The 144,179-nt window shown below is 36.9% G+C and overlaps 3 protein-coding genes across 4 annotated transcripts; 1 reads left to right on the plus strand and 2 right to left on the minus strand.

Annotated features, from left to right (window-relative positions):
* Window positions 1-10,623: 10,623 nt before the first annotated feature.
* LOC121405701 (tubby-related protein 3-like) lies at window positions 10,624-56,207 on the minus strand. 2 transcript variants are annotated; one of them, XM_041596620.1, is made up of 13 exons: window positions 56,039-56,207; window positions 29,154-29,277; window positions 25,228-25,393; window positions 20,880-21,005; window positions 19,236-19,489; window positions 18,498-18,698; window positions 16,853-16,965; window positions 15,333-15,447; window positions 14,866-14,960; window positions 14,570-14,573; window positions 13,745-13,832; window positions 13,181-13,264; window positions 10,624-11,980 (listed from the first exon to the last, which is right to left on the minus strand). In XM_041596620.1, the coding sequence occupies exons 1-13, from the start codon at window positions 56,050-56,052 to the stop codon at window positions 11,847-11,849; spliced, it is 1,518 nt and encodes a 505-aa protein (XP_041452554.1). In that variant the 5' UTR covers window positions 56,053-56,207; the 3' UTR covers window positions 10,624-11,846. The 2 variants fall into 2 exon arrangements, with proteins under 2 accessions (XP_041452554.1, XP_041452553.1); XM_041596619.1 differs by lacking the exon at window positions 14,570-14,573 and having other exon boundaries at window positions 14,862-14,960.
* A 5,630-nt stretch (window positions 56,208-61,837) lies between these two features.
* Window positions 61,838-79,163, plus strand: LOC121405823 (hsp90 co-chaperone Cdc37-like). Its single transcript, XM_041596789.1, has 10 exons — window positions 61,838-61,939; window positions 63,508-63,641; window positions 64,647-64,710; window positions 65,087-65,182; window positions 66,539-66,652; window positions 69,017-69,175; window positions 69,880-69,995; window positions 72,921-73,041; window positions 73,734-73,811; window positions 75,411-79,163. Exons 1-10 carry the CDS (start codon window positions 61,907-61,909, stop codon window positions 75,657-75,659), a joined length of 1,164 nt encoding a protein of 387 aa, XP_041452723.1. The 5' UTR covers window positions 61,838-61,906; the 3' UTR covers window positions 75,660-79,163.
* Window positions 79,164-86,984: 7,821 nt separating this feature from the next.
* On the minus strand, window positions 86,985-109,615 carry LOC121406145 (brain-derived neurotrophic factor-like). Its single transcript, XM_041597163.1, has 2 exons — window positions 108,851-109,615; window positions 86,985-89,019 (listed from the first exon to the last, which is right to left on the minus strand). The coding sequence occupies exons 1-2, from the start codon at window positions 109,175-109,177 to the stop codon at window positions 88,069-88,071; spliced, it is 1,278 nt and encodes a 425-aa protein (XP_041453097.1). The 5' UTR covers window positions 109,178-109,615; the 3' UTR covers window positions 86,985-88,068.
* Between the last annotated feature and the right edge of the window lie 34,564 nt (window positions 109,616-144,179).

Below are 144,179 nucleotides of genomic sequence, written 5' to 3' on the forward strand. Positions count from 1 at the left end.
TGCTAATGTATTTCCCCTTTACTTTCATCTATAAGCATATATTGGTTTAATTGTAGTATATTGTCTGATTGGCCAGAGCAAGGAATAGGTTATAGAAACATATTGATTGATTTATTAAGTTTACCATGTGTATCATTTACAAGGCAAAGTACAAACCACCTTAATTTGAGTTATGCCAGCTGTGATAATCTGAAAATGATTTCAAGTAAAATCCGATTAAACCCATGTTAACCACCCAAGAGGATGGTTACATGAATGAAAAAAGAATTGCCAGATGCTACAGGTAGAAAATGTGCAGTTGCTGGGAAATATGAAAAAATAATCGTGGCATTCTTGCCATGATTGGTATCTTTTTCCAATCAATTATAATTCTCTGTCCCACATGTGCTTATCTGGGTTGCCGATCTTCAATGTGCTCGCATTTCAGATTAAATTTCAATTCGAGTTGAGTATATGTAAACATATTCCGGGGGCCGTTTCATAAAGCTGTTCGTAAGATAAGAGCGACTTTAAGAACGACTGGTGAACCTTTCTTACTCGCTAAACCATCGCCAATGATGCATACCATTTACCAAAAGAAAGGATCACCAGTCATTCTTAAAGTCGCTCTTATCTTACGAACAGCTTTATGAAACACCCACCTGATCTATGATTCATATGTTGACAATCTTGATTTTAAAGATTATCTCATGCAAACATTGCTGCTATAATTACTTGAGTTTAGCCTCAAGTATGTACTGTTCTTGTGTTCTGGGTGATTATATTCACATATATACAAATGGGTGTTCTAGTGGATTTAATTTTGCTCTGAGCTAATCTTTCAATTACTCAAGTACAATAAAGATACCACGAATCCTCCTTTTTACCAGGTCCCTCAGAGAGGACGTCAAGACACTAGTCCCATGGATGACTGAAAACATTTATGCGTTAGTGAAAAAGAACAATTTTAACATTCCACTTAAATACTCCTCATTTTGGTTTTGATAATTAATCCACGGTGCTTATATTTAGCGAGTATTTACAGCTGAAAACAAGGGTAATTTGGCGATTCCTTCGTCTAGCAAGGTTGAAACAAAATAATTGAAGTCTTGCTTGTTACCCAGTAGTAGCATGTTTTTGCGTAATGATGAACGGAGTATACAGGGTCGTAGAAATGACCGAGTATCTTTGCTGGTGATATATGACATTATACAATAGTCAGTGGGTTAATCAGTTGTTCCTTCCAATGAACAGGGTCCCGTAACACAAAGTAATTGTACACTTGATTTTCATGATCAATGGAATCAACCGTAGAAAAGTGTTGTACGATCATTACCATGCTTTGTGTTACGGATCCCAGGGCCCCGTCTTACAAAGAATTGGGATTGATCCAATAAACCACAACTATAAATGGCCAGCCACATCAACATCTAAAACACGTTTGTTCGAAATATTTTTCAGATATGATGTATATGCAGAATTCAACATTCTCTTCAAAATTCAGTATGATTCTTCTTGCTTACTAAGGAGATTATGCAAATTTCCTGTGGAAAATATCATGATATGGATGGATTTCCATACAGTTGAGATTGATTGGATCAATCGTAACTCTTTGTAAGACAAGGCCCAGATGTGTGATCTAGATCTTAATGGGCAAAGATTAACCAAAAACCTGTCGCAGATTCAGTGTCTGCTGTGAGTTCGTGAAAACAGCTTAGTGGCCACCTCTCTCTCTTAGGTGATCCCTCCTCTGTTTTGGAGATTCCCAGAGTCCATTAGAACGAATCTGTTAAAGGGAAGTTCACCCTGAAGAAAACTTTGTTGTAAAAATAGCAGAAAAAATAGTAAAAAATATTGGTGAAGGTTTGAGGGAAATCCGTTAAAGAGTAAAAAAGTTATTAGAGTTCAAAATTTTGGATTTGTGACGTCATAAACGAGCAGCTGCCCCATGTGTTTATGTAATATAAACTACATGAATTTGAAATTTTGTATGGTTCCTGATGACTTAATTTTGTTTTCATTCATGAATGGGTGTGAAATGATGTGTCTATTGATGCACATAAGGTACAGTAAAAAACCATTTTCAATTTTCTGAGAAAATGACATTTCATTGTTTTTTTAACCATTCGCTATATAGGATTGCTGCTCGCATATGACGTCACAAATCAAATAATTGAAATTCTAATAACTTTTTAATTACTTGATGTTTTCCCAAACCTTCGGCAATATTTTTTATTATTTTTTCCGCTATTTTTACAATAAACTGTTTGTCAGGGTGAACTTCCCCTTTAAGTTGGAGATTTAGCATGTTTCCCACTAAGGGTTTAGTTCCAATTGGTCTAATCCCAGCTCATCCAATTACCATTTTGTCTTCTATTATTTGGTCTACCATCAGTTCGTCCACTATCCACATGGTCTAATTGCCATTTGGTCCACTCACCATTTCGTCTAATTACCAGTTGGTCCAATAGCCATTTAGTCCATATACCATTTGGGCTAATTGGATGATGTGTTAATTGGGCGAAATGAATGATAAGAAAATGGGTATTAGAACAACTGGTTTTGGGACGAAATGGTCATAGATTAACTGGTGATTAGACAAAGTGATTAGTGGATCGAATGGTCATTGGACCAAATGCTGTTAGATGAAATGTTGGACTAAATGAAGGTAGACCATGTGATGAGTGGACAAGTTGGCAATAGATGAATCGGCAGTTTACCTCTCCAAGTATACTGCACTGCTAATTGAGAATGAATTCAGATGTGCCATTTTTTTTTTACTTCTAAGTTTAGTCAATGAATCATGAATCAAATTTGTTACTCATGAAATCAGAATGCCTTGTAGATGTGCTTGGAGTGCAAAGTAACAATAAATATATTTACTTTTGAAAAAAAAAATCTTAGAAATAGTTTTATTGTAAAGGTGGTGATGGTGATGATGGTTATAATTATGAAAGAGGTGATGATGATGGTGGTAATGATGATGGTAATGAGGATGATGAAGATGATGGTGGTGGTGATGATGGTGATGATGATTGTGATGGTGGTCATGATGATGGTGATGATTATGAAGGAGGTGATGAGGATGGTGGTGGTGTTATGATGATGATGAGATTGATGGTGGTGATGTGGTATTGATGGTGGTGATGTGGTATTGATGATGGTGATGTGGTGCTGCTGCTGATGGTGGTGATATGGTGTTGATGGTGGTGATGTGGTATTGATGGTGGTGCTGATGGTGATGATGGTTGTGGTGTTGATGGTGGAGATGTGGTGTTGATGATGATGGTGGTGATGTGGTGTTGACGGTGGTGCTGATGGTGATGATGGTTGTGGTGTTGATGGTGGAGATGTGGTGTTGATGATGATGGTGTTGACGGTGGTGATGTGGTGTTGATGGTGGTGATGTGGTATTGATGATGGTGTGGTGGTGATGTGGGGTTGATGATGGTGGTGATGTGGTGCTGATGGTGATGATGATGGTTGTGGTGATGTGGTGTTGATGGTGGTGATGTGGTGTTGATGATGGTGGTGATGTGGTGTTGATGATGGTGGTGATGTGGTGTTGATGATGATGGTGGTGATGTGGTGTTGGTGGTGATGTGGTGTTGATGATGGTGGTGATGTCATGTTTGATGAAGCTGGCTATACTAATATGAGGATAATGACGATGGCCACGATGGTGTATGGATCATAATGGTGATGAACATTGTCATTTTAATGATGAAAAATTATGACGTTGGCAATGTTAGCTGCATAAATCTCATAGAAAGTACCATTAAAGGAAACAAAAATAATGATAACTGTGCTGTACAGTTGAAATATGTGTGCATTGTAAGTAATGACAAATAAATTATTGTATTATGAATACAAATTTACACTCAAAAACAACTTTTGAGGCTAACCTTGATTATGGCCCTTTGCTATTATATCAGCTCCAAAGACCAAATGTTTTTGTTCATATGTGATGTACTGAATCATGGAAATATATTTGACTGTGACACTTGGTAATAAAGGTCAATTCCCCTCAATTCAATTCAACGCTACCATCCATTCACTCTTATTTCAACAACACACAATGACTAGAAATGCACTCCGAGTCTTTTCATATATTCAATCATAAGTTTACATTTATAGTGGATCCGAATGAATGGTTTACACACAATACAATACAGTGCAAAATAGTTCACAGAGTGACGCAGACAGATAATAGCAAAGTACATAAGAGGAAAATGCATATGGTACTAATTTTAGGCCCACTGCAACCTTGACTGCAACTTCATTTCTATAGTCTGAATAAAAGCATTTTGATGAAAAAATGTGTTGCAGTAATAATCCAAACCATATTCTCCTAGAAATAGCTGGTAATAATGCTTTGCAGTATAGACATGCATGCATTTAAAAGCCAGGGTAAATATGCTGCATTTGTTGTAAAGCGCTAAGAGAGGTATTAAGCGCAATATAAGCAAGCATAATTAGTACTAGATTGAAATTGCACCATCTGTGAAAACATTGTGTATACATGTGAAGGTGCTGTCAGTGCAGTGGAGGTCATCAGTCTTTGAGCAACTGTCAAGGAGGACTTCACATGCTACGACTCTTGTCGGCATCTGCTGAAAAGCAAACGCCTTTGCGTAATTCTTGCAGTTTTATCAGGGATCAAGGATGCAACTTTTACAATTTATTAAAAAAGTCTGAAAGTCATCTACAATCAGCCATTTTTTAAACACAAAAATATTTTCTATCGCTGAAAATAGTTTAAAAAGTGTGAATTCATGGTTTAGTCTGAAATGTGGCATCCACGTGTAATTATCTTGGTGAAATAATAATTATCACCAAGGCTCTTGTGGGGTACTTGTCTATCTGTAATTTTCATGAAGAAAGTTGCTGAGACTGAGCAATCAAGGTTTTAAAGTAGCAGCAGATGAGGAATAATTGGCTCATTATGAGAGCAATTTGTACAGTACGATTACTGGTATTTTGACATTGCCGTTAATATTCTTGGACCGTTAAAACAAAGTTTAGCACTGATCGTAAAAAAATTGCCTGTGATTTATCGCATTGACGATAATGTATAATCAAATGTAAAAATGAAGCATATGATCAACCGATAAGCTTTGTCTGCTCCACCCTGGAGATATATATACATGTGTATTAACAGGTTGTGAGACACATCCACACATGCATTCTTAAGGCCTGGTCACACCGCCCGAGCGTTGTTGGAGCGGTCGTGGAGCGGAGAGAAAAAAATCATCACGCTCGCTCCCGTTCACCATTTTCGACCCCCTCTTGTTTTTATTTTGTTTTTGATTTTTTCCCAAATTTTGTGAGAGAAATTCGACCCCCTCTCCCTACCGCTCCACGACCGCTCCAACAACGCTCGGGCGGTGTGACCACGCCTTGATATTAGTGTCTAATACAAGACAGCCAATTCTCAACAGTCGAAATAACCTGTGCACATTGAATAATGAAATGTTCTCAAAGGCTAACTTTTCAATAAGAACAAGCAATATAAACCGGTTTAAATCAAAGAAAAAAAGTACAAGGTCTAACATAGCTTATGAAATTTCGGATAATATTTGGAATACATATTGGTTCATACGAGTCTATTTCCAGTCTCTACGTAGGAGTTGGATCATTAGTTGAAACTGGAAAAAATATTGATTTTCTTTACCCAAATCAATTGTTCAAGGAGTAATCTAAATTGCATGTAATACCACATAACTCGCAAGGGTTTTATTTTCTTATTTTATAAAGGGAAAAAGAATTTTAGATATCTAAGAAAAGTGCACAACAATATCAGATATGTGTGATCACCCATTTTATACTTACAACATATTAAGCACAAAATTTAACTCGCAATTATTTACAACTTAGACTATATAAATATATTTTCCTTTAAATGAAAAAAATTCTTAGTGCAAATCATGAAAATAACAATAGCTGAATATCATGAATACAGTTCCATTTCAAAACCAATTTTCATAGTAAATTATTGTAAGAAAGCTGAATAAGCATAGAATTCCAGTTCAATTAAATGATCCGATTGATTTCATCAAGATGACACATGTTACAAATAATGCACAGAGGAATACAATATTTAGCACTCCATAATTCAGAATGGGTTGCAGAGCTTTACATGTTTACATGCAGTTTCAGATCCAACTTTTAGCTTTCCATACACTTTATTACACACCGACTGAGGCACTGTCATTAACATCATATGTATGGTATCTCCAAATAAAATAAAAATGAGTATCTACATGTGTATATCAAATTTATAATTCCAACATCATATAGTCATGGTTTTCAAATACAAGTAAGGAATCATTGCAAACAGTAATATTGGATAGGTATCATCTTTGAAAAATGCCACACATAATATACTCCACTAAAAAAAAAGCCTTGGCAATGATTTAGCCCAGAATTATTCTAGTGCTTCAAATCAAACCTAAAATACACCACTACACTATACACAGACATGAATTGAGGTCTAAGTACTTGAAGTGAAATACCAAATTGTGAGACATGTACATATACATAATTTCATGTTAATTACATGTACATGTATATGTAACTATGCCGTCACCCACAGTGACTGACTTTGAGTTTGGAGTTGGTAGCAAAATCTACATTGCCTGCCCTAGCGCCAAAGCTAGTCTGAGTTTACAAACTTGATGCGGATGTCATTATTGATCGTTTGACACTATGTAAGACTTGTACCAAAACATGGGCCCTGTCTTACAAAACATTGCAATTGATCCAACTATTGAAAGCCAGCAATGTCAACACATAAAATACATGTTATTTCAAATTTTTTCCGATGATGATGATGAATGTTCATACATTCATCATGTATTCAGGAGGTGCGATAGCAGACTCGGTAGAGCGGGGGTTTCAGATTCCAGCGACCTGGGTTGGATTCCCACTTGGTGCGCTAGTGCCCTTTGCTAAGGCATTCATCCTCATCATCAGGTCCCTCGGAGAAGACATTAAGCTATCAGTCCTCTGGTTGCTTGCTTAAAGGCAATCATAAAAAAATCCCCTTAACCACCAAATCATTGTCAATTCAGAGAGCTCCTCTGTAAACAAATGACATTGTGGAAATTTCCTGTAGGAAAATTTATGACATTTATTGATTTTCATACAGTTGAGGTTGATAGGATCAATAACTCTTTGTAAGGAGTGACCCTGATTAATATCAAGTTTGGTGCTGTGCTGATATAAAACTGACTTAACACCAACACCATAAAGTAAACACCAAACTTGAAACCACTCACTAAACTGGTGTATTTAACAACACCGTCTGCATTCCTCTTAACACTTTATGTCAGACGATGTTAGCCACATCTTCAATTTTAATTTCTTGCCATGAACAGGGACTTCAAATGTTCCCACAAATTCCCCACTTTCACCACAAAGAGTGGAATCATTATGTAAAAATTCATATTATTAATCAGTACATATCATTTCAAATCATCAACATATACATTACTACTGTGAACAGTTTGAGCATTGACAACACAAAGTTCATAAAATCAAGGTGCAGACATTTTGTTTTCATAAAGATTTCATTTCTTTTTACAAAATCAAGGTATTAGATTCGAAAAGAAAACAGACATACAACAAATCAGTGGTTACAGTCAATAATATAAATACATGAAATAAAGAAAATCAGTAAATACAACAAATACTGTGTTTACACTTAATTAGCTTTTGAATTGGCTCGCGGTTCTGAACCGCGAGCCGATGCAGCATCGGCTTTTTTCATAGCGTGTAAACGCGATTAACTTGCATCGGTTCGCAGTTCAGAACCGGCAATTTGCACCACCAAAGTAGTAGGTTCTGAACCGCGAGCCGATGCAGAATCGGCTTTTTTACTACGTGTAAACAGAAAGCCGATTCTGCATCAGCAATTTGTGCGCATTTCATTTACTTTACCATTGTGATGTAATTTTAAGCGCACTGATCCAGGGTTGTCTTTATTATGATGATTAGATTGTTGGTGTGCGTATCATTTCGGTTCTGAACCGCGAGCTGTACCAACATGTAAACGCAAACCAAAAGCCAATTCTGCATCGGCTTTTGGTTCTGAACATGTAAACACGGTATAACTGATAGAAAAAAGATTACATCACTATTAGACAGGAATCACCAATGATATCACATTCATGCTTGAATTCTTTTTACTTTTTACATTGGCAAACTATGAGTATAAAAACAATGCTTCTATTCAATTGTAATCTGGGGCTCGTAACACAAAATTTAGCAATGATCGTAGAACATTATTCTACGACTGATTCCATTGACTACAATGTGCAATCAATCGCTAACCTTTGTGTTACGGGACCCTGGTTTGCTTGATGTAAAGTGAATACTGTTTGGATAAAACTTTTTGTTAAATTGAATCTTACATTTTGAATATTCCTGCATTGGTATTTATTCAAGGTATACTTACTGATACATTAAATTTGGGTAAAATGTGAATTATGTATGTATGAATACATGGTTAAAATAATCAGATAAATATGGGGATAGGTGGGTGTTTCATAATCCTGTTCGTAAGTTACGATTGTCTTTATGAACGACTAGTGACCCTTTCTTACGAACTAAATCAACAGCAATGGTGTGTATCACTTAATACCACAAGAAAGGATCACCAGTCGCTTGTAAAGTCACTTGTAACTTATAAAAAGCTTTATGAAACACCCACCAGGTACATGTAGGTGTTTCATAAAGATGTTCATAAGAGCCATTTTACGAACGACCGGTGATCCTTTCTTGTGGTAAATGGCATACACCAAAATGTTCATTGGCGATGGTTTAGTGCAAGCCAGTCGTTCTTAAAGTCACTCTGAACTTTTCAAGGAAAGCTTTATGAAACGGCCCCCAGAATTAAAGCCTTATGAGCTAATGATGTGTACCATCTGAAATCTCTGAATCCATACATGTGTCAGAAGAAAACAATGTTTAACATACTTCAAATATCTAAAGTTTCTTTAAGATATATTATAAAGGCCCCATGATGCAAAGCTTAGTAATGATCACTGAGCAATGTTTCATGATTGGTTGAACTGACAGCTATGTGTAACCAATTGTGAAAACCATGTGTATGATCGATCACTCAAATTTGCATTAGGGGACCCGGGACCTGTTTCACAAAACCTTTCTCAGTCTAAATTCTTGAACATCCAATTGAAACTGTTGTACAATCAACACACAGTTCTATTGGATATACATCAATGTGACCGTTGTGAAACCGATCCTACTTTTGTTAACATACAATTAGTATACTCAGCTGATACATATAAATCACAAATCATATATAATCAAGGGTATAACACACAAGATACATAAATACATATATAAATCTTCAAAAAGTGTAGCTATAATAATTACATTTGTCAACTTAAAATTTCTCAATGAGCACAACATGTTCAAGGTATTTGTGAATTTTGGTGCCGTGCTAATCACAGCCAGGGCTAAGATTAAGAATGGACGGTTAGAATAGACACAAGTATGAGCACATTATTCAATTGTGCTTGTACAGAACTGGTCATGGATATCTGTCTATTATGTCAAACAAAATTTTGTTGTTTAAAGCTGAATCCAACAAGCCTCCCAACAACCCATCGGTGCATACAAGAACCCATATTTTTCTCATTTTCAAAAGGAATGCTTTCAGTGGTAAGTTTAGATGATTTATTCATTGCATATGCTAACCATATGGACAACACTAAATCTAAGCCTGTCTGCCTTAAGTAAGTGTAATATTATACAAATAAACTCTTTGAAGGGGTATAAAAATCTCTAACGGTACAATCTATCAGCTCACCCGACACTCAAATCATTCATAGCTGTGTGGGAGTAATAAATAATTTTCTTCACCATTAAAGCGCGACAAAAAAGTACAGTATTCAGAAATATACCATGTAAACAAAATTTATATTTCTGGCTTCCATAACTTGAGCACAGACTTCAGACCATAGCGTTGGCTAAACTTCAAAACCTAGAAGAATCCCCTGCACGCTGATGTTGCAATTTTGCACATTCATAAAATTAAATTAAAAATCGTAATGATTTGTTTTCTCCCATACCTTCAAATTAGATAAGCTAATAAAAAGTAATTGTTCTCGGGTAAGATGTATATAATAATGAAAAGTATCAATGGTGCAATATGGAAATCTTGAATTGCCATTATAATCCTCCCAAAAATAAATCAGCATGCAAAGTGTCAAGTTTAACTTCAGAATATGGGCCTAAGTGTCTAGTTATTATTACTATGGGTTATTCAGAGCCATCAATAATCAGTTCAAACCACTATCAGAACATTTAACATAACAAAATTTAAGAACTCAAAGAAAAAAAAACAAAAACGGGTTAAGGTGTGCATGGAACTTTCAAAGTAATCAAAAGGAGACGCATGGTTTTCAAAATAATAATGATTAAAAAAATCTTTGTCTACTAATACAGATCATATCAACAATCTAGAAAGATGTTCTAAAAAAGTCACATACTTTCACTCATTCAGTGTTGCCATGAAAATCAGTAAATGCAATCCCTTTTTTACAAGGTTCAAAATAGAAATTTCTTGGTACAATATAAACAACATCAACACACACACACACTTTTAAAACTATATCCATTTTCCAAGTTAAGTAGTCCATTTCTCTCTTATAGTACATCAACACTATATATCTGGCATATTTTATTTTCTTCTTTTCTTTTTACAGATACTGTACAATCTGACCCAAGAAACAAACACAATAATTGTTTCTTCTATTAGTAGTACTGAAAGAAGTAAATAAGGTGACAGTGATGTAGACAGCTTTGAAGAAAACAGACCATAAGCATTGATTTGGTCACTCAAGACTAATTAAAAAAAAACAAGTCTGGAATAAAATTCTATCTATACACCTGTTTATCGTTGAAGTAAAATGACACATGAAATGAAGGGACTTGTTTGAGTGAAAAGATGTATATTTTGAAGGATATATTCAAATAATCAATCTTCATTAAATTGTCCAACTGGAGATTACAATCAAATGCTAATAATCATGTGATCTCTGCCTGACCAATCACATTCAAGCTCCCAGTAACGACCTTTATACCAGCTTCTGGCTGATGTGACATCAAATGATAACACTTATTTATTGTTTACCAGTATCCAAGAATTCTCTACGTGTTGTGTCAGGTAATAAGACAAGTTAACCTTTCTTAATCAAAGTAAAATACACCTTAAGTTCTAAGGGAGTCAGGCACAGATTGACTGCCAAATTTACTAAACACTTTGAAATTTTGCATCACTAATTGTCTTTCATGAATAAAGCTGTTGTGACTACTTGAATGTGTTGAATTGGCACAAAGGGGTTGCAAAAGACATCCATATAAAAAAAGAAGTATTGTTAGGGCACCAAAAAGATATAAAGTGCAGAATTACTTTAAACCCACAAACCATCATATGTGCTGATGCCATCGTAACGTACGGACAGCAATATTCACATTAACATTTGGGCAATTCTACAATGCACACGAAGTACATCCAACACCCAATATGTGGGACAGATTCGTCTCTGTTTTCTAATTCATATGAAAGTAGGCCATACATGAAAGGCTGTAAATGCTTGGAGTGAAAAAGAAATGGAGAAAATTGGGGTCGGAAATATACAGAGGGTGATTGTATTGTATCAATGTCTGAACGTACAGCTGGTTTGACAATTCCGATGATTCACACTTCAATTTAAGTAGCAGGTTTCTCGAGACCGTAGCGGTAGAGAAGAGAAGGTTGATACTCGCATTCTTGAATACAGGGTAGGAGAAAAAAGGGAGAGGGGGAGAGATGTGGGAAGGGGGGGGGGGGGTAACGATCATTCACAAGCCAGCTTGTGATCAAAGCTACTTAGCGTGATACCAAATGCCTGGACTGCACAGAGAGGATAGCTGTAATCCATGGTGAACACCTCCTCACCGACACGACCAAACTGCATGATGATGTAGTCCACTGGAGAGGATGAGAAAGATGGAGAAAATGAGATCATCTTTGTAATATCTAGAAATGGCAAACTGTTATGAGGTGTCTTAACCCTAAAAAGACTGGGGGGGGGGGCTGAATCAGCCCCCCCCTCGACGTTTTTCGCGATAAATCTGCCGCGCAAAATTTTTTGACCGCGTCGCTCGCTGACTTTTTACTTTCAAGTCTCACGCAACTTTTGAGACCACAATTGTGACCCCGGCTACGCGGTTCCAAAATTACGCAACATCTGGTAAGTGCATGCAGACCCAAAATTACTCAAAAACGTGAATTTGTGTACAAATCCAATGCAAATAGTGTTCTTAGCCAAAATTCATAAATGTATCATTATTTTTCCTTTTACTGCTTAAAATCAATTAAATTTACCTTGTTTATGGTCAAAATAAAGTCCCCGACAATTTCCATTGAAAAAACAATTAAAAACAAAAAGTCGAAAAACAAAGAAATACATAAGAAATTTAGAAAACAATAGAATACATAAGAAAATAAATGTGATTTTGATTTTTTTTTAAACCAATTTGATCAGATGCCTATCTGAAACAAAAATTAGCATTTCAGGGGCATTATTTTACTAATTAGAGCAAACTTATGATTTACGCATAAATTAGCATAATCAATGAGACATGAGATTTTTTGCAGAATTTGATGTTATAGTTTTGCAGATAATGCCATGGGTAACGCGTGTGCCAATTTTCGTCGCGATCGCGCGATCGACGGCCGAGATCATAAGGGGGGGCTGAATCAGCCCCCCCCCCCCAGTCTTCTTAGGCGTCGAAATAGCCCAGTCTATTTAGGGTTAAAAAATTGACAGATGCTTGTGGATAAACTCGTTGCATTTCCAGGATATTTAAATTGACTCAATTTGCTCTATGACCATCGATAAGTACTCTGTCTTGCAATCATTGTGTCCATCACCACCACCATCATAGTTGTTACCACCACCACCAACACCATCATCATCATCATCAATTTTATCATCAATATCATCATCATCATGATGGCCAATATCATCACCATGATCATCATGATCATCATATCATCAACAACATCATCGTAATAACCACCATCACCACCACCACCACCACCCCAGCATCACCGCCAAAACCAACACCATCACCATTCATCATTATCAACATCACAATTCATGTTCATTATTATATTCATACTCACGATCATTGTCATGGACAATCTGAAAGTTTTTGACGGAGGCTTGCGTGACTCTGCCATGGAAATTCAGGACGTACGATTGCGTATCTGTCAAGGAAGAAAATCAAACGGAGTGGTTAAACATTAACGACTCTATCCACTCTACGGTCTTCTTCTGCACTTGCTACAGCACCACAGAAGTGATATATCCACTTACTCGTAGTAGTGAGGTAATTGCTTCACTTATAATACCTTGATCATTGCACTTTGGCTAGCATGCAATCACACAGAGTATACACATTCTATGACCTTAAAATGGTCTTTTTATCCATGCGTAATGGTACTATAAGATATAGTTTTAAAATTTGCTAATGTCCTTATATACATGCAATGGTAAATAATTATGTACAGCATTCTTACTATCACTTATGATCAGCTTTATGAAACGGCCCCCTGGGGAGCATTCAATCAAAAGCTTCCAAACCCCTAAAATCAAAATAAGAATCCAAGATCACAAATGGGGCATAGTGTTCACTATTGCCCTAAAAATGCATGCAATGGTTAATTGACATTGTACAAAGTCCTTACCATCATTCCAGACAGGGGTTTTGTTGTGCAGCTCAAGAAGATTTTCCATGTCTTTCCTCTTAAATCGTTCTAACATGCTTTCACGTTCCTACAAAAACAAAGAAAACAGAGAAGTTAAAAAAATTATATTAATATCAGTATCTACATGTATTTCTTCTGGTTATACATGTACAATTTGTGTGGTTCACAATATGGTGCACCATATTGTTGCAGCGAATAGGCCCAATTTATAATTTTGGGGTCGACATCGCTCGCAGTGCATTTAATTCCAATTCATTATATATCAATAATTTCTTATAATCATGAAATAAAATTCTTAAGCATCTGTCACATCGTTCCGTGCAAGCCTTGCGGGTGAGTTGAAGGCAATCAACCGCAACTCACCCGCAACAAAATTTTGAGCGTGTTCAAAACTTTTCTGCGTGCAAATAAGACTTGCGTGCGCTTCTGTGGGTAACTGCATGTGAGATACATGTGAGATACTGTCAATGTGGGTGACCGGCGGTTAGCAAAAAATTACTTGCAAGTCATACACAAGGCTTGCATGAAATGATGTGACAGAGCATTTAGTATCAAGAAATAACAGCTGATAAAAAAGCTTGTCATATATATATATGTCAGCATATGCTAATTCTAATGAGACAGAAGCCCCTTCACAAAAGATTTCTGACGACTTACTTACATTCCTTGGTTTATGTTCTACTCTCATATGATCAAGGCTCATTCCAGGAATGATAATTATCATCTTACGCGGTCCCTTACATAAAACCCTCCAACCCTATCAGTACCTTGATCTAAGATATGATTCATTAATGAGATCCTTACATTCCTTGGTTTATGTTCTACTCTCATATGATCAAGACTCATTCCCCCTACCCCCCCCCAGATATGAATCTGAAATATGATTTATTAATGAGGTCCTTACATTCCTTGGTTTATGTTCTACTCTCATATGATCAAGACTCATTCCCCCTACCCCCCCCCCAGATATGAATCTGAAATATGATTTGTTAATGAGGTCCTTACATTCCTTGGTTTATGTTCTACTCTCATATAATCAAAACTCATTCCCCCAGAGATATGAATCTAAGATATGATTTATAAATGCGTTACTTACATTCCTTGGTTTATGTTCTACTCTCATATGATCAAGACTCATTCCTGGTATGATAACCGTCATCTTACGTGGTCCCTTGAATCCTAGAACATTGGTATCCTGGTTTGAATAATATTAAAGAAAATCATTTTTTATTGTGCGAAATACATGAAATGAAATACTCCAAAAATTTGCTTTGCCCGGCAGCCACTGTGCACTAAGTCCTCTGGCAATCAAAATCCCACCCATGGCATAATTTCCTTCAGCAAGAAATTTATCCACTCAACCCAGGTGAGGTGAATAGGTACCCAGCAGGATTAATTCCTTGAATGCATGAGCACTGAAAGGCGGCTCGAGCTAAAGCCGGGGTAATAACAATAACTTGCCTCGGAATAGAATATTTCTAGATAGATGGCGCTATATAAAGGCCTATTATTATTATTATCAATCAAGAGGACCATGTGACCCCCCAGCTATAAAGAAAGTACTTACATAATAGACTACAGCCAACTCATTGCGAATGTTGCCACCATCTGGTAATGCGCCAGGTTTACCTGGAGCAAGGCCTCCGTCAAAGATTGTGAACTGTGTGCCCATGAAATTTGCTCTGTACATGAGAGGACAAGAAAGAGACATATTCATGATTTGTCATTAACATTTATTTATTTATTCGGTGCATTTGTTTAAGTTTTACAATACAAAACATACAAATCCGTTATAATGACATATATGAGGCACCTTTAGAATATTTTTAACATGCCCTGGGCCGCATGACTTATGTTCATGTACGCGTGCACGATTAGACTGCACAGCTGGTAAAGAGACCGCATCGTATACGGTATATTATGTGTACTAGGTAATCACAGAATTGTATGCGATCAGCTGGTAATTGCGACAGCGTCAGCGCTAATTATCAACATCGTCGAGTCGGAACATCTCGCACTCCGACTTGACGATGTGGATAATCAGCGCTCCCGAAGTGACTCGAAATTTTTGCTGGTGCCCCCAATGCCGTGACCTACAGTATGCCACTGGTAGCAGGCTTATGGTATAAAAGTAAACTTGTCATAATTGAAACAAGTTAAGAGCAGTCCGAGAAAAAAAAACTTGCATAAAGAAAAACAAGTGTTAATCCCTGTGGTTTGTCTGTCAATGCCCAACACCCCCTCCCCCCAAAAAAACAGTGGAATTCCCATTGAAACAAGTTAAGAGCAGTTCAAGAAAAAAACTTGCATAAAGAAAAAACAACTGTTAATCCCTGTGGTTTGTCTGTCAATGCCCCAAGGTTGATACTTTGTTGAAGCCCGTATTACACCACGTGGTCAAAAGGCAGGCTAGGGAATGTTTCAAAAATAGTTTTGTCAGTGATTTTGTTTGTATAGAGGGATGTTACAAGCTATGGCAAACCCTAGCATGTGATTGGCGGAAAGCAAATCTGTTGTTGAAACCACTGAAAAACTCTTCATGAAATGCTCCCTGTCTCGATCGGCTTCGTTTGTTACTGTAGTACACAAGTACAGTGCATGGAGCCGACATGCACCCCATGTAGCTGTGGGGCTGGTGCCTTATGCAGCGGCTAGCGGAGCTCAGACATTAGTTCAGGGGTGATGTATTCATTTCGAGGTTAGATTATTGGATTCTGATTTCATTAAATATGTTGAGAGAGAGCCAAACAACTTATTGTTTTGGCTTAATTTTACTGTAAAGTACCCAGATGACAATACTGAATAAAATACCGGTATGATATTTTCAACTTTTGGTATGACGGTATTTCGGTATTGAAATTTCAACGGCGGTATCCATACCGGTATGACGTTCATACCGTAAGGTATTACTAATACCGGTATATCGAAAAAGCTTTTACGCAACCAATTATTTTATTAGAATCCAGTGCATCATTTTAACAAACCATATTGCTTATTATTTTATTTAATTTTAAATACCAGAGTACAGAAGGAGAATATTAAATAGGTGAGACAAATACCCCTAATCACTGTACAAAAAAAACCTACCTTAGTTTACCAACAAAATTTTCACCATCTCTAGAAAGGTCTGTCGGGTCTGTTGTCATGAGATAGTTTGACGTCTTACTCTTCTTACGCCTTCTAGCCGCTAGCAGAAATTGCTGTAAAACATAATAATAGATTAACAAATTATACTATGAATGTAGAATTTAAAAGGATGTACTATGTAAGCTACACAGCGATGTGAGCTGTTTGGATGCTAGTAGGTCACAATAGCCTAGAATACATACTTTTTTGTACACTTTTCTTAATGAAAAGGAGACGTAATGGCTCAGTTTGTAGAGTGGCAGTCTTGTATTCAGAGACACTCAGGTTCTAAACTTACTGTGTCTTGTTCCCTATCGTAAGGCATTAAATCTTAACAGTTTGGATGTTAATAGGTCACAATAGCTTAAAATACATATTTTCTTCTAAGCTTTTCTCTGTGGGTAGAGCAATTGTCTTTATTCCCAGCCACTCATGGCAGGTTTTAAACTTTGCCTGTGCCAAGTTCCCTTTGTCAAGGCATCTATCATCATTACCGGGTCCCTTGTAGAAGGCATTAAGCACTATGTCCTCTGATCACTTACTATCAAGATTCATGCTTTCTTTATAGCTGTCACTGAATAAGTATTATCTCAATTTGATATGCAATACTGCAAAAAAAAATACTCCTTAAAAAATTAGGAAACCTTAATATATAACACATTGACTTTTTGTAGCAAAATACAAAGAAAGTGTGTAATGATTATACAGGATTCCCACAGAAATTCGAAAACAGAATTCCATGACTTTTCCATGGCTAAATTGCTGCTTTCCATGACTTCCCGTGACGTCCCGGGAGTTATGTAGAATATGAGATGTCACAAAACTGGGAAAAATGGAAATCATGAACACCAGTTATAATAGCAGAGTATGAGAGTTGCGAGACACGACATACTGGAAAGCTGCCAAAGCCAAGAGGTAAATGCAATTCCATGACTTTTCACAAATACATTGTGAAATTACATTGATCCAATAATTTGTGTCACTTTAAAGGTAAATGCTAGTTTTGGTAACGATATCAAAATGAGTTCGTACAGAATTTAATGAAATGACCACTTAAGTGTCTGTTTGTATAAATAAAACGCATGTGCCAAATGATTCTGGAAGAAATTGTGTAATTGCTGAGAAATCAGCAAATAAGCACGGGATTCGGGTAGGGCGTCGGGCCCGACGCCCTGAGCAATGATTATACATTGTCCCACGTGCGCTTATCTGTGTTGGGGATTTTCGGTGTGAACATTTTTCAGCGTAGATTTCAAGATTTCACAAAGTTCACTTTATGTGACTGTACCAGATCTAGATCCTCGATGATATACTGACAATTAAGCCTTGTTTTACAGACTTTCTCATGAAATCAGTGTTTACTGCAACTACTGGAATTTCTCTTTAAGTAAATAGAAATATAGAGATGATTTGTTTCAATAAATTACAAATTTGTAAAAAATAAATAAAATATAAAAACTAATTTATTTATTTACTATTATTTTTTTAAACCAAATCGTATTTTTAAAAGAAAAAAAGTACTTGCTTATTTTAGTTGCAAAAACGTACTAAATGCTGCAAAAAACATACTGGTTGGCAGCTCTGGTTATAGCCATCTGAAACCTACCTTTCTTCCATCCTCTCTCTCCATGTGTAAGTAGTATGTGGGATAAACGCTTCGATCCACGCCCTTCTTGTCACGCGTGATCCGACATCTGACGGACTGTCCCTGGGGAGCAGGTGCCAGGACAAACCGATCAAGCTCTGGTCCATCAAGGACGCCCCCTACTGCTCCGGCAAGGTTATTGTTCCCGCTGTCTGGTCTCTGCTGTGGTGTCAAAGAGATTTTATTTATTTTTTTATGTTTGGTGTGGGGGGGTTATATTCATGTTAACTACCCTTCAAAGAACGACTGTTATCAATCATTGATAAAACTCTAAAACAATAAACATACGAATCTTGGCCGTTGTGGACCTTGTAAAATTCATCATTCTTTCTTACGACATTTCAACAGTTCATGACATGAATTCAAAAGCTCATAATTTCTCCTTTAAGAGTTCCATGCACTCTACACAGAAAATCATGTTTGGGACTACAAACAAATGGTTTTCGATTAAAGTATAAAACTGTTTCTTGTTTATGCTTTGCATGTAAGGGCATCTCATCACAAAATGAATATTTCAGGTCTTGAGAGATATTTTGGCTCAGAGGAAAACCCTAATAATTAAGAGAATTTTAGCGAGCTGCTATACTGATGAGTTACAAGAAAAGTTAAGACAATTTTAAGGATACAACCCCTTGACTTTGAACCACAAGGACTAGGGTTCAAGTTCCAGAGCAGCTGTAGCATTTTGAGATTAAATACCTTCTTTTCCTGCACTGGCTGTGTCGGCGTGGTGAAGTTTCCTCCCCCACCGGCTGTGTACCCTGTTGTGGGGAGGGTCTGTACAGGGGCTTCGTACCCCGACGTCTGGAGGGAGGTGTAAGGGGGAGGTGCGGGACCGATGTTGGCTGGGGCTACAATTCCTTCTGGTAGGGTCGAGGTCGGTATACCATCGTCTGGATCCTCAAAAGGCACTGTGCCGGAGATGCCCATGGCTTTCAGTTTGCGTTCCGTTTCTACATAGGACAGCAGATACAGTATGGAAGAGTGTTAAAATAAAACATTAGTCTTAGTGTCTTCACTATGCTGGACTGTGCTGCTTGGAACTTTCCACCTCTAAAAGTTTGCAATGGGCACTCAATGGAACATGACACCCACCTAGGGACAGTGATTTTCTGGATCGCGGAAAATGGACGGAATTCACGGAAAAGGCCTTTTGAAACGGAGTGGCATTATAAATGGAAAATCATGGAAAACGTATTTTTCCTCGAAATACACAGAACAGCAACAGCAATTACTTCAAAATCTCATCAAAATATGAATATTAAATGGCCACAAACCCCAGGAAACACGATCTTACTTCGCTACAATCATGACAATTCACACATTGTGACTGCACTCGATATCATCACACTCGATCGTACCCTGGGCCAATACCCGGCCTGCCGCTGGATTAGGCTTCACATGCACACATTGTTCGAACAACACAGTCGTGTGTTGCTGCCTTCTACATTCAAAGATGTAACAGCACGATATCGAGGTCTCAAAATCCAAGATGGCGGATTGGAAAAAGTCATTGACTGCTGATAACAATGTCCAAAAAGCCCCAAAATTATCAATAAAATTTCATTTAACTACATGTATAAAAATAATGCTTACAATGTGAAAGGTGAGGATGTATTGATGTTAAATGTGTTTGTCAAAATATTTTGTGCACCCACATAGATCCGATAAGAACGGATTCTATTGCCTTGTTGGTACAGTGGCAGATACAAATTTTGACCAGCGCCAGTGTTGTGATATTGCTATTCAATGGGTAAACGGTATTGTCACTTTTCTGTGTATACAAAGTCTTCGGGGAAATTTTCCATTTTCTGACATGCTGAAACGGAATTTGAGATTTTCTGAAATGGAAAAGGCAATTTTTTTAAACGGAAAATCACTGTCCCCACCCACCAGCCTAATTTCCCCACTGAAAGAAAGAAAAACTTAAATTTCTAATGGCTAAGCACTGAAAAACCATCTTCAATGTGGTTTTTGTCATCCTGAACTCCTGTAACAAGGGGAGGGACAAAAGAGGTTCCACCAATAATGATTCCCTAGTGAAATTCCTGTAATGTATTTTGTGCATCTATGTTTAAGCTGGTAATGTCTGCACCAATATGCGATAAAAAAAATGTCCTGTTATTAATATTAACATTGGACCAATCAACTAAATTGAATCGATTTTATATTACCACTGTCATCGGAAGATGATCAATACACTATGCCATCATCAATTTGAACTGGGGTGCATTCCATGGAATGATTTTATCAATTAATTTCACTGACAACTCTATGAAGCTACCAAATCATTGCATCTAACTGGCTGACAACACATTTGCCTTTGTGAAACTAGGTCCATACCTGTTGCTCCTTTGGATTTTGGCATTGGTTCCGGGTCGGTAGAAGATTCTTCCACGGTTAGGACCTGGACCGTTGTGAAAGATCCAGAGTTATTGAGTGTGTATGTAGCTGCCGGTCCATCTATCCCTGCATACAAAACAGCAAAGGAAAGTATTTAATGGCTGTGGAACCTAAAAAAATTAAATCAACTGAATAATGATGATGACAACGACAACAACAATAATAATAACAATAATAAAAACAAAAGGGGTTTATAAGGTGCCATATCCATTTAATTCTAAATATACCCCAGGAGCGTAAGTGAATGGGAGCCAACAAAATAACAAAAAGCACAGAGATGTTATACTAAAATCATTGATAAAAAAATTAAACACATTTTCAGTTTTATACCGCAATCTACATGTATACAGACTGGCTAGCACAGATCTCTCGTGAGAGGAGATTCCAAAGCCAGTGCATCCGCATATTAAAAATGGAAGCTCTTTCTCCCCAAGTTGGTACATGTAAAACACAAGTAGTGAGCTGTTGTCTTGACCCTTTTCTGTGGCCCCTGGTATGTACATGTAGTTCCCATGATGGTGTCAAAGTTTAATTAACTATTGATGGTAAATTTTAATCAATGGAGCCAAGGTGCAGATATGTGTACACAGAAATAACACTTTTCATACATGTTCATTTATTTATTTTTTATTAAAAGCAAGTTCTTATTTTAGACAGTAGATTCACAGAACTACATGTTCATTATGCACACTCCAGTTTGAATTTTCCAAGAAGAAATGAATATAAAAGATAAACTGAGGAAGCAACCAACTTTATCCCCACAGGACAAATTTACCGGTACTCAGGAATCAGGCAGAGCTTTCAACGAAAACAAAAATTATAATACAGGGATACATGAGCATGTCAATTTTTTCAATAAATGCAAAACCACAGATATCGAATAGTACATTTTTGTGACACATAATATTTTCAGACAATGAAGAAAATTTACATGACAAATGTTTTACTGAAATGATACAAACGTTTTATGTCATAACTTAGTTTATTTCATCATTCAATTTTGATGATTTTAATCAATGTATTTACATGTACTTGTTGATCATTAATCTATTCAACACAAGCTCATATGTTGGCCATGTTGATTACTTACAATATGTCAGTAACATTACTGTACATCTAAACTTTAATATACTTGTATGTAAATGCACGTTTTCTTTTACATTTTATTTCAAAAGCAATAGCCATGTCTTATTTTAATGAAATTCATAAAATGGCGAAGCTCTTGCCTAGTCAGACTATATTTCCCCCTCTTTATTAACAAAATCATCTCCCTAAAATGCCATGGTTCATATCGATCACCCGTATTCCCGGATATCATGGTTTCCCAACCTAATAAAACCTCCTCCTGCATGAAGTCATCGTCACGAACGACCCCGTGTAAGACGAGATCAGACGCCAGGAAATGAAAGCCTCTCACGGTACAACATCACCGATTTTTATGAGGAAAGTGATTTATCTCGGACTGATGAGAGTCAGGTAGTTATCGGAGGATGGGTCTCCGTATCATGATTACTCAACGCAACGCTGACATATTCAGGACTCCTTGATTTATGCTGTCTGCCGGGTGTTTAATAGATAAATTTTACTCAGCTGGATTGGAAATACATGAATGCACGAGTACATGCATTAAACTTTGATAATTCTAGGGCAAGGACAGGGCTGCCAATCCATTAGATTTGTAAATTAAAAGAAAGAAAAAAAAAAAAGGATTTTGGGTGGAAAAAAGTAAATCTGAACTATCTCCCTTAGACATGCGTATAATACAATTTTGAGAAGAGTATTTTTTTCATAAAATCTGCGGGACAAGTAGTTTTATTTTAGATATTAAAATAAAGCACTGCAAAAAAAAAAGAACATTCGGCATCTCTGCAATGTGCCTTCCTAAAGGTTACATCTCTAATACTGCACACAGACATGTACTAAGGTAAAATCATAAAAAAAAGAAAAAAAAATATGCAGGGCCAATCAGAGCCATTTAGAGCATCCAATGCAATGGAATATGTAGGCTTTTTAAAAATAAAGTTTAAAGGTAAATTATGCTAGTTTTGGTAACAATATCAAAATGAGTTTGTACAGAATCCAATATAATGACTACCAAAGTGTCTGTTATAAATAAAACGCATGTGCCAAAAAATTCTGGAAGAAATTGTGTAATTGGTGAAAAATCAGCAAATAAGCACAGGATTCGGGTAGTTATACATTGTCCCACGTGCGCTTATCTGTGTTGGGGATCTTCGGTGTGAACATTTTTCAGCGTAGATTTCAAGATTTCACAAAGTTCAGTTAATGTAACTGTACCAGATCTAGATCCTCGATGATATACTGACAATTAAAGCCTTCTCTTACAGACTTTCTCATGAAATCAATTTTTACTACAAATACTGGAATTTCTCTTTAATATCCAGCCCTGCATGCATGGATTTTCTAATATATATTACGTATATTTTATGATCTCTGAGAAGAGTTACAACTGTTTTAATTTTTTTATGTTGTAAAAGGAGTCTTGAAATGCCTAAATCCTAGCAGGGGGGAGGAATCACCAACACACATCAATCCCTTTATTTAAAAGCTGTAAATATCAAATCAGATATTGACTCTAGATCTCACTTGAAATCTTATTTCTTAAGGGTACTTCAATAGTTGATTGATCCCCCATCAACTGTATGTATTTGTCCAACTTGCATTCCATCTCAAAGAACAAAATCGTTTAGTCAATGTCTTCATTTCACGAGTAGCAGGAAACAAGGAGAATGCTTGTAAATAAGTGCTAGTAAAAATTTACCTATGTACCCATAGGATATTTGAACAGATCCAACAATAAAACCTGGGATTTTCCCCCTATTAAACCAAAGCCTCAAATGCTTCTCAAACCAGGCGCTGGTTTTCATTAATCTAGATTTCCAGACTCTCAAGGGAGCTACTACATGTATATATCTCAACACAGAACAGCATTCCTCCTCGTAGTATTTAATCATGATTTTAATTTTCTGTCTGCCAACCTTCCTGCCATCCCCTCCTCTGTCTCTCTCCCTCAACAACCTTCTATTATGCTTTTCATACTGCATTTCCTTAACCCCATACTATCCTTAACCGCTGTCTATCCTTAACCCAATACTATCCTTTTTTCGATTCACACTGTCTTTCTTAACCCCATACTACATGTATTTGCTTAGCCGAGGTTAACGCTTAACCCAGGCAATCACACAGCCCATAAATATTGATTTTACCATACAGAGCGCAATTTCGACTTCTGTGATTGGCCCCACCCAATTTCCTGGGGTTAAGTGAAAAAAGGGCAGTGTGAAAGCATATATGTTTCCCTATTTTTTCTGATCATTTGTCGTCATGCCCTCCCTATAAACTCCAGAAAAGATTCACACTCATCCCTATCCACATTTGTTTGAATTCCCTTTGCCTCTCATTCAATTCTCCTTGTGCTTTCTTTTTTAAAATCTGATTCTCTCTGTCTCAACTCTCCCCCCCCACAATTTTTACAATTCGTTATATGTCAAGCTATTTTCCAGTAAACTAGTTTTAGAAAGGTAGTGAGAACGGTGTCCTAGTCATACTTAAATCCTTGTGAAACACCCACCAGGAGTTGGTTTTGTTAAGTGTGACTGCTCCCTACCATTCCTCTACCTTATTTGCCTCTACCTCATTTCATACTCATCCAAGCAGTGCTCTATATCATTGTTAACCCCCTCCCCCACCCTTTGATTTGATTTATTGATTTCTGTTTCAGAGTAGTATATAATATGACAAACATAACATAACAAATTAATTTTGTTTTTAATACACAAATACATACATGTATGTTTCATGCATTTGTGCATTTTAATGAAAGTTTTTTTTTCTGCCACACTCTCACTCTCATCGTCATCTTCTGGCAATTTTTTTTCATATGTTTGAAATTCATTTTTTAAAAAATTCAGTCCACATGTAATTTCATATCCCCTTTGTCAATGCAATGTTTATCCAAACTGAACAAAATCAAGACAGTTTATCACAAATAAATATAAATTAAAAAAAAAAAACACAAAATGATGATAACTAAAATTCAGATACATCTTATCAGGGGGGAAAAGTGCAAATATATTTATTGCTTGGGCTCATTTCATAAAGATTTTATTCATATATTTTATGGTAAATTATGTATACCGGTACACATTGCAACATGGAATCTTTGATCGTGATTGGCTACTGAGCCCTGTTGAATATGATGGTTATACACTTATAATCTTTATTCCACATAAAGTAGGCCATGGGATCTGTCACACCCTTATCTTACCTTGCAGGCCCTCACTCGCTGACGAACTGTGTGATGGTGACACCAGAGGGCGCACTTCTTCTGGTACTTTTCTGCGTGTCTTCCCACCGGAACCCTGCCTTTCTTCATTAGGCTGTACCATTAGGGGTTGGTTGTGTCTGGCACGTTTCTCTTTGAGTAAAGCACGCTGGATTAAATCAAAGGGGACAGAAAAATCATGTGCATTTAACATTTCGAGAGAGTCCTGAATATCTAAAAAGGCAAAAAGGATTATATTTGAAAGAGACAAGTCTTGTAACATCTAGATCCTTCTCCCACTCATTTTACATAAGTGAAGCTGGCATTTGTAAAGCATTTCTATATGAAATGATGAAGTGGATAATAGTATAATAAGTTCACATCAGCTCTAGATAGCACATGTGTAAAGCAATATTGAAGTTCCAAGAAATTTCATGTAGAAGATAAATTGTGGGAATGCAATGTATTGAAAAACAAAGAGAGTGGACCATAAGGGAATAAACAAGGAGATGAAGGATGAAGAGTAGAAAACATGAGGACAAGAGGGTAAATCATAAGAGGAGGAAGAAGAAGCAGAAGCAAGAGGGGAGGATGCAGCTAAAGAAAGATAGATCAAAAGAGGAATGAGAAGAAGAAAAGAAGAGGAGGAAGAGAAGAACAAGAAGACGAAGAAGAGGAGGAGGAGAAGAAGGAGAAGAAGAAAAAGAAGAAGAAAGAAGAAGAAAAAAGAAAAAAGAAGGAGGAGGAGAAGGAGGAGAATACGAAGAAGAAGAAGGAGGAGAAGAATAAGAAGAAGACGAAGAAGAAGGAGAAGAAGAAGAAAAAGAAGAAGATGAAAAGTAAAAGGAGGATGTGGATGAGTAGGAGAATATAAAGTAAAGGAGGAGGACAAGAAGTTCAAGAATGATAAAGATTTCAGAATCTTGAGACAAAACAAAAAGACAAACCAAAATAAAAAAAGAAACAAACACAAAAAGGGAAGGAAAGATAAAGAGCACTGTACTACAACAGCCAAAAAACAGCCAAAAACATCCTTCATAAAGCTACCTTGGGATAACCAACGTCATCATCGGAAAACAACCCACTGGGTACTGACACTCGAAGCCTGTGATAAAGTTCATGCACACTGTTATCCTCCATGGCAAAAACTATTCGATAGTCATGAATATCACACCCAAAATTCCTGGTGATTGACAACCACGATGCAATTTATACAGCAAACGATAGCTGGGAAACGTTGGCAGGCGACAGGTTTTTACGCGGTGTGTAGAGTCTTCAAGGACTGTGTAATATCGACTTGACAAGAAACACTAGTCAGATATCTCCTTTTCCATACCATGGTATGCCCCCTCCCTTTTTTTGTGGGGAAATCTTCGACAATTTATAAAAACTAATGATGGAACAACACTGTTCTATGACAAGATAGCTGCCAAACACTGGAGAGAGACAAATTTATACGCACAGCACAAAGTCTCCAAGGACTGCTTCACCGACTTGGCAAGAAATGCTATTAGTCAGATATCTCCTTTCCCGGACTCCAGTCCACCCCTTCCCTACGTTCTGGAAAAATCCTCAACAATTTACCAATAATAATGATAGTAAAACAACGTTGTCTTCCAAACTGACAATGTGCCTCAAAGATTTGTTCAATACAGTAGATACAGGATGATGCACCACTCCGAAGACGATGCAGAAATAAACATCCTCAACTGATGAACACATGTATGTATCAAGATCACAACGCCTTCTTCTGCCTATTTTCTTCAAACGGATCTAGACTAAACCTGCAAACATTGGTTGAGCTCGCGGTGGGGATGATTGGTGCGCGGTGATATAGACTGACCACAAGCATTCCCTTCCCCCCAACTGAGTTGTTTATCCATCTTCTTGTACCAACCTTCAAGATTTCTTTATCTATTTTTGCCATCTTATAATTTGTTCCGGTATTATTAAAAAGATGGATGATTTTGTCATTATCTGTGAAGGATAAAGCTTGCGTAACGAGATACATGTAACAACAAAGCTATTACATGTACAAATGGCACTGAGACATTGTTCTAAATATCAAAGCCCTATTGGCTACATGTACATCAAAAGTAGATCACCATCACTAAATATTATTATCATATATTATCATTATTATTTTTGATATTATTATCATTAACATTATACTTACTATTATCATTTACATTATTATTATTGTATAAAGCCGACCTGATAAACATAAATGTAACAAGCTTTATGATGAAGCAAGAAAACAATCATTAAAAACACATTTAAGTCTTGCAGTAAATCTGACCATGCACATACTGTATGTTTTAATGCATTTTGGGGCACATATATTGAGTACAAGTAGTCATGGAAATTTTTTAAATATAAATTGAGTTCTTGCACATTTTTCCTCTTAAAATTCTTCAATCTTTCATAAAAACCCCAAAATCAAGAAAGCCAAATGTCTATCACACCACACTGTATTGGGATTGCTAGATACTGTATACATGGAGTTCAGACACATTTTTTTGAAGTTATCAAAATCTTGTAATTCACGATCTACATTGTACATGTACATATATTACCATGCATTTTATTTTAATACTCTCTGTTAAAAATATTTCAATGCCTAATGAATCTACATGTAATCAGCAAACATTGAAAAAAACATGGACAAATTTATGATTTGTTTTGCTAAAGATGTGTATCAAATACATTTAAATCAAAATCAAGTGTCACACATGAAGCAGATTTATTCACATGTACATGTAGTCATATGTAATCTATATTCTAGAAATTTCTTTCAATATTGAGGATTCAGAGCATAAAGTGGGTGGAACCTATAAAAAGTAATCATTTCCAACGACAATCTTGGAAACAGTTACCATAGCGATGAAAGAGTGATCATCAAAGGTTGTTACGCAATGACGTGAAGCTTTGCTTGACAAGGCTCTCAGTTCCGAAGGATAAAGCTTTTATGAATTTCTTCAAAGGATCCATAAAGATGAAGAAACATGTTTTTTTTTTTACATTATTGCGGTTTATTTCTTGAAAGGATCCATAAAGATGAAGAAACATTTTTTTTTACATAATTGAGGTTTATTTCTTCGAAGTATCCATAAAGATGAAAAAATGAATTGAGTTTTTTTTACATTATTGTATACTTTTGCAAAGGAGTCATTCAATAAAATTTGCAAATTTGACTTGAATGGGGAAACTTGTGCACAATGATATCTAGTTGATTCAGGGAAAAAATTACACGGGCTGGGGGCGATTTAGCCCCCGAAATGCTCGAATGAGCCCTGGAAACTCTTATTAAAAGAAAGGGAAACCCTCATTCATCACAACAAAAGCTTAATGTTGCAGATTTAGGCAGTAAGCTGTAAAAAGAACATGTACATGTATGTAGCCTCCCAAAACAATATTATTATAACAAATAATGATTTTGTGCCTGTGCTGGTTTAAAGCAGAAAAAAGGGAACATACCAATGAAAGTCTATTAAAACAGAAATACACTGGAGAATAATAAAAGTATGTTATTTTGATTTTGTGATTTATATGACAAGCCGCCCCATACATGTCCTCAAAGATATGTACCATTTGCAAAGACTCTAACATACTGCACATGCAAGGTACAAGTTGTGACTTTTGATTGATATCATGTCAAATTAATTAATTAATAAAATTTAGTGGACAATGATTTCATGAGAGTTTTTAGAATCAAGGTTTTGACCTACTATTTGTAGATTTAGATCTTGTTCAACATAAACCATACTCTGTAAAATCATGAAATTTAAGCTGGGAAAAATAATGATCACACCTATCACCAACACAGATGAGGACATGTGGGACAGAGTATTAATCATCATTGCTTAATCATTGGATTGAGACCCGACACATGGCTGCAAAGCTCAATTAATAAAACGATTGAAATTCACCTGTTTTTCAAGTTTTTGTTGTCTGATGACATTGGGTGAATTGGAATGATCGTCATCCATGATGGCGCCCGGTGGACCACTCCCTCCTGAGCTCCAGTCACTGTGTGGCTGGCTCGTCCGACTTCTAAGGAGGAGATAGAAAAGAGAATGAAAAACGCATGAGGGTTTGCCAAGTACTGGGCAGTGTTTCTCAAAGATTTAAAGGGGAAGTTCACCCTGACAAAAAGTTTATTGTAAAAATAGCAGAAAAAATAATAAAAAATATTGCCGAAGTTTTGAGAAAAATTCATCAAATAATTAAAAAGTTATCAGAATTTCAATAATTTGATTTGTGACGTCATATGCGAGCAGCATTCCTACATAGCGAATGGTAAAAAATCAATGAAACTTCATTTTCTCAGAAAATTAAAAATGTTTTTTCACTGTACCTTAATATGTATATCAATAGACAAATCATTTCACACCCGATCATGAATAGGTAACAAAATCAAGTCATCAGGAATCATGCAAAATTAGAAATTCATGCATTTTATATTACATACATGTAACACATGGGGCAGCTGCTCGTTTATGATGTCACAAATCCAAAACTTTGAACTCTAATAACTTTCTTACTCTTTGACGGATTTTCCTCAAACCTTCACCAATGTTTTTTAATATTTTTTCTGCTATTTTTACAACAAAGTTTTCTTCAGGGTGAACTTCCCCTTTAAAGGGAAATGAAACCTTTGGAACAAGTAGGCTTGTGTCGAAACAGAAAAATCAAAGAATAAGAACAAAGAAAGTTTGAGAAAAATCGGACAAACAATGAGAAAGTTATGAGCATTTGAATATTGCAATCACTAATGCTATGGAGATCCTCCCATTGGCAATGCGACAAGGATAGTAATGTCACATGTGAACAACTTTTCCTTTGATGGACTATAAAATACCCTCAAAATTTCTCTTTTTTTCTTTTTCTCATGGTGATACAAACTCTTTATCCATGATGTATTCTTTAAAAATCTGTATTACATGCCCTCCTATAGAAAGAACACATGATCTACTGATAGATGTGATAAAAGAGGCATACATAAGTAATGGGGAGAGTTGTTCACAAGTGACATTACACACCTTTGTTGCATTACCAATTTGAGGATCTCCATAGCATTAGTGGTCGCAATATTCAAATGCTCATAACTTTCTCATTATTTGTCAGATTTTTCTCAAACTTTTGTTGATCTGTTTCTTTGATTTTCTGTTTTCACACAAGCTATCTTGTTCCAAAGGTTTCATTCTCCTTTAAGTGTAGCTAATGCGGTTTTGCAAGAAACATGCAATTGATCACAAGTCAATTTCAGGTCCAAAAATCAATTGAAAGTTGTACATTACATTGCCAATTTGCAATTGATTGATGATCTGCTTCGCATCAACAAGTATTGATTTGCTTGAGTTAAAATTAATATCACTTGTAAATTTGCAACTGAAATTTGCAATTGATTGCAAATATTTTGTTGCAACACCCCATAGAATCACACTTAAATTCCCAATGGCAGGCAGCATAGAAGATATTACTATCATGCTCAGAGGACGTGCGCACTACTGCGCATTACATATCATGTGCGTGTTGATACTCTATCAAAGTTGCATTTAAACTGTTTGTGAAACACCCCCAGAAGACAATTTTTAATTTCCACTTTAAAACCGAGTGCCTGTACTTTTAGCGGACAAGGATTTCATGAGAGTTTTTAGAATCAAGGTTTTGACTTTCTAATTGTAGATTTAGATCTAGTTCAACATAAACCATACTCTGTAAAATCATGAAATTTAAGCTGAGAAATATACTGATCACACCATTAATCACCAACACAGATGAGGACATGTGGGACAGAGTATTAATCATCATTGCTTAATCATTGGATTAAGACCCGACACATGGCTGCAAAGCTCATTTTGTCCATTTCGTGGCAATTACACATTTTCTACCAAAATCATTTGTGAGGTCATTTGATCATGTAGAGGTGGTGAGGCTCAGTGGATAAGTCTCCTGACTTTGAACCACAAGGTCTGGGGTTCAAATCCCACTGCAGCACTCTTGTCCTTTGGCAAAGCTTTTATTTTCATTTGCCACTCTCCACCCAGGTGTAGTAAATGGGTACCCGGTAGGGGGGAATTCCTTGAATGCTCGAGCGTCCAATCAGGAGATGTGCACAAGCCGAGGTAATAGTATGCAGCGCTTAAGAAACATTTACATTGAGCACTATATAAATGTTGCATATTATTATTATTTTCAGATTGTTTACTTATTTTGAGATTTTTACCACGAGTCCCGTTTAGATGTATATGTTTTTGCCCTCTGCCTTGCCTTTAAAAAAAAATCCCATAGAATTTTGGGATATTTATGGGACAAAAATAAAGAATGATCCGTATTAAATCAAACCCCAGATTCCAATTTATGACCTTAATGCATTTTCAAATTGAAGATCTATTAAAATATGAACATTTTCAAAAATCTTTTTCCGTGTATAAAGGATCAAACTGCATAAACCTTCATGGCTTCATTCTAATAATACGCCAAAAAGATTAGTGACTGCCTTGAAAGCAAATCCAAAACACTCGCAAAATTTCTAAACAGGCATGTAAACAAAACATCTTGCCCTGTATCTTCTAATCTATTTTCTTTTCTAAAGGGTATGTTTTATTGATTCTAATACAAGGCTTAAAAGATATTGCAGAAGTTGATATAACAAAATATACAGGTACAAACAATAATCTAGGAAATTCATATCAGAGTCAGCCTACATGTAACTAATCTTCTCATCTCTGAAAAAAATATGAGGCAATTGATTTTATTTTGTTGTCAGGGTCAAATAATTTTTTCACAAATATAACAAACGACCAAGTGACTCCCACAAAGGTCAATCGAAAAACACTGGCAAAAATTGATAAACAAAAACATACAGCTTCAAATCCCGCTTCATCTTCATTTCAAAGAAAAAAATATGAGGGCAATTTCCTTTTCTGAGCACGACAGAATAAGAAGCGGTCTGGTCGAGGAAAGAGAGCAATCTGAAGATTATAGCCATCAATAATAAAGCGAGTCTGGATTAATATCAGCTGTCATGGTTGCCATGGTGATGGCTGGCAGTGATGGTGTGTGTGAAGAAAGCATGGAGTAGGGTATTGGAGGAGGGTGGTAAGAACGTGATACCATTCTCCCGTTTCTCCATCATAGAGATGATATCCCCAGTGTGAATATGAATAGGAAGTCATTATAAAACAATATGTACTTCTATATGTGATCACTCATGAATCACACGGCATGATTTGTACATATGATGCAATGACTTCAGGTTTCTCTATTATAGAGATGATATCCCCAGAGTGAAAATTCATAGGGAGTCATTATGAAACAATATGTACATACATCTATATGTTATCACTCATGAATCAAACGGCACGACTCATGCACATTTGATGCAATGAAAATCTAAGTTCCGGTATCTCCATCATAGAGATGATGTCCTATTAAAGTGAGAAAATTAATATTAAAGGAGTCGTTATAAAATAATATGTACATCTATATGTGATCAATCATAAATCACATGGCACGACTCGTGTACATTTTGATGCAATGACTTCAGGTTTCTCTATTATAGAGATGATATCCCCAGAGTGAAAATTCATAGGGAGTCATTATAAAACAATATGTACATACATCTATATGTGATCACTCATGAATCAAACGGCACGACTCATGCACATTTGATGCAATGAAAATCTAAGTTCCGGTATCTCCATCGTAGAGATGATGTCCCAAGTGTGAAAATGAGTATTAAAGGAGTCGTTATAAAATAATATGTACATCTATATGTGATCAATCATAAATCACATGGCACGACTCGTGTACATTTTGATGCAATGACTTCAGGTTTCTCTATTATAGAGATGATATCCCCAGAGTGAAAATTAATAGGGAGTCATTATAAAACAATATGTACATACATTTGTACATCTACATGTATATGTGATCACTCATGAATCAAACGGCACGACTCATGCACATTTGATGCAATGAAAATCTAAGTTCCGGTATCTCCATCGTAGAGATGATGTCCCAAGTGTGAAAATGAGTATTAAAGGAGTCGTTATAAAATAATAATACATCTATATGTACAGTATATGTGATCACTCATGCATTACACTGCACGACTCATGAACATTATAAGGTTATGAAAGTTTAAGACTCCAGAAAATGAGCAAATCCCTTTTCATACATGTACTGTAGGCAACATGTAGTCAACTGGTTGAACCGGTTCCTAATGAAGCAATTCAGCGAACCAATTCAAAATTCAGAGGATTGCTTTTCCAGCATTCACAGTTGCATTGCCAGCAAGCTGTATCGATCTGAACACTCTCACTGCCAGGCAATGAGGTCGAATTAGTTTGAATGCGAAACTCCCGGGCTCGGTAACATAAGACTTTGCGATTGATTGTGAAAATGATTTCTATGATTGGTCATACACAATAGTCAATGCAATTAATCCTAAAAATCAGCCCAACAATAAATCGCTGAGCTTTATGTTTACAGGCCTGGCCCCATCTTACAAAGAGTTGCAATTGATCCCATCAGTCACAACTATGGACGGCCAGCAACGTCAACATCTATTATGCTTGTTTGTTCAAAATATTTTCCAACTATGATGCATATTCATGCATATAATTGTGCTCTTGAAAATTCACTGTGCTTCTCTTTGTTTACAAAGGACATAGTGCAAATATCCTGTATAAAACTTTGTGACACTGATGGATTTCCATAGAGTTACGATTGATTGGATCAATCGTAACTCTTTGAAAGACAGGGCCCTGGATATGTTTATTACGCCATGGATGTACCATCCTGCACAAAAAAACTGGGTGAACATTCAAGGGCCCGTTTCATTTAGAGTTTAATACAACTGTTGTTATTTGTCATTATGGCAACTACCATGGGATCTTTGAGTGTGATTGGCTGCTGAGCCCTGTTAATTGCCATGGTACTGTAGTTACCATAATGGCTAGAAACTTATAAAGTCACCATAGTTGTACCTCTTTCTAAAAACGGCCGCAAGTCTCAAGATGAAAAGACAAGGTTCATGAAGAAAAGCGATATTAAACACCATATCGATGGTTCCGTTAACCGGTTCATACTAGACCACCTACAGTACATGTAGTTTGGAGTTTTCTAAGTCACAATGAAAATAAAGGAAGTTGAATGTGAGAGGGAGCTGTACCCTGCACAAAGTTCTACAGGTTTACATTTTATGTACATGTACTTTCTATATCTGTACTTTCTTGAAGTTTGTGTTTGGGAAGTGTATTCATGCTGGTTACTCTTGGTTTGATGGTGTTTCTAAAAAAAAAAAACTCAAAGTGCAAGTGAGGTGGGATAAAAATCCTTTCTAGCATTTTTCTACTTCATGGCTTCAATACCATTATCCTTTAATTATTTCTACAAGAAACACTATCAAATAATACAGACATGCATGAACAGTGAACATTTAAATATAAACCTTCACGATATCATGTTAGTATTCTTGGAAATTATACTTCAATAGATTTCAAACAATTTGCTTTCACAATGTATAAGACAGCTTAGTCCCCCCTAATTGAATTACCTATTCCATGCGTGTTCACTAAACACGACAGCAAATTACAGGTTGCTAGATGACACACTTGACGTTGCTAGGCAACAGAGAAAGTGTTTGGTAGCTCATCTATGCAAATCAAATGATTGCTATCAGAAGTGAGAATCTTCTCTCCACATCTTCTTAAAGACCCTGTCACATTGTCCTGTGCAAGTCTTGTGGGTGAGTTGCAGGTTATCACAACTTCACAAGCATCATAAACGCAACTAAGATTTGAGCATGTGCAAAACCCTTGTGCATGCAAATCAGACTTACTGTACTGCACTCTTGCAGGCAAATGCGTGCGAGATACAAGCGAGATAAAGTCAATGTGGGTGTTTTCTAAAACTGTTCGTAAAGTTATGAATGACTTTACCCATGACCGGAACATGTTTAATAGGTCATGACTCAATTACATAGGGATATCACATAGCACAAGGAAGGACCACCAGTCATTCGTAAAGTCGTTCGTATCTTACAAACAGCTTTTATGAAACATCCACCAGCAAAAATAGTCACCCTCAAAGCTCACACTGGAATGATATGACACGGATGCCATTTTAATCATAGTCTCGATGAAAAAGTCGGAAAATCATCTAGAATGACCTCTTTCTTTTAAATGAAAACAGATTGAAAATGTCTGTACTCCCATGTAATTCTGGGAAGTGGCATGCCTGCCACATACTGATCTCTTTCTGTTTCTGATTTAGAACTACTTTGCTTTTACAGTTTTATATTAAAAGAAAGGACATTCTTGGGCTCTAAAATGACAACACTTTCCTATGGAAGATCTGTCAAGTTATGCCTCCCCCTACTCATCTTGAAAAACAAGTTCACATGTAAATGCATTAAAAAGCCTTTCTGCATGTACAATCCACATACTTCATCTGGTATGATCTTTCTCTAGTGTAAGTGCAACACTCAGTACAGCTTCAGCGATGCATGAAAACAGCTTGACTAAATTGTCAAAACCAATATTTCATTATGCCCATTGCCATGGCAACAGCAGCAGCCATAATTCTTGATAAAGCAGGAACTCGAAATTCCGATGTTTAAAAGTCTCCATTGAAAGCCTTGACAAGGTATATGTCGTTGATGTAAAAAACAGATTACAGTGCACAATATGTATAATTTTACTCATACATGTATATACAGGAAATAAATCCATCATAATTCAAAACAATAAAATGAGCCATGCTGATGTAGGGCAATCAATGCAGGATAAAAAGGAAAGTTTCTTTTGACAAGGAATAGTATAAAATTTACAAACAGAAGTACAAATTCATGATCAAACAAACCTAAAATAATATTTCTTGCTCAGCTGTTTTGTTACCTGTGATAGTCATTGGAATGATGTAGATCAAATACTTTAACAATTTTAAAGGACTGATCAAAACTAAAGTAAGATATATTCAGCACTGGCAATATTTAAAATGAAAATATCATAATATGAGATCTGGGCCCGTCTTACGAAGAGTTAAATTGATCCAATCAATCCTAACTCTACGGAAATCCATCAATGTCATATTTTTTTCTACAAAATTTTGCACAATGTCCTTTGTATACAAAGAGAAGCACAGTGAATTTTCAAGAGAAAAAATGAATGCATGAATATAGTTCATAGCTAGAAAATATTTTGAACAAACATGCATAATAGTTGTTGATGTTGCCGGTCGTCCATACATGTAGTTGTGATTGATTTGATCAATTTTAACTCTTTGTATTAAAGACGGGGCCCTGATCATTACAGGGTATACAAAGTATGACTTGTCTTAAGTCAGACTTTAATCTTTGTTTCATTTATCATTCTGAACATTCCACCTCATTAATACGCACAGTATACATTATGTACTTCCAAATAATGTCACAATCAGTAAAGCATGTAATGCAATGCAACGCACGAGTTCCCCACACTATGAGATGTCCAACCACGAACCATAGCAAGAAAAGTGCCTTCCCTTTCGATAATGATGAAACAGTTCCAGTTCATCTATCGAGGCTGATTGATATTCATAGTCTGTGCAACTACATACGTGTATGCAAAACAAATTCTTTTTAATTTTCAGGGGCCTCTTTTCTCAATCTACTGCATAAATCTGCAACACTGGATGGACTAACATCGAAGGAATGCCCAGGATTTCCCAAGGCCCTTTTGATAATTTCCGAGCAAAATCACCATGAGCATTCCCCTGAGCATTCCCCTGAAATTACATGTACATACAGTATGATCATAAATATGCAACTCAAGGGTGGGGGGGGGATCATAGAGTATTTTGCTGTGTCGTCGTACACCCTGAACATGCAATCCAGAAAAAAAATGTGGTGCTTAATGAAGATGATGGTGATGATGATGGTATTGATGATGATGGTGATGATGAAGGTGGTGATGATGATGGTATTGATGATGATGATGGTGATGATGATGATGATGGTGGTGATGATGATGATGGTCGTGATGATGATGGTGATGATGATGTTGATGGTGATGATGATGAAAGTGATGATAATATGGTGATGATGATGATGATGGTGATGATGATGGTGATGATGATGGTGATAATGATGATGATGGTGGTGATGATGATGGTGTTGATGATGGTGATGATGATGGTGATGATGATGGTGATGATGATGGTGGTGATGATGATGGTGATGATGATGATGGTCGTGATGATGATGGTGATGATGTTGATGGTGATAATGATAGTGATGATGATATGGTGATGATGATGATGGTGATGATGATGATGGTGATAATGATGATGATGGTGATGATGATGGTGGTGATGATGATGGTATTGATGATGGTAATGATGATGGTGATGATGATGGTGATGATGGTGGTGATGATGGTGGTGATGACGATGATGGTCGTGATGATGATGTTGATGGTGATGATGATGGTGATGATGATGGTGATGATGGTGGTGATGATGGTGGTGATGATGATGATTTTCGTGATGATGATGGTGATGATGATGGTGGTGATGATGGTGGTGATAATGATGATGATGGTGGTGATGGTGGTGATGATGGTGGTGATGATGATGGTGGTGATGATGATGGTGATGATGATGGTGATGATGATGGTGATGATGATGGTGATGATGGTGGTGATGATGGTGGTGATGATGATGATGGTCGTGATGATGATGGTGATGATGATGTTGATGGTGATGATGATGATAGTGATGATGATATGGTGATGATGATGATGGTGGTGATGATAGTGATGATGGTGATAATGATGGTGATGATGGTGGTGATGATGATGATGATGGTGATGATGATGGTGATGATGATGGTGATGATGATGGTGATGATGATGATGATAGTGATAATGATGAATGATGATACCAATTACATTTAATAAAAATAGGCATCTTTACACTGTAGGACATGATGATGATGGTGATGACAGCACTTCTACATGAAATAATATTTTCAGAGGCATACAAGTATCATCTTTAGCAATAAATAACAAAAACTCTAAGGCCATAAAATTAGGGCCTGTCTTTATAATAGACTTGTGACAGATTATCTAATTCAACTCAAACTGAGACTGACCTCAAACTGACTTGAGAGTGATTGCAAGTTTCTTGCAATGCCTTTTTAGATGATCAGTATGATAATGATTATACATGTACCACACACCTGTGTTCTGTGTTATACTCAACCATAACAAAAAAAACTTTGAAAAACAATTATCTTGCAATGATTATGGCAGGTCGATGTTAGATTTCAATTTGGAGGCTACACAATCAATGATAATGAGCTCCCCTCAATCTGGGTAATCACCATGTATTAACCTCATTATTTGTCTATTATGGAAGGCATAACAAATGATCACGTTCACACGAATAGGCTCTCTGATATGAAAAGTCAATTGTTTTATGTAGGTTTACTGCATGTTAAATGCAAATTATTACATTACAAATTTGTAGCATGTAACATGTAGCTTGAATTAAAATCAAAATTGTTTCATGCCGAACAAAAGGGGGAAGGGGTGATTTTGCCCCTCAAAATGCTCAGAAGACCCCTGGAAAATCACTATATAGCCCCAGAAAATCAACATTCAATTCATATTCCAATATTGCCAATTAGGCAGTACAATGTACAAATGTAGGATGTGAAAAATAGCCCCCCCCCCCCGAAAAAAAAAAATTTCCCGTTGTTTATGATGACTGTCTGCAGAAGTACATGTAGGTACATTAGAGTGAGTCTAGAGAATAAGAGATACACTAGAATCCGTAGATTTTTTTTATTATAAGGTGGGGGGTACGTGCATTGTAGGGTAATACAAGTCCGCTTGAAAAATGCACAAAGCCCCCCCCAAAAAAAAAGGAAAAAAGAAGCAGAATGTACTACAGTGCATCCAAGTATACATACACGTATTATAGATCTAAGGGAGATATGAACTGAATCACACAGGCCCTACAATTGCTCCTGGTTTTTGTCTATTAAAGATGTACATACATGTACATGTATACCCAGTTGTTGTGTGTCCGGACGATCAATTTTTAAAAGTCATTTGGAAATATAAAGGCAGAGTTTCATCAATTTTTAGTCCAAAACGTTCGGAAATATTATAGAGAATAAAATAGACGATGATTACAACTATTGAGTTCATATTTTTAGTGTAATCCAATGACTAAAAACACGGCTTCAAAAATATAAAGTGTCCGGACACCCGACCCCCCATCCTATAAAGGGTAGGGTTAGGGTTGCAATAAGATAGTGTTACCTGTACGTTTAGAGTATATTAGAGTTTTTAATCTAGAGTTTAATAAAAAATAGTGATTCGATTAGTGCATGGAATCTATCGTGGAGTAATTTTGTCTCCAGAGCAAATGTCGAGGACCTGTTAGAAATATGTCAGAGTTTGAACATTACACCAAAGAGTGTTACAATAACAAACAGAACCTTACACCACTACTTCAGCACTGACCTGTATTCCAGTGTGATTCTCTACAAGACTCTCATGGTGTAGTTTTAACTTGTAACAATTTTCGCAGTGTACAAACTGATCTTAATTTGGTAAATTTATATCTTGTGAAAAAAAAATATTCTCACAAATTTATTCTTAAAGATCAGTGAAGGAAAGGGATGCTGGTACATATGTGGGCGCATCGTGGTCTTGTGGTTCTGACACTCGCCTTTCAAACAGAAGGTCATGGGTTCGAATCCTCGCCATTCTGTTTTCTTGAGCAAGAAATTTATCCACACTGTGCTGCACTAGACCCAGGTGAGGTAAATGGGAACCAGCAGAAAGTAATTCCTCAAAAAGCTGTGCGCACCAGAATCAGTAGACTAGCTTAGCCGGGGTAATATACATGTAGGAGCGCCTTGAACACCTAGCAAGGTGGATACATGTGCTATACAAATCCTATATTATCTATTATTTAGGTTTCTAGGTTACAATGTATAGAATTTTTGAAAAGTACTTTGATAGGATAGAAAGGATACTTCAAATAGTAGGGTCAGCTGAGATTCAATCAGGCACAGAATAAAAAACCTACCCAGCTAAAAATTTAAACCCCATCATCACAGTGAAACCAGCTACTATAAAAGTTACGGTCAGTTGTCATTTGAAATCTAATACATTAACGAAACCCATCCCACCTATCGCATGAAAAAAAATCTATACCTTATTTGCATTGCAGAAAGTCATGCTTCAATTCAAAGTTAGGGTCAGTTGTGATTTGATTTTTAATGATAATCTATTCCGTAGTGATCAGGCATCCCATTTGCATTAAGGTATAGGCAAGCTATGTAGGGTCAGTTGTGATTTGATATTCAGGACATTGAATTGCTCTATAAAAAAGGTTACACTACATGTATGCAAGTTAGGGTTAGCTATAAAATAAAGAAAATATATATATTCAGGAAAAAAGAGTATATCAAGAAGATTCAGAACTGAAAAACTGAAACCCAAATCATATTTCAGAAAATTCATGATGTCAAGTAATTGTTTCCTTGAAAAATCAAATGATTTTAAAGAGAAAATTTTAGATTGATATGATACTAATTGAATAAAATCTGAGACAGAGGTTCATGTAGATGAGATTTAATTGGGTTTTTCTGTACCCTGAAGATATACTATAATCCTTGCCTGAATTAGGCCACTTCCCCCCCCCCAAAAAAAAAATATATATATATATACCTGCTTTCCTTATATATATAAAAAAAAAAATTCTATATGTGCAATATGATACAATCATGTTCCACTTTCAGTGGATGAGGCAAATTATCACCAAATACACTGTAAGTTTTGTTTTGCTTGGGAAAGATATGTATCCAAATCACCTTGGAATGAAGTATTATTTCTAAATACCTTCACCAATTCCATAACAATTTAAAAAAATACCATTATCACTTTCATCAGTTGGATTGTGGATTTAATAATACCCATGGCTTAAATAGTCAAATCTGACTGAAAAGCCGACAAAAATATCAACAAAAAAGATCATGTCTGTGTTAAGTAGGAAAAAAGTATAAAAGAAGTGAGATTTTTTTTTCAAATTCATTACATTAGACTGCTCTTATTTTGTTTGAATCAGCACCATGAATTAAATATATATTAATAATTGATGAACATTTCTTTAAATTTAAATGACAAGCAGTCAAGCAAAACGGTGCATCCGGACGAATAAAAAATACCAAGTCAAGCATGAATAACATTGCGCTCTCCCAACATCCATTAGCAGATTGGACCTATACTTTGTCCGATTGCGTACAGCACAAAACGTTGGCGAAGAAAAGCATTCAGTATCCAAAAGCAGAAACACTGCACAAGCTACATGTACTGATTGAGCCATGCCTTGACATTAATCATTGTACATACTACATGTAACTTGTGTTGAAAAATAGGGTCCTTTTATATGGGAAAATGTTCTAAATGTCATACCGAGTATGAATGGATTTTTCTACATTTTTTCTTTTATTTCTAAGGGAGGGAGGGAGGGGGGTGAGGAAGCAAATGTGAGGGGAGGGATGCATGGACACTAGTAGGGTCCATGGGGGAGGAGGGAGGGAGGGAAGGGAGGGGAGCATGGACCCAAGTAGGGTCCATGAGGGGATGGAGGCAGTGAGGAAAGTAGTCTGCAGGCACAGACCCTGATTGAAACATTGATCAACAAGTGTGTCTCCATGCAAAGACTAGCAAATACAAAACAATGAGCGAGAGGGCTTTCAGTAGTACACAAGGTATGACTAGGCTGCCAATTCAGACCCTTATCTTGAGTGAAGGGTTTGCACAGCGCACAAGGAGGGAGGGGAGGAAGGGAATGAGAGGGGAGAGAGGCAGGGGGGGGGGGGTAAGGGATAGAGAGACAACAGAGAATGAAGAGAAAGCAGGGAATGAGACATTAAAACCTCACTATCTTAATACAACTCAGAAAGTAATAATGCAAACTATTATTATAAAAAGTTTGTATCTACAAATTGGACTTTTTTTAGACCAATCCTAGAATTGTCAATGTGTACAGGCTTGGTAAGAGTTGCATTACATGAAAGTTGAAAATGAAGTATTCCTCAGACATACCGAATCCCAAGAGGCAGTACAATGTCCGGAGGAATGAAATTTTAACTCGTCTACCGGAACCGAGTGATCCCTGTCAAAAGCCTGCGGGAATTACAAAATTCACTGGTCAACAAGAACATAAGGCTCGAATTGAAGCAGATAAAAACACAAACATTTGCCTGTCCCTCTGTACAGGGGGCAGCGTGCAACGGTATTTGATTCTTGAATCTATGTATTTCAATGATGGCCCTCGCCCGGAACGGGGGGTTCATCACTGAATTCGTTATCCAAACGAATGTCAGCTTACGGCGCGGTCCACCAGATTGATGGCTGACATCTGATACGGAGCGTGTGCAGATCTTGGGCGATGGGATGAAATTACCACACAAATAGCTCCTATAAACTGTAAGCCCCCGGATGATGGAGTCCCTATTCTAGGTAAAGTTGGGAATTATTTTGAGTTGTGTTCATACCATTTTGCTCAAGCGAGAATCACAAATCGAAAACACAAAACATGCTTGTAAATGGGATAGCATTCATGGAAATTTTAATCAAATCTGTTCATCTACAGGTAATGAAGAACTGCTGATTTATCTTCAAAATGTAACAAAACATATCCTTTTCTCTCTAAAGATAAAAATGATAATACTTACATGTATATTCTGATTTTATTTAGCACAACATCAGAATGAGACATCTCTAAAAATGTATATATAAAAAAAATCAAGGACAGTTAGAAAGATGATGGTATTCACTGAGAGCCTTAATCAATTTTTGAAAGCTGTTGACTGATCAAATCATCTGAACTTTGCTTTTATTCATTAATTTTTTTTTTCAGCTATTTCATCACTCCCTGGTGTAAAATTGAATCAATGGAGAACCTTCAAATGTATAACACATCCAGTTTTGAACATACCGTTAAAAAGAAGCATCAAGGGGTGTTACGTGAAAAACCATCTGACACCTTCATGTCAACACTTTAATAGCAAAATTCAATTTAGGCTAATGGCATAGTTCAATAAAAATGTTTTCTTGTATTATTAATTTCCATTTTGGATTTTTTGCTTGCAGCCAGCCACCTTGCCCTGTTTCTCCTATATTGATCATGTGTGGAGGGCAAAAATATTATCAAATTTTTCCCAATTCAATTTGAGACTATTTACTGGGGGCGTCATGGTCTATTGGCTACGAATTTTGTCTTTCAATCAGAGGGATGTGAGTCCGAATCCCAGCCATTGCTTGTTTTCCTTCACCGAGAAATTTATCCAATTGTGCTGCACTCAACCCAGGTGAGGTGAATGCCAATGGGTACCGACAGGATTGATTCTTTGAATGCACCAAGCGCCTTCATTCAAAACATTTACATGTTGAGTGAACTTGTGCAAGGATGTGGTCAAGGCCGATAATTCCGAGAAACGAGGCCATCGGTGAAAACCTCCCATAAGGCGGTGCTGCACCATCTCAAGTTTGCTCAATCTTGAGATTTTAGCCTGGTCGGCCCTCTCCGCGACTAATCTCGAGATTCAAGAAACCCCGTCTCCACCATTGCAAGAAGAGCCATTCCTGCTTGAGCAAGGCATCGATTTATTATGGTCTGATGCTGTGAATAAATAATCCCGAGTGCGTCTGCACCTGCGAATTAGTGCGATAATTTGTAAAATATCGCGCTATTTTGCAAATAATCCATAGTTGACTTGGGATTGCAATCTCAAAATTAATCCTATGAATTAGAGCAATACTTGCGTCTCCATTACAAATAATCTCAAGATTGTTCAGATCTGGATAATTTGCCAGATCAGAAATAGCGCGCTAATTTGATAACTTGGGATGGTACAGACGGGCCTTTAGACTACAGTGTATAGTACACTTGACTCGGACCGACCAATTAGTAAGCTTTAAGTTAGAGGGCCCAGAGTTGAAATAGTTAATTATGCACCTAAAGCAACTGATATTGCTTGAGAACGGTTGATTTTTATAGTGTGAATGATACCAGATTGGTGTGAAAAATAAATCCAAGGGATAGGATTACTGTGAGAGTCACTGGTGATTGTCTATCACATCTTAACCAATAAAGGGATTCCATCCAGATGGAAAATCAAGTAATATCATGATAGCATCTTGAATAAATAACGAGATGCATTCAGCAAGTAATTGAAACTGCTTCTCTTCTCTTTATAAACTTCATTTTCTTTTATAATGGCATTATGCACTTTGAAAATCTCTTCAAATTAAATATTTGAGCAGTTTGAACAGTATAAAAAGTTGATGAAATAGAGCCTTGATTTATTTATTCATTATCTTTTTTTGTTGTTGTTGGCAGTGATTATGAGCAAAATAAATATATTTATATAGAGCATAGACTGACAGGTAATCTTGACAGTATTGTTACAACTTGGTTCATATGGATGGGGCATACAGTAATAGTATACACATGTTTACAGAGCATTTTCTATCCATGAAAATTCAAGATTTACAATAAAAGTATTACTATTAGCCTTAATATGGAATGGGGCCAATGGGCACCCTACAATCTTAAAGTGAGCACGCAGGACACTTCAATTGAATTACATTGTAACTATCTGTGAAATCTCACTTCATAATAACGATCTGTGGTGCATTTCTATACAATTTTCATTACTTTATTTTCAACTTACGAAGTGATTCTGATTGTTTTTAAAACTCAACACTGTTTTGCAATCAATCGGGGAATTCCCTGTGTTTTGATTAATGATCAAAGGAATCTAATATTGAATTTAAGTTATCCCTTATTTGTCTGATCATGGGGTTTCTAATACAATTCCAGTCCATGCCCTGCTAGACAAAAGCCTCAATTGACACCCTAGGACCCCCCCCACACAAAGAAAGAACAGGATATGCATATATTAGCTCCATTTAGATCCATTCATTGAACGTTTAATCCTGTCATTTAGCATCATGGTTGAGAAACATTAACTAATGACTCAAATTAGCCCTTTCTCTAATGAACCCTCTCTGGAATTAAAGCGTCTTTTGTGTTTTTTTTACCACTATCAGCAGGCCTTTGCAATGACCTGCTGACAATGTATGAAAGAACAGAATCTGCTTTAATTGGTGCTCCAAATGCAGTATTCTATTCCCTTTATGGAGGTTGTAATCCTTGTTTTGATAAAGAGCAATCTATTTCCTGTCATCTCGTACTATTCGTTTCTTGCAGGGAAAAATTGCATGGGGGCTAGGGGCGATTTACCCCCCTCACAAGAACCCTGGAAAGCTTATCCAATGTTGCAGAATTACGCAGTAACTTGTGAAAAGTAGCCCTGAAAATAAAAAAAATACATTTTGCATTGACATCATGTTGTACAGTGTAAGCTTTGTTAACTCTTTGCAAGCTGAATTAATTTTTTTTTTGGGGGGGATAATAATGACAATTTTTTCCATTTAATTTTCTTTACTTCAAGATTTCCATATTGCACCATTGATACTAATGCAGGTGCTACTTTTTAGAAGCACTGGAATATACTTGCCCCAAAATCTATTTCACTTGCCTGAAAAAAATCAATGAAAAAAAAAGTTTTACCTCTCCAAAAGAAAGTTTTGCGGTTTTATAAACCACTGACCTTTTTGTTTCTTTTTTTTTACATGAACTGATCTACTTTCTTATTTCTTTTCCAAAGTGATTTTATCTTACCAAAATTAGGGTCAATCCATCATATCGACCCTAATTTTGGTCATTCTAATGTGAGAATTTTGCTTGCCCAAATTGGGCAATTAGTTTTGGTCTTGACGTCAAAGCACTTGCCCACGTAAAGAGCGGATTAAAACTTTTACTTGCCCCGGGCAATCGGGCAAATGCTTATGTAGCACCCTGTAATAATGTTATCTAAGAACTACTGCCTTGTATTAACTAATCTAATTTGAAGGTAGGGGAAAAAACTAATTATGATTGTTGAATTTAATTGTATGAATCAGCAAGATTGCAACATCAGCGCAAAGGGTTTTAATAAGGTTCAAGTGATCAAACTTTAGCTCCCAATATCCGCCAACATGGGTACCCCAACTAGCCATTTACGTAGCTCCTCCCCCCCACCCACTTTGAGAGTTGAGACTGACAAATACACATCCACATTTGAAAAAAAAATGAGTGCCCCCTCCCCCTTTGCCCCTACATGTTCTTACAGGAACAGTGAACAACACTTTTGGGGAGATATACTAAAACGTAAAGAGTGGATTTAAATCTGTGCTATATATCGTTCTATGATCTACCAGTATTCTATTTTCCTTTATTAGTCCTCTACGATTGACAGCCTCTCTACCCTTCCACATCTATCACCTTTGCAATTTAGATTCTTCTCAACATACACATACAATTTCCTTCACTTGAAAAATCAGACATAAATCTCTATTTACTCAGCTATTTGGCGTGTTTCAAATACACAAGCTTTATCACTCGGGCAGGAAAAATGTCATTTCAAGGAGTTCACTGCATGTATTTTCACAGCTTCCTATTTTTGCATGCATGCTGTACTGTATGCAAACTTGATGGGATCAGTTCACATCTAACCCTGATTTCATGTTGATTCCATACATCTACATGTACATGTATAGAGAGGAAGCACTGCACATCAGTATAGGGACTTTCACATTAAGCGTCGTTCCTTTCACAAATTAATCATATTCCAGATAGAATGGGGATGAGAATGTCGACTCAGCAATAAAAAATGTGTTCATGAATTAAAAAAAATAATGTGGAATATTTTTTAAGAGTGTAGTGGGCCCTACATGACATAATATGCTATCATTACCCTTCTCCAATCTAAATGCTGAGCGCTTAGCAAGAAGGCAGAAGGTCCCATATTTATAAGTCTTTGGTATGACTCGGCAAAGGATCGAACCCTTGACCCCCAGTTCATGAGGCAGACGCTCTACCACTGAGCCACCATGCCTGGTTGGAGAGTATGCACATACACGTGGTGCAGCGTGGCAGTGCGCGGGCAATAAACCTTCGATCTCACAAGCCACACTATTTGAGAATCCTGGGGGTGTTTCACAAAGACTTAAGTATGACTTTACATGTAGAGTCGGACTTAAATGCCGTCGCGTATGTGTAATGTTATACAACGCGCAATCTTATTGATTAATACCCAGTAATGCACGTCCTCTTGGCAAGATCCGACCAATGCGGTCAGGTCTTTTATAACGCACGCAACTGGGCATTTAAATGCAACTCTAAGTCATACTTAAATCTTTGTGAATTCAAAGTTAGATGGTGTGCGGATCGAGTGTGAACTCGAAAGGGGGCTGACAAACAAAAGAGTTTTCATGGTACATGTACAATACTAGTGTCTTAGAGTAAAGACAGACACCATCTTTTTTATAGTAGCACTGCCATCGTTTGAGAGCTGAAAGCATGTTCCAAGAGAATGCAGTCATCTACATGTATGTACATGTATTTGCAAGAAAGCACTATTATCCATAGCAACTGAATAATTTCCCCATTTTTATCAGGTTCACAGTTGAGATAAGAAAGAGGCTGCAAAACCTTCCAGATATGACATGCTCATCACCCGAGTGAGCAGACGTTCTTGTTCAGTATTGATTCTGTTTCCAAGAACATTTATTTTGATGACACTTAATGCTTAGTGTGGTGTCTGCAGGGGTTTTCCAGATAATCTTTAATACATCAATCTTGGTAAATATTAAGAAAATACATGTATCTATAAGTTTGATAAACTCTTCTGTACATACTTTCTCGACGCAGTTGAAAAAAAAATAGGAAAAAAAACTTCAGCAAGTTCAAAGATGCAACTTTGGTTTTCAAATTGGTATACTGAAATGTAATATTGCGTATGAGCTACACGTAACCAACAAAATTCATCAGGGGGCATTTTCTCAAACTATTGTTATAAGCTTAGCTACTGAATATTCTTGCATTTGATTGGCTGAGAGCAAATCAGTCGGTAAAAATCACCGACTAGACTCTTCATGAAACACTCCCCAGACCTACTTTCACTACTTGTTCAGGGATTTTTTTAATTTAATTTTATTTTTTGGGGCTACATGTTTTTATTTACAACCTACAGCCTAAAATCTAAAGCTTAAACATTGCCATGAATGGGGATTTTCCCAGGCTCCTTTTTAATTTCCACCATTTATTCCAGCGCTCTTTCGGAGGAAAAATCACCCCGAGCACCTAGTCTGCTGTGCAAACCCTTCACTGGAGTTAAGGGTCTGAGAGTGCAGCCTAAAAGTATTTGCCTTTTGCACTGAAGGCCCTAAGTTTTGTATGTGCTAGTCTTTGCATAGAGACCCAATCGTTGATCAAAGTTTCAATCAGGGTGTGTGCCTGCAGACTACCAACCCCCATGTAATATTTCCTTGCTACACTGCACAATGTACACCACTGGTCGATATATCACACTATTTATACAATCAAATATTTGGTTTGTTTTAATGTACTATGTTTTTGACTTGTCTGAACAGACCGGAGGTTACATTATTAATAGAATATCCAAAGGATGTTGTAAATTACTCTATCAAAACCAAGCGCTATATCAAGTGTCAGTTACAAAGTCAATGGTATGGGGAGTATTTCAGTAATGATGTGAAGCTTATTAGTTCAGTGTTGGTGGTAGTGATTACATCTGAAACATGTATCCACATGGTCTACAAGCTGCACAGGCGCGGACATATCCGGGGGGGGGGGGGGGAGGGTCGGGGGAGGTGGGGACGCACCCTCTGACATTTGAAAACATTATGGTACACGCCATACAATGCCTTCATTGCGCACCCAGTAAAATGAGATCATCTCTTTTTGGGGGTTGTCAATTTTTTTTTGAGAAGATGAAATGTCCTTGGACTGACGACCCTATTAATCTATTTTTAAATGTTTGGGTTCTAAATTTTTCGAAACAAATTTTCAACCCATAAAAGTCGGATGCAGATGTTGTAATTTTCAGATTAGAACACTTATCATGGCTATTTATAATCTTGGTCTACAAATCATAATGTCCAGCCATAAATTTTAGACTCAAGAACATCTACATGTAGGTGTCTTATTTTTTCAAAGGTGCTTTGTTTTCCTGAACCTTCCTTTCTAAGCATTTTTTTTCATAACTAAAATATGTAACAAATAGCGAGGGTCTTTCAACATACATGTACAGATCTTACATGTATATATGGGCCATTTTAAAGATTTTGGGAACCAATATACCCCTGCAGATCTACAAGTATCAAGATGTATCCATAGTGACCATGCGAATAGGAATGTGCTGAATTCTTCGATCTTGAAATTTGTATTTGATATTGATCAGTTAAATGAAGGAAACAGCCAGAAGGCCTTTTGTATCTCCTTCAGCCCACTTCCATCCCTTCGTTGAAACATCAAATTGTGCATTAGTAATCAAAATCAATAAACTGGTGGTAGACGAACTGCATTGTAGACAGACATAGAAAAGGGAGTCTACGCATACCGAGACCGTGTCTTACAAAGAGTTACAACTGATCCAATCATCCACAACTATGGAAAGCCAGCAACATCAACATCTATAAAATGCAAACTAGTTCATACATTCATCATTCTCTTGGAGATTCAGTGTGATTCTCTTTGTTACAAGATTGTGCAAATTCCCTGTAAAAAAATTATGGTAAGCATGGATTTCCATACAGTTGAGATTAATTAGATCAATCGACATTGTAAGATGGGACCCGGGATGAATCCTATCATTAAGGGAATAATCCCCAATTTCATAATACTGGGTATGATAATTATATGATTAAATACGTATGCTGTATGATAATCATGAAGATATTCATCAAAAATATTACAGCATTGGCATTGCATAGCAAGATGGTGACGGGCTGTGCTGCCAACCTGAACAAGAACATTTCAGTAAATTACAAAAAGCTAAAATCTGAATATTGGTGAGGAAATCAGTATTTTGAAATGACACAGGACCGGAACTTAAGAAATCAGTATTCTGCATGAAACCATTAGTATTCTCTTTTTTCAGAACTAAATTAGGAATAGCAACTCTGCACATTCCATGATGAATAGTAGGCTACACGTACATGTAGCACTATCTGTAGGGACTTTAATTAAAAAAGACATAAAATATGTGGACAAAACTGCTTTGACGGGTGCCAACCATAAAAGGGGACACTCCGTCCAGCAATACATGCCTATAGCACTATCACAACAACTTGAGAGTGAAAACAAAGCCAACAGCACCAAAGGAAAATGTTTTTATTGCTTGAAAGCACAGGCGGGTTGAAAAGCCATTGAACAGCCAGCGGTCAAACTTGACAGTAATATCTCCAGGCTCCAGCAACTGCAAACCACTCAGCTGGGCATAGATAAATACATCCATGTATTTCAAATGATATGGCTGGTTTTATGAATTCAGATATTTGGCTCGCACTGCAATATAAAAAAGCACATCACTCTAAGTGCTTCCTTACAATGCTAAGGGTTGGCATGGCAACAAGAGGCAGATAGAGAGAGGACTGCTCACCAATTACAGGGCCATATTTGAAGGCATCGGCGCAGATCAATTACATTAGCACACCCAAGGCCCCTTGCGTCACTGCGGTATTTTAAATCTATCATTTATAGACAACATTGGGTGACAGCAATTCACTTGTTCGATTTGTTTTAAAATACATTGTGACTACGTTTTAGCAAGCACTACAAATTACAATTTCTCATCTCAACATATATCTTGGTTTCAACTCTAACCTTTCAAACTGATGAAAACAGTGTCACTCCTTTTACACTTTATCATGTGAAACTACTATTCAATACAGTATTAAATCTAATGCATGAAATTTCATGACTAAAAATTGACCTTAAAATAAGAGGGGGGCAGGGGGAATGTGATTTCAAACACACTGGAGGTCTACACAATTTCTTATTTGTTTGGATTTCATGCATTCTGAAATAAATTGCCAATAATTTTAATTATGATTACTTTTTAAACATATTGTGAAGTCAAAGCTTTAGAATCCTTCTCTTTTTTAACTAAAAATTACCCTTCTATTCACTTTTATACCCAAGCTTTAAAGACAGGATCCATATAAAAGCCTACACTACTATAACTTCAGTATAATAATACCAGAGGCCTACGTGTACATTCATACTGTAGAGAAGTTTTACATTGTTAAAAATCAATTAATAGTTTAGCAACTGATGCAAAATCTCCCCTGGAGTGCTTGTCATTGTTTGCGGGTTCAGGTTTACTGTATGGCTTTTTATTTTATCACTACCATACAGGTCTGTACACCATCGCAATAATGAACTTTGACCTCATTCAGTGCTGAACAAACCCAGCAGTGATAACAGATTTTTGTGAATCTGAATATACATATCATTGTTACACAATTATACAGGTACATGTATGCATAGACCAATATGTTTGCAGTACATGTTACTGAAAATATCAAAACTGCATCCGCCTGAAAAAGCCTGCACTTAATTTCAGTGGTCCCGGTGTCTCCAGCACCTTATGTAAACATGTACATTGCAGTTGCCCATACCAGTCAATAGTTGCTAGGCAACCATCAACAATCATATCATCATAATAAGTCTACTAACAGCACACGTACAATCTTCACAATCTTTTCCAGTGCAAAGTTCCCCATGAACATGTCCTGTAGCTTCAGGTTATTGAAGACGATCTGCCCATGATCGGATCCACCTAATTTTAATATCCCTTCGCTGTATCGATGACAAGAGGAAGTTGGGTTTGATATTAATACCAGGTTGTAATGAAATTAGCATAAGTAGCAAAGGGTAGGGAAGTCGGTAGCACTGATTTGATAAGGATGACAGAGTGGTGTCAGGGGATCTCAACAAGAGTCAATGTTTACACTCTGGTTTATGACTGACTTTATTAGATACTACCCCTGCATTGAAGACACATACAGAGCTTTATTACAGCCGCAAATGTCATAGAACCAGGGGGCAGTTTCATAAAGCTGTCTGTATGAAAGTTACATGTAAGACTGACTTACGTGGGCGCGTCATGGTCTAGTGGTTCTGACTCTCGCTTTTCGAACAGAGGGTTGTTGGTTTGAATCCTAGCCGTGGCGTGTTTTCCTTCAGCAAGAAATTTATCCCCACTTTGCTTCACTCAACCCAGGTGAGGTAAATTGGTACCCGCAGGAAATAATTCCTCAAAAAGCTGTGTGCACCTGAATCGGTAGCTTAGCTTAGCTGGGAAATAATAATAGCAGGGCCCGCTAGAAAAACAGTTTTTGGAACTGAACTTTAAAACTGAAGTGGCTACCCTGGGTAAATACACTGTTATTTATCATTACCGGTACTTTAAGAATGACTGGTGATCCATTTTTGTGGTCAATGACAATGTTCATTGGTGATTATTTTAAGTGTGTAGGCAAGGTTCACCAGACGTTGCTCTCATACAAACAGAAGTTTATGAAAATTGAAAAGGCCCCCAGAGCTGGCCCCTTCTGCGAAAGATCGAAGTAAAACTCAAATTGTGATTCATCTATTGAAATGTGCACATCTACAGTAAATCCAGAGGGAATTTTAGATGAACCTCAATTTGACTTTGATTTGTAAGATGGGCCCCTGGTCTCAAAATTTAATTGTGAAAGAAAATACCTCAATGTGATTGATGAGAAATTCTGAAATCTCCTAGTATTTTGTATGCTGAACTACAGAAATTACCAATTATACTGAACTACAGAATTACCAAAATTATTGTAAGAACAAAAGGACCTCAAAAGAGTATCAAATATGAAACACACAGAGAAATGAATGGGACATATATAATAAAATAGACCAACATCAAATACATGTTGTTTGGGATGTGACTGCATCTAGAGAACAATCCTTTATGTCTACATATATATGAGCATTCTGTACATCTCACTAAAATCAACATGAAAAAAAAATTAAAGTTCATAAGATTTTTTTTTCACCCTTCAAAATTGTTAAACTATCATGTCTTATTACAGACAACTGAATACACACATCAACTTTGTATGCCAATGTAGGTTCCACTTTGATGCTGATTAGTCTAATCATTCTCTTTCTTCTTTATAAGCTCTAGTCTAGATGTGTTTTGATGTTTATGTTTTATATTCATGTTACTATTGGGCAATTCCATAAAATGATCAACCTTTTTGTACGTCCAACCCCCATTTTTCTCAAGTTTTACTTCACTTTATAAAGTGATCAAGTCATGGTCCTCTGAAAACATTAGACTGTCAAAAAACAAGAAATTAGAGACAGAAAATTTAAAATATAGGGGGTCGGTCGTACATGTAACATATTGAATGGAATTGACCTATTGCTGTTAACTGTATATTGGAAATAAAGATTGAAGTAAAAATGCAAGACATCAGCATATTACTCCACTTTTGTTGTCCGAATCTACATGTATCTGTTTTACTACAAATGTCTCCCAATTTTTGCCACAAGAGATGTTAATACACCTGAGGGCACTGAACACGAACAACTTCTACAACAAGTACAGTCTATATACATGTAGCTGTAGTCAATATATAAAATTGCAAATTAGAATTACATTATACATGCACATGGTGGTTACAAGCGCCTTTTATGATGTACATCATCATCAACATCGTCAGAATCATCATAATGATAATGATCATGATGATGATCACCATCATCATCATCAGCAGCATCATCATCATCATCACCATCATCATTATCATCATCATGATCACTGTCACCAACATCATCATCACCACCACCACCATGAGCTGACGATGTTGATGATGATCATGATGATGATGATGATCATCATCATCATCTCCATCAACATCATCATCATCTTCAGCGTCATCATAAAGATGATGACGATCAGTTGATCACCATCACCATCATAACCATCATCAACATCACCAGCAGCAGCATCAACATCATCAGTATCAGCATCATCAACACCACCACCATCATGACTTGAGGATGATGATGATAATGATTATCAATGATGATTATTAATCATCATTCATCATCAACATCATCATTATCATCACCATCGTCATCACCTCTCTCTTTTTCTTGTATCAGAGATTGCTAGTATGGTCAGTAAAAAACAAATGCAGACACTTCCTAAGGGTTGTTAGAGCTAAAAAAGTTGCTGAGGAGGTTTTGGCGGGTTGTGGGATGATTGCAAATGAAATGAAGTATAAAATTAATGTGTGGAGCTGGGTTTTGCTAGTATCAGTAAAAAACAAATGCAGACACTTCCTAAGGGTTGCTAGAGCTAAAAAAGCTGCTGAGGATGTTTTGGCGGGTTGTGGGATGATTGCAAATGAAATGAAGTATAAAATTAATGTGTGGAGCTGGGTTTTGCTAGTATCAGTAAAAAACAAATGCAGACACTTCCTAAGGGTTGTTAGAGCTAAAAAGTTGCTGAGGTTTTGGCGGGTTGTGGGATGATCGCAAATGAAATGAAGTATAAAATTAATGTGTGGAGCTGGGTTTTACTGCCTTACTGGCATTGTTGAGGTGCACAGGGGGAAAAAAGAGAACATCACCACCATCACCATCACACCACCACCACCATGATGATGAGCCATGATGATGATCATCATCATCTCATCATCATCATCAATCATCACCACCAATACGTTTGATATTACTTGTTTCTTCGCATCTAAAAGGCCAAATCTAAACAAAAAATAACCAGAAAATAGCAAATTTGTATGACAAACAGATCGGGATCAGCCAGTTTCTTCTTCGATCGCCGTCAGCGCAGCTGCTCAGCTACATGTACAGGCTACAGCTGCCATTCCGCTGGCAATCGAGGAAGAACACATGTGGCTGATTCCGATCTGTTTATCATCACAATCAATTCAGTATTTTCCAGCATATTTTTGGGAAAGGTAAAAAGTTGATTGTATTTGATATAGATTTATCTTTATTATTTCTTCCTTTTTCCCCCTCAAAAAGCAAAATTTAGGAGTAATCGAGGAGGGTGCAAAAGCGCACGTTTCTCCATAAGTTAGTCATAATGGTATTCATAAATGCTGTGTAGACAGTAGACAGTTAAATGCATTTGCTCCACCATAACACTATGCCTACGAGATGACCATCATCCGTCTGTGTACAGTAGAAAGTTGTTGCGTGTCCGGACGGGTTGTGTGTCCAAGTCATTTGGAAAAAAATTACAAGCGAAGTTTCATCAATTTTTAGTACAAAATGTTAGGAAATATCATAAAGAGCAAAATAGAAGATGATAACAAGTACAACTATCAATTCATATAGTCCATAGGGTTAGTCAAATCCGCTGTTTCGGATGAGTTTTTTATTTCAACAGTTTCTCTTTTCGGGTGTCCGGACAAATTACAAAAAGAATGCTTCAAAATAATCCGGACACCCGACCTATCAGAAAATGTAGAAAAACTCCTCCGAAACAGCAGATTTATCAGTTTACACGAAACAAGCCACAACTCACAAGCCTGCAGTGCCAGTAGGCTACAACTATATGTAAGACTTAGCTCACATCGTTTTCGCACAGCGCGTTTAAATGCTCTGGCGCTGGCTCTGCAGAATGCAGCGGTCGGCAATCCGCCTTTCCCCCGCCGGGCCGTGGGCACACCGTTCGCGTACTGTATAGGGCTATGAGCTGAGCTGAGCATGTCGTCCAGCCGCTGGCCAGCACTGCCGCTGGTCGCATTCAGCGAGAATTGCACGACAAAAGCCAAATATCTAGTAATAAGCGGAGGTAATATCATATAATACTCACTCTTTATGATACATCGTTCAATTCCCTATGATATCCTGGCGATGAAGATCACTTTTCTTGACACTCTCGTGAAATAAAAGCAAAAATCTTGTCTGACTTCAAGCTAAATGGCTTCGGATCTGTCAATTCATTCGTCGCCCATTAGTAAATTGTGTACATAACAACGACTCTCATTGGTCAGCCTTATCCACGTGACGAAAATTTATGAAAAATGTTGCTCGCCGGATCGCATCCGGGAATTTGTCAGCGAAAAGGAATTTATTCCACTATTTCCAGCGAAACGAAAAGCGATTTCGATTTTTTTTAAACCTCCGAACCAGTTTTAGGCTAGCCTTAGCCAGGGGTACCAGAAATGGGGATTCGCTCCTGCATAATAAACGATTTTACCTCCTAGAAAAGAAAATCGTGCAGTCAAATATGAGTGACATGATGAGCCCCTCCTACCCATTTTGAGGGGGCAAAGCAGATTAGTATGGCGCAGTGGCGTACCTAGGATTTTCCAAGGGGGGGGGGAATTCGTCCCCCAAAAAAATTGACAAGCAAAACATAAAAAAAAAAAAACATAAATAAAAAAGTCTTCAACTACATGTAAATGATTTCGTATCAGAAAAAAGTCTTCAAGTTCAAAGGAGAGGGCAACTTGTGGCTCGTCAGGGATCAGTTGTGACTCGTCAGGGGGGGGGGGCAGTCTGCCCCCCCGTAGCCTGCTAATGGTATCGCATATATGGGGGCAAACTTTCTCCAAAGCTGCGAGGGAGCAAAATAATGCAAAAATCAAATTTTGTGATAGATTTGACATAGGCCTAACGTCCAAAGAGGATATTATTTTATCCCTTTTCCCTTTCCCATTCTGTCTTTTCCTCTATTTTTCTCAATTGGTCGTAATACTTTTTTTTCGATGGGGGCATGGCCCCCCAAACCATGCAGGCTATCTTTATGCCAGTGGGTCACTTGGATTGGGAAAGGATGAAGGCCCTAGCGTACCTAAGGGGGGGCAGGGGGCAGACTCCCCCCCCCCCCTGACGAGTCACAAGCAAAAAAAAGGAAGCGAAAAAAGGGAAAGAGAAGAGGAAAGAGAGAATAAAAGGGGGAAGGGGAAAAAGAAGAAAGAGTTTAAGAGAAGGGGGAAAACAAAAACTGGACTGCAGACTGTCGGGAAAAAAATACAAACTGTCGGACACAAGGGGCTGTTCCAACTGATTCGTTTTTTAGTTCCACCATCTTTGTCGGTAAATGTCAATTAAACTGTACACGTTTATCGGTAAATTGTGATGCTTACGCAATGCGACTTTTATAGAGCTCTCTGTACCGATAGTGAGGACAGGCTGGGTTAACCAGGGACATGAAAAGGGTAAAGAACAACTTTTAGGTATTATAACAATACAAATTTCGCGTAGCGCTAACATAAATTTTTAAGTTGGATACCTATGAGACAAAAGTCTAGTTATCAACAATTTTCAGCTCGCACTTCGCGATCGCGTGAATTGATTAGTAATGTTAGAAACCAAATGTTCACGGTTACAAAAAGTGCTTACAATATCCAGTTCTTAAGACAGAATATCAAAAATTTCATCTCGCGCTTCGTGCTAACATAATCTGTTTAGATATATCCATCTGGTTCATGGCTAAATGAAGTGCTTAGGATGTCCAGTTTTCAGGTCGGCAAATAGAAAAAATAAATCAACAGAAACCGATATGTTCATGGTTACTTAAAGTGCTTATATCTAGTTCTTAGGTCGTAATATAAAAAGTTTTAGCTCGCACGACTGTTGAAAAACCCATCCAGTAAATTTGCTTAGAATGTTCAGTATCCAGTTAGGAATATAAAAATTTTCAGCTCGTGCTTAGCGCTCGCATTATTTATTTAGGGAGATACCCATCTTATTCATAATTGAGAGCATAAAATGTATTGTTTTAGGTCTAAATTTTTAGAAAAAATCAGCTCGCCCTTTGCGCTCGCAATTATTATCGTATTATCGTTTTTAAGTGATTTCAATGTCAAATACCTTTTATAACATCTCCAAATAAGAAGGATTGGAATTATATTGTAAACACCTTTAAAAGAGGAATAAAAGAAGTATTTTAATATAAACATTGCAATTGCCACTTGATTAGAAATGTATCGATCACGATCCAAAACATTTCATTTCTGGAATGATTTACAAAAAAACAATAATAATTTAGATAAAGTGCAATTGCCCGATAGCAAATAATCAGAAGTAGCAAGATCCCAACCGTTTTATTAGGCACCCCCTGCATAATCTTTCCCACCTTCACAGTGTTCCCACTTTGAAGGAAATTACCCGAATTCCGGGAAATCCAGACGTTTTCCAAGTAATTTCCGGGAAATGAAAAAATTCCAGGAAATTCCGGGAAATCCGAAAATTACAATGAAACAAGAATTAAATATAGCAACTATTAATATTCATGTTATATTTACATGATTTTAACCTCCATACGTAGCTCAAAAATTTTCTCTCGCGCTCCGCGCTCGCATTTCGTAATGTTATTCCTAATTTTAAAGAGGGCGGGGACAAAAAAAATGCTAAATTCCCTGATTTTTGCCACCTGGAACAAATTTACACTCGTATTATTGCCCGATTTTCGTTAAAAATCAAACTTGAAAATTCCAGGAAATATTTATGAATTTCAGGAAATTTGGAATCCAATTTCGGGAAATTTATTTCCAAACGTGTAGGGGGGGGTTTGATGCCCACTATTTCGTTTTTTTTTAATTATACAATATTTATACAGGGTGTTTCTTTAAAGGCAACCGAATTAGTTCAGAGGCCATGGGATCTGGAATTTGACTCGTGAAAACTGACACATGGGAGCGTTTCATGAAAGAACTTGTCGGACGTTTTATCCGACAGTTACAATATATAGTAACAATGCCTCTCAGCCAATCAAAATCATGAAAAGATATCAGATCTGAAAACTTTTTCGGATGAAAATTTTGTTGAAACCCTGTTTAAGCCTGTCACTCTAACAGCAAGTTGTTTAAACTTTTTAAACAAGATGTTAAAAAAGTTTTAGTAGTTGTTTAAAAGGTTTAAGCAATTGTTTAAAAAGTTTAAGCAGTTGTTTAAAAAGTTTAAGCAGTTGTTTAAAGAGTTAGAGCAGTTGTTTAAAGAATCTAAACAAAGGTTGTTAGAGTGACGGGCTAAAACAATGTGCTTTGAATTTTAAACAGCTTGGGGCTTGGGGACGGGAGAGATCGGGTGTAATAGGCGGCGGAAACGTGGGACAGATCCCCCTAAATATGAGGTGGGGGGGGGGAGGAGGCGGTCCCCCTTTTCTTTCATGCGTCCCCCTAAATTCAGATGAACTCCCCTAAAATGTTTCTGGTCCACCCTAAAATTTTGGTTGATATAACCCTTTTTTTGCTTGTCAATTTTTTTTACCTGTTTCGATCACACAATATTTCTGGATTTCAGGTGGAACACCCCTAAATTTTTTGGGTTCCACCGCCAATGGCGGGTATAAAAGGTCACAGTGAGTTCTATTTGGGGACTGCTACATGTATAAAAGGAGATAAAGGGGGGGGGGTGACTTATAAGGGCTGCACAAGTAACCCATACTGCCGTGCGTAAGTGCCCTTTGGACCACCCCCCTGGTGCGGATATATCCTGATTAGATAAAATACTTTTTTGAGAGGCCGTCTATCATGCAAAAATAAACATATGGCCTCTAAAATGTATTGTGTCTGATCCGGCTGAATCGATGCCCCCCCATTGTAATTCTTGCATTTGAATTTGAACTGTCAGTGATTGGGGTGGTGGCTGCATGAACTTGATACCTCAAAACTATTTTTTTTACCAATCATTTATTAGATTCTCCACGTAATATGTTATTGCTGGACTTTTTTTATACAAAACCTGCAAAATATATATTCAGTTCATTGATTAAAGAAAATAATAAAGTTTACCAATTTAATTATCAGATTTGCTTGTATCGACAGTTTTCATAAATAAACAACTGCAAAATCAGGAGAGTAAATTTAATATGATTTTCATTAACCGAATCGAAAATTCAACCCTTTTATTTCTTCCTTGATATTGGAAAAGCGATAGTTCACTTGTTTAAAGGTCAAGTCCACCTCAGAAAAATGTTGATTTGAATCAATAGAGAAAAATCAGACAAGCTTAATGCTGAAAATTTGATCAAAATCGGATGTAAAATAAGAAAGTTATGACATTTCAAAGTTTCGCTTATTTTTAACAAAATAGTTATATGAACGAGCCAGTTACATCCAATGAGAGAGTCGATGATGTCACTCACTCACTATTTCTTTTGTTTTTTATTGTTTGAATTATACAATATTTCAATTTTTACGAATTTAATGATGAGGACCTCCTTGCCTGAATCACAAAATGTTGAAATAATGGAATTCCACGTGTTCGTGGAGGAATGAAACTTCATTTCACATTGCAATGATGAGAAAATCAAAATATTTCATATTTCAAACAATAAAAAACAAAAGAAATAGTGAGTGAGTGACATCATCAACTCTCTCATTTGGATGTAACTGGCTCGTTCATATAACTGTTTTTGTGAAATGAAGCAAACTTTAAAATGTCATAACTTTCTTATTTTACATCCAATTTTGATGAAATTTTCAGTGTTATGCTTGTTGAATTTTTCTCTTTTTATTCAAATAAAGTTTTGTTGGGGTGGACTTGTCCTTTAAAAAAGGGATGAAATTCACTTACGCGAAAGTGTTTCTTCGTATAGTAAAATACTTTAGTCGATGAGTGAATTATTATCAGTTTGATTGCAAATTAAATGTCCTTTTTGAATACTGATATGATGCATACGGTAAAGCGTAATGCCCCCCCCAAAAAAAATGCTTAGAAGGTCAGATGTGGCATATTGGGCAAGCATCTTAATATTTACAACAGGGCGACACGTTTTTTTTATTTAAAAATCAAATTTTGTGACATTTTGACATATAAGATTCGATATCATTATCTAATAATATACCCCGTTCCTTTGTTTTATTTTCCCTCCTTTTATCTTGGTCGTTATATTTTTTGAAATTCTTATTTTGTTTCATTTATTTTTCAATATTAATTAAACTATATATTCATTTATTTATATTATTTTATTCCATTTATTAATCAATTGATTTATCATTATTATTATCTATCACTTTTTTTTTTTTGGGGGGGAGGTTATGGTGATATGATGTCACAAAAACCAAACTTTATTGTAAATCATAAAGGCAGCTATAGTGTTGCATGCCTAGAGTTGAGCATTGCATAATTAGGTGGGCTGATGATGTCCCATTCCCACAGACTTTCCTTTTTCTTAAGTTATCCCATGAAATCATAAATGTTTCATTTTTTCATACAATGTGTATATGATGTATCTCCATCAGTTTGTAATTAGATGTGGCAATAAAAAAACTAATTCTTGTCAATCCAATTGTTTTAGTTCTTGGTAGAAAATTTTTGAATAAATCTAATTTCATATGAAAAAAATACAAAATACAAAAGAACAAGTGGAGATATGACATCATCAGCTAACCTGATGAATATTCATCAAGACATGCCTAGAACTGTTTCAACGGAATAATGGAAATCTTTAAAATTCATGAACTTCGTTATTTGCTAACCGATTTATATAAAGTTTTCAGCATTTTGCTCTGTGAATATTACTTTATTTATTAAGATATAAATATCTTTAGCCTGGACTTCCATGGGGTAAAACAAAAATAGGATGGCTTGTTTGGGATACAAGCCACTCTCTGCAGCGAGCCAGAAAGGAAGCGGTCTAGCGCCAGCTGTTGATGATATTCGGCTGGGTTAATTCCCGAACATTCGTCCATATCTGACCGAATTAAGTTGATCCTGAAGCTCTGACAAAATGGTTGATTACAGCAAGTGGGATCATATTGAGGTGATTTTTGAAGAATATTATGTTCAGTCTTAGACTTATCATTCGTGACTTCACATAATGTATTTTTTTGTGATGATTGAAATTATTTGCAATCAATTTCAAAGCCAGTCTTCATTTTCTTTCTTGCAATTTGTTGAACCCCACCAATTTCAGTTTATGGGACTGATGTAAAGTGATTTTTGTGACTCAGACTCTGATTTTACTTTACTAACTTTAGCTTGTGCCAAAGTTGCGTGGGGGAACGTTGCAAATGAGCGGACTTCATTTTTCATCAGGTCCGACAGATTTTCTTTTTCTCTCATATGTGAGTTTATTTAAATTTGGCACTACACTGGCAATTTAAATTGGGAAAAAAGACGCGGTAAAGTCTGTGTGCTCAGAAAATGAAATGGTGCATCAGCCATCATCATGCATGTGCTGAGCTGTGCCATTTGTGTGCAATCGCAAGTTGAGTCTCGACTAGTCTTGCGTCTTCCCTCTGTTTCAAAACAGTTTGTTACTTTGTGACAAACTTTTTTGTTGCAAGCCAAAAATTAAAAAGTATTAAATCCATTGTAATAAGATTATAGATCTAATCTGAACAGGAGATTGGATAATTAGTTTAACTTTAGGCCTAGATCTAATTTAAGTATTTAACCCAATCGTATGACAAAATTCCCCAAAGATAGTTCCAACAAAAAAATGTGACACAATTGGGCAAAATTGCCATGAATCATGACATTGTCAGATGATCTAATGTGACTCGCACAAGCTGGGAATAGTGATGATAATAATTGACAGTTAATTATGGCAGTGAGTCCAAACTTGCGCGTGTCCATACTTCGCGGACTGTCATTATCTAAGAAACCAGCTATTATCCTGAAAATCTGACATCAACGTGAAAAGCGACCTGAATTTACCCTCTAGCGTAAGTTTCTTTAGGATGAGTTCAGTATTCATGAAAATATTGGCAAAAGATCGGCAAATTTGTCACCGTTAGCGCCCGTTTTGAAGAAATCTGATTTTCTCAACAAGCATCACGATATCACCATTTTGCAAGCAGAAATCATCAAAAATGTGAGTTAAATGTGGTACTAACCAATTCTATAGCATTTTGCTGTCAATCTGATATAAATATTTCACTTTTTGAGCTTGAGTTTTTGTTTAAATCTCCACAAAAACTTCGCTCCGCGAAGTTGGGTCGCACTTTTTCAGAACGGTTTTCCAGCACAGCGCACATTAGCTGATCAGAATGGAATTTTGAGATTGCAATACCGGCGAAACCCCTTGACCTACTCTACATTTTCGTCCATGATCTTATAGTTTATGATCTTGCCATCAATGTGGTAACTATTTCTTGAATTGGTTTTGTATAAATTTTGAATATTTTGTGAACAAATTTATACCTGATGAATATTTTTGAAATATCCGCGAAGTTTGGACACCCCATCATACATGGTGTTTGGAGGAATTTTCAAAGATTTTTAAAACCTTGTTTTACATTCTGTACACAAGTTTATTTCTTTATTCAAATTCAAAACCTTGCACAACTTAGAATACAACAAAATGTTTTTCTTTTTGAATTGTAGGTATCTGATGATGAGGATGACACCCATCCCAACATTGATACTCCTAGCCTGTTTAGATGGAGACACAAGGCAAGAGTAGAACGCATGGAGGAGCAGAAGAAGGAGAGAGAAAATGTGGAGCAGGGCACAGAAAGGTATTTCTTTGTTTTTTTAGCAGAACTCTAAACTCTTATATATTTATGGGGTGTGTTTGATAAATATTATAGTACTGGTATTAGTTGTTTCCTGAAAGTTCTTGTTTTTCAGCAAAATGTTCTACTGTGTACTTCAAGGAATTTGTGTGTTTGAAAAACGTTGTGATTGACATCAGGGGGGTGTTTCACAAAGATTTAAGTATGACTTAGAGTCGCACTTAAATGTCTAGTTGCGCATAGTAGTAAAGGCATGACAGCATTGGTCAGATCATGCCAAGAGGACGCGCACTACTGCGTATTGATCAATAAGATTGCGCGTTGCATATCATGTACGCGTCGACATTTAAGTGCGACCTAAGTCATACTTAAATCTTTGTGAAACACCCCCCAGGGCTTACAAAGAGTTAAGATTGATCCAATCAATTGTAACTCTACAGAAATCCATCAGTGTCATAGTTTTTTCTACAGGAAATTTGCAAAATGTTATTTGTAAACAAAGAACACACCAAATTGTCAAGAAATCAATTAATTTATGGATATACGTTTATGTTGAACAAACATTCATCTGATATGTTGACTTTGCTGGCTTTCCATAGCAATTGATCGGATCAATCGCAACTTTTTTATTTCAATTTTAAAACACAAGATTTATTATTTACTGAAAGGTAGTTCTTGTTTTTCATCATAAGTGTAGGCTGAAGGTATTGTGTCTAAAAAGTATATTGATTTACATTAATAGGAATTCTATTTTAATTCAAACGAAAATCCTGGTTTGCTGGAATACAGTTGTTTTTCTGTACAACTTTAGACTACTAGGAATTTATGGGGTGTGTTTGAAAAGTGTCTGGTTTTACATGACAATAATTCAATTTCAATTTCAAATGGTTAGTTCACTTCATGGTTTCCTGCTCAAAGAAACCCTCTTGAGGTCAAAAGCACTTTTTTAAATCAATTTTTGTCATTATTATTAATGTTATTGTTGTCTCAATATTGTTTTTTGTTTAGGGCTCATAATGCCGTTGAAGATACAAAACATTTGCTTGCTGATCTCAAAGCCAAAGGAGACGAGGTATGTAATTAATGACTAAAAACCATGGGTTAGTTTTGTTTGTTTGTTCTTTTAGTGTCCCAATATTTATTCCCACATCAAGTGCCTTTGTCTAAATTTCTTGGAATATATAATATATGTAGATGTCTAAAATGATGCTAAATCATGGGGTATACAAGATACAAATCTCTGACTTTTTTTTTTTTGGGGGGGGGCGCCAATTACCCTTGTCTTCATTTCTTGGAAGATTGCAATGTTTTTTTTTTCTGAGACATATGTTAGGATGTCTTTATTTGATAAGCTGTTCTTTTGCATGTACTTTAACGTTTTCAAATTCTATTTAGTTATTTGAGTCATTTAATATTTATTTTGATTCTGTACCATTTACAATTTTCAGGAAGGAGCGAAAAAGGCTGGAGCTAAATTGAAGGAACTTGAGGACGAGGAAAAGAAATGGAGAGAGAAAGAAGCAGAAATTGAAAAGAAAGAAAAGGTATGAGACCACTTGCTACCTCTTTTATACTGTTGGTTTGAGTTCAGTGTACTCGATGTAGCAAGAAAATATGTTAGCTCATAAAGCGATAAATGCATATAAACACTTTACTGAAGGTCTCAGACATGACAGTGATACAAAATTCTACTCATCTTTTCTTGTGGAAAATTATGTGAAATGCTGGGGAGTGGGGAAGCTTGAATGGATGGTGGCAATACCTCTTTTGTGCGGGATTTATACTACTTTGAACCTTGAAGAAGTACTCTCCCGAAAAGTATACATGCTGTCCTGGAGAGGGTTGTGCTGTGTCAGGTGCTGCCAGTGCTTCAGGTGATGTGGTGATCCTGTGGTGGTATTCTTGGTGCACTATATACAGTGTGCTAGGTGCAGTGTGCGGGTGGTGCGTGTGTGTCCCTCTTACAGCATCTTAAGGGGAGGGGGAGGCAACATTTGCTGAATGATAGGCAAGTTTGCTCCCCTGAAGCCAGCTCTAGAGGTCGGAAGTTACAGCAGCGTTTGGGAGAGTATTCCAAATACGGATGGTTCTTGGGAACATACTGTACATGTAGCAGTTCACACTACAAAAAGGCTGGGTGTACTTGAGCTGATGTCCAGTATGTTGTGAACGTTGTGGACGAGAATTGCTGCTTAACTTAATCTGAGTTAATCAAGTCTACTACTTGACTTTCCCATTGTCTATCATAGCTATATGATAAGTGCAAAAAATGGGGTCTGTGTCTTCAGACCTCTCTCAGTGGGGGTGGGGCTCCTTGGTCTCGTCTTTCGAAGAGTTACAATTTATCTGATCAAATATGGAAATCCATTAATGTCATACTTTTTTTCTGCAGGAAATTTGCCCACTGTCCTTTGTTAACAAAGAGAAGTGCCCTACTAACTTTTCAAAAAAAAGCAATGAATGTATGATAAAACAGCAGATCTAGAAAATATTTTTGAACAAACCTGCATTTTAGATGTTGACGCTGCTGGCCATCCACAGTTGTGGTTGATCGGATCGATCGCAGCTCTTTGTAAGATGGGGCCCACAGATTTCATTGACAGAGCACTGATTGGTGACTAACAATGGCAACAATTTTTGTGCTGACAACAAACTTTCTTGAAATGCTCTCTTGCCCCAGTAACAAAGGTTAGCAATTAATTGCAAATATGACAGAACCACTGTGATTGGTTCCTGATCCGTGTTTTGAACCAAGTGCACATGCAACAATGAGCCTGATTGGTAATTGGCATTTAGTGATAGGTTGTCAAGTGTCAACCTTGTTAACCTTGTTGCAAAGTCCTTTTTGCATTTTCATAAACTCAAATGATTGTTCAGATTCATTCATTTCACTCTCACAGCTAACACCATGGAACGTTGACACCCTGAGCAAACCAGGCTTTGAGAAGACCATGATCAATTCGTATGAAAAGTCGGAGGAGGACTTGACGGAGGAAGAGAGAGAAAATAAGATGGTAAGAATTTATGCTATCCTGGTGGGGGGCGGGGTGTTTTACTAAGAAAAGAAGTACTAGTAAGTGTGACATAGGGAGTGTTGCAAGAAAATATTTGCAATCAATGGCAAAATTTCAGATGCAAGTGTTCAAGTGATAGATCAATTTTAACTAAAGCAAATCAATTTTTGTGTGTTGATGCAAAAAGTACACCATCAATCAACTGCAAATTTGCACAACTTTGAATCGATTTTGGGACCTGAAATTGACTCGCTGTCAATTGCAAGTTTCTTGCAACACGTCATTAGAATGTCACTTCAAATTCATATACATGTTGTAAGTAAGGCATCACTGCATTGGTCAGATAATTCCCACAGGACGCGTACTGTTAAAATATCCATCAATTAGATTCTGTATACAAATAGCGAATAGGCATGAGTGCGATGGTGCGAGATTTCGCATGAGGTGAAAGAAAGATGCTCTATTGAACAGGGCGTTAGCCGAGTTGAATAGAGCGTCTCTTTCTTTCACCGAATGCAAAATCTCGCACCATCGCACTCATGCCTATTCGCTATTTGTATTGTACAATGCCTCGGAATTTAGCGAAAATGTAAAAAAACAAGTTTATCCCTGTAGTAATCTATGAAAAGGGAGCAAAAATAATGAAAGCGAAAAGCAAAATCCCACAAGTGCACATGACCTTGGGCAACATTGCACATTTAGTCAGCAGGCATATACGCGTATTGCACCTTCATTTTTACTGAGCGCAATGAATTAAATCGTATTGTGACGTCACCTCCTAAAGCCGTGCAACTGTACATTTTGGATGGTACATCTTTTGTGCAACGGTACAAATGTTTGACATTCAGCCTCCCATTTGCTTGCGTACAACAAGCTAAGTAGGCGTTGTACAATGTTAAATAACATATGCACTTTGGTTTTTACTGTTTAATCACGACTCTGAGTCACACTTTACTTTTTATGCAACACCACCCTGATATATTAATTTGATTGATACGTCTTGATACTTGTCTATGCTTTTAAGAAACTGAATGCAGGTCAATTTCATGAAATCATCAACCGTTTTGTACACCCTACCCCCATATATTTCCATTTCATTTGACTTCATAAAATGCTCAAGTCGTGATGATCTTAGAAAAATAATTTCAGGAAGAGCCAGAGTATAACAGGCTGAAAGTAAGTATTCTTTGGCATTGTTCTGGATAAGCGTTAGAAACCTGGGCAAGCTCATTTCTGTTGTGTATGCACTGGTGATGTTAAAGGGGAATGAAACCTTTGGAACAAATAGGCTTGTGTAGAAACAGAAAATTCCTAGAATAAGAATAAAGAAAGTTTGAGAAAAATCGGACAAATAATGAGAAAGTTATGAGCATTTGAATATTGTAATCACTAATGTTATGGAGATCCTCCCATTGGCAATGCGACAAGGATGTGTGATGTCACTGATGAACGACTTTCCCTTGGTGGACTATAAAATACCCTCAAAATGTCTCATTTTGCTTTTTCTTATGATGATACAAACTCTTTATCCATGATGTATTCTTAAAAAAATATGTATTACTTGCCCTCATGTTGAAAGAACACACGATCTATGGATAGATGTGATAAAAGAGGCAATTCAAGTGAAATATATACTAAAGTAATGTTCAAAGTTGTTCACAAGTGACATCACACATCTTTGTCGCATTGCCAATTTGCTATCTCCATAGCATTAGTGATCGCAATATTCAAATGATCATAACTTTCTCATTATTTGTCTGATTTTTCTCAAACTTTCGTTGATATGTTTCTTTGATTTTTCTGTTTTCACACAAGCTATCTTGTTCCAATGGTTTCATTCTCCTTTAATGTGACTGCTAGGCCGGATAATCTCTGATACCAGAATGAGAAAGAGAGTTCATGATCATGGTAGAAAAAGTTGCATACGTATGATAACATATAATTTTTGTGGTATTTTGCAGTGGACTGAATTTCCCAGTTTCAGCAAAATATTGCGAGTCTGGGCATTCCCCCCCCCTCAAAAAAAAAAAAAAACTGCACAAAACAACGATAATTACAATTAAAGTATATATATCATGTTATATCAATATAGGAAGCGTTTTTGGAGAAGTATGAGAAGTTGGTCAAAGCGTTTGGAATGTACACAAAGTTCCAGGAGAGCATAGATTATTTTTTTTATTGTGCAAGGGACTTAATGTCATAATTACATCATGTTATACTTGATACAGTTTAGCGTTTTTGGAGAAGTACGAGAAGTTGATGTTGGAGTTTGGAATGTACTGGAAGTACCCCGATAGCATAGAAGCTATTTGGTTATTGTGCAGGGGACTTAATTTTCAATGATCACGTTATATTGTGATACAGGAAACGTTTGTTGAGAAGAACGAGAAGTTGATCAAGGAGTTTGGGATGTACAGGAAGTATCCCGACGCCCAGCGATTCCTGGTTGACCATCCGAACCTTGTGTGTGAAGAGACGGCAAACTATCTGGCGATTTGGTGTATCAACTTAGAATGCCAAGAGGTGAGGATTGCCCCTATCGTAGTCTTCAAAATACAGTTGGGGATCCAGGGGGAGGGGGGGATGCTACACCAAATTAAGATTTTGAAATTTGAGGACTGCTAAGAGCAATTTTTAAAATAGACAAAGACATAGATGATAATTTTCTTAATTTGGCTGTGTGTTATTACCAGTTGAAAATTGTCTTAGATTTAACTATGTCAATACATTTTCTTTTAAATATCAAATATTGATTTACTTATATGGATTTATTCAATCATTCATTTTGTAATTGATCATTCATCCATTGGTTATATTTAATTGATAGATTAGGTTGTTATGTATTCAATATAATATTCATGTTTATTAGCTATTCAATTAATTGAATAATAATTATTGAATGATTGTTATTATTTTTTGCCCCACAAAGTCACTTTTTAAAATTTTAATTGTAATTATCATTTTTTTGTGCAGTGTTTTTTTTTTAGGGGGGGGGGGTACTGCCCAGACCCCCAATATTTTGCTGAACCTGGGAAAATTTTTCTTGGTATTGCATCACAATTTGCTCCACATTTTATGTTTAAATAGGAATTTACAGACCTATGATTTTTTCTCTTGTGACCAAAAATGCTTATCACTTTTCTGAAGCAAAATGATTCATTATGAAATATATGATTATGCACCTTTTCAGCTAATGTTTTACTTTCCATTTTTTTTTTGTTTTCCAGAAACATGGCTTGATGGAGCAAGTAGCCCACCAGACTATTATTATGCAATACCTACTGGAGTTAGCCAAAAGTCTCAATCGTGATCCAAGATCATGTATCAGGCCTTTCTTTTCAAAGTAAGTTTCTTAAAGGTCAAGTCCTCCCCAGAAAAATGTTGATTTGAATAAAGAGAGAAAAATCAAATTAGCATAAAGATGAAAATTTTATCAAAATCAGATGTAAAATAAGAAAATAATGACAGTAATAAAGTTTCACATATTTTTCCCTAAACAGTGATATGCACAACTAAGTTATATGCAAATGAGATGGTCGATGATGTCTATTACTCACTATTACTCACTATTGTTTTTTTACTGTTTGAATTATACAGTAGGGGAAGGCGGGGTAAGTTGTGACAGTTTTTGCTTTTTGCATGTTAGAATTGATATGATTAATAATCTTGTTGAAATAAGTACCTTGCCTTGAAATTTAATTCTTCTGAAATATTTTCCACCATTATATATAACTTTCTATCCCCACACTGAAAGTCATTGTGACCTTTGAACAAAACGATGTCAAATGGCTCAACTTGCCCCATATATGGGGTAAGTTTGAGCCACCTTCTGGGGTAAGTTGAGCCACAAAAACTATGTACAAAATGTAAGAGGGGAGAACCAGCATGTCAATTTCTTGTTTAAAGTCTTTTCACTTGCTAATTCTCTATAAATACTAACATCCTTTAAAAGGAAAAGAGCAGTCATGTAAATTTGCTCCTTTAAGCCAGCATTTCAATCGATTTTTATGGTTTGTTTGTTTTTCAAGATACATTACCATATGAATTACCATGGCTCAACTTGCCCCATGCTGTTTGGCTCAACTTACCCCAGTCCGAACTTAGTGCGATAATTTTGTATCCACACATTTATTATGCATCCATCATATAAAAGACTATGACAAGAATGAAGATCCATACCTGGACTAATAATGTTGTTATCATGTCTTTATTATATTTAAAGATGTGTGTGTTTATAAAGCACTTATCTATTTCACACTCGTTTTTACTTTTTTGGCTGAAATTCATATTTTTCCCTCTAAAAAACTACTTTTTGTTTCAAAGTTGAAAACAATGTGGTGGGGTTAGGGGTTATGCTATGGGTCAATACATGACACCACCACAATGTCTGACTCATTCATTATTGGCCTGGGGCTGGTGGCTCAACTTGCCTTTATGCTCAACTTACCCCGCCTTCCCCTACTTTAATTTTTGCAGATTTGACAAGAAGGACCAACTTGACTGAGCCATTTAGTATTAAACATTGCTAATTCCACATGTTCAGGAAGGAATTAAAAGTTGTTTCATTTGACAATGTGGAGAAAATTTGAATATTTCATTTAATAAAATACAAAATAGATTGTGAGTGGATGATGCCATCAGTCTGCTCATTTGCATACCATTTAACTGTTTTGTGACATATTAAGCAAAACTTAAAATGTCAAATCTTTTTAATACATCCGATTTCGATGAAATATTCAGTGTTATGCTTGTTGGATTTTTCTATTTTTATTCAAATCAACTTTTTGTTGGGGTGGGCTTGTCCTTTAAGTTGTAATCAAGACCCTAGCTCATTTCAAAGTAAATTTTTGAAGTCCTTGAGCTGCCAGATTGCTACTTGATATGACAGTCGTTAAAAAATTATTAAGAATTTTAAATACAATGAAGAAACAAAGTGAAAAGAAAAGAGCAAAAAGGGACGGATATCTGCACATCCTCTTTTGTTTGTATCTGACATAACAAAACTAAAACTGAAAAAAAATAAACTGATGGAAATTTTGGTTTTATGGAATTTTGAAAATTTCATTTATAATGTCCATTTTAAGAGCAACAAGATTCAGTGTTGACTTCCCCATTATTTTGTACTGCCTGTTTAGTCTCTAACTGCCAACTCTGTTAAACTAATAATCTGAGTTTTTTTCCAGTAAATAAAGAAGTTTTCTGAGCTCATTCTTACTGTGTTTACACTTAATCGGCATTTGGTTCAGAGCCAAAAGCCGATGCAGAATCGTCTTTTTGGTTTGCGTTTACACGTTGTTACAGCTCGCGGTTCAGAATCGCGAGCCGATGCAAAAACCTGAAATGATACGCACACCAACAATATACGTCATAATAAAGACAACGCTGGATCAGTGCGCTTACAATTACGTCACAATGGTAAAGTAAATGAAATTTGCACAAATAGCCGATGCAGAATCGGCTTTCTGTTTACACGTAGTAAAAGGGCCGATTCTGCATCGGCTCGCGGTTCAGAACCTACTACTTTGGTAGTGCAAATTGCTGGTTCTGAGCCGCGAGCCAATGCAAGTTACTCGCGTTTACACACTATGAAAAAGCCGATTCAAATGCCGATTAAGTGTAAACACGGTGTCTGTGACCTACATTCCTACTTGTTTTTTCACAAGATACCTCAATTGTAAATTCCATCCTGTTTGATAGTGAATTACATGATTGGAATGACAGGTGGAATGCAGAAAGTAAATACATGTATACTTGTTGATTTCGTGTACATTTCATGACTGACATTCATTAGGTTTGTAAGTTTCATCCTGAGCTCCAGGTGGATTATTCAGTAGATTTCAGTATTTGATTTGCAGGAAAGGAAACCATGTTTAAGTAACTTGTGAATATTATTTGAGACCGAGATAGATCCTAGTCATATGATTGGTTGTTTGATCGATGGTATGCAGGAGCATCAACTGTTTTCATCTTTGAGCTGTGTATCATGGAATAACAAATGAATTTTCACAAACACTTGACTTAAATGCATATGATAGCAATTAGTGTGAAACAATGCATGAAGGACTGATTTGAATAGTGAGAGCTTTTCAGATATTTACATGAAGGCTGACATATGAACAAAAAAAAAGAAATCAACTTTGGAATTGCTATTGGAGAAGGAATTATTGTCAAATTTCTCTTTGTGCTGTGTGTATGTGTGAACGCCAATGTCATGAAGAATGAAATAACTCAATCTAGCTTCACAATATTGTATTTATTTGTGTCCCAGGATGGATAAAGCTGAGAAGCAGTACAAGGATGCATTTGATGATGAGCTTGAATCATTTAAGAAGAGAGTGAGAGAGAGAGCTCAGATCAGGATAGATAAGGCTACAAAAGAAGCTGAAGAGGTATGTTTAGAATCATTGACCCCTGACAAAAGCGCGCATCAGCATTGGACATTTTTATATGTACGTGGTAAAATAAGCGTAATTTATACAGGAAATCTGCATAAACCAGGCACTCAACCGTGGGTTTTCGAAACCACCTTTGTGAATTCGGGCTGTTAACTACCAAAATTCAACTGTTGCGTAAAAGTTATATTATGGTAACTTTGTCATCTAATGGTAACTATCGTGGTAATGATGCTCAACAGCCAATCAAAATCAAGGATTTCATCAAAGCTACCTGGGATTATGTAACAGGAGCAAGGTTTCTTTAAAAGATTGTTGATGTGGTAGTTCGTTCAAACCCCATCTGAGCCATTCCAAAGACGTAATCCTAAGAATACTGGGTTTATTTGGAGGCATGATTATGATGAAAATTGGTGCGCCTTTTATATGTATTGTACTGTGGACTGTTTTTCCACTATCTTAATTAGTCTGTTTATGCTTATTTATGCATTCAATCTCGACAAGTTTTGCTCTCAATCACTGAACTGTGATTCAAATTTATGGTCTGATTACTCTCTTTAAAATTCTGAATAAATTGATTTAAAACAATATGTGGATTCATAAATAATATCATGTAAATCATACTTTAAAAATGTCATATGACAAATACATGTTTAACGCCTAACCACATCTTTTATTTATGATAATAGGAGATTGAAAAGGAAAGGCAGGAAAGATTAGGACCAGGAGGCTTAGATCCTGCAGAGGTGTTTGAATCATTGCCAAAAGTAAGTAGTCAAAGGGGAAATTCACCCTGACAAATAGCAGAAAAATTAAATGAAAGTGTTGAAAGTGAAAGTTTGAGGAAAATGTATCAAAGACTAAGAAAGATATTAGAATTTTAAGGTTTCGATTTGTGACGTCATGTGCGAGCAATTTTTTTACATATCGTTAAAGCCCTTATCACACTTATTCCGATTCAAGCAGATTTGGCCGGAATGAAAGGATTATTGTTTGACCATTAGTTTGTCATTTAAATCTACTTCGAACACTGTTCGAAAATACCCCTCAAATGTGTTGAACGTGACCAAAACCTTCGGGACGGCCAAATGAAATAACCAAAATTTTTTGAATGCAGTCAGAATATTTAGAATGCGCCTAGAATGTCCAAGAATGTAGCACAAATTATCAGTCTGACTCCATTTTGGTTCATTTTGACTAGTGTATGATGGGTAACCTCAAAGTGACCTGGTCAATTTACTGAATTTCAACTCCAGTTTGGTGAATTCATAAGTTCCTCCAAAAAATATCTGGATTTTAAAAATATTTTGTCGTTCCAGCTTCTGCTGGATTCCTGCTGATTCCGAATAAGTGTGATGGGGGCTTAAGTAAAAAAAATTAAGGATATGTCATTTTCTCAGAAAACTAAAAAAATGGTTTTATTGTATCTTCAGTATATCGGTAGACATATCATTTCACACCTGCTCCTGAAAGAAAAAAATAGTCATCAACAAACCATCACATTTTGTATTCATATGTATTTATTTATTTCATATGTATTTGACTATATTACATAAATATATGAGGCAGCTGCTGATCACAAATTAAAATATTTGAATTCTGTTAACTTTCTTTGTTTTTGATGGATTTCTTCAAATTTTCACTAGTATTTTTTATGATTTTTTTCTCCTTTTTTTTGCAACAAACTGTTCGTCTGGTGGAACTTCCTCTTTGAGGCCTGGCACACTCTACATGATCCCATTTAAAAAAAGAGAAGAATATTGTAGTAAAAAGGTGTACTACAACGATTGCTTGTCACCCCTCAGATGCCATCACATGTAATCAATGTAAACTAAAACAGCTGAAATGCTCTTTAAATTGAACATTAATATGTAGTCCTAATCAAGGTTTTCTGAGCAGATTATGTGGATCTCAGACTTCTATCATCATTTTATTATTAATATTATTTTTTATTATTTATTTATTTTTTTTTTGGAGGGGGGGGGGCAAAATCTTCACAGTTGCTTAATGCTTTGATGGGTTGCAATCAACCTTTTCCAATCACTTTTGAGGCAATTACTTCAATAGTTTAATCTTTGTCTTTTCAATGAGCAAAGTGCATACATGTTTGTTTGGTAGTCTACCTCCAATCGCTTCTGTGTCTTGTATAGAGTGCAATGCACAATGCATCTTGCAATAATATCTGTTTTTGTATAAGGGATATCCGCGCCCTGTTTCATTGTATTATCTATTGTATGGTCTTTTTGTATTAGTTTCGAAGTCCCCCTCCCCCACTTTGTAAATGGCAGATGCAGGTTACAGTATTTTGACAATATATGTGTATTTTAATTATCCTTAATTTTTTCTGTTTTTGTTTTGTTTTGCAGGAGCTGCAAGATTGCTTCGAATCCAAGAGCATATCTCAACTCCAAGAAACCATTGCCAAAATGAAGCCCGAAGATGCCCAGTACCACATGAAGCGATGCGTGGATTCCGGCCTGTGGGTACCCGGAGGGGGCGCGGACAAAGATGAAGACGGGGAAGGGGCGACGGCGGGGCCAGGAGACGGTGACGAGGAAGAGGTTTACGAAGAGATCGACAAAGAATCGGAAACGAATCTTGATGCTGTTGATTAGACCAAACTTCTGTTGATTGTGTTGTAACTCACTATGCTAACTCAAAGACGCCTTTCATGATATCTGGGAAGCGTTTTATGAAAGGATTTGTCAGATGTCTTTTCCAACAGTAACTGTATGAACAGACACCTGTACTCTCAGCCTGGCAAAATGAAGGAAGTTATAAGATATGACAACTTTTCAGACGACAGACATTCATGAAATTTTATGAAGCTTTTCAGCACTGACTATTCGGGACACCCATGCTTCCCTGCCACTTGGAACCAAGGGAAGTTTTCAGATCTGGGGAGGGCTGGGGGGAGTTTCACAAAGAGTTAGGTGTGACTTATGGTCACACTTTAATTTCAGTTTGTGTAGTATGAAAGGCATCACCACAATGGTAAGATTACTGGCCGAATCCTACAAAGAGTTACGATATCTGGCAATCAGGGACCTGTCTCACAAATATTTGCTATCGATCTGATCAACCACAACTATGGACGGCCAGCAACATCAACATCCAATATGTATGTTTGTTCAAATTATTTACTAGATATGATGTATATTCACTCATTTATCATTTGCTGGAAAATTCAGTGTGATTCTTTTTGTTTTCTAAGGAGATTGTGCAAATTTCCTGTAGAAAAAAAAATGGTACGGATGGATTTCCATACAGTTGAGATTGATTGGATCAATCGTAACTCTTTGAAAGATGTTGCTCTGATTATGCGTTAAATAATGTGAGCGCTGTGGTCCTTAAGCATGGCTCTAATCATACTTAAGTTTTTGTGAAACTCCTCCCCCGGCAACTTGTCAGACAACAAATGTTGATGAAACCCTTCCCGCGAGTGTGAACAGATGAACATAGATGCCTGAATATTTTGTTTCGACTCTCAGTGTGTTTATACATGATTAAATAAGCGTTTTGAAATGCACATGCTGGACTCATTTTGTGGGACTACTGTTGATGCTTACATCCCAAGAGAAGACCCACGTAATATTTATCCGTGGCCTATGCAAGGTGCTGAGTGAAACATCATATGTACTAGCTTATTAGTAATGTTGCCTTTATGTTCCTCTTATGTACAACATTTATGTATACATCATATCCAAATGAATCTTTCTTTTGTGTGCATGAGCAGTAAGCGTTCTAGATTGGCACTTTTTGAATAACAAGAACGACAAGTAAGAATGTTCATCGATGTCATACTCAGAGCTGCCAAGTAGTACTTGCTTTCAGTAATTATTACTTAAAAACAAGAAAGAATACTGGTGGTTTCATGCAAATTACTGATTTCTAAAGTTTCAGTTTATGTTCTGTCCTATCAATATATCTGAAAATACTGATCTTACAAAAACACTGATTTTCGGCCTGTAAGAGACTGAAATGCTCTTGATTGGGTTGGCATTTCTGCATACTGAGCATGTTAACTCCTCCCCTCTCATTCTGCCCTTAAAGTTGAGCTAGAAATGATGCTTTTGTACTATTTCTGTTGTGCTATCCTAGATGGAATTCAGAAAAAATAAGAAACCTGTGCTCATGTGGTCTTATGGTTAGACCATTGGACCCATGATTATGAGCTTCTGAGTTAAGTCCCTGGTTGGCTATTATCTCCAATAACTATATAGACTAGAGAGTAATTTCTGTTTGTTTGTAAGGTCGGTCACTAGGTATGAGTGTGGCGAAAATGATGCGGCTTATCATCTTGGTAAATCTGTGCAGTGCCTGTCTGTAGAAAATCTCCAACCGCAGAACAAGCGGGAATATATGTACATGTATATCCACAGTTTTATTATTCATTTTCATTTGGTGCTTTTGTTAACAAACATGTACAAGTTTTCATCATCGATATTAGCCATTAAGACTGCATCCTGTTGTGTGTGTTACTAAACACATGGGGGTACCTCACAAAGATAAAGTCTGACTTAGACTAGAGTCACATTAAATTCCCAGTTGCGTAAGGTACATGCGTATAACGCATTACCGCACTTCTGCTTTATCAATCATATACGCGTTAGACAACATGCGGTTGTTGGCATTTAAGCATGACTAAGTCACACTTCACTTTTTTAAAAAAGAACACTCCCCTGGAAGTTTGAAATATTGATGGAAATGGATTTCAATTTGATGTTATCACAACTCTGTATGTGAAGATAGGCTGCAAGGTAACATTTGATTTAATCACTCGTAATTATTGTAGTAAAATTTGTTGATGGTTAACATCAGCTCCACTGAATCATTTCCTATTGAATACAATATCAAATAGCAATGAATGTATTATCCATGAATGTACTATCAATGCATTACAGATTTCTCTCAGTCAAACTCTTTTAAACCAAACAGTTTTAAATATGCAAAGCTGTGCTCTTGAATGGAAATGAGAGGTAGAGAAATAGAAAATCTGTAAATACAATGGTTTAACCGAATTGATTTCATAAGAATATGTCATTTATTGTCAGGAAGTTTCCCTGAAATTCTGCCTCATTAAATTTGAATGTATGAAATACAGAGTTCTTTTTTATTTTAATGTGTAACATTATGCTTAAACCTATTGTTTATCTTATGGTATGGTATTGTTTATTTATTTTAACATTTTGTTATTTCGTTAAGAATGCATGGCATCAATACTGATTAGTTACTCAGAAGTTATGATTTTGTCCAGAAAATACACCATATGATAAATATGATATATGATATAACTTAAAAGTTTCAGATATGTTTATATCTCTTACCTTCATTGCCATAAGTACATTGATATATTTTAGGAGGTGGTTTCATAAAATTGTAAAGTTACAAATGACTTGATTATGGTAAGTCAAATGTAAACCAAATGTGATCAATCATTATGACCCACACCCTTATTGCTCAAAATCGTTTTTGCAAATAAAAGATGAATAGAGAAAGGTTTGAAATGCAGCCATAATTTGTTAAACATATGATAGAAACCTGCATGCATCTTATTTGGGCAATTGATATTCCATTCAATTGTAGAATCATGCATAACTTTGTAGAATAACCTTCAAGGGCATGTTGCAGTAAGAGGTACAATCGATCGCAACTCAAAAATTCAATCATAAGTCTGAAACGCGTGTATACGATAGGATGAAAATTAAGTTGCTTTTATGGAGTTGCCAAGCCTTTCTACCACGTACGCCAGGGGAGTGTTTCATGAAAGGTCTTGCCTGAACTTTCATCCAACCAGTCACATTTTATCTAACAGTCGCTGTAGTAACATGGCTTCTAAGCCAATCAAAATCAAGGAAAGCTCCTTTCAGACAAACTGTTGATGAAGCACTCCCCAGATCATTACTTTGATTTCATTTGGTACTTTGTACAATTATTTGTCATGAAAATGAAATGATTTAGAACAGAACAAACTTAGATGCATTGATTCTTGGAGCCATTTTTTGATTAAAAAAAAATTGATGTTGCAATGTTTACTTTATCAATTCTGAATTTTGAGGAGTATTGGAACGCAAATCATACAATGTAAGTTGTTCTGAGTAAAATGATATTTGAATGTATAGACATATACCAAATCTGCTTATTTTGATGGTTCTTCTTGTTGCTTGTATAAGGAGAGAGGAGTGAGAAGGAGATGGAGAGAGAGAGAGGGGGGGGGGGGGGAGGAGAGAGAGTGGATGAGAGAGAAAGAGAGGGAAGAGGAAGGGGGGGGGGGGGGGCTCACGGAAAGAAGAAGGGCAGAGAAGGTTTGTGTGGGTGTGAGTTGTCTTGGGCATCTAATGTTGCTCATCTAACGTAATCTAAGTAAATGATTTAACATGGAAATGATTTAAAACGAAAATCTTACCTATGTGAAAACATAGTTGGAAATGTTGTCATTGAGTCAAATATGTAAGCCCATACTCCCCTGTTTAATATTCTTTCTTCCCGTTTCTTCCCTTTCCCCTTTGCCCACTAAAACCCGTGGGGCCGCCCCTGACTTGTAAGTATGAAATATGAATTTGGAAAGTGCGATAATCTTTATTATCAATCAAAATTACTCTAGCGAAATTTCCACCAAGTTTGCGTGTGCGAAAATACATTTCGAAACGGCTATCAGGATTTTATATATACGTAGGCGCATATAATTAACATGAGGTGGAAACCCGTATATACTACATGATTGTAAACAAAGCATTATTCCTGAATCATCTCGGATTAGATAATTTAATCTTTACATAAATAATGAGACATTATGTTTCGATAAAAAAAATACTGCCAATTTAAATCTTGCCGCAGCTTAAAAGATTTTGAGAGATTTCACAAGCTTTTTGTATTTCATTTGAATGTTTGAACCTGTCACATGTTTTTGAATCTTATGAACACGACCTTCTTCACGATACTTTATTTGGTGGGGTGTAATAAACCAATCATAAAACGACAGTGCTATCACGTGATATTTTAACCAATCAAACAGCGAAAGTTGTAATGGAGACCGAGTATGATATGTTTTAAAATAATTTTTTTTTTAGGTGGAGGAGTCGGAGAGGATGAACTGGGAAGCAATTAATTTAAACACTACCCGTAACTAATACCTCGTCGTCACTGTCGCGCGATCCTATACGAAAGCAACGAATTTTTCGCGATTTTTTTTAACCATTCATAAATTTTCTACGACCAATAAAATTACCACGACTGATCTGATATGAACTGATACGATCTTATAAGATCACGACGATGACTCCACGATTAAGTACGCTTTTTGATTCATGGCGCAAATCATGATAGTGGAAATTAGGTAGAAGTGAACCTGATGAACTTTCAAGGATGGAGTCAAATCCTACAAAACCTCATCTACAAAGAGATTGTAATGGCCACTTCTTGATTAAAATGTTTTTTTTGAGACATTTCGCCACGAGACCTCCCCTTAAGGGTTATTACTCCCCCACAAAAATCTTAAAATTCTTTTGAAGGATTTAATTTCCTTCCAAAACATTTAGAAAATTAAAACACACACCCGTTTCCTTAAACACCTCTCCTGACCTTTCTTGTGTGGTTTATTTCTATTTGAACTAATATCAATTTGTCAAATTACCAACTCGACTACTATCATTTGGCCATTAGTCAGTTTTCTACTATCCACATGGATTTCATCCACTCACAATTTCGTCCAATAACTAGTTGGTGCAATTGCAAATTTAGTTTAATTGGACTGAGTGTTCATTGGGCGAAATGACTGAAAAGAAACTCGGTACTAGACACTGATCTGTCCCATCTGGTTATGAGACGAAATGATCATAGACTAATTGGTGATTAGACGAAGTGATTATAGAACTAAATAGTTATTTGGCCAGGTGGCCTTTAGACGAAATGTTGATGGATGGAATAGCATTAGACTAAAAGCAGGTAGACCATGTGATGAGTGCTATGAACGAGTTGGCAATAGGCGAATCAACTTTACGAATTCCCTAACTTGTTACTCGCTGCTTGTTTTGAAAATTAGCACAAAAAAAAACAGCATGAAAATAAAGAAATAAAGATCCATCAATTTTCTTTAGATAATCTTTTTGTTATCGACGGAGGGATTTGGTCTGATCAGTAATAGGGATTTGGCCGAGTGATAAAAGGGAAAACACCCCTAGCTTTCTGCCAATCTAAGTGGGCTTGAAGAAAGTAATATTGTGGAATCGGGTAACTTACGGGTTTGCAATTATGATAATGAGGGGAAAATAATCAAAATGTGGGATTAATATCATTATTAATATTAGAAATAAATCCCCTGTTGACGTTATTGTGCCAATTCGGTTTCGCTATTCTTTCATATAAATCTTGAATTGTTAAGGACTAGCAAAGTCCTTAACAGCCATGTTTGTCCTGTAGTCCTAATTAAGTCTCCAATTGGAGATTGAAGATTTAAGAACTGGATCACATTCCCTTTAGTTCATTAACATGATTTAAATATCTTCATATGCTATGCTTTTTCTTAAAACGGAAATAACCATTGATTATATTTTCAAATCTTAAAAGTGGATGTAAAACTCGAAGCGTTGATACGTATCACACACATCCTCAACCCCACACACACTGTTAGAAAATTTATTCTTTAAAAAAAGTTCCTGCAGCAGAGTCTCGAGAACACCTGTAATGTTACCAGATTGCGTAATCTTACAAAAAAACTAGTATTTGGTGTATGGAATATTACAAATTTCCTTGAATAAACTCCATTCTCCCCTTTTTAAACAGACCTGTAATGTTAGATGGCAGAAAAATTCCTGTTTTATGAATTTACAGAATGATTGTGTTATTGCTTTCTGCAAAATCACGTTTTTTTTAACAGTGTAGCTTATCCTCACGCAAATTCTTCCTCATCCAACAAGCCTTCATTATTCCACACACCAACACACTCAGGTCAAGCAGACCCTCACTCATCTAACATGCCTTAATTCACCCTTTCTTGCACAAGCACACCCATACTCACACACATAGAGATCATCCTCGTGCAGACCTCCTCATCCAACACATCTTCACCCTTCCACTCTCTCACACACACCCTCGTCCAACACATCTTCACTCTTCTACTCACACACTCACCCACCCATACAGCTCATCCTCATGCAGACCCCCCTCATTCAACACACCTTCACATTTCCACTCACACCCACACACACACCCACACATACAGTTCATCCAGCTCATCCTCATCCAACACACCTTCACCCTTCCACTCACACACACACCACACACACACACACTACAGCTCATCCTCATGGAGACCCCCTCATACAACACACCCTCAACCTTCCACTCACACACATACACACACGCATACCCCCATACATGCAGTTCACCCCAAGCAGACCCTCACTCATCCACTATGCATTAAATCTTCCACTCATTTTTTTTAAACAAGTGCACACCTAGTTACCAATAATGCATATAGCATTTCCATTTATTTGAAAGCAATATAAAAGAGCATTGTAGATTAAATGCTTTGCTTACGGGCATAGGTGCCGCAGCCGGGGATCGAACCCCGGACTTTCCACGTATAGCCAGGCGCCTTAGACCACTCGGCCACGGCACCTCACCTATACATCCACACACTCATACATCCACACACACACACACACACACCCACCCACACAGCTCATCCTCATGCAGACCCTCTCATCCAACACACCCTCACCCTTCCACACACTCACAGACACACACCATCCCACCCACATCTCCGTAAACAGCTCAGCCTCATGCAGACCCTCACTCATTCTACATGCATTCAATCTTCCGTTTACAAACACACCCACACAGCTCACCCTCATGCGGACCCCCTCATCCAACACGCCTTCACCATTCCACACACATACACACACACCCACACATACAGCTCATCCTCATGCGGATCCCCTCATCCAACACACCTTCGCCCCTCCACACACACACACACACACACATACAGCTCATCCTCATGCAGATCCCCTCATCCAACACACCTTCTCCCTCCCACACACACACACATACAGCTCATCCTCATGCGGATCCCCTCATCCAAATCACCTTCGCCCCTCCACACACACACATACAGCTCATCCTCATGCAGATCCCCTCATCCAACACACCTTCTCCCTTCCACACACACACACACACACACACACACACACACATACAGCTCATCCTCATGCGGATCCCCTCATCCAATACACCTTCACCCCTCTACACACACACACACACACACACATACAGCTCATCCTCATGCGGATCCCCTCATCCAATACGCCTTCACCCCTCCACACACATACACACACACACCTACACATACAGCTCATCCTCATGCGGATCCCCTCATCCAACACGCCTAAACCCTTCCACACACATGCACACCATGCACACACACTCACACCTCTTCGAAGCGCTCGAGAGCTCTCCTTCAATTTTTACGCAGGACCTTTGAAGAGAATGAAAAGCAATAGGTCACCTGGCTCCTTGAAACGCCTCCATGCTTTAGATAAACTTCCAGACCCACTTTGATAGGAGTATGGAAATGACCTTTTGAAGTATTTGGAATAATAGAAATCCTTAGGAGATGTACTCCGACCATACAGCTTTGCATACTTTATCTTTTTTTTGAATGAATGCCCAAAGCAACAAAATATTTCCTCATGATCTTGGGATGTTTTTATTCTGATTAAAAATAAATTATCTGACGTTCCGCATGTCTACAATGAAAATAGCTTATTTGCAATATTACAATCTTACTGATGTTTTTTTAATTGACCTCTTTTCTTTTCATGGTTTTCATTCTTGAGAGTGGGATTTTTTTTCTTACGTCTTCTCGACCATACCATTTATATTTTGGTGTTTATTCCTACGAAAGAGGTCAGAAGATTGATTACCCCTGCCATGCCAGAGGTAACAAGTAACAATTCTTAAAGAAGTAAAAAAAAAGTGGTTTGACTAATACATAAAAGAAGATATCCTCAGTAATAATACAACCACGGAGCTAAATAATATGAAAACCTTGATGATACTTCCTCAGAGTTATAGTGATGATGCATAATTCAAAACCAAAATTCTTCTTTTCATTGTTATAAGCAAAATTTTTAACCTAGACTCTCACGCTGAACTGAGCGCATGCAATCTACATCACACCAACTATTTAAAACGTCTTTGCAATGGACGCGATCTTCACACAGCTTGCACTCACCCTCATGTGTTCGCGCACACGCACACACATCACCACACGCACACCCACACACGCACGCGGACACACCCCAAAACGATACACAACCCCTGCATACAAATGAATAACAAGATGTCCCCCAAAAATATATATTTAAAAAAATATTCTGGATATCTGTCGTTTCTGCATACCGTATAAATACATTAGAATGAAGGCCACGGGAGGTTGTAAATTACATTTGCTTTTATTTTTAATGTTAATAGCACATCGATATTGGATTAAGTAGGCCTTGAAAATCTGATTTAAAGCTCGGTTAAAAAAAGGGGACGATAAATTGCCATTCGATCGCTATCAGATCTCTTGGGGGGATCGAAATTTGTTAATTTGGAATGAATTCTTGATATTTCAAGGCAAATAGAAAAAGGAAACGCCAACTGGCATCTGGAGAGAACTTTTGTTTCCTTCATTTTACACTGTTAAAAATACCCTGATTTTACAGAAAAAAAGAAGATTTCGCAGAAAGCAATAACAGAATCATTCTATAAATTCATAAAACAGGAATTTTTCTGCAATTTAACAGGACAGGTCTGTTTAAAAAGGGGAAAAAGGTGTTTTATTAAAGGAAATTTGTAAGATTCCATACACCAAATACCAATTTCCTGTAAGATTACCCAATCTGGTAAGATTACAGGTGTTCTCGAGACTCTGCTGCAGGAACTTCTTTTATTTCAAGGATAAATTTTCTAACAGTGTACATGTTTTATTACTTTATGCTTCATATTTTTTTCTTTAGATTTTTTAAAAGTATTTTCTAACCAAAGTAGCTCTCACGTTCTGCTGGCCAAAGACTGACCTATGACAACCCAGAGTTGCTTTTAAAAGTGTATTACCAATATATTATAAAAAACTTTCTTTCACCACGAAAAAAAGGAAATGGTCACACAAACCGTACACCATTTTTAGGGAAAATGATATCCAAAAGGCAAAGTGACAAACTCAATTGATGCACCAATTCACTTGTGTTTTTGCATGAATTTTTAGAAAAACGTACTTCTTTTTTCCCAATTAACGTTATCGATATGAAATTATTGTACGTATTATACAAGTCACCTCACTCGCGTAAGGGTTGTAATCAATCTCAACTCGCAATTATCAATCACATCCTGAATAGCCATCCAATCAGGAGCGAAAAGTTCTGACTTTGCATTTTGATTTTTGTAACCGTTTAACATTTAATCGCAACTCTATCGATATCAGACACCAGGTAGAGCAGAAATTATAGAAAAAAAGAAGAAAAGAACATCCTTCATGTGACATTGAAATCAGAGAAGTTTTATTTGCCAATGTTAATATTTACTCGCTGATAAATAGCATCGCATAATATCATTATAATCTTATTGAGTGAAATACTTCATTTTATTAATTTTGTTCTAGTGACTCAGCTTTCATTTGTCGGTTATGTTACAGTCACACCAACGAAACCGGTTCCAAACCGACCGATTGTATGTCATTGGAAATAACGTAATAGCTTTGATCGGCCTGGACTCGGTTTCGTTGGTGTGACTGTAACCGAAACCGGTTCCAAACCGACCGATTGTATGTCATTGGAAATAACGTAAGATATTTGGCCGGTCTCGAGTCGGATACTTTGCTGTGACTGTGTCATAAACGTGATTCACGAACCGCGTTATTCATTATTCACACATGAATACATGACACGATAACACTAATAGTGCGATCGAAAAAGAGTGAATATCATTACCTCATAGCGAGGTATTTCAATAAATATATAAATTAGAATAAACAGGAAGGATACGTCTCAATAAATAATTCTTATACTTAAAAATTCATATACACAATACACCTATGATAATCAGTTGCTTTTCCGCTACATTTACGTTGAAAGATACAAGTAATATGAACAGCTCTTTCGTTGCCCATATTAACCATTTCAATATTTGGGTAATAAATACATTGCAAATAATTTGATAGTCTTAATCAATGTAAATATAAGGATAAAATCCCCATTTCTTGGTTTCAAAGTAACATGGATAAATTGATTCACTGAAGAGTTATTTTGACAGAAAAAAATGATTTAAAGTTGATTGGAGGGCCTCGCTCTGATGGACGTATGATGATGGCTAATGAGTTTATCGATGTCCCAAATAATAAATGGAGAGCGCCAGCTCAGTTCATTACCAATCTACTCATTATGGGGGCTTTTCATAAAGGTTTGAAATTTAACTTATAGCAGGTAGTCTCTTACTCTCCAACTACAAGCAGAATACAACAATTCACCACATTGGCCAGATCATGCACATATTATGTTAAAAATCCCCGTTGTTCCCTCGCATTCAAGCATAACTTCAAGTTGAACTTAATTCTTTGTAAAACAAAGTCGGTAGATTATCATGATTACGGTCAACTACAGTGTGTCTACATGATTATTCCATTTTCTAAACGAGCCTTATTTAACATTAAAGGTAATCTACAGGCATATACTAGATCTTTGTGTACTTTGAAATGACTGGTACTGGTCACCCCCAACAAAGACTTGATCTGAGGAAAAAAAGAGAAAATCAACAAACAAGAATAAAGCTGAAAATTTCAGCAAAATCGGATGTAAAATAAAAAAAAACTTATGTTATTTTCAAAGTTCCGCTAAATTCCACATAACAGTTATATGCAGATTCTATGATTACGAGGGGACTGATGACGTCATCTGCTCACCATTACTTTATTATTTTATTATATGAAATATTTTTCTCCCCATTGTCATGAGAAAAAAGTTTTATTCCTTTCTGAACATGCAGAATCACCATTGTTTTAACAGTGTGGTTCAGTGAAGTTGTTCCGTATTGTCAGAGCTAATTCATACGATAAAAAACAAGAATGATATCATCGACTCTCTCATTTGCATATCAGTGAGTTGTGCTGTTTTCTTAAACATGAACAAAACTTTAAAAAAGTTAACATCCAATTCTGATGAAATTTTCAGCGTTACGCTTGTTTGATTTTCTCCATTTTATTCAAATCAACATTTTCTGGGGGGTAGATTTGACCTTTGATAGGCCTATTGCGAAATGACAGAACTCGTAAATGGGAAATCATAGCAAAACTGGAAAAAAAAGTAGGGTCTGTGAAGCCTGTAAGCTATACTAACCTTATAGGAAATCGAAGGTGGAATTGGTATTTTTATTAGGGTGAGGAATTTCCGACATTAAGTTTTTTATTTGCCTTGAGATCTGACCAGTGTCAGTAATCTTTCGGCAGTTTCAATTTCGCAGTATCTCTATATTGCAATCACAATTATTAAAATGAGTTTTCTTTAACTTGTATGCTTATGAGTTAATATAAAATTTGTCTTGGAATACAGTAAAAATACTTTTGATAATTATAGATATCAACTGATTGCCGGAAGCAAAACATTTAAAGATTATGTAAGTATGCAAGCACCATCAATAAACAGAATGATAACCTGGACAGCGGAGACTTTGAAAATAACGGATCTAGTGGGGCTTGATGTTGATTGAAAGAGACATGACGAGATTGGATAATCTGAACTAAACAGAATTGAGAATACGTGTACGTTTTTGATTTTCAAAAGCCTGCGAAATTACCCAGTGCTTTGTGGCACCGTGCAGTCTCAGATGGTTTTCCCATATTTACAAGGGCATTTCGATCCAACGGCTGAAGATTCGACCTGAACATGTATATAAACCAAAGTTGTAACATAAAACAAACACATCGTCAATAACTTAATACCTTTAAATAGAAATATGACAAGCAATAAAGAGCACAGTATGTTGGTTCTACCGAAAGCCTTCGAGTCTCGTTAACCGACTGCGGCGCCCTATTTGTTCTAAGAGGCTCAGTCGTCTGACTGCACAATTGCATGATGAGCTAATTGCAATCCATGTCCACCCTTCCTCTCCTCTTGCTGTCCTGATCATGGCATAGACCCACGCTGACTTTGTCAGACACAGCGAGTCGTAGTTGTTGTTGTCGATCCCCAAGCACGTCTGGACCCCGTGAGGACGCGCACACGCGGTTTCGTAAAACCACTGGGTAACCTGAATGTTACCAGCGGTCATGATCTCTGATAAGATGGTCACGTTTTGTCCGTACATGTCCGTTCCCCATTTTTTGACCATCCACCTACTGGTACTTTCACAGACCTCTTCCAAGTCACTGACCGATGACGACCGGCGTTGTCTACTATGCGGGACGTCCGAATCGTCGGTCGTATTAGCACTATCACCCTCTTCGTCAAAGGCTTCCGGTCTGAAGGAAGCATCGCCGGGCCAGGGAGGGGTCTGAGGGCGCTCTGCAGAGAACACAACCCTCTGCGACATATACCCTGGGAACATCCCAGGTATCATGTTGACAGAGTCCAGTGGAGGTGGAATGGCGTTTGCATTCACCAGCATGGCTGGCTCGTTACCCGTTTCCAAATAGCTTGATGACGTCGACCCTGATACCGCCGCTGATCCTGCCACCGACGCCTCCGATGCTGCTTTTGTTGAAGCGTCCTTTGCGCTTTCAGGCGCCGATGATCTCCCCGGAGCCTCTAGTATTGTTTCCACCGAAGATACCGCAGCCATAGGATGCGAGGAGGCATGATCGAAGTATAATGAGTTCGTATGCTCTGATTCAGTGTTGTGTCTTGAGAGACTTCCGTCGTTTGTTCTTCTGGGTGCTCCGCAGACAGCCGCCCATGCTAGCAGGAATACGAACAGCGTCAGAAGCCGATGGTGACCACCCTGCATATCAGGGAAGGAAAGAGGGATTCGGGGAAGACAGTGAGAGAAGAAAGGACAACCAGAAAAGAAGATTGAGCAAAGTTTGTAAGTCAGAATGAAGGCAAGCGAAGAGAGTGGCCAAAGAATTGCAAAGAATTGAGAGGTTTATAATAGAATTGGAGAGAGAAAGAAGTAATCAAAGGGAGGGGCGAATGAATAGAGAGAGAGAGAAAAAAAAGATCGATAATTGAATACTCATTATAATTAAGGATATCTCAATATTTAAGGAAATAAAATATTAAAAGCAAAATATCGAAATTCTGACGACGTGGTGTACGTGACACGATAGAGCGTAATCACAACTATTGGATATTATAGATAATGCAGATTGAACGATTCCCAAATCTACACCTTCTCAAGAAGCATTTATTTGGAATATCATTTCAGAAGATTCTCGTTATTTGTGAATTTGTGCCGTACCCTTGTACAAATAAATGCAAATAATACTTATTTATTGTTACTAGATTGTTGCTGAAATAAGATTGGATGGTTTAGAATTGAGATCTGAAGATTGACTATGAATCCGCGACAGATTTAGTTCGATCTAAAGAAAAAGACGCATGTAGGCGTTTGGGGCGAACGCTTGTCAACAGATCGTCAAAGTCATTGGAAGCTAGAAAACCCATCACAACGATCAGGGGTCCGTTGCAGAAAGAGTTGCGTTTAAACGCAAGTCAAAGAATCAATCGCAAGTCCCAAATGCGCGCTGTTGATTGGTTGAAAATCAAGTTGCGCATGATTTTTAGAGTTGCGATTGGTTGCAACTCTTTCTGCAACGGGCCCCTGGTCGTTTATCCCGCGTGTCAAAAGGAAGACATAGTGGAACACTTCGTTCGATCTCCGATTGCAAGTTAGATGCCCAAAGCTCTATAGTTGATACTCTGAATACCCAGGATACTGACACAAAAACATGCCGGTTGCGCTGTATCCACAGCCAGAAAAAGAAGTATATATATCCCTTTTTTGTCCTTACATCATGTACATTTATTGGACGTTGTAAACATATGGTAACATCTAATCATCTAGTAGGTTTCACCTCACTTGACCTCAAATAAAAAAGGATCAAAATATATAAGAAATTACTGAGTTCAGATTTCCTCCTGCGGAACATTTACCACTAACACACTGATAAAGCAAAGCAGTTTTTTGGCCACTTTCCAGAGACACGCTTTCAGAATATGTTGTCCTTGGCTCCCGCCATAATTTTTTTTGAATGAATTTCTGTTGGATCATACCCATGTGTGTGTTTGTGTAACAATGGATAGCTTTTGAAACACGACTGTACTGAAAAGAGCGATATATTTTCGAAGAAATCAATCTGCGCTAAATCTGAAAGAAATGCGGGAATCAGCCTGTGTAAATCTTCCGTATTCTTTCCATCGGTCGTGCGTTTCAAAAGGTTCCTAATGGCAAATTGTCTGAGGACCTGTGTGTGAGCACGGTAAGTGTGTGGGTGTCTTGCCATAGAGGGGTGGGTGCTATGCCCTTCTTGTCTTCTTCGATTCTGTATGCTACCCATGCAGTGTCTAAAGCCAGCAGTTGAACTTTGCAATGGGAACGTTGTCGGATTCCACGACCACTTTATCCCATATCTTTGATGTAACAGGGTGGTCCTGACTTCCACCAATCCCTGCAGCCTCAACTCAGTGAGCCGTTACTCTTTACTAGCAAACCCTTTGTATCCGCCTACAGTGTTTTCTGATTTAAAGCTCACCTGGTTGTGCTCTTAAGTTGTGTTCAAAGATTAAAGACCGGGGTCGACTGTCCTTTAAGATGTCACTAAGAATCCACTATATACCAGTGAAGACAACCAAGACTCTTCAAGACAAATAATTGTTGTAACAGAAAAGCAAATTTAGTGTTAGAATTCTGGTCAATTCCAAATTTGCGCCTCGTCAATAATATATAGGATGGACTGGTATTTGAGAAGTCATTTGCTAACTCTACTACCCCTGTCGTTATTTGACAACAATTAAAATATTTTGAACAGACCTAATGGAAAAAAATTCAGCTTGTTTTGAATGTAATCAATCCCTTAGCCAAATTTAATGCCATATGTGAGGGCTGTGGAGTAAGAACCTATCATTGCTATTACCGCACTATGATAATTCTTAAAACTAGACATGGATAGTGGATGGAGGGATGGGAACAGAATGGAATACTTTCTTGAACGAGATGACAGTCGTAAATGGCTTGACCCTGCTTGACCCGGAACCTCTTTGATAAAGCATTAGCCGTGGGCGCAGGGAATGACAACCTGGTATGTCGAATTGTATTTAATTTGTGAAGAGAATGAATACTGTCTGCACGCTATGCACCATCGAAAGCCAACGTTATAAACATGGTAGATGGTACCTAGGTGAGTGACGAAAACTCGGTAATTTTCTTTCCATTTTCCCGAATATTCTATTTCATGACTAAGTAATAATCGTCGAAATAGTGCAGCTTATCTTAAGATTTTCTCTGCTGCGTGGAAGCGATTTATCGTTAGAATGCCAAAGTCAAATACCAATTAACAGAGAAAGAAAATCTGGGCTCAAGTCCTTTCGAAACATGAACGGGTTTCAATTAAAACGAATAGAGGTTACACTGATGAAACAAGTATCTACTGTCCATTGTTACATCATGGTACAGACTAACTGTCTGTGTCGTTTCAATTGCATAAATTCAAGATTTGAATAGGAAAATATACATGTAAAATATATTTATCATTTTTAAAAATATTTAATCATTTTCATAATTACTATAATTGCGATTGGTTTAAAAAAAAAAATCCTCAATAATACCCATTTAAATTCCTTGCTTTTCCACTTTGAAATAATGTACATATGTTTAGAAAAAGAAATAGTTTCCAGATAATTGTCCTTTACGAAATTATATTCTTAACAAATGAACATATATATATATATATATATTAGAGGCGGAAATTAGATATTATTATATTATTATATAAGGATAAATGTGTGCAGTGAAGTTATGCAAATCCGTCGAAGACTGCGTAGCTATTACGTCAGGAATCCGAGAACAAGTTTTATTGACATATCTCCCATATTACAGTGATAACAATTAATTCAATCCAAACCAAAACAATATCTATTCCTGTCAATCACTCTTCAATATTTTACAAAGTATTATGAACATGAATGCATGACAAGTAATATAAAGCTATTGTGATACGACAAGGTATATTAATAAACAGGGAAGGGTTTACAAATCCGTAAAGCATAAATGCTTGTGATGGATACGGATGAACATACAAATTTATAAATAATTTTCGACTAGTTCTATCATTATCTTCAATTTCGAAGGAGCCTTTTTCCAAATCACTTTTTAATCAATTCAAAGAATCATAATCCCTTAATTCATCAAGGAGAGCATTTAATACCCGAAGACATATAAGCCTAAAAAAACCCAAATCTATATTTCGGATTGCATTTTAGTCATGTCACCGAAGACAACAAGACGATAATGTCTTAATAGATGTAAATTAATGTCGCGGAACAAAATCTGCTATAACAGACGTCAGTACAAATTAATGTCGCGGAACAAAATTTGCTATAACAGACGTCAGTACAAATTTTCCTCAAGTAAACGCATTAGACATATCTTTGTGACAAAGCTTTATGTTTTATCATTACCATTTTGTATATAGTCCAAACGGATATATCGAAAAAATCATTTCAACTGCATGATTTTCTTCTTTTAAGAAAAAAAATTCATTTCATAAATTATCCATCAACTTTGGGAGTGTTTTATCGTACATATATGCGCATTTAAAAAAGTGGTGCACACTTTTTTGTCGACCAAAATGTTAAAAATTAAATTTTATAGGATGAGGTCATCCGCTTAACAAATTCAGTACGCTGATTGGTATGAAATATTTTGGAATTATCCCCCATATAGTACCTCGAATTAACGTCTGAGCCCCAAGACCCCTTCCCCTCAGGGATAGCCTTTATCACCATTTCTGTTCAGAGAAATCAACTTCTTGTACATTGCTTCCATGCACTGATAATTAACTAGCCTAAAAGAGAAGGTGGACAGTATAACCCTAAATGGTTTGGTTTAAGACAAAAATATAGCTGTTTGCCATTTTAAATAGCAAACCATATGATTTTGCAAGGCCTCAGAATAGGCCTATGGCACGGGGGATATACAAGTTGATACCTTTAGTTATTCGTTATTTTAACAGTTTTTATTCAGATAATTATCATTATATGTAGGCCGACAGGATCATACTCATGCTGGACTTGTCCTTAAAACTTAGCAATAGGGATGCTTGCTGCAAATGGACAGGTGAAAGACGGGAATATTTTGCCGTAAAACACAGAAAAAGCGGTTGTCTGCTTTGTGAAAAAACTACGCACAGCTGGACTACTAAAACAATGATGACGCATGATAAAATGCCGCCGTCCGTCCAATTTCCACTTCAAGGTTAATTTCCTATTACATCCTATTGTCTAGGCATTGAGAGATGTTTGTAAATCTCACCTGGGCGCCTGCATTCTTTTAGATGGAGCAACACACGATCCCACAGTTTCCATTTATCATTTTCATTGTTCATTGATAGCGGGACTTACAAGAACAACATATTGACGTGTATGTTTCTCAAGCGATGTTGCCCTCAACGATGGATGAACGATACTGACGCACGCGCAGTGCCATGCTCTCTACCCTTTTGTGCCTTGTGTTACGTCATCATATTCGGAATGACCAGCCTACGTATGAAATCAATCGTTTCAGCCACATCAAACCGACTAACCCCCGAAGTTGTATGCAATCGAAAGTGGGACTTGGGAATTCAAATAAAAGTCACCGACTTAGAAATATGAGGAAGTAGGTACTAAGAATAAGAACCCATTTATGGTGTGGCTTGAATGATAATTTCATTTGGAAATTATATTCACAAATAGCCAAACAGAACTACTTTTTCTCAAGAATGACATCCTACTGAAAAAATGAAGATAAAAACACCAATTTCTCTAAAATTCCTTAATCCAACATGTCCAAATAAATAATAAAAAATGTGCAATTCGAAGACGTAATTATTTCAACCTACCGACAAGAAGACTTGCATATTTTCATCGCCTTGTTTCTTTTCAAATCTCGTAAAGATATGAATTTAATATGTGATTGCAGGAGGATGGTGGTAGAGGGGGGGGGGGGGGGTGCGACATCGGTTTCATCAACTCTAACTCCCGATGACATCCGCATCATTTATAATCATAGACACTCTGAACCTATTTCCAACCTCACTTCCTAAATAGCGCCGGAGTTATTTATCAATTACTCGATCAGGAATCGCACGAGCCGCGCTGAACCCGGAACCGAAGTACTATTTGAATTCTTTCCCTCTCTCTTTCACTTCTCTGTTTCACCCATTCTTAATTTTCCCGCCTGCCCTGTGAAACCAAACTCGATTAGGGCGTCCCGTCGCCAGGGCAACGGACGACCAGACTTCCATCCCCGGCGTGATGTCACGAATGAAGAGTCGTTGCTATTTTGGGAGCTATCTGTTATTTGCGGAAGCGGGGTGTTTTTTTGACAAGGTGAGCCCAGGACGGAGTGAGAGAGCCCACGTACTTTCCAAGGATCACGCAATTCCCGACAATAGCTACTGAATCTTTGGGAAAGAAAGTTTTCAAAGCGAGTGTACGTAGGTGTTTATATTTTCTCACCTCTCGTTTATGTTTGTCTGCTCCACGGTCCCTCAAATGTATTCTGCTCCAGCGTGGGGACGTAAACATGATCGTAAACATTTCCAAATTTAATTAAGGTTAATGGACCGTTCTATAATTATCCTACTGTCCGCAAAGTGTACTCGAAGCGCCTGATCACGATTGCCCCACTTTTTGTACGGATGTTAGATGATGTTTCAGAAAATTTACGTATCACCCTTATTTCGAGTCATTGATTTATTTATTTCTTGTCAGCATGGTCAGCGACAGGTGATGTAATCGTAAATCAAATTCATGAGAATCATAGAATTCGGTGTCAACAAGAGTAAAATATTTTATAAAACCAATGGAAAATATCGCTTCTTGAAAAAAATATACCGCAGTATGTGTGTTGACAGATCCACGAAGAAATTAAGATATAGGTAGCACGTTTTCCATAAAAAATATGTTGGTATTATTTACAATAACTTCTTAAAGTACATTAAATGTACTTTAAGAAGTTCATAGCATTATCATTCAATAAATGGTTTATGTTACTTAAAAAATCAAACATCACCGACTTCCCCTGATAATTCGTCATGACAAACTTAATGCGGGGGCAACAACCAAAATAAACAATTAGCGGAGTAAAACACCACCTGACTTGGTGTCGGCGGGTAACCGGTAATCCGGTTGTACTTGAACTTTACGACCGAATGGATAAAGTATTTGTTTCGAGACGAAATGAGTTTATGCTCTAGGGTTGTTGGATCAAATTGTTGCTTATAAACTATACCCATTTTCAATTTTGGCTTACAGTGAAGCATGAAAAATGAAAGAGTATAATTCCAGTGAACATGCTTGAGACAGCCGTTGACTGATGCTGTATCGAGACCGTCATTAATCACGACTTACAACCACTACCAAACCCAAATCAGTTTCTCTTAAAATTGAATAATTTGAACTAAATAACGACATAATTATGTGCAATCAAAGCGCTTGAAAGCCATGACCTAGTGATTGAACATTGACAATCCTGTACCGTAATAACAATTTACATTCAAAGGCTCATTTAAAAAAGTTGAAATTTTAAGTACCATGAATTCTTTATAATATAATCAACGATCTATCCACTGATTTCTTGAATGGAAAGTGACACGCTAGCCAATCGCAATGCCAATCAACATTAATTTCTTCAATATTGATGCTGTCTTATATTATAACATTATCAGCTGAATTTCTTTTTCTTCTAATTTTTTCTAAAGATAATAAAGTTAGTTACATGAAGTGGGTCACCAATTCTCCTGAAAGAAATCAAATAAACTGAATGAAAAAGACGCGGGGGATTTCATCATGTTCTGTGGATATTTAACTAGCAACCCCAATGATTAAATGAATACATTATCCGATAATTTGATTTTATCATTTACATACGCGTTTTAGAGAGAGGAGGGTATAACGATAGACAAACTGCCCACTTTCTTTGACAGGTCTAGTAAATCCTTACAACACTTACGATGAAAAAAGAAAAAGCCAACTCTTCATTCTCAGGGGGCCTGTTACAGAAAGAGTTAATAAACGCAAGTCAAAATATCAAGCGCAAGTCGCAAATACGGGTGCTTCATTGGCTGAAAATCAAGTTGCGCCAGATTTTTTGAGTTGCATTTGATCGCAGATCTTTCTGCAACGGGCCCCAGATCTGATTAATATTCATGATTAATTGCACATTGTAATCAATACAAGCAATCGTAAAGATTAATCCTAATATTTTGCTAAACCTTGTGAAGTGGACCAAGCAAAGTGGAACACCATAACGACTCTTCTAAACTGTTGACGAAGAAACGACACAAGACCATTGTGGTCAGCTGTGTGGGCCGTGTTAGAAACCATCGCCCTGACAATACTTTCATCGATGGAAAGATGTGAGCATAGCAAGCCACAGGCAATGTAGAAAAAAAGTTCCTCACTTTGAAAATGCACGTACGCATTCCACCACACAACTGGTTAACACGATTCAAAGAAAAAGTAATAAAAAAGCCGATTTATCTGGTATTGTCCTATTGGGGACATGTTTCACAACGAGTGGCGTATGAAGTTAACTAAACAAAATCAATCACAAGTGGCATATCCGCGATTTCGATTGGTTGAAAGTCAAGTTTCGTGTGATGGTTTTGGAGTTTGTTTGCAACTCGGACTTCAATGAACATGACAAGTACCTGGTAATGTTGGTCGATTACCGTCCTTATTGCGCTGGTTTCTTTTGATACTGAATCTTAAGGGTTGGTGAGCTTTGTGAGTATCTGATAATGAAAAAAAAATGGCGTTAGGTAGCCAATGTTTTAGTATGGTTGCTGTAATTAAAACCACGATGTGGCATTTGTATCACTACAGAGTTTTCACTCTGACTTTTAACATTTGAAGTTAGTGATGGGGTTGGCGACTTCGTTTTCAACTCGCTCAAGTGTAAAGTTTATCGCATTTGTTCTTAAATACCCCCGAAATCACAACCAATCATGTTTAACCACGAAGACAAGCAACGTTCACCCGACCTACTTATTTTTTCTTCTAGACTTGTAGACATGATGGAGTTCAACAAAAATCTGTAAACTGTAACGATTTTCTGAAGGGATTTGGGTAGGGGGAGGGGGGCTTTAGCGGGGGCCGCTGATGAATCTGAATGGCCAGGCAGAAGCGATGATTTCACACCATTCCGCATTCGTTCACTTGTAAATTCGTCATGTTCATGTTAGTCATGTTAGTAGGCGTTTATTGGAAAAGTCGTATATATTTGTGGAGAAAAGTAAAAAGAGTCATTCAAAAGTGGTTCGATGAAATTTGCTCCGGCGACGATTGCTCCGCTCTACATTCCACACACTAATCGAGCGACCAACTTCAATTATAGGAATGCCACTTATCTACACTGTTAAAAAAACCCTGATTTTACAGAAAAAAGAAAGAAGATTTTGCATAAAGCAATAACAGAATCATTCTGTAAATTCATAAAACAGGAATTATTCTGCAACTTAACAGAACAGTTCTGTTTAAAAAAAGGAAAAAGGGTGTTTTATTAAAGGAAATTTGTAAGGTTCCATACACCAAATACCAATTTCCTGTAAGATTACGCAATCTGGTAAGATTACAGGTGTTCTCGAGACTCTGCTGCAGGAACTTCTTTTATTTTAAGGATAAATTTTCTAACAGTGTACCCTAAACCTAACCCTATCCCTAACATAAATCTCGTTTGCAACCATAACCCTAACATAAAACTCTTTTGCAACCCTAACACCACATCTTAGACGAAATGAAGCCCAGGTTGGTGGTCTCATAAAGCTGTTCATAAAGTTACGAACAACTTTACGCACGACTGGAACATGTTCTTAGGTAATGACTCAGTTATACAGGGGTATCACATAGCACAAGAAAGGATCACCAGTCGTGCGTAAAGTCATTCGTATCTTACGAACAGCTTTATGAAACACTCACCAGACCAATTGTCGCATGAGGAAATGTCGTGTAACCTTCAAAAATATGTCTTTTGATAAAGGACACATTTTCTGAAGGCAATGCGCTCAGAATACTCAAAAGATCTCCTGATTCGTCGCAAGAAGTTCAACCCAGGTGAGATGAATACTTGGCAGGAATTTATTCCTTGAAATGCGCCGAGCGCTTGAAGCCCCATGAGCTACAGCCGGGGATAATATCCAAGTCATTTAGAAGCGCATGGATACGTTATTCATAATGTGTTATGAGCTAGGGCTGACTACTGTTATTATTATCTATTTTTAAAAACAAATTGTAGGCCAACATCTTGCATTCATATCAACAATTCTGTTTAAATGAACATGCATTTTATATGTTGAATTTGCTGGCTTTCCATAGCTGCGATTGAGTGGATCAATCGCAACTCTTTGTAAGACAGGGCCTAGGTGTGACAGCCCCATGACATTGTCATGGTAGTAGTAATAGCCGTATAATGTCCAAAACGGTGGGGGTCAAATTTACACCAATCATACGCCCAGGCACCTCGGCTCCTTACTGGCCTATCGGCTATTATTCAATGAAAGACACATTTTGATATGAATCCTAGATTTCATCTTAACCCTTTCGAGTCGAGGACTAAGCATGCTTAGGGATGACTGAACTGTGTCAGGATTCAGTGAGGTAAGCCTGTGAAGTTGCTTCGGACGCGACCTACATTTTGAGGAATCCAGATACCAGAATGTCTTGATGGTTATACCCCTCCTCCCTTCCCTATGCCGAACCATGTAAACTTGAATGGTGTACCCTATACGGAGCAATAATATATTTCCTTCCGACATCGGCTAAGCCTATAAGCAAAGGCTCCTCTGCATTTTCATAGATGGCATGGGATATCACATGAAACTATGATAACAGAAACGTTTCATACAGATTCTAAATAAATAATCAAACAAGGAGAGATCCTACATATTTTCATTTAAGCAAAATTTGTATGTAAGACAATGGGCCGTTTTCAAGATTGCGTTAGGTTATTCTTAAATTTTACTATAAAACAGACAACATTGTTTACAGGTCTACTTTTGATACTATCACATTATGGACCCACGGTCCTGTAGGCCCTTTGGGGACATAACATGAAATAAGCGATGAAATTAATTCCACTACATCAAAGATTTGTTCATCTGGAAGGGAGCAGGCTGGTGCCCGCTTTTTTGAGGTGGCCCTGAAACAATTGCAGTTTCAGAGCCCCACCTCAAACAAAAAAAATAAAAAATAAGCAATGAAATTGCCCACTTAAAGAATTCGACGACAATGAAAATTGCAAATTTGAATATCGAAATTCATTATATTGAACATTCTTTATTTTCTGCAAACATTTGCATTGGTTTGATTCCACCTTAAATGTGACACTTTGGTGACTCGTGCCCGTTGCCAAACCACGTATACGCCGGCATTGTTACCGTCACACCAACGAAACCGACTCCTAACCAATCGATGGCTTGCCATTGGTAATAACGTAATAGCTTTGATCGGTCTGGAGTGAGATTCGTTGGTGTGACTGCCACATAGATCTATATTCCCTTTAACACTCTCCCTATATGCACACCTAGCACCTGTTCAGAGAGTCGCTTAGAGTGTAATTGCTCCTCAAATTGTCGTCGAGAAAGATATTTGTATCGAGTTCTTGCAGTAGATTTTAACCCGCACTGGTGTTTGTAGATACTATCACGATCCATTGAGTAGCCTCTTATAAGACCCTTCATTGTTTTGCACATCGAAGTACCAAACAATTAAAGGCTTCTTACAACAAGTAGGTCGATCCCAATCTTCTGCAGATTATTGCACCAGAATCCCATGAAACTGGGGGGTGATTGGTTCAAAATAACCTCGTGTATAAACCTCCAGATTGCACAGATCAGTTTGACACCATCATCGCAAACAATATTGAGACTCCTGTCCCTGCATAATTGGAAAATGTACTTTAAACACACTATCACGTCATTTAAGTAGGGATTAAATCACTTTCATTTGACATCCTTCATTATGATAACTACACCATTGTTGAGTAAACACCTGTGAGTTCAGAATGGTATCGATTAATGAAAAAAAGCGGTCCGCGTATCGATCATTGTGGTACACCTAAATTTAACAGTTAGCTTTATAAACCCAACAAAAAAGACAGATAGATGAGCAAGATGTTTTTTTATCAGCTTGGCACTAAACTTTAATTACATTTTTCCAAACAAATTTGTTTAAAATAGATTGAAAATATATGATCATAACAACTGCACATTACAGGCGACTAAAGAGATTCTGTCCTATTTTTGAGAAAGGATAAATCTGTTTTCTGGTTTTCAATTTCGTAAACAGGTAAAGGTATAATTTTCTGCTATTTAAGGAAACCTTAAGAATGTTTTAAATGATCACCGTGATCACTTAAGCGGAAAGTAGGAGTTCATGTAAGAAGGAGAGGCATTAAACAAGTTGGTGATTTATATCAAGCGATGAGTAGCACAATATTTGTAAATTAAGGAGAGTATCCCTGAGGCTTTGAAGATAATCCCCAAAGCTCTTGAATCTAGGCTAGATCCACCTCTCAGGCACTGACCCCTTACTAGTGAATATAAATTGATTCAATTACAGAGAATGTGTATCACAGGATAAACTACCTACTGCCATACATTATGGTCTTAATAATGGACAACCTATCAACCAAACCATATATATATTTTATATAAAATATATTAAATCCTTGTAATGAGAAACACCCTACAAATCGATACTAAAATAGTTTTAATCACCTCTATATATTCCTCTTGGAATTATTAATTTTTTTGCTGAAGCCTCCTCTTGCAATTTCTCGAACAATTAACTCAATGATATGTCATTAAGAATAATACTCTAAAACTGATATATCAGTTTATTCCACACAGTTTTAATAGGGATGGGATTTGCTGACTCTTTTGTATTTCTGGAACAATTTACTGAATGACGTGTCACTTAACATTAATAGCAAAAGATCCACTAAACATCTTATTCCATAGAGTGATGATGATTGGGCGTGGTCCCAAACTATCAATGACATTCAAAATTCTAAAAAAGATGTTTATCCAAAGAACAGGTCGTTTCACTCATAGACGAAGAAGGGATAGTTATTAAAATTGCAATTACGTATGACAGGGGAGTATTGTTAACGCAATAGCTACCAGATTAAAGGCATAAGTGAATTATTGTTTGGGACAAATTCTTTTATGCTTTCATTTACATCATCTTCATTAAGATGATCACCATTACTGTAATCATTATTATCGTCATCACTGCACTATTATCATGTGTTTTTTTGAATAATTAATATGCGAATATATCATTGCCGTGATTATTGAGTAATTTATCTATCTATTCATTCATTCATTGATTTGTTAATTAATTTTTCGAGTATCAATTGTTTATTCTAGTGAAGAGTTTGACAGAGTTAAAATACCTCGTATTGTTAAAATATGTCCTATAGGCCTACATCATTTTGGTGGCTTGCCATAGTTAAGCTTTCTGCCTTTAATGAACAACGGTATACTGACCACACATTTCTGAGCTGAATATCGGCACCTCTGTTGAAACACCTAAGCTATATGTTTCTCATTAACAAACACCTTCCATACCATTCTCCCACTCTTTCCCAAAAATCAGTTATTATTTTTTTTACAATCGAATACGTGACCAGGAAATATAGAAAATGACGGCATACTCGTGCACCAAGACAGAAAACACGGGTTGCCCTCCCACCGATTTAGAAATGTACCTGGCGTTTCATAAAGAGAGCATGATTTAGGATTAAATACCTACAGGAAACTACCTTGGTCTTATCTAGTTCGTTAAAGGCTGCTAACGCACATTGGGTGATTTCAAGTTCAGTGTTCACCTTTTGGTGTTGGTGTTATGTCAATTTTTACACGATTATAACACTAAACATAAAATGAAGATGGTCCCGAAAAGTCACTCACTAGTTGTTGAGATGTCAATTATGTGATCTGGATCAGTTTTACAAACTCAGAATAAGTTTCGGAGCTAGGGGAAGCAATCCAAATTCCAACACCAACACCAAGGCCAACACCGGACTTGAAATCACCCATTGTGGAGTATACATCCACCAAGTTATCAAAAGGAAGTTGTGGATTCATTTAGCAAAATAGGATACTGGGCGTGTAATTACAATATTTTGCAAGCCACGATGGCGAGAGGCGAAAGGTTACAAATTATCTTAAATTATTCACAATATATGAATATGATAGGTTAGACTATGAAGGTTATCCTAATACAATATAGGCATATCTAATACCATTCCAAGTGGATATATATATACATATATTTTTTTTTCTTTTTTTGGGGGGGGGAGGGGGAAGGTTAAACTTTGCAATTTTGTGATGTTCAATTTTCCTAATCCTTTTTTTATTTTTCCCGGTTGATTTTCTGTACACCCTATTCAAACACACTTTACAAATTATCTATCTGAATAAAGGCTGTAATCTGCAATTCATGATGGTGAATAAGAAATTTATGGATTTTGTTTTTAAGCCCTAGTTTACAAATTTACGAGGTCCTGAGCTACGTCAAATAGGACAAAGGAAGTGATGAAATGACAGAAGGACATGGACAATCATATGTTTATACTGGATGAGTAAGTAATTATGAAAATAAAAATGGAAAATGTTTTTTTTCTAAATAATAATAATAATGGTGGCTACTTATATAGCGCACAGGTCCACCTTTCGGTGCTCAAGGCGCTTCAAGGAAAATAAACACAAAACACAACTACAATAGAAAACAAAAAAGAATAGAATTCTCCTGAATAACAGAATACTAAGCTGTTAATGGGAGATTAAATAAGTTTTCAACTGGGACTTGAATGTTTCTGTTGATGAAATATGGCGTAATTTGACAGGCAGTTGATTCCATAGCTTTGGTCCTATAACAGAGAATGCATGGTTCCCCCCATTTGTGTTTTGTTCTGGGTGTCTGGAGTAACAGAGAATCAGATGATGAGCGGAGACTACGTGAAGGCTGATATTTTGAGATAGAGCTGCTGAGATATGTGGGGAAGAAAGAATAAATTCTTAGATCATGATACCTTTATATATTTATTTCTTTTGTGCATTTCCACTAGAGCCATCTTGCAATGTTAAACTTCTCATTTTCTTTCGACTTGTTCAAATCTTGAAAATTGTGAATTGGGGTCAAACCTACTCCCTTTAAAGGGATACTCCGGGCTGAAAATATTCATATCTGAATAAATAAAGTAAAATTCGAGGAGCAAAATGCTGAAAATATCATCAAAATTGGAGAATTTCAAAATTTAGCAATAATTTGTGAAAATAGTTAGATGTGCGTCATCATGAATGTTTATTTGGTGGGCTGATGATGTAACATTCCCACTTACCTTTTTCTTAGGTTATTAACATGAAAGCATAATTGTTTCATGTTGCGAATAATGTGTCTCTTTTATAATGAAATAAGTTGTAGCAATGAATATCTAATGCACTAAATCAGTTGTCAATCCAATTTTTTAGTTCTTGGTAGATAAAAAATGGAATAAACCTAATTCCATATGATGAAATATAAAAGAACGAGTGTGTATATGATATCAAGTTGCTCATTGAATATTCATGCCTAGAATTGTTTCACCGGAATAATGCAAATTTTAAAATTGCCATAACTTTGTTATTCCTAGTCCGATTTTGATCAAATTTTCTGTGTTTAGTTTGTCTGATTTTTCTTAATCTGTTTAAATCACATTATTCTCAGCTCGGAGCATCCCTTTAACAACCCACCAGGCCCATGCAGACAGTGCAATGAAATAGTGATCTCCCCCGCATCCTCCATGCACGGAGCCCCCTACCGACTGTGTGTATTTGTAATAACAATGGCAGGGCGGGTAGCCGAGATGCCCCCGGACCGCCCCATACACACCTGTGAGCTCACCGCTACCCAGGTGCGCTCATCATACACGTGAGGTTTACATACCGACCATTCTTCAAGTCTACAATTGACACCCAATTTCCATTTTGCTGGGGTGGTTTCCGCGTTTCCAGCTAAGCACCGAACGCACAATATTTACTCAAAATTTCCACAGGTATATCTAACATGTCTCATGTTCCTGAAACTTAAAGGAGGTCAATCGATCGTAACTCATATATTTTCATGTTTATTCAATTCAATTCAATTTTTTATCAAAAGAATCTATATTAAGTTCTTTATAAAAATATATGAAAAAACTAAATATTCATATAATGGTTTTATACATGACCAAATATATGGAATGACCAGAGTTCAGTAGCTTATAACCATTGGCAGTTAAAATGACGGACATCTCGATTCCTGTAACGCTCCCCCTGTAATACAACTACCACGCGAGCCCTTACGTCTGAAATGATATATCACGGTGTAATTGTCGTCAGAATTTGGTTTCTTGATCTTCATAAATATATTGTTTTGACAATTTCTACATTCGATGGAAGAAATTCCTGGGGATGACCCAGTGTTTTTGTGTTTAGATAAACACATTCTTCAGCAACATAACACCACATAAAATGGGACAAATATATCGGGTTCCTAGTCTTCATTTACAGACTGTAATTACAATATATTTAAGTTAAACATCGAGTTAAAACGAATCCGTACAGTGATAATAATAATAATATATAGCATCTATGAGGCGTCGATCTAGTTGCCTATTCAGTGGCGCACTATATATTACCCCGGCTGTAGCTCCAGGTGCTAAAGGCGGTTGGTGCATTCAAGGAATTAATCCTGCCGGGTACCCATTCACCTCACCTGGGTCGAGTGCAGCACAGTGTGGATAAATTTCTTGCTGAAGGAAAACACGCCATGGCTAGGATTCGAACTCACGACCCTCTGTTTGAAAGGCGAGAGTCAGAACCACTAGACCACGACGCGCCCACAGTGATGCATGATAACAGACCATTGAATTGCGGTTATTCTTAATCTCAATGTAGTTTTCATTTTTTTTTATTATTTTCTATTTATCTAATTTATTTAGCACATGCAAACAAATCAAATCTGGTAATTGGAGCTAACCAAAGAGCAAGATGAAAATTGAGGTAAGCGAATAATGTAAGGTTGTTGTCGTAGTCTGTAGACAACAATCTGAACAGAAGAACAATATTTTTCTCATCAACTTCAGCATGTTAATCACGAACGATGAGTGATTTCCCAACTCTAGTACATTTTGATACATTTCGAAATGTTTTGCAATTTTCTATGATTCTAAAACTTATCATTTTATTTTTTTCATTGAAAGTGGAAGGAAAAGAAATAATTATTCCTAGGGGCTAAGATTATAGGTTTATGGTTCGATTCACGTTATTACTTACGAACCATAACTGTTATAGATATTTGACCTATATTACTTCCGAAAAGAGGGAATTCTGCCACGGTATTACATGTTTAGGTACGTGGGAGGGTCGCCTGAAACCAATGTAATATTTTAGCTGATTTTTTTTTGTTCTGCCGCATGGCGAATAGCCAAAGTCGATTGTGATTAGGGCGAGTCTAATCTTCGTGATTTCAATTAAGAATATATGGAAGATAGAGAGGGAGAGAGGAAGGAGGAGGGACGGATGAAGGATGAAGGCAGTGAAGTAATGAGCTAAATAAAATCAGGGCCGAACATGCCGTATGAGTTACATTTTGAAAAATAGTCCAAAGAGCGAATTTTTTGTTGACCTTTTAAAAATGAAATTCTATATAATTTTATGATATGTATATATATACATATTCATAAAATATTCAGAAAGCAATAATCATAATTTTTTTTCTTGGTCATCAAATCGTTGGGGGTAAATGACATCAAGTTTACCATCTATAAGACAGGAAGGGGGAGCACGGGGGATAGGGGGGGGGGTGAACGAGATGGGGTTGATGGGGGGAAGGGCAAAGGTATAAATGGATTCAAAGCAGAAGAGACCAAAGAGATATACTTAACAAAGCAAGTGCATGTAAGGGTAACTTCGATTCTTAGTGAGGATGTTTAATAAATCCTTCTGCTCTTCAGTTCAATATATCTTTTCACCTGCCTATTCGTTTATTATTGATATACAACTTTACCACCCACACAAATGTTTTCTCAAGTTATTTATGGTGCGAGTATATAACGGAACAATTCTTCAACCAAACCTTTTCTGCCATCTTTTTTAAAAGTTTTCGTCAAAGTTTAATTGTCATAATTGTAAGTGCTATGATGTTTCAACAAACTGTAATAAAGTTAAGTTGTTATGAAAAATATTTGCCATAACTATTACACTATGTATTCAAATTCTGAAACCGCTGCATTTTTTCCGTTATAGAAACTTATCCCTATGATAAAATAGTTGGTTCTATTTTATTAAATGATATACATGTTTATATTAAACGTTCAGAAGCAGGATTTCGTAACGAAATACAGTTATTTATCCGTCTCATCATATCCTGTTTTATATAGGAACTTACAAATTTCTAGAAGGACATGGAACAAAGGATATTATACATGAATATCCGGAGCCTTTCGTAATTTCATGTATTTGGGCAAAGATTTTCCAAAACATTTTTGCCCTCGGAAATCATAACAAGATTACGAAGTCCGGATGGACCTAACTTGCAAAATAAGAGGCGTTGAAATTATCCAAATTCTTTCAACAGCAAATGTATATAGGAGTGTGTTTAATTATTTTATACATATGTTTTTTCTTTATACATATGGTATTCGTAAGCATACCTTATAAATATTTCATCATGTTTGTGCAGATTTAACTTGGCACATTTATATAAATGAATAGCTGCCCTGTCGCACGTATACGCAACTCGATTTGACCTAAATTTCAAGAGCGGGATTAATGACCAACGCCCTCTTGCGGTGGAAGAGGGATCTAGATTACTTTGAGTCACCATTATAAAAAAAAACGATGAACGCAGACGACATGTCTCGAAGACAGCAAGCATCAATAACCATGCAAAGTAATAAATTCTGATGAGGATTTCAGCGGACATATTGATCGTTCCTACTATACTATTATGATACCCACTCTCCTCCACTCTCCATCGATAAACAACAAATTCCTTTCTGACAACGGAATGCATCTTCACCTTCCAAACGATTCACTTTTTGCCGTCGGTTTCCATGGAAACACGAAACATGTGAGTTGCCTCGAGCTTGCACTCACACCCATTGAGCAATTACACGATGATCACTCTATTCATTTCCTCAGGTGAAGGAAATAGGAAATATATATGTCATATGTGATACATATACACACGCATATATAGTCCCCTATTATTTCATACTTAATCGTATTAGCATTGAGCTGCTTATACAATTAACGATGAAAGAATGGGGGGGGGGGGGGGTTACATGTGTGTGTAAATAGCTCTATGATATTAGTTAGGTGACCAATGCCTAAAGATTATTCCATATTATGGACATTGGAAATAATGGAGGCCAAATGAAAGAATGAATGGTGTGAATGTGAATGAACAGAGGAAGAGAGAAGGGGGGGGGGGGGGGGGCTGGTCGCTTTATTATCACAGACCGTATAATTCTGTAAGCAGATTTCGAAGTTCATCTCTGATGTAATATAAATTAGAAGATAATAAATAATGAAAACTGTTGAGAAATGAACAGTAAAACAGATCCGTAAGATCGGAAGGAAATGAGAAAATGGAAAAGGAAAAAATGAAATAACTGACAATGTATACCCTCTGTCGTGTATTTATATCTGATGAAGAAAATATGTCGAGACTTATGTCTCGAGTCGATAACCGTGATGACACTATAAGACTGGACACTAGAACATTCCGTTATGACAGGTAATCAATGATTCGAACAAGATCTCATCCGTTTTGGCATGAAGTCAGGTCCGTTTGTCAAACATTTCCAAATATGTTCTTTAAATTTGAATATGATTGCCATAACTTTGACATCAATTTGTACTTTGATCCAACCATTCCCGTATTCTAATTCGATTATCGGTCAAATAGTCTCAACATTTTGTTTCTCAAGATATCTTAAAAGACAAAACTGGATTTTTATCATAAACAGGTGAATTAAGTTTCTATTTGTACCAAAGACAACCATATATTGTTTCCAGGTGCATTTTAGTACTACCCGAAATCACCACTTAAATCTCCTTAGTAGTTTTTGTGACCGAAATGGTCTAGGTTTAAGACTACACAGTTACGGTCAAATATGTATTGAAAAGATGGTGTAAGTTCCGGAATTTTCTTCCGTTTTTTCGAAAGCCAGGTTTAAAAAGTCAATTGGTGATTCATTATCAATAATTTCAAATGCTTTAAGAATCCTGATTCTGTCCAAAGTGCGTAACATTATTAATTACTGAAAAGGTGACGAGGTTGAAATCGTGTCGATGTGTACGTATAAATATGATAAGAGGTTTTACACATGTTAGAGGAAGCTAGCGATGAATTTATCGGATTACCCCTAAACACATGTCCCTGAAAATGAAGAAAATATTGTGAAGAAGGTACTGGGAAATGGTATCTTGGAAATATTTCTTGAGCGTTACATCTTTTGAGAAATGCAAACGACCTATATCAAATGCAAACTCACATAAATATACCAAGAAAAAAGTTTGAGATTTCATTCAACTTACTTGATAAGATGTCGATGACGTGCCTCTTGTGGATGATGATAATGATGACGAGTGAAGTTCGTTATGATGGTGATGGTGATGATGGTGGATGTGATGGTGGTTGTGATGGAGGTCGTCGTCGTCGTCGTCCGTATCGTACCGATGAAGTTTTTGATGCTCGTGTCGACTTCGCAGATGCGCCCGTGGATGATTAGCGGGATCGTCATCGGGGTCAAGTACACTTGTACGAAACCGACAATGAGTGTGGAAACAAGGAACACGGGAATGCTCCATCTCTTGACGCGACATCGCCTCGTCATCGTCTCGGCAATCGTTGTCCGTGGTCATCTCCTCGTCGACGAGTTCCACCAAGGAACCCAGGTCTTGAAATCTGCAAGAGACTGGCGCAGGTCTGGCGCCAATTCACCAGGATATCTGTCACTCGTCAGCAAATCTGAAATAAGTGCAAGAGTGAATAGTCGAAGAATAAGATCAGCATAGAGCAAACCATCCAAGCGAGTTAAAACATCTTTGTTGAGCATCCAACACCAAAGCAGCACAGTTTCAAAACTTTCAATGGATACGAAGATATTTCGTATTACGATAGTCAGTTGAGATAAAAGTTTTTCACCGCCTTCTCACCGCTCGGTTTAAGACATCGCGTTTGTAAGAAACCAACACGAATGGTTTAGGGGTATAAGATAAAACTGACTCCCAGACCAAAGGAAACACTGAAGCTATCTATCTTCTAACGAGTGGTACATCTGTCTCTGGTTGCTGCCTTCATCTGCCGCGAATCCTTCCCGTTACATTGCCTTTATTTCCCCTCTTTGCGTGGGCTGGCTGGCGAGAGAGAACTCCACGTTGTGCGATCTCTGAGCTACTCTCCCGCATTATTTTATTCAATTAAACTTTGCAGAGCACAGCCACATATTGACAAAGAAGAAGACGAAAAGGGGGAGGGAATGATGACGAGACCGAATAAAATTGTTTAAAAGACCCACTTTGGTCGTCAAGACTATTCTTGATAATCAAGATTATGAGGCTGTAGTCTTCCCAGTATATTCATGGTATATGTGAGTTTTACTACACCCCACATTCCTGATAAGCATTATTGATCATTACGCTCACGTTCATGGTTTTCTTAATCTCATCAAAAGCTATCCCGGTGGAAAGCTAAATTTTACCTCCAGAATTCCCCCTATAATTCGTGGCGAAAACCAAGCCTAAATCCGCAAAGATACTGACCAGACTTTGGGTGTTTACGTTGAATCAAATGTCATCTTTTGCGCCTGTTCGAAACACCACCAAGAAGGGGGCGTGGTCACTCTCGAAATACACAAAATTATCACATGGAATAAAGAGACTATTCCAGCCTTATTTCTCGAACGTACTGCACCTGCTGATGCAAAACATGTTTATCGCTATATACCCTTTCTCAGAGGCCGTGCAATATTACTTTCTACCCTCATCTCTTGGGTCATTATTGTTCAATATGAAATTATTTTATTTGTCAACCCAAGACATCGCATATCATGTGAATTGTGACAATTAACGGAGTGGGCAAGGCCTGGAAAGCTTGTAAGCAATTAGTCAACAAAAGTCGCAAGTTAAAAGGTTGAGCAGCTGCCATTCTCTACAAAGTCAACACAAAACATAAATACGGCGAATATACTGATTTGGTATTCATTTCAGCAAATGAAATCTTCTTTTCAGAGAACCTTTTCGACCAATCAACCATGTTACTTATTGCTAGAAGTCGACAGTTACTGAGTTAGGATAATTTGATATCTAAATTCCCAATGTACCTCTGAAATTATTTACCGCGAAAAATGTTTCTACTAACTGATATTCACGATTCAATTTGTTTTAGCGCGAAAACAATTAGACGATAAGTCTTTTCTTCTAATAATCAGTACAATTCGTGGCATTTGTTATCGCAGTTTGTAGAACCTGATAAGTGTTTTCTAATATACTAGTATACCAGAAATTCATCATATTCTTTTCAATCTGAAACATTTTCGTCTTATTTCCCCCGACCTGTTTAAAATAAGTAAGATTTAATATATCTAGTATTACTGTCAATTCCCTGGAAATGACCGAGAGAAGCTTTACAATATGCAAATATTGTTTTCTCTCAAGAGTCACACCTATTAAAATCAATATTGTTGCTGACATCTCTCTCAAAGTAAGGTATATATAACAAACTATCCATCCCACGCTTCATGTATTCGATTATCATCGATTCTTTGTGCTCTCTTATACCGCCGACGCATCTGAATTCGAATCGCAGAACCCTCCCTTTCCAATTGTCTTCTCTTTTAAATATAAATATTTGAGAGTACCTACTCTAAACTAATATAAGTGTATCTATGGAAATAATACCAAACAGAAGTAGATGAGACATATCTTACCAATTGATAATATTCAGAGGAATAGTCATTATTATAACCTGACCGCATACCGATATCATCTGACTCTACAGGTCAATAGCAAAAAATAATGAACGCATCTGCAGAATACGCCACCGTTATACAGGTACACGCGTCAACGAAAGGAGCAGTGATTATTACGTCATTGTTGTCTGATTGTGTCATAATTCACATGAAGCATCGACGGTTGAGCATCCGTAGGAAGATCCCTGTAGAAATAATTTCCATATCTATTTCGACATTATGTATAACACATTATGACCATTGTGTATCCGTATCAATATGGCAAGGATATTGAATCGTTCCTTGGAATAGTGTACTTTCCAATTTCATTAATGAAAGTTGAATGCACAAATGTAAATATTAAAGGAGTGTGGTATACATTTTTGAAAAAATGCCAGCTTTTTTTAAATTCGCGATTGTTCTGCGGACCTAATTACATAAAGAAGAATAAATAAATATCCTATATAAATGCTTTCGGATGTTTATCAAGGAGTAAACATGTCTTAACACTCAACCAACTCTGATTTTTTTAATAGTGGATCCATTCATATCCCAACTGTACTTAGTTCTTTTTTAACACTTCAACGTTTGATGGACTGGGCCTTACATAATGATTTGCTTTGTATTATATCTTGTGATATGTTCATAACACATGGTCGTCATTTCTTTGTTACAATGTAGCAATTTGCTGCGATATTGTTGGGTTGAACTGAAAATGAACTTGAACTTGAAGTGGGAGATGAGTTTTTACGAAACAATTAAGGGTATACGCTGTACTATTTCAGATTTATAATTTTCTTTCAGTTCAACTTTACATGAAGACGCCGAAAATTATTTTTGAGGATTGATTTATGCATCACCACATAGCTTTCTTTAATTGGAAAGCTCATTTTTGTTTATATTTCTGATATTGGGAAATCCTTTGGCAAAAAGCATCCGGAAACACGAATATAGAAGGAAAATATTTCATCATAAAATCATAAAGCGTCAATACGCTCGTGAAATGCATTGCGTAATCTCTATGAAGAATATGCCTTAAAGGACAAGTCCACCCCAACAAAAACTTGATTTGAATAAAAAGAGAAAAATTCAACAAGCATAACACTGTAAATTTCATCAAAATCGGATGTAAAATAAGAAAGGTATGACATTTTTAAGTTTTGCTTCATTTCACAAAACAATATTATGCACATCTTGGTCGGTATGCAAATGAGGGAACTGATGACATCACTCACTCACCATTTCTTTTGTATTTTATTATATGATATATAAAATATTTTGATTTTATCATCATTGTCATGGGAAATGAAGTTTCATTCCTCCCTGAACACGTGGAATTCCATTATTTTAACATTTTGTGCTTCAGGCAAGGAGGTCCTAATCATCAAATTCATAAAAAATTGAAATAATCTATAATTCAAATAATAAAAAAACAAAAGAAATAGTGAGTGAGTGACATCATCGACTCTCTCATTTGGATGTAACTGGCTCGTTGATATAACTATTTTGTTAAAGAGAAGCGAAACTTTGAAATGTCATAACTTTCTTATTTTACATCCGATTTTGATGAAATTTCAGCATTGTGCTCGTCTGATTTTTCTCTATTGATTGAAATCAACATTTCTCTGAGGTGGACTTGACCTTTAATAGTTTTAGTGGTGGAGTGGTTATACCACTACCAGCTGGTAATTTAAGTGTGATATCAAGTCACACTTAGCTCCAATAAACTACCCGATGTATGTATATAGATATTATCCAAATGAGCATACTCGTGATAGTCAAACTCTAAATGGGTTAAGTGGCAATTATACCAAATAGTTATCAGACGAATGGAAAATAGAAAGTTGGATGAAACATGTGGGACCGAACCAAATGACCCGCAGATAAAGTAGGATTACATCGACGACCGAAATGAGCAATTCATTATTCGGAATTCGTCTAAATTCGGAATCTATGTAAAGAAAATTGTACCTTTTTTATGTTGTTATGACGTGGACGCTACAAATTGCTGCTCCATTTATTTTTGAATTTTATAAACATTAAGGTATTGACAGAGTAAAAAGTTGTGATTTTGTGCTTTTTCTGGCAATGGGAAAATGCATTCATCTCGGGGGTGGGGGGGGGGGGATACATCACGGTGCCAGAGTACCTCATTTAATAATTCAATGAATTAAATTACTATTACCAAAACATTTGTTCAATTATGACTAATTAGATATTGACTACAAGCAATTGCCATATCAACATTATTTTTCAAATGTTCGCTGGTATGTGCTGGTGATGTTACGCGTTACCTAAAATAGCCCTTTTTTTATTAAAAAAAAACGTAAGGCCCTCAGAAATATTATTCGCGTACTTTAAACTGAGGCAGGAATGGTAATACCTGCGGTCAACTTTCCACACGTATGTTCAATTTAAAATCTATAAATGATTAAATTACGATTCAGCAAGTGATTTTTGAAGCATTTTCAGGTAACGCCATTCAGAAGGTAAAGGGGAAACCCCTCGCAGTGAAGTATTCTATTTTTGTCAAAATCTGTGACTCTCCATTAGTGAAATTACTGCCTGGATCCTTTTCTTGGAAATGTTTGTAGAGCGTTCGCGAACTTGTATCTAATACTGAAACATTCCGGGGTGAAACAGAGTTTAAACGAATTTGGAAAATATTAGAGTATTCTTAAAAGCACTGTTAAACGTATTCTTACGTCAAACAATATTTGTCGTAAAGTAGTACCATCACCCTCTCAACATGTCACTTACATACAGATCGTATTCAGTTTGCCTATTAAATAATAATAATAATAAAAATAATGGTTTTCGAGACTCGAGAGTGCTTCAAAGAGAACAAAATCAACATACGTTTTAATGGAACGCACCTTCTGAAATGCGAAAAAGAATTTCAGATAAAAGAACATATCAGAAATAATTAAATAAATGATCAGGAAACGCATGTGCAAATATAAATAAATATTTCAAGACAACAGAGGGAGGCAAGCAAGCTTATTTAAAACATTTTACTGTATATCGACGGCGAAGGAATACGAATTTCAAATTGAATGAACATAATGAATCAGAAATAACGGAATTTTTCTCAACCGTGTTAGTCTTAATACTAGTAAAATTAGGTTAATACATTTAATTATACGAGAACGCATATCCATGTATATGATCCACACCCTAACAAGTAGGTCTAACGGTATTAACTGCAATTCATTTTGTCCTGTATTGGATAATTAACGTGATGTCATGCTTATCGGTAGTGCTGACATCTGATTGGTTAAGGAGAGTGCATAAGATTTACCATTGACTGCTGCGGTGTACCGATCACCGCAACCTCAGTGCAGTTACTGTATACATGGTATATATACTTCAGCAGTAAACACGATTAACGATAAAGGTGTGCATGATTTTACATTTTATATATAAACAGACAATAAAAGAATAATTAAAAACTGTAAACCTGCCGATTTTTTTTTCGGTGCAAAGTATGGACACGAAAAATGTAAAGTCTTAAAGCTATGAACTGTCTATTTCTTACAATAAAACACTAATTCGAGAGACACAATGACCTGAAACCTCATCGAAGTATGAAATAATTCTAATGGAAGAGTAATCCACTTTTTTATACTTTAGAGACCAAATAATTTACGACAAAAATGAATAGAAGAATCGTACGAAAGACAAGGGATTTGGATCACATATTGAGTTAAAAGATTGAAATTCATTAATCAGCATGACAAGAAATTGAGGTATATGATTCACTTTCACGGTTTCGCCATCAATACTTAGAAATATTGCAATTATATTGCGGCAAATAGGTTAACCTTTGCAGCTTTTCGAAAAAAAAATCAGGTATAAAACCAAAAATCACCATCAGAAAAAAGAGAATTTCGTGAGTCGAGAGTCGGGGTCTATGACACAAAAATGGAATGAATAAAAAAAAATCCTTAACGTTTTTACCATCGATTTTAACATTAATTTTTCCCGAAACATATCCGGAATATTCTTCAGACTTTTCTGCAGTTAGTGTTTACCTAATGGCAACCATCCGGTGTACAGTAGCGGTGATTATTAACTAATTAATGCCTCTTCACCGCTCTCGATTATCACATGGGAGAGTGCGCTGCGCGTGTGGGGGTTAGTTGTGGGCGGAGTGTGTGTGCGCGCGTGTGTGAAAGAGACTGTGTGGGTGTCTGCGTGTGTGCCGAGTGAAGAGGGGCGGAAGAACAAAGAATATACTGGAAAAACCTAAACATGATCAACATGGTTCAATATCACCTTTAACGTGTTTAGAATAAGGATGAAGTTAAGCGATACGTTCAGAAATTCGAGATATACAGTCATGAACTTGTTTCATCAGTAAGAACTTAAACATGGTAAAAAAGAAATGTCCAAAGTGACAGAGGCTATGTCTCTCTTCCGTGGCGTCGGCCATCGGATATACAGCCTTTGCATAGATCTACCACTGAGTTAGCGGGCCACTCGAAAAAAGCCCAAAATATAATGTGCAAAATTAGACGGTTACCCATTTACCCACCTGCGTCGATTGCGATACAATGTGAATTCATTTCCTGTTGACGAAAATCCCGCCATGCAGGGATTCGAACCCACGATCCTTTGCTAAAATACGAAAATCAGAACCACTAGATCACAACGCCCCCACACGACATCACGATAATCAACTTTCGAAATTGACATTTATCTTGGCCTAAAACGATCATTGCCTTTTAAGCCACATACCAGAGGGGTAGAATGAGATATATATTAACGAGCATAGTAACCCCTTGATAAAGAATGTGCCATCTTTCGGTTGATGAAATTATGCTAAAATTTAGGATTTTGATCGAGCAGATGGTGTTTGACCTTTTAAGCCCTGGCATCAGGGGAAGCAAAAAAAAAATAACCTTTCATACTTGCAGAAACAAGTAAAATGCAACCTCTAGGTTAAAAGATCAACAAACGAGAAAGTTTCCTTTAGGCGAATATAATTCATATATTCATGTCATTTCATGTTGAAATAAAAGTTATTTAACAGATTTAAAAAATAAGGAAGTTTGCTTTAGGCGAAAATAATGCATGAATTTATGTCATTTCGATCTTGAAGGGGTAAGTTCACCCTGCCAAAAAAAATATTGTAAAGATAGAAGAAAAATAATTAAAAATATCGGCGGAGATTTGATGAAAATCCATCAAAAAAGTTATTTGAACTTTAATTTTTATTTGATTTGTGACGTCATATTCAAGCAGCTTTCCTAGATATCGTATGGCAAACACAAACAATGTAATGATTTTTTATCAGAAATCGAAAATGGTTTTACCTTTAGTATAACAATAGAGTAATTCTTTCACACCCGTTCTTAAAAAGAAAACAAAGCTAAATCATTACGAACCATTAAGAAATTATAATGTATGCATTTTATAGAATATAACATAACATAAATTCTGAGGCAGCCGCTCGTTTTTGACGTCGAAAATTCAATACTGAAAATTTCAATTACTTTCTGAATCTTTGGATTTCCTGTAAGCCTTCATCAATATTTTTTCTTCTATGTTTTACAGCAAACTTTTTTTCAGGGTGAAAACTACAAATTTAGCAGATCGAACTTAAAGGATTAGATATTTTTGGTAGGTCATGTGTAACTTTTCGTACAGCCTTTTGAGACCGTCTTAGGTGTAACGAAGCTCACTGGTTCCTCCTTAGGTATAATATCACGCGTTAAGTTTTAAATTAAGAGCATCTGCCTTCTCTTCATCTCTTATTACTCGAAAATATTTTACGCGGGTGCCTTCGAAAGGCAGACGCGTAGTTCGAAAATCCGGCGGGAGCTATTTTCTCTCTAAACGAACGGTGTCCTTCGCGGAGTAGGTGATATTCTTTCTGCTCGAAATAGCGGTGCATCTTTCAGTGCCCGCAATCCCAGGTACGATTGTGACGTCATTGATCTCGTGACGTCATCCTTGGCGGAAAAAGCAAAAGTAACAGCACGAGCGGATCCTCCATGTCCTATAGGAGTGGTGCTTGTAGTGCTTTGAACTCCACGCCGTTCCGTCTACTTGGGCGCCGTTTTGCATGTGGAAGCAAAGATGAGAAATATTTCTTTTTTGCTCGGTTCAAACACGTGCGTACTGTGGTATCAATAATGCATGGAACATCTTCATTTATTTGTTAAAAGAGCAATGTAGATGAAATTGCCTCGGTCAAGCGCCCTGCCCGGAATCGAACCCCGGATTTTCATTGTGTGTAGTCGGGCGCCTTAAACCACTCGGCCACGGGACCTTGAAGCATGCACAATTACCGCACGCACATTTAACATCACATGGTGAGGCGCACACACAGGAAACGGTATGATCAATAAATGATGAGATAAATAAAGGACTGGAGAGAGAGGGAGAAACTAAGCGATGAAAAAAGATAGCCAGTTAAACAAAAAGTGTGTGTGCGTTAGGCTGTGCATTAGGGTGTGTGTGTGTAAGATAAAGGAACAGATATGACAGAAAGAGAAACAAGATAAGAGGGAGATGGGAAGGGATAAAGGGAGAGAGAGAGAGAGAGATAGAGAGAGATAGATATAAAGAGTGAGAGAGATAGTGAGAGAAGGAGAGAAGGTGCGATAGGAAAACAAGAGGAACAAAAAGTGTGGGTGTGCGTTCTGCTGAGGATGCGGGTGTGCGTTTGATGGATAAAGAACGGAAGAGGAAGAGAGAGGCGAGGAGAAGGTAAAAGTCGTGCGAGGTAAAGAAAATTAGCATCCAACCCGAGTGATGATCTGATCTGCCGCAACATAATAGTTCAATGTCGTTTTCTGAAATAATCACGGCAAGCGCTCTTCCTGGCCTACACCACGTGAAGCTACCACTAATGTCATTAATCAAAATAATGGCATTAGGGGAGAAAAGAAATGAGAGGGATTCTCAACGATGGATTAGAATTAATCAAATCCGATGCGAGCAGAGCGTGTGCGTATTTTCATATCAGCCGATGGCTGGGGTATGACGTTGATTTATTGAATGAGCATGAAGAATGTCAAAGGACGACGGCGAGAGAGCGAAAGAGGATCTAGTACAAGAAGGGCTCAAAATACGGCTGCAAAGTTTTACAACCTGTTGAATGTTGGTTGGTCTTTACACGGAACAGCGGGATACAGATGGGGCGATGTCTAACAAGGGTAGGCGGACATGGTAGAACTTTTCAACAGTTTGAGAAACAGATTGATGATTCGAGGTTTTGCTTTTTTAACCAGCTACCTGACTACTTGAAATCAACGACAAGATTGCCTGACCTTTTCAAATTAATTTTCTGCCTTATGCCGTTTGCTTAAAGCTAATATTAGCAATACATCGTGAACTTTATATATGGGTGGGGTGGGGACTCAATTCGCTGCAAGCGCTGTTTGTGCATGTGTGTGTTTGGAAGAATTATGCGAATATATACCAAATTGACGTCATCTGAATAGGTGACTTTTGATGAAGGAAAGTCATCAATTATTCAAAAATATTACAACCCACTTGTTTTACTGTGAAGATCATTGTGTTTAAATTAAATGAATTTACGTGATCTTTGGAAGTGATGCTATAAATGAATTTAATTTCCTGTTTTAGGTAAATTAAGTCATAATTTTGTATCACTCTCATAAAACTACATGTTAAACGCAAACTTTAAAAGGCATAGGAACATCATTACAAAACGAATACACTGAATCTATCAACTGTTACAACGAAACAAAATGGAGTTATATGAATTACTTTAAAAGTGATTTTGATTCATATTAATTTTCCTGCAAATGAAACGTCATTCTTTGGAGTGAAATATTGGAAGTGATTTCTGCAAACGTCATAGATAACTTTTGATATTATCATCGGCTGTAACAAAGCAAGGGGTAATGATGTTCTTTCATTCAACAAGATGCAATGATTGTCGTTTCAGCAAATCAAACACAACATGACCCTTCCCAGATGTAATTCTTTGTATAGTCTTCTGGTTCTATAAATACCAACCCAGGCTATTTCCCCTGCGCTTACGTCTACATTATTAGAATCAATTGAGAAGATAACCCACCCCATTGCAGCTAAAGGTTGATAAATGCCACCGGGCGGTGGAAAGATGAGTATAACATGGAAAATTATTAATTCTGTTCCCAACCAGACCCTTTCCATTTCCTTATATGACTTCGAATGATTTCGAATGGTTCGAATGATTTCAAATTATTTGAAGTATTTGCTAAAGATTTCAAATGCTTTCTGATGACTTCGAATGACTTCTAATGATTTCGAATTATTTTGAATAATTTTGAATGATTTCGAATGATTTTGCTTGATTTCAAATGATTTCGTACGATCTCTAATGATTTGGAATGATTTCTAATTCTTATGCATTATTCCGATTGACGTACTTTAAAATTTGACTATGTATTGTTTGATTTTGTTGTGCTTTGTGAACGGAAAATTAATAAATCTAAATCTAATGATGTTCTTTGAATGATTTTGAATGATTTGGTGGGTCTGATTCACGTCCTTCAAGGAAACAAGCCAGAGAGTTAGATAATCGTGGCTTCGAATCTAAGCCATGGTCTTTTTTTTCTGTCAGTAAGATATTTACTCATAACGTGCCGCACTCAACCCAGGTGAGGGAAATGTGAGCACACAGCAAACACACCCTGCGTCATTGTGATCTTTCCAGTAGGGATATCTACCGTAGATGTGGAACAATTCTTTTTCATTATCTACAACTTTTCGGGAAAAAATGGGTTTAACCCACTTAAGTCTCAGATATACACACACTCCCTAGCTAATAGCTATATACACACACTCCCTAACTAATAGCTATATACACACACTCCCTAGCTAATAGCTATATACACACACTCCCGAGCTAATAGCTATATACACACACTCCCTAACTAATAGCTATATACACACACTCCCTAGCTAATAGCTATATACACACACTCCCTAGCTAATAGCTATATACACACACTCCCTAGCTAATAGCTATATACACACACTCCCTAACTAATAGCTATATACACACACTCCCTAACTAATAGCTATATACACACACTTCCTAGCTAATAGCTATATACACACACTTCCTAACTAATAGCTATATACACACACTCCCTAACTAATAGCTATATACACACACTCCCTAACTAATAGCTATATACACACACTCCCTAGCTAATAGCTATATACACACACTTCCTAACTAATAGCTATATACACACACTCCCTAGCTAATAGCTATATACACACACTCCCTAGCTAATAGCTATATACACACACTCCCTAACTAATAGCCATATCGAAACACACATGGGTCTACTTTGTTAAGAATAAACCACCATGCAGGCAATAAAATTGATAGACCCTTAACCAGAGGAGAGTAAGGGTGATGAATTTTATTTTGTTTTGATTTGAAGGATAATGAATCTACCTATTTGAAATTCAGTATGTATGAGGACCATAGTTTGGGTATGTGAATAATGTATATGTATATCATAAAAAAAAGTTTGCTTTCGTTTGGAGGGCAAGCTTTAAGGTTACCATCCGACAGACGCGACCTACGGCTCGAACCTCGAAACTCAAAATCAGTTTATATCTTCCAGGTGTACTTAAAATACATGTACTGTCCTCAATTGTAAAGGAATAATTCACTTCAAAATACGCACACATGGGTTAGCGGGTGTCTTACCCCTGTTTGTTAAGAGAGAATTGCCTTAATTACACAGATAAATCCATGAAAACCAAGACCATGATGAAGTCCGAAAAAGAAAGTATAACAGAATACAATTCCCATTTTATTTGTTTACTATGTCTCAGCAAATGGGGAAGAAATTTAATAAATTTCCCAGGGTAGCCATATGAGATTAAGATGATTTATCTCCACATGTACCATTCTTGAATCCGGATTAATTTCCCAATTTGGGAAGTAGCCAACAATTCGTTATTCCCTTAAACTAAGAAGACTGTAACAACTACATTCAGACGACCCACCGCTTTGCTAGGAGTTGATGTCAGTGAGTCAATACTGAGTTGTACTAGAGTTTTGGTTCAAAATAAAACAGGGAGAGTGAACACCTAGGGGTGCGTTTCATGAAAACTTTAGCGAGTGATTTTCACCGACAGATGTTAAAAGCTACTGCAAATCATTGCATCTGATTAGTTTGGAAAAAAATAAATCGTAATAAAATCACTAACAAAAAGCTTCATGTAAAGTTTAGGGATAGAGGGGTCTTCATTCTAAATCGTGGTTTGAAAACTGCGTTAGCGAAATGTGACGAACAAAAAGTTTAATTTCTTCTCTCAAAGAAATTCCGAAATAAAATGGTTCGCTTTTCTGGGCTCCTTCTTGTTCCATTTATGGAATGCTGAGATTGAATTGAACTATTCAACAATGAAAAGTTCCGCAAATACCATTGTAAGAAGGTGTCCTGTCTCACAATTGCCGGTCCAATTTTATACCGTTTATACATATTACAAACATATTGAAATTAAACGTTAACATAGGATATGGTCCGTCATCTCTAAAAGAAAGGATTTTAGTACCATTCCATATCAATGAGCAACACTATCTTCACTGACTTCAGGATATCCATGGAGATATCAACATTCTCTAACAAGTCCATGACAAACCTCTAAAGATGTTGAATGGCAGTGAAGATTCAGAGAAAACATCCTCGTAAATTCAGACTCCAGGGCACCTTTATTGCCCCCAGTTATTTATCGTAAACATGGGATTACTCAAGAAGTATTCACTCGCGTGTCCGGTGATATACGTCTTGTCGTTTATTGTTAAGTGAAAGGTTGACAAAAATGTTTAGAATAGTTTAAATTTGGATACAACATGTTTATCGCGTTTCACCTGCGAATCGTAACATTTGCAGATTTCCTGTGATTATCACAAAACTTGTGTCGTCAACATTCTTCACCTTGACAAATCAGGTTCTGGCAAAAACCTTGATATCTGCACCATTTGCGTTTCGGGAAGTTGTTAAAAATCAGGTTAAAGTATGCGTTCATATATTACATGCACAACGGCACATAATGTTTACGTGAGCTGTAGCTCGTTTTGTAAATCAATCTGGCCTAAGTGCGACCTTTGCTTCTCTTTGATTCTAAAACCTAAAAATATTCGAAGAACTTTCCAGAAATAGCACACGTTCGTATTCTCAGGTAGTAGAGACGGCCGACGGCTTGCACGTGCAAAAAGCTCAAGCGAAGGCTGAGTTCAAGGTCTTCATGCTTTGGAAGGTGAAACAAGAGAATAATTACTATCATATCATTGGATATTATTTCAATATTAACCGACTGGTGTACTTCCGGTTATTCACCGTTCTGGGATAATCCTCAATATTATAGCCCTTCATTGTCATGACAGTCATGTTGTAAAATAAAAGAGGATCTTCTTCCACGATACGGTTTGGATTTCGCTGACAACCAAACCCTGGTTCGGGACGTAAATCATCGGACGAGAAGCAACTGACTTGAATTACGATCTGGTAAATCAAATCCACATAACTTGCTAACAACCCTTTCACCTGTGCCCGTACTCGCATACTTTGAGCGACAGGTGGAATGTTAGTATTACAGAATGAAAACAGGGATATAAATCTCCCTACATTCTGGTGTGGCAAAGTGATCGCAAGTGCTCCATGCCAAAGTATACTTCACTTCAGTGGCGTAATGAGACCCTAAAATTGCGGGTTGCAACATGGCGCCCCTAGCAAGCAAAGCCAGCTACCAAAATTATCGACATTCTTATACCAAAACATCTAATTTTACCATAGATTTTTAAAGGAAATTCAGCCCAAACCACATACTGTACCCTTTCCTTTTCTTACAAATTTTTTTAGGGGGGGGGGTATGGTCATTGTCTCCAAGCCACCCATCTATACTTCAGTGATCTAATTCGATGCGATAACACCAAGATATAGTAAGTGCAAACACTGTCAACAGAATATGGAGTTCCACAAGACTCTGTTATAGGACCCATCTTACTTAGATATAATTTTCGGTAAAGCAATTCAATGTCATTGGTCTTATATGCTTCCAACTTGACATGAATTCTTTGTATTAACTGATAGAACTAAATTTCTGGAAAATTTCAATGGCATTGTTCTTACACAGTAAAAAAAAAATAGCATGTTGTTTAAGCCCGTCACTCTAACAACAAATTGTTTAAACTTTTTTTAATTGTTAACTTTTTTGGTAATTATTTAAAATTTTTTAACAACTTGTTTAAAAAGTTTACAAAGTTGTTTGAAACGTTTAAACAGTTGTTTAAACGATAGTTGTTAGAGTGACGGGCTTGAACAACGTGTTCAGAATGTTAAACAGCGTCTTTACAGTGTACGAGGGCTTAGAATAAGTTAATACTGAAAAAAAAGTTATCTTGTGGACAGTATACATCAGGTAGCTGTTTATGCACTTATCAATACATGCATAACTGAATTCTGTTGTTATAATTTGCATCATTTGTAAACATATTTACCCATTCCGTAATTCCAATGCAATAAAAAAATCTAAATTATTTTCAAATCTCAACTGATTTTATTTTTCAAAAGACTTCCACAGAACTTTACGCAGGACGAATGATAGAACAGTAAATCCTACCTGGTTGTGTCAATTCAGCACTCTATTGTTGAGATTTCAGGTAAAGTGGCATGAAGAGAAGGAAAATAAACAATTTACAAAATAGTTGATTATTTCAACGCTCTGCTCTTCCGTTACTTAGTTTCCGCGGGTCTCATTTGCGTTGCAAAAGGCAGGATACGTTCTTGAGTAATTGTCTGAAGGCGTAGGCAGTACTAACGAAGTTGTTTCAGCTCGCAATCGGTCAATCAGGGCAGATGGCAACGGATGATATTTATTTTGATTGACAAACGAGTTTCTAGTATTCATTTACATTTTCGGAACAGATTGTGACAATGTGTAGCAACGTCGGCATCCCCTTTCCCCATAAATGCCCCAGTTCCATCAACTCTTCCACTCCGCAACGATCAATTCTACCTCAGTTGAATGAATGCAATCGTTTAGTTTGAACGTGATTTGATTTATTGATATGACTGTGCCATGATCATGAGAATAGCACACGCAGGAAAAACCCGTCTACATCGTCATGACGTCACAACAGTATCTTTCGAAGTGTCTATGCGACTAATTAGGTTAGAACGCTATAAAAATATGATGGAAATAGCACAATGTAAATAGGGCAAAGTGTGTTTTTCCCTTTTGATCTTATTTTCACATCGAAAATAAGTGCCGCACTTGAAGTTTAGAAAACAACAACAGATAATCATTCCACAATACAATACTTTGTAAAAGCTCTACATGAGCTTTTGTATAATGTAAGAGGGCGGGATTAGCAATTTATTATTTGAATTTGATAAAATATTTGTTGATATGGACTTACAGGTCTCTATTATGATGAAAAAAGGCCAGTGCTAGCGAAACACCGGGGAGGCATTACTAAAAGTAAAAGGGGCATAAATTATACCCCTGGCGAAATCCTGAAGAAATTCGCAAAAAATGTGACATTCAAGAAATGACGCGGTGTATAGCTGCTGATACCAAATTTACGGACGCCACTTCTAATTTTGTAACACAACGTTATAGCAGGAAGTAAGCTGAAATGACAACCACGATGTGGTAGAGAACTTCGAAGATCCTATCATTTCTATGGAAAATAAATTTGTCGCATTTTTCTACATCTTTTAGTTTTACTCTCTGAGATAAAATCGCCAAAGTGATGGGATAGGAATAAAGGCGGTCTGGTAGCTAAACCATGTAAACGGTTAAAGTATAATCTTCTTTAAAATGTTAGGATCGTTGCAGTGTACTACACGAATTCCTGCAGTATACAATTTGTTACCATTACTGATTTAAAAGATTAAAATGTCGAAGAGCTCCTTATTTAAGACTCAAATATCCAAATAATTTGAAATATTGAAGTTACAGCCAATGAAAATAACAGTGGTACAACTATAGTATATGTTGGATTATGGGATACGTAAAAAAAGCCATGAAATAACAGCGACAAGAATAAACAGCAAACGAACGAAATTGTGAGCATATATATTTCAAAGATTATGCATTCAGTCTTCTACAAATCTAGATTTTTGGGAATTTCACTCCCAACTAAAGCAATTCTCAGGAAAAAGAGTTCTACAAATTGTTTTGCCTAGAACATGTAGGACCAATGTAAGAACTACGTGGGCTACGTGTTATGCATAATATTTTCTTTATGGTGTGATCTATTTCCAAGGTTATCACGAAGGGAACAGTCTCTTACGGTCTGCAGATAAAAGCGATCTAAGGCTTACTTGTGGGCGAATATTATTTCTTTTGATATCTAATATTGTGATACGGTAGGATTTGCATTCTTAGTCTGGGGTTTGGAAGCTAATTCGCATTTGATCGTTCAATCAAAATTATAAGCCATGAAGAAATTACGAAAGTAATTATACATTAAGTTGTAATTATATTTTCTGTTGAATGATCACTGATATAAGATTTGTGTGCTTTCTGCCAAGTAGGCGGGAAAGAATGAATTCAGTTCCTGCTACTGGATTTTAACAAAGAACGATAACAATAAAAAAGTAATGACTAAAAAAGGTTTGAATCATAATATGATGCTAATCATAAAAATAGTATCCGTTAACTAGGACAGGCAATACTTTGAATATGCATATAACTTGTGGTTGATATACTGTAGCTTATTTCTAATACTTTGGAGATACAATGAGTTTGATGTTTTATTCAATAATTTGATTGACAATATTCAATATTATTTTGATAAAAATGTATATCGATAATATCCTAGGGATAAGGAAGGAATATGAAAAAAAACAATAATGAACGTTAGCGTCAATGATTGTAATAAACAAGATATTCTTATAAATGTTTTTTTTATCAAGCTTATAATACAAAAAGATAATAAAACAAAGTCACGCTAACCACATACCACATGGCACACCTTGCCGATCAAATGCATACCTTTATGAATACCATACACGAAATAATAGAGTATATTATTACAATTCTTAGCTCCAATATTATATAAAGTTAAAGGGAAAGTTCACCCGTAAGAAAGTTTGTTGTAAGAAATATAAGGTTTGAGGAAAATTACCTGAAGATGAAAAAGTTACTTAGAGTTTGTATGTTTTTGATTTGTGACGCTATAAACGAGCAGCTGCCCTCATACACTCTAAAAACTGTGATGTTAAAACTGACACCAACTGGTGTTAATAGAGGACCACACCCTGAGGTGGTAAAATGACACTCTAGAGATTGAACATAACACAAAAGAGTGTAAATGTAACAACCATAGGTGTTGTAATAACACATATATGTGTAAAACTAACACCACAAATTTAACACTGGTGTAAAATAACTGGTGTGGTCCTCTATGTACACCGGTTAACACCACAGTTTTTGCTGTGTACACTGCAAAAACTCCGGTGTTGATTTAACACCAGCCCGGAATCTATACATGTATTGAGAAGTATTGAAACAACACCAGTTTGGAATCAAACTGATGCTGTTTTAATACTAATTGGTGTTGCATAAACCTTCCTGGTGCTAGACAAAAACGAAACTGGTGTTGTTTGACACTTCTCTGGTGTGGACATACATAGATTCAAAGGCTAGTGTTAAATCAACACCGGAATTTTTGCAGTGTATATAAAACATACATTTCAATATTTAATGGTTCGCTATGACTTATTTTTGTTTTCCTTTAAGGAACATGTGTGAAATAATTTTTATATTAAAATACTGAAGGCGCAGCAAAAACATTTTCAATTTCTTGGGGAAAATTACATCTCATTGAACTTTTATCATAAGATATGCAGGAAAGCTGATCTTATAGGACATCACAAATGAAATAATAAAAATTCTAATAATCTTTTTATTCTTAAATGGATGTTTCTCTAACCATCGCCAATATTTTCTATTATTTTTTTACATTAAACCTGTTGTCAGGTTCAACTTCTCTTTAAAGGGCATAATATTAACTCCCTTTTATTCATACACTTAAAAAAAAACCCGGTGTTGATTTAACACCAGCGCGGAATCTATTATGTCCACACCAGAGAAGTATTGAAATAACACCAGTTTGGAATCAAACTGATACTGTTTTAATACTAATTGGTGTTGTATAAACACATATCTGGTGTTAAACCACTTCTCTGGTTTGACATATATAGATTCCGGGCTGGTGTTAAATCAACACCGGAGTTTTTTCATTGTATGCACGAGACTCGAATCAATGGCCTTACATTTTGGGCGCTTAAGTCACGAATGACTAAGGAAACATACCCTCTCAAGATGACGAGACATATTGATACGTAATTTCAAAGGAAAACACTCCAATTTGAAGTAGGTATCTACCTTTTCTACCTTTATATACCTTTTCTGTTTCAAAGGTTCTTTGTTTAAAAAAAATCTGAATTATGCAATTTGTAGAAAGAAAATACATAAACACTTGAGAATGATTACAGGATTTTACCCTTACCGTGTCTATATTTACCCCTACTAAACGGTGGCTAAACTACTCAATGCTTGCGTCACAATGGTGGCAAATAACGAACAATAGCCAGGGCTTTCAGAGCTAATTTTCATTAATAAATTTATTAACGCACATTGCGACGTCGTTGTGTGAGTGACAGAGCTGACCGTCTTCCGCAAACATCTCTTCTTACTTAATATCCTCAATGACATTCGGCAATGGGGACAGTCACCTTTTAGAATTTGCCTGAGATTGGTGATCGATCTAGAGTAATCGATAGAACAAATAGTTGATTTTGCCACCAACTTCATTACAAAACAATGCGTTCAGTCGCCGCGTTTAGAATGCACAAATAACTACAGAAGAACGTGATTCGGACGGGCAAAGATCGGGGGGAGGGAAAACTTATAATGCGAGATGAAATGCGGGAGGTGACGTCGGCGGAAAATTGAAACAATTTAGATTAAAGGACAAAGGCACCTGATGAAGGCAGTTTGACTTTCGTTTATTTACATCTTGATCTCGACTGCGTCTGCGTGGATGGACCCCCAGTCGTCTGCGCATGGTGCGGGTTCCCGCCTTTTCTTTCCACCTGCAAGGACTGTGACGTCAACGCTGCGCTTTTGTTTATCGAAAGTGAAGACAATCACAGCAATTCATTCGTCTAATGATTATAGATTGCCGACACAGAGGGCTTTCATTGTGTGTGTCAAGATGTATTCAGAATAGCTCAAAATCGAAGTGACTTTCGTCAATGGAGGATATTTATCACAAGTGACGTGGTTCATTACGCATACACTAATATGACAAGTTTCAATAAAGACAAGATTCCGGTAAAGTTTTTTTGTACCCCACCACCCTGAGTTATTTCTGAAGATAGATAGTTTTTTTTAGATGGAGGACCACTTCATTATGGTAAAAGCTCTTTAAAACTATTCATTCGCCTGTCTTTTAGTTTGCTAGACATGGTACTAATAGTTGCCGCTTTAGTTCTGTATATATATTCAAGCCTGTTTCAAAAAGTTGTTTGCAACGTTACGAATGCTGTTTGCAATGTAAAAGCATACTTTATTGTGCAAAATCAGATTCTCATTCAGTTATATCCAAACAGCTGAAATGTTACTTTTGTAGATTCTTTTGTAGATTCTAACTCTTGTTGCTCAACAAGCACTCCAACAACTAAACTATCCTTTGTCCAAAAAGTTATAATGGTCACACTCACAAGAAATGTTATATTCAACGCAATAACATGTTCAAGTCACTCGCTAAAGCCTCTTTAACAATTAACGTACGACCAGTTTACGACCGCCTGCAACATTTTTTTCTTGTTGTTGCACGATCGATCCCTTGGTGTCTTGCGAGCACTCGCAGACGTTGTAGACGATCGCACGAACTCGAGGTGGTCGTGACTGGTCGCATCTGAAATTTGAACATGTTCAAAATCCAAACGCTATCAAATACGATTTATTCACTCGCATCAGGTCGTACCATCGGTCGGGCGATCATCGTGTGAGTGTTCTTCAACGTTGTACGACTTGGTGTGAGAGATGGCACAACTAAGTATAGTCGCATTTAGTCGACTGGATGTCGTACAACACTTGCACATGTGCTAGCGACCTACATGTACAGAGACCCGTCTTGATCGATCGCAACGGCTTACAACATTGCACTACCGTTTCATTCCCATGTATGCGACTGTTCCGCTCGCAATCCCTCGTGCAACACTCACATGTGATCGCACGAGCACAATAAGAGCATATGCGACTTACTCGTGCAACGGGGTTTACAGGTTGTTTTTGTTGTACGACAGCTGTTGCAACTGTGAAAGCCTCTGTTCGATCTTATGAGATGACTAGCGATTGATGCCTGTTGCAGCCTGTCGCACGACCAAAAGGTCACAAATGGTCGTACGTCATTTGTGAAAGGGGCTTTAGCAAAAGTCACATTTCCCAAACGGCGGCCGTACGGCGAGTCGAAAACTGCCGTTTCATTCATTTTTACTCAAACCACCTACATGTAGTTGGACTCGCCATACAGCCGCCGTAGAGCAAATGTGAATGAGGTACAAGTAGCAAGTAATTTATACGTGCAAATTTCAAATTTTAAGGATACATGGAACGTAATAATTTGACAAACTAGGGACCAGGGGTCCCGGGGGTACCCATCTCAACGTCCACTTGTGATTTTTTTTGTCATGAAATAAATTATTCATAATTTCTTTTTCTCAGCAATTAATGCTCCAGTCTTCATGGTCTAAGTATGTATGATGCAAAATATACCTGTGCTATTATGTTGAAAAGATGTATTTCTCAATTCATCACAATATTTGCAATTTTGTCATAATTTTTCTTTTTGAAAATTATGCTATTTTGTGACTAAGTCTACGTCAAGGTATATGCTAGTTAGGAAGCCTTTCGTGAAACAGGTTTAGTAAGATTGGAACTAACTCCGTGGATGGTGGATAAAGATATGACTAACTTATCTAGGTGTTGAGAAAAGGGGCCCAGTTGCATAAAAGTCTTTATTATCATGATTACGGTAACTTTGCCATCCAATGGTAACGTGCATGGAATCCTTGATTCTGATTGGCTGTTGATCAGCGTTACCATAATAGTAATGCTTATACAACGGGGACCTGAGCTTTAAGGTCATATTCGTTACGTTAGTCTGCAATGTGTTGTAAAATGAAACCTCAAAGAAATGCAACTAAAAAAAATCTTCAGTGCTTAAAAAGTGAGAAATAATTCCCATTCAATTATTACTGAATATATATACTGTTGTGTTTCGATAAGAATTCCCAGCATTGAAATAAAACGATTTTTTTTGCTAACACACTCTAAAAAATGAAGTGCTAATTCAGCTCTTAAAGAGCGTGTATAGTGACTGCACTTCGGAGTGCTGATTTTTCTCGTTCAAATTCGGAGTGCTGATTTGTCTAGTTCAAATTTGAACAAGAAAAATCATCACTACGAAGTGCAGTCACTATACACGCTCTTTAAGAGCTTAATTAGCACTTCATTTTTTAGAGTGCAGATATCTTGAGAGTTTCAGCACGTAATTGAATTTTTGTTGTTTCTCCTTGGGTTCTCTTTTCTGCATATGAAAAAATAGCACATCAATGTTCAGAAAATATTTTTTTTAACAGGTAATTTGTATTGTTAAACATGTCTTTAATTGTTCAACGATTACAATGATTACAAATAAGCATTTTTTTATCAAACCAGGGTAGCCACGTAAATTATGGAAAATACCTTAACACCGAGAACTGCAATAATAACAATACGCACAAAAAAAGTTCCCCAATTTTAATTCTCAACATCAAGCTTAGAAGGTAGAAAGTCTCATTTTTTAAGTCGAACTCATGACCTACCATTCAGAGTGCAGTCAGCCTACCACTGAACCACCATATTTTATGATAGGGATATTAGGAATTTCTAGCAACCGAGACACAGAACGCTTTCTAGAACATAGAGAATATATTGTCTTATGCTCTTTATGACAATGAGATCTTTGTCGAGGGATGGTGAATCGAAACACCAGTTTCGTTCTGGACTGTGGACAAAACAACATAAATATTTCCAATTTTCTTTAGCTCCGATTTGCTTTTCCGATTTACCGATTTTAGACAAAGATCACCTAGCTTTTTGTGAGGTGACTTGCGTTATCAGTGCATTTTCTGTGTTCTAGGATTCTCTCTGCTTTATCGTGCGAGAAGTCCCTATTTTATTTCAAAAGAGGTAATCGCGCTTAAAAATGCATAATCGCACTTCAAATGTGTTGAAGGATTAATCATTTTCATTTCAGAAATTGCGATTAACTCGCTTGGTGAAGATAAATTTGAAAACTGCTTTATTCTATCTCCAATTCCTATTCCTAACTTTATATAAAGCTAAGTAAATCGTACATCCCAAGAGGCATTTGTATTTAGAAACAAGTTATACAAATCCAATAGCGTGTATTGATCTGGTTATAGAGCGCGCCCCCAGTGTCTGGTAACGTTGTAATGTCGTCACGTGCTTCGGGCAAGTCAGCTGACCGTCTGTTAGCCATAAGATGGGGCTCGGAATATGTTTACGTAAACACGTCTCATTCAAGTCAATTCGCAAAGGGTATCGTCGCATGGGAGCGGAAACGATACTCTTACAAAATAAGGGCATTCATGCCTTTAGAATTATTACTAATGAAATAAATATAAGGGGAGCAGTTGTTGAAAATAATTCTTATTGATAGAACCTTATTTTCAGTTGTCTACAAGAAGACCGTATTTAATCTATTTGATACAGTCACGTTAATAACCACTTATATTTTTCTTATTTTGCTCTTCTCTCCTGTTATAAAGTAATTTAATGGCGCGATCGGTTTATACCCATCTATCAATTTCTGAGCGGAAGAAAAGCAAGAATATTTCAGTAAATGACGAATTGAAATAAAGACGCGGGAAACCATTTCACAACGGAAATTGCTGTATTACGTGTATGTAGTACCAATTGACCCACGTAATTTACAATAATAGGTGATATTCATCAATTGATGGTGGTGATTGTGATCGTTTTGTAACCGGTCAAGGTAAACTAAATATCAAGGAAAATATTAATCAGTTAAATTTTCAATGGCCATCGCCCCCATCTTCTACGTAGTAAACCTATTTAACTTAAAGAGTGTTCAAAATGGATTGCCACCCTTTTTCAGGGGGGGGGGGGGGGGGGGTGCAAAAACTTCTTGGTTGCTTTTTGACATTCTGTGTTCTTGAACCATCTGTACATAGCAGAACGAGAACTCGCTACAACGTACACGTATTTTATTGGGAATGATGCACTGGGCAATGTAAAAACATTTGTACTGTTTTTTTGTATTCAATGCGTTTGCTTTTTATTTTCAGCGACAATGACCCCATTTCCTGCCTACGACTTCATCATAAAAAAATTACCTTGTTAAATGCAAAAGTGTATTTCTCGCCCTCATAGACCACCGAACTTATAAAGCCGTGTACCTGCAACCTGCCGCTGGTTTCAATCAGAATATTTCCTTGATAGAATGAAAATATTCTGAAATAGTTTAGGCCTGACAAATTAAGAAACGACAAGGAAAAAAAGGAGCCATACTAATATTTTTCGTTTTTTCGTCACCATGGTCACAAAAACTAAATTTAGATAAAATTGATTTAAAAATGATTTTCAAAAAAAATTTCCTCTTATTCAATCCTCTTTTGATTAGCATCGATAGAAAGTACTGAATATCGAAAGAAAAAAAGAATCGTCCAAATGATATATCAACACTTTTTGAGAGACGCAACCTCTCCCCCACCGCTGCTACTTGTCCGAGTTTCCTCCACCTCTAAGGTAAAAAGCAGTGTACTTTGTGCGCCTACAACAGCTGCTCGTGCCTCACGACGCGGGGCACGCGTTGACTTTTTAGCCGGGTACAAAACACATCTCCATTGACATTTTCGCTCATCGATGTGAGTTGGAATCTGGTTTAAAATATGATTTGATCAGAATGCTCAGTAGTGAGCATATTATTTACTAACAAGCTATACTTACCTATACCATCTCATCAAATTGCTATTCGTTACCCTGACTCGAATAGCCACCGGTAAAAAACTCCCCGAAAGAGGCTAACTGCAAACAGATAGCCTGGGAAACCCGTCACGGGACGAGACCCATAAAACCCCCTCGCCACATATAAGCCTCCTCTTTCGTTGCCAAGGAGGGGCGAGGTCTGCTGGGGAGGACGGGAGGGGAGCTATAGGTAAGTATAGCTTGTTAGTAAATAATATGCTCACTACTGAGCATTCTGATTTACTACACTGCGCTATACTTACCTATACCATCTCATCAAATTGCTAGAATAGCACGGAAAAACTGGAGGAGGGGCAGAAACGAGACCCTTTCCAGACAAGTAGGCAAAACAATGATAAAGAAACTTATTTACTATAAAATGGAGTAGTCTCCCAACTGGAGAAGCTACTCTTGTAAAAAAGGGATAAGAATCATCAACCACGTTAATGAAATATATCAACTGGAAATAGCCTAGGAAAAATTAGGACAAGACAAGAACCGCCAAGGCAAAACCTGTGTCTTGGCTATTACATCAAATAAGTAATAAGATACAAGATATTGAATAGGTCCAATAGGATGCCTGGAGGATCTCCTCCAAAGAGGTACCCTGAAAAGTGCCCAAGATGCTGCTATGCCCCGTGAATCGTGGGCTCTAAAGGATCCTGATAAAATGGCATTTTCTCCATCTGACCTGATCCCCTGCACTAACCTTCGAGAAATTGTAATTGGATTAACAGGGCTGTGAGGTTCTATTGAACTAATGAACAGTTGGTGGGAAGTGCGAATGTACTTTAATCAATGTACCACTTTAAGGCACGTACGGCCAAAACCTATCTTCGGAAACTGACGAGAGACTGTAAAATCACATTGTTCACCCCAGGACTTAAACCTGGGACTCCAAGGACGCTAGTCAAGTGCGTTATCCATTCAGCCATGATATCCCCCTAATGGTTGGAAGAACATCACAGGATTTAGGGGTTTCTAATTCTTAGCTAGGAAATCAGGTCTAGGGATCAAGCGGACTCTGTCCTTCTCCCAACGAATATGACCCGGTCTCACCGTGGTGTATGAAGCAAACTACGTCTTAGACTTGAAGCTATAGTCAACAAGAAGGCTGTCTTAATGGAAAGATCAAGAAGGGAGCAATTATGGGTTTAAAGGGGAATTTGGCTAGGGCACCGAAGGACTCTTGGCAGGTTCCAATTGGGGAAGAGTCTTCGGCTGGGAGGAATCTGTTAAGAAGAAGGATCTTGTTAGTCTGGTAAGGACAGCTGAATTGAGGTAGTTTCCCTATTATAGAAGCCTGAATGAATGACTGCTATGGTTGACCAGTAACCCCTTATAAAAGAGACTGATAAACCTTCATCAAATAATAAAGGAAATAAATCTGCTGACTTAAAGAGGCAGAAATTGGATCAATTTGTAAACTGCCACACCATCTGAAGTATCTCTGGAGTCTAGAATCATGAGTGTTCTAATTATGATGTATATTCATGCATTCATTGTTTTCTTAAAATTTCAATGAGCTTCTCTTGTTTACAAATGACATTATGCAAATTTCCTGTAGAAAAAATTTTACGACACTGATGGATTTCAATATAGTTACGATGAATTGGACGATTGATTGGATCAATCGTAACTCTTTGTAAGACAGGGCCCTGGTTTGAGAACAAACCTGTCATATCATAAGATATAACCTTTCTGGTGGAATCCCTAACAAATCTAGAATTGTCTTTTCTATCCTTTTCAAATAGTTATTTTGGATGGAGACCTCTTTACACAGCACTTGCTCAACCCTTTTGATAGTTGTTGGATTGCTGCAAGGTCCATAGGGACTATTTGATATCATACGAGGGCTTCATGATCAAACCAATGACATTTGCATATTAATGAATATCGTACAATGTTTTTTTTTTTTTTTTTTTTTTTTTTTTTTTTTTTTATCCACATTGCGCAGCACTCAATCCAAGAGAGATGAATGGGTACCTGGCAGGACTTTATTCCTCGAAACCCCAGGGTAATAATATCAAGGTCTTAGGACATAATGTGATATGTGCTAAACAAGAACTGATTTCATCATTAACCAATTCCTGATGAAAGTTGCAGGCAAAATATATGAGATACCATATTGGCCTTCAATTTGATGTAGGCAAAAAATTGACCACCCCTTGTACACATTCAGAACCAGTTAGTTGGATCAGTTGGTAGAATGTACTTCTCACAAACAGGTGTGGGGGGAGGGGGGTATTTGCTACCACCCTGTTCGGCTTTCAACATTTAGAGTATAGAGCCTCATCGGTCTGGAGCTGCACAGTGGCTGCCGGGCTCACAATAAATTGGGTAAAAAGAATTATGGAATATTTCTAAACTCAGATTTCTATTACGAACATTAAAATATCTTAATCACAATCCCTGATTGGGAACTCTGGGATTGTATGAGAATCTTTATCATTGGAACACACAGTAGATTTATGTCATAAATATTACCAAGGAGAAGCTGATATCATTGTGGCAAGTGTGGTAGAAACTGATGGACAATAGTAGCAATTCTTAAGGGTTCACCACCCTCAGGCCTTGGTTTGAGATCTCAAGACTGTCTGAGCATCCAAAGACCACTCCATAAACCACATCTACAAGTTACTTCTGTCATTGCTTTATAAGCCAAAAATAGTGTAGATTTATACCTCAGATGCCACAAAATTATCAAGAATATTACTAGGTCTACATTCTATACAAGTGAACGCAACTTTGTAAGTAACCCAAGTTTGGCAAGTTTTACCATTATGCCTGTATGATTTGCCTGGTATGATTTTGACAACCTCATCCATCACCACTATTTCCTCCTTTCTATGTTCTTCTGATATGAAAGGGTAGTTTTTATTTTTTATTTTTTTTGGCACATGAACACCTCAATATTACATATTGCTGTGGACTTGGAACAGATTTCAAATAATGAAAAGTAAAGGCAAAGAAATAGTCTTCTCCCTACTGCTTGTGGGGGAGGGTTAGTGTTAGATTGTCATAAGTCCCGGTTATGAGTGGGGGCCCTGAATTTGGTGCATTGAAAGAACGCCTGGCGGCCCTGTCCCCCACAATGAGGATTCCTATGACTTTCCCAGCGGCCCCTTTCATTCCTGGCGTCGCTACCAGAGCGAGGGAAGAGGGGGATGACCCTTTAAGTTCATTATAGGTCTAGGGTATGGAGCTAGAGCTAGCGTATGGAGGTCTCTGGTCTGGGCCTGGCCCTGGACTAGGGCCTGGCGGACTAGGTCTACTCGAGGAGAGCTAATAAAATGTCTTGTCAGCTGTGTTGGCTGAAAAAGACTTGTGCAATACTTCTTGAAAGTGTCCATAAACAAGTCCTTACCTTTGCAAGGAAGCTTATTGAGAATGAGAAGTCCAGCTCAGTAGCTGCCCCTTTCTCAATCATCTTGAGAGCATCTAGTCTTTAGCCCTCCTTGCCCTTGTGCATAGCAGTGTTGATTGCTGCTTGCTCATACTGGAGATCAGCGATTTTGTGACTCTAGCAATAAGTTCTTGTCATTGGTAGAGACTCAGTCCAAGCCGCTCAGCTTCACTACGAGCGGATATCAGATACCCCTGGTACATCGCGAAAACCATACCGCTCCGGGCGGCCACGTCCAGCGCTGCAACTGTAAGCTGATAGTCGGCTGAGTGGTAACCAGTGCCGCGGCGAGGGTTACGGCCCGATCTAGTCTTCCTTGCTCCCGCATCCCCGACACGGAAAGCAACGTCCGGGCCGAAGGGATGCACAAAAAATCCTCAAAGTCTTGAGCGGCAAACCGATAAAGTTCGAGACTTCTTTACTGATGGGTATAAGCCGAGAGTGTTGCTTATCTGGGAGCGGACGTCCCGAAAGCAGGATCTATATACGGAACGTCCATCTTGATCGCAGACGGACGTCCGAGTTCAGGCGGAAGATTGACTTCTCTCTCGCTCATTATATTCGCTACGTATACTGGTATACTGTTTCCGGCCCGAAGATGAGGGCAGTATTTAAAAGGCATGTTCCCACTAGTCGGAGTATCGCGTTTGAGTAAGCCAGAACTCTCTCGTACCCCTAATGGTGAATCTCTTCGATCGAATCCCATTTGCTGGGCAGCTTTCAGGGAATGCAAGGAGCTGCTACACTGTTAGAAAATTTATCCTTAAAATAAAGGAAGTTCCTGCAGCAGAGTCTGTTCTGTTGAATTGCAGAAAAGTTCCTGTTTAATGAATTTACAGAATGATTCTGTTATTGCTTTCTGCATAATCTTCTGTTTATTTTCTGTAAAATCACGTTTTTTTTTTTTTTTTTTTTACAGTGTATAAGAATTTGATGGGGGGAAATCGCCCCCAATCTCTTCTAATGAATTGGGTCGGTGGTAATCGAATTCCGAATCAGATTCTCCCACGATGGAAAACTCCTATTATCTACGGCTAGTACGAGGCGAGTTATCATTAGCCCCAACTCCGCGATCTGTATGAGGCGATCTAGGCCTCTCTCTCTACGTCTAGAGCATTGAATTATGGTCTAGAATGAGTCGAGTTTTCATTAGCTCATTGTCTCGGGCGGCTAGGGGTCGGGATGGGTCGATTGCAGCACCCGATGGGGGAGGATCGCCTGCAAGGCTTCCAAGATCCAACTACTACAATTGTTAATAATTTCTCTTAATTATTATTATTTTAGACCGCATGTACGTAGAATAGATCTTAATTCCACAGCACTGTATGAACTCCTGCACAATTCTACAAGTACGATGATACACCAACCTGGTGGACTGTACTATAGATAACTGATGATGACCCGACTCGGCGGGGTCTGGCAATGAATGGACTGACCGGTCACAATCCCGGGCCAGTCGAAGCTTCTTATAAAATATAGGGGTTGTAGTGGGTCGTTAACTCGAGCCTGATTGTCATTAGAACACGAGTGGTCATCGCGAGGCTTCTTCTTGCCCGCCCTATACTCTTTGATGAGGAGTTACCCCGATCGGAAGGAGTGTAAACAGCCTCTTCCGATTTAACCGTACCCTTGTCTACCTCCCGCCTAAGGGGCTGGGTGTCTGATTGTGTAGTGTCATTAGCCGGCGTTGTCTTGGCCGGGATATAAGTGTTAGACTTCTTATTCTTCGGCTTTATCTTGGCCGCCTTATCATCGTGCTGTTATTATTTCTCGGCTTTGTCTTGACCGAGATAATGGCCCTCGGCTTTATCTTGACCGAGTTGATCTCCCCTTTTTATTGAGATCTTTAGGGTTGGGAAATAATGTTTATTTCAGTTATTTCTTCAAACATCGTGATTCATAAAAAAAAATTGCGCGGTGGCTAAACGTTTCGAGTGTACTCAACGACGTCGCGGTAACGAAAGAGGAGGCTTATATGTGGCGAGGGGGTTTTATGGGTCTCGTCCCGTGACGGGTTTCCCAGGCTATCTGTTTGCAGTTAGCCTCTTTCGGGGAGTTTTTTACCGGTGGCTATTCGAGTCAGGGTAACGAATAGCAATTTGATGAGATGGTATAGGTAAGTATAGCGCAGTGTAGTAAATCGTGCAATTAGACCTCAGCTGATTCGCCCACACGGCTTTGTCTTTGTCAAGTAGAAGGCAATGAGAAAGAAAGAGATAGCACATCTTGAGGGAGGGTGCGTCCGTTGGTTCTTCTTTTTAAGAGCGTATAGCTTGCTTATACTGTTTAATCATTTGTCTTAAGGAATTATAGTATTTGTTCATTGTATTTCATTTGCATATGATATTACACATTTACAACTGACAGCTAATTATTTTTGGTTATCGTTAATTTGTCTTTCTGTATTTTTTTATCTTTATGTTTGAAATTGATAAAGAAATGAGGTAGACCAATAAGTTAGTTTAAATTTAAACTAAAATTTAAATTTAAAATTAAGTTAAGTTTGAAGAAGACGCCATTTTGCTTCGACGAGTTTAGAATGGTGCGAAATAACGAACGACCAAAATTGAAACGACAAATCAATGAAGATGTTTAAGGGGGGGGGGGGGGTAAAGAGAGAGAGATAGGGAATGGGTAAACAAGAATCTGGTATGTAAAAAGTAACCAAGATTACCCTAAAACGAAATATATTTGCGGGATGGTTGAATAATATAACACCCTTGTTTTCTATCTTGAGTTAAACTTGAGAATTCGCAGCCGCATTATACAACCGCTTGAACAACCACATATTCGAAAAACAAGTAAACATGCCGTGAGCACTTCTTTACAGGTAATTTTGATTAAATTGTCAAAAGGCATATCATGCATGTTGTACTTTTCAATCACAAGATTAGTAAGTTTTCCCCTCCAATTTGTCACTTCCAGACCAAAGCACATTCTAACGGTTCCAGTATAGGATCCATGGCTTTTAACCCAATATTAAAAAAGATAATTGCTTTCAAACACTTGTCAAATTTTCAAACTTATAAACAGACTTAAAACTTTGCCAAGTGCATTGCAATTACTTCATCTAAATAAGTAGAGTCTTGTAAACTTATCTTACTTAGATAGTAAGGCTACACGAACGCTTATCACTACAAATGGCGACATCGTGAAATGACGCACACTCGTAATGACTCGCACAAACTCACTCTCACATCAATCGAAGTATTAGAACATGTCCTTCATATTTTATGAACGCACGACCAAGACAAACAGTGAAATGGAGATTCCAGCATGATTATCCGAATATTTAACGGTATGCACGCAAATGCGCGCACCGAACCGCACCCTAAAACGCACAAAACGCATTTTCCTACTGTTCATTGATAACTTGCGCATATTACCATGATGACTTGATAAGTAGATCTGTAGATCAGCGAATGAAGGTTTACCATAAGTTCTTTATATGGAATGCTGTAAACATACACACTGATGGGTATTACTTACTGATATAGGTTCTTTACGTGAACACACATGGGCATCTACACACAACACACTCCCACACACTCCAGCGTATCCGTAGCTACACAGCAAAAACTGTGGTGTTAACCGGTGTACATAGAGGACCACACCAGTTATTTTACAAGGTGTTAAATTGGTGGTGTTAGTTTTACACCTATAGGTGCTATTGCAACACCTTTTGTTGTTACATTTACACTCTTTGGTGTTACGATTAATCTCTAGGGTGTAATCTTAACACCTCAGGGTGTGGTCCTCTATTAACACCAATTGGTGTCAGTTTTAACACCGCAGTTTTTTCAGTGTATCTAAGTACTAAATGTCCGTTTCACACTTCTACTTTCTTCATCATGTCCTTATCATGCAAAGCTGGCACACACTCGCGCGCACACCCTCATAAAACCACCCTCACGGGCACACACACACACGCCATGACATATGTACATCATCCTAAGACGTAACTCATGCCGCTTAAATTACAAAATATCCGAACTCTCATCGTCGAATGGTTGAAAAAATGCATTCGAATCGGTAGTCAACACTCCTAAAGTCATGAAAGTAGTCAACTCATAATAAACATAAGGAACATTAAGAGGGTTCGTTATATCTAAACACCAATGACTTCTTTTGAAGAAGGAGGAGGAGATGAAGAATACAAACAAGGGGAAGAAAAATAAAATAAGAAGTAGTAAAAGAATAAGACGACGAGAAAGAAGTGCAAATTAAAAAGATGAAGTTAAAAAAGGAGAAGAGGACGAAAAGAACGAAAAGAAAAAAATGGGCTACAGAACAAAAAACAAAGAAGGCAAAACATTGGAATGGAAAAAGGGAGGAGCAAAAGAAAAATGGAGAATAAGTAAACGATTGTGAAAAAATAAAATCATTTGAAGTATAAGATAGGAGGAAAGATTAAAAGCTACATCTATAGCGGTTGACGTTGAACAGACAAAATTAGGTGGAAAAATAAAGTAATAACCGAAAAATAACGATAGAGTTTATTGGGAAAACCCCAAAACACAACAATGGTACTATTTCCATATGTTATAGAGAAAATGATCAATGAATAAGGATGAGTTATGTAATCCCCCAAATACTTTGAAATAAGTCTTCAACTGCACAGTATCCTACGCACATGTAAAACAAGCCGCTTGCAGGAATTTCAGAGAAACTGACCTTTACTAAGATTGAAATATTCATCGATGTGCTATAAAACACAAATTCTGTATGAATAAATAAAAACCCACGAATTTTGCATAATTTTTGCATGAATTTATAAAACACGAATTATGCATTAATTTTCGAAACTTAGACGTCGAATGACTTTCCCCTTAAACATGTAGTTGACATATCAATTCCGAAAAATAAAAATGAAAGAGGTAGCAGCAACATGTGTAATAATGGCTGTTATGGCATGTATGGTATAGGTCATAGAACACAAAAAGAATTAATACATTCTCGGCATTGCATTGTCACCAATACCACAATTGGTTAAAATATGAACTGACTAACTGCTGTTTAAAAACGTAGAAGTCATTCTGCCAAAATTTTTGTTTTAAATAACAATTAACAAGTTAATATCTGAATCAAAATAAAAATGATGGTTAAAAACTTTATGAAAGCGTGGGCTGTGCCAAAATTAAGGAGTTTATTGATTTTATATGTGTACACTTTTAGTGAAAATCTAAGTAAGACTAAGACAAATTTGTGCAAAGTTTAAACTATGATAAACTTGTTCTATATTCGTTAGTCACTAATTGTCGGGTTGGATTCAATAATCATACATGTTATCAATGATATACATTGATAAGGTGAGGAAATTGAAATTTTTTTCTCTCTCATATTATTCCTAACTATACTTGTTATATTATCCCAGACGTTACACTCGATGGCAATTTATAACAGATCTTGGCGGTATTTGAAGAACAAATATATATTTATATTTTGATTTGTATTGGTATGTGGGTGTTCAGATAGCGTGTCGCTAATATTGACCGAAAGAGAGCCACATGATCTGCACTTTTACCGAGGACAGCATAATGAATTTCCAGAAAATAGGTCTATAATAGCTTCATGTTCTTTCTGTGTACCATTTATATGAGTTATCTTTCCGAGGATAATGTCAAATTACTACAGTAAGGACAAGGACTTTGATGGTTAAATCTTGACATTTACATCAGACAATAAATACAAAGGGGACCATTCATATTTAATTCACGATTACGGTTTTATCATGGAGCTAATAGTTCCATGGTTTTATCTTGCATTATGATAAGTTAGCGGAAATGACTACTTTTTCTCCACCTGATGTACATAAAAGTGTGTATCAACCAAAGAGTTTGGGAGAGAGAAGAGGGTGGGGAGGCAGGGGGGGGGGAGGATATCGTTTTAAAAGTTTTGCAACTCCTTATGATTTCATAAGATATATATGATCTTTTTTTATTCATTATCTTTTTATATTTTCTAAAATTAAAAAAAAGAAAATCGGTCGAGACCATTGCGTTCCTCTTCTTTAATAGAATGAAATCAAAGCTTGGTATAACAAAATCAGAGATTGTAAATGCGAGAAAGTGTTTCCAATGAAGCTGTCTTCAACACCTACACACCTCTTTGTTCAAATTATGATTTATTCCAAGTAACCATCGTTGAGAAAATCAGTGAGTGCCACCTTCTTTTATTATTTCCACCAAAGCTTAAATATATTGGAAATTCAATAACCGATCGACACAAATTGTAGCAATAATTATGGTTTTACCACAAGCCATAGATGGCATAGTGGACTACTCGAATATCATGTATACAGAAAAATGCCTTTTGAAAAGGAATCACCTTTTTCATCTTTAGAACCGGCGCTTTCGCTTGCATTAGTTATGAAGTCTTTATGTTTGTGTGTTTAATAGTAATTTCGTTTTCACCGACCACAGAGAACCCTTTTCTTCAACGGACACGCGCGCACATACACAAATCTCCTCTTCTTTTGATGACTGTAAGATTATGATACTTAACAAAACGTGACTCCAATGACTTCTGATGACTAATGTGTACTTTTGATTCCCTGTCTTGTAAACACACGCCCCTGGATCGGAATACACAGATGTGTATATTTGCATAGATGATACAATACCAAAAATGACCAATTATGGGTCATACCGAATTCAATTTAAAATCCAGCGTTATATCTTGGGCGGGGCATATAATACACCCCCGCATATCCATGCGTTAGTGAAAAATGAGATAATTCAAGAAAAAGTATACTGTTTGGTGCAGGTACCTCCAGTCATGACAGATATCGCTCATCTTTGATAACTCAGAGACATACTCTGATACTCTGAAATAACTGAATCATCCTTTGTAAGAATTTTGTATCTTTAAAGATTTTCAAGGTTTTTATATTAAAGGTCAAGTCCAGCTCAGAAAAATGTTGATTTGAATCAATAGAGAAAAATCAGACAAGCACAATGCTGAAGATGTCGTCAAAATCGGATGTAAAATAAGAAAGTTATGACATTTCAAAGTTTCGCTTATTTTTAACAAAATAGTTATATGAACGAGCCAGTGTTACATCTAATGAGAGAGTCGATGATGTCACTCACTCACTCACTATTTCTTTTGTTTTTTATTGTTTGAATTATACAATATTTCAATTTTTACGAATTTGATGATTAGGACCTCCTTGCCTGAAGCACAAAATGTTAGAATAATGGAATTCCATGTGTTCAGGGAGGAATGAAACTTCATTTCACATGACAATGACGAGAAAATCAAAATATTTCATATTTCAAAAATCGACTCTCTCATTTGGATGTAACTGGCTCGTTCATATAACTGTTTTGTTAGAAATAAGCGAAACTTTAAAATGTCATAACTTTCTTATTTTATATCCGATTTTGATGAAATTTTTAGTGTTATGATTGTTGAATTTTTCTCTTTCTATTCAAATCAAGTT

The sequence above is a fragment of the Lytechinus variegatus genome, chromosome 19 (genome assembly GCF_018143015.1).
Source record: "Lytechinus variegatus isolate NC3 chromosome 19, Lvar_3.0, whole genome shotgun sequence".
NCBI lineage: Eukaryota > Metazoa > Echinodermata > Echinoidea > Temnopleuroida > Toxopneustidae > Lytechinus > Lytechinus variegatus.

Bases quoted from the DNA above. Each gene is read 5' to 3' on its own strand.
- LOC121405701 (XM_041596620.1), bottom strand. The intron at 25,394-29,153 runs GTGAATTTCAAT...GATTTAATCCAG, and splicing joins AACAAAAACTTGAAAAACAG to CGTGCTTTACTCAAAGAGAA. The intron at 15,448-16,852 runs GTAGGTTTTTTT...TCTCATGTACAG, and splicing joins AATTTTGTTGGTAAACTAAG to AGCAAATTTCATGGGCACAC.
- LOC121405823 (XM_041596789.1), top strand. From the start codon at position 61,907: ATGGTTGATTACAGCAAGTGGGATCATATTGAG. The intron at 63,642-64,646 runs GTATTTCTTTGT...TTTTTTGTTTAG, and splicing joins GTGGAGCAGGGCACAGAAAG to GGCTCATAATGCCGTTGAAG. The intron at 73,812-75,410 runs GTAAGTAGTCAA...TTTGTTTTGCAG, and splicing joins TGTTTGAATCATTGCCAAAA to GAGCTGCAAGATTGCTTCGA.
- LOC121406145 (XM_041597163.1), bottom strand. From the start codon at position 109,177: ATGACCACGGACAACGATTGCCGAGACGATGACGAGGCGATGTCGCGT. The intron at 89,020-108,850 runs GTAAGTTGAATG...CCTGATATGCAG, and splicing joins CGTCATCGACATCTTATCAA to GGTGGTCACCATCGGCTTCT.